Source organism: Pelobates fuscus, chromosome 8 (genome assembly GCF_036172605.1).
Source record: "Pelobates fuscus isolate aPelFus1 chromosome 8, aPelFus1.pri, whole genome shotgun sequence".
Taxonomy (NCBI): Eukaryota; Metazoa; Chordata; class Amphibia; order Anura; family Pelobatidae; genus Pelobates; species Pelobates fuscus.
In genome coordinates, this window is record NC_086324.1 from 67,036,449 (window position 1) to 67,180,627 (window position 144,179).

At 42.4% G+C, this 144,179-nt stretch overlaps 1 protein-coding gene across 3 annotated transcripts; it reads right to left on the bottom strand.

Annotated features, from left to right (window-relative positions):
* Positions 1–8,729: 8,729 nt before the first annotated feature.
* On the bottom strand, positions 8,730–67,026 carry MREG (melanoregulin). 3 transcript variants are annotated; one of them, XM_063428725.1, is made up of 7 exons: positions 66,859–67,026; positions 60,117–60,191; positions 28,462–28,555; positions 24,163–24,316; positions 14,755–14,845; positions 10,897–11,060; positions 8,730–10,737 (listed from the first exon to the last, which is right to left on the bottom strand). In XM_063428725.1, exons 1-7 carry the CDS (start codon positions 66,923–66,925, stop codon positions 10,636–10,638), a joined length of 747 nt encoding a protein of 248 aa, XP_063284795.1. In that variant the 5' UTR covers positions 66,926–67,026; the 3' UTR covers positions 8,730–10,635. The 3 variants fall into 3 exon arrangements, with proteins under 3 accessions (XP_063284795.1, XP_063284796.1, XP_063284797.1); XM_063428726.1 differs by lacking the exon at positions 60,117–60,191; XM_063428727.1 differs by lacking the exons at positions 60,117–60,191; positions 66,859–67,026 and adding an exon at positions 31,876–31,898.
* Between the last annotated feature and the right edge of the window lie 77,153 nt (positions 67,027–144,179).

Here is a 144,179-nt window from a genome sequence, read left to right on the forward strand (position 1 = left end):
TTCTCAGTCTGGCCTTGTGGCTGGGTTGGGAACCTGGGTACCCAATTTTCCAGGTAGTCAGTCTGTCTATGGGTCTGTATAGAATCTTTTTTTCCATCGGTTTCTTTAAACCCACCAGACTTCTTTGAAGGTATCCTGTTACCTTGCAATTTGGCGTTGAGGTAAGGTTCTTTACTCTGAGTTTCTTTAGCAAACCGGTATCTCTCTGTCAAGTTCATAATTTCTTCAGGGTCCTTTGGATCCGCTTGACTGACCCATTTCCGTAGCGCTATCGGCAGACTCCTGAGGAAGCAATCCATAACCACCTTTTCAATGATTACTGCAGCAGAGTTGATTTCTGGCTGTAGCCACTTCTGGGCAAGTCTCAAGAGGTCATACATGTGTGACCTAGTAGGTTTCTCGGTATCATAAACCCAAGCATTATATCTTTGGGCTCGCGCTGCAGGCGTAACTCCAAGCCGTGTTAGTATTTCCGCTTTCAATCGGTCATAGTCTTGTGCTTGGCTGAGAGGCAAATCATCATACGCTTTTTGTGATTCTCCACTGAGGCAAGGGGCTAATAATCCTGCCCACTGACCTGGAGGCCATCCTTCTTGGGTAGCAATCCTTTCAAAGGTTGTCAGGTAAGCCTCCATGTCATCAACCTCACTCACTTTATGAAAAAAGTCAGTAACTCTAATCCGGCGCGCCCTATCCATAGTAGGGGTAGTTACACTTGACAGCATGGTTTGTTGCAAAGCACTTGTTAGTTTGTCTCTGTCTTCCCGCTGAGTTTCCATAATGCAGTCTATTTGTGTGGCCAATAAGCGGTTTGTCTCCTGTTGGACCACAACAGCCTGTCGCTGTGTCTCCATGAGGCTACTGATCTGCGCCGCTGTTACACGGTTTGTGTCTTGCTGGGTAGTAGTAGCCTGTACCAAGGCTTTTACTAACTCTTCCATCTTGCTTGTTGTTTTTTTTTTTTTTCTTTCAGCCACTTGGTAAATACCACACACACCACACCTGCAGGCCTCTGTTTCAAACAACCAGTCTCAGTTTGCAGAGTCGTAGTACCTTAGGCCTCTATACCCACAGACCGTATACATGTGCTTTAAATGCCCGCATTCTCCACCATCTTGTGATCTTTATGGGCAAAGCAACACAGTCCTCTAGGGTAACAGGCATGGAACAACAGTCTCTTGTGCAAAAATGGTGTGGTTTATTTAGAGCGTGCACAAAATCCATACAGCAATCAGTTTGTTCAAAAACTGCAGCACAACAGAAAGGAAAATCTACAAAAAAAAAAATCCTAGCTCAAATTTGAGCACTAACTAAACATAAAGAAATGTCCCTTACTAACCAGGGTAATAAACTACACAAAGCAAAAATAAGCATTGGTTTCACCAACCTTTAGCACTTTGTTTAGATGCTGCTCTGCACAGACCTGCTCTCTCTGCAGGTCAGATTGTATCTGACTTTTTTCTGCTCTGAGACCTGCTAATTAAAGCCTCAGCAGTTGCTAATTGGGCAGGTGAATGAGTACAGACTATGGAGGATTCTGGGTCCTAGATACCTTCCTTCTATTACCCTCCCATAGACTCTGTCACACAATACTAAACAATGTTTATTATATTTTATTTTTCCTGCTACTTGACATACTCTCATCTCAACTTTTCTCATTACTTTACTTTATTTTCTTTAAAAAGTATAGTTTTTAGTTAATTGTTTTATAAGGAGGAAACCCAGAAAAAAAAAATTTTGAACAAACTATCCCATAGTGTTTTTTACTATGGGAAAGTTTGTTCAGAATATTTTTTTTCTCCCCTGTCCAATAGTGTTCCTTACCACCCACTCCCCTCTCCTGTCCCATAATGATCTTTAACCCACCTCCCCTATCCCATAGTGATTTTTAACCCCCCCTTCCTCTGTCCCATAGTGATTTTTAACCCCTCCTCCCCTGTCCCATAGTGATTTTTAACCCCTCCTCCCCTGTCCCATAGTGTTCTTTAACCCCATCCCCTTGTCCAAGTGTTCTTTAACCCCCTCCTCCCCTTGTCCAATAGTGTTCTCATCCCATAGTGTTCCCCCCCTCCCCTCCTCCCATAGTGTTCTCCCCCTCATCCCATAGTGTTCCCCCCTCCCCTCCCCCATAGTGCCCCCCCTCATCCCATAGTGTTCCCCCCTCCCCTCCCCCATAGTGCCCCCCCCCTCATCCCATAGTGTTCCCCCCTCCCCTCCCCTCCTCCCATAGTGTTCCCCCCATAGTGTTCCCCCCTCCCCTCCTCCCATAGTGTTCCCCCCATAGTGTTCCCCCCTCCCCTCCTCCCATAGTGTTCCCCCTTCCCCTCATGTTCTCCCCTCCCCTCGTGTTCCCCCCTCCTCTCCTCCCATAGTGTTCCCCCCTCCCCACCAATAGTGTTCCCCCCTCCCCTCCTCCCATAGTGTTGTGCAGACTGTACTACTTTTGCACTGTTCCTTCCCATGTACATTGGTATTGAATATGACCTTTACAAATACTGTAATACAAAGTACAAAGTACAAAAATGAGAATCTGAACAAATTAAAACTGATATGGTCCAAATATGTAAAATCTTACAAGTGTCTGGGTACCCACCTCTAGATGGCATAATTCTACTGTATTGTACAGTGTTGTACACAATTCCTTTGTCAATTCTGACACAGGGTCCCCTATCCAGTGAAAGTCTAATGATGCCGCACATCATTCTCGTGTCACTTTTGACACAGGATTCTTCATGCTCATTCTGGAGCTCAGTGCCCCGCAGTGGTCTTTAGTTACCCGAGAGTTTGTTCCTGTATGTTACCTCTGCCACGAGAGACGTGAGTTGGGGTTCGGTACTATCCTGATACTTTGACAGGACCATGAATCCTGCAAATCTTGAACAGCAGCTTGAATCATACGTCTGACATGGATGACATGGACCATTGGTGGACCAATTTGCAAAGGCCTTGTAAACCATTCTGAACTGGGCAGCCTGTTTAGACTCAGACATATACACCAAACAACAACCGTGGTTAACCGTGCCAAAAGGAGGAAGGTATATAAAGAATCAATATAAATACATTGTATTTATTGTAAATACAATATACATTGTATATTTAGGTCCAATATTGAACGGATGTATGATGACCTCAAAAAAATAGAATAGGAAAAGGTGATCGTGCAATATATCAACAAAGTTTTTGTAACGGTACCTGGCACCCCGACTGGGTACCTCCGTTAAAGGATGCTTCCTGAGGGCTCCAAGCACTGCAGCAGACACCACAACCACCGAATCTGAGAAGCATAGGAATCCTCTCTAGCATATGAATGCTGTATATAGTCGAATAGGAAAAAACATGCAAATAGGTTTACACTCCTAGCAGTTAAACTGGAACAGCATCCAATAAATCCTCCCCCAATAATGAGACGACACTTCACTTTGAGGGTTAAAACAGGAACTCCCTGTACTGGCACATACAGCCTCTTTTATTCAGAATCCACAAAACATAGTACTGCCCACAGGGTTTGCAGAAAAACCAATAAACACATTACAACACATACAATGCAAGTACAGCAGCCAATCAGACACAATAGGACAATAGAAACACACCCAGCATATTCCTCCCCTCTGCTTAGGAGATAATTGAGTCAATTACTGTATCTACTCAATTATCTCCAAGCTGAAAAGTTACACTTTTTATACATTTTTATAACTTAGTGAGTTAACATCGTACTTTAACCAGTGTAACTTGGGGACAAACATATCCAAAATTCACTTGAATAGGTTCAGGGGTTTAACGGTTAGGTCGGAGGCCTTTGTTTTCACTTGCAAGCATGGCTTTTCCTGTCCAAACGGGTTCCCACTGGTTTGGCAGTGTCCCTGGGACAACACCCTGCTGGAGAACAATGGATCCGGGGGAGGGGAAGAGGAAGTGTCCAAAAAGTTTCAGTATGTCCATACACTGTTTTTAAAAGGCCAGCACAGTACAATAAAAGTCCATTCACTGTGCTTAAAGGGCCAGTAGTCGCACAATAAAATACAATATGCCCAAATGTTGCACCTGAAGGGCCAAATCTCCCAGGGACCATAGTCAACAGGTAAGAGGCTGGCAATCAGGCTCCTCCAACAGCCATGGGTAAAGGGCAGCTTGTCACCAATAAAACTCTTTTTTTAAAACACAATGAAAGACTAACACACACACGTTTTTTTTTTTTATTCTTTATTTTTGTTGTGCATATGTTAACAGATCTTCCTGCACTGTCATAACGAGCAGATGCAGGAATGCATAAAAGACACAATGAAACATGTTACATTCCACATAAAACATTTTTTAGAATGGTTTGAATACGAGTGAGATAGCTGCATACATGGTTAGTGAAGTAGCTTGAACACTGTTTTATCATGCTTGACCTATGGGTACAATAATACATGGTGGTCATTGTGTGCTATTCCGATGTGTGTGGCTATGCGTTAACGTTTGTGTGATGCATGCTTGTACGTCTCGAGTGGCTATGAGGGAAAAATACTCATGAAATCTGCCAGGCAGGCAGGCTTGTCATATATATATATATATATATATATATATATATATATTTATTTATTTTTTTTAATGGCATAGCGTTAATAATGCACATTTTTTATAATTATGGCAAGAAAAGAGAATACTGTACTTGGCGTTAAAAACCCCAAATAAATGAACCAGGTTAAGCATATGCACGGAGTAGCTTAGAAACAACATAATGTACCACCAGATAGAGTGGTTGTTAAATTGCTATATGCAGTAAAGAAAACAAGCTAGGTTAGGCTTTATCAGTGTAATTTGCACATAGGAGATTTTGCTTTATATGTACATTATGGAAGAATAAACAAGCTGCAGCAAAATGTCCAAGATGCAGACAAAACAATGCTATGAATCAAGCTAAAACATTCTAGACATGTATGTAACATGTTGGAGAGATAGGAACATAATGTTTACAGGCTGGATTACTGCTGACCAGCCAGTATCCCACCCCACAGGACCCCATAGGTGAATGATGATCACAATGCTCAGTAGCAAATAGCCCACTGTGTTCTCTGCCCGGAAGTAAAAAAACATACATGTATCTAGCACACTAGAAAATCGAGCAGCTAGGCTAGACAAGCAAGGCCATGTTTAGGGCCAAAGTCAGCCAATACCTGCGACAGGCAAGATAGTGTCCCATAAGGCAGCGTGGGTTTGTCGGTCCGGTAGTTTGAAAGCTGTGGGTGTGAAGTCAGGAAAACTGTGCAACCTCTTCTGTCTGCTGCCCGCTTAAGAATCTTAGGGCTTGCACCCTGTAACCACGGAGCAGGCCTGGTCACAGCCCGTCTCGAGTTCTGCATTCTCCGTCTGAGGCGCATTTTCCGTGAGTCGGTAGCCACAGGTTGAGCCCGAGGACGACGAGTAGATTTCCCAGGTGAGCAAGTTAGTAGGTTTTGTGGGGCGGTGTGCGGTATCTGAGATGTAGCTTCTGCCAGAATGCTTCAAAAATGCTATCCAGTCTTGAGAGAGCTCTGGCCAGCACTCCTTGAAGATCACTGTCACACGTGGCGTCCGCCATTGCTAGTGTGCCATTGAAGGTGCCCTTGTTGGTCTCGGCAGGCTGATTGCGGTGGAGGGCATATTGCTGGCAATCCGTCACCGAGGCACAAGTAGAGTGTGCCGGGATAACCCCCACCGGCAGGGGGGGCAGAGATGGAAGGAGAGACTGCAGGCACAGTATACAGCAACATGAGTGCAGTGTGTGTGATGCAGAGCATTGGTGGGGGTGGGCATTTTTTATTATTTTAATAATTTTTGTTGTATTTTATTAATATTTTATTTTATTATGAATTTTTTTTTCGTCCCCCCTCCCTGCTTGATTCATGGCAGGGAGGGGGGCTCTCCTTCCCTGGTGGTCCAGTGGCATTGGCAGTTCAGTGAGGGGAAGGGGGGCTGGCAGAGAGCACTTACCTCTCCTGCAGCTCCTGTCAGCTCTCTCCTCCTCCGCGCCGGTCCGTGCAGCTCCTCTGTCAGCTCACACTGTAAGTCTCGCGAGAGCCGCACTATGACCCCGCGGCTCTCGCGAGAGACTTACACTGGGAGCTGACCGAGGTGCTGAACGGACCAGCGTGGAGGAGAAGGGAGCTGACAGGAGCTGCAGGAGAGGTAAGTAAACGCTCTGCAGCCCCCACTCTGTATTATGGCAATGTAAATTGCCATAATACAGACATTGACTCGAGTATAAGCCGAGTTGGGGTTTTTCAGCACAAAAAATGTGCTGAAAAACTCGGCTTATACGAGTATATACGGCTTATACTCGAGTATATACGGTTTTGTACAAACACAAAGATAAATCACCGCGCTTACAGCAGCAGTAGCTTAGTATTCAACAGCTCAAAATACATAGTAAAAACAAAGAGAACGTTACCTGCGCTCTGGCCTAAATCCCTATTTACATTTAAACAAAATGGAGGCTCTTTGTAAGCCTAATAGCATATCTAATGGCTAGTGTAGGAACTCACCTTTTGAGGCTTGCCTTGACGTGGCAGGTGAGCTTATATATTCAAATGGCCATTGGAATAAAACGAAAGAGCCTCCATTTTGTTTAAATGTACATGGGGATTTAGGCCAGAGCGCAGGTAACGTTCTCTTTGTTTTTATTAAATTGTTTTGTGGTTGGTTTTGCTCTCTTTGGCTATCACTTTCTCATTTTCTAGTTTAAGCCATCTAATTGCCTTTTTGCGTGCATTATTTGCTTCATTGTATCTTATATAGGATTTGTCTGATTTAACTGCTTTAAATGCAATTTTCTCATTTTTCATTCTAGTACAATTATTTTGTGGGAAAGGATAGGCTGTAGTGCTGTCTTGTTATAATTATCTTGTTTGCTATTTCTTTTCATCGATTACTCACTCTGTGACTGCACTGTCCTCCGAATGACGCAAGGAGAGCCCAGTTGCTAGGCAACTAAGCTGTTCATTAGTACGGACATTGCACGTCAAAAAGATTCCCCAAATGTGGAAAGCGGTAGGAACTGGCATCAGAAACTGAGAGGGAATAGATGAATGTTACTAAGGTAATTTATGCAGTTGTCGAATTAATCAGGTTTTTCCTGCTATGTATACTATACAAAAATGTTTTTAAAATAGTTAATTTGTTTAATGGATTAGACATCAGTTATGTGTAAAGGGTCACAGTAGGCAGAAAATTAAACAGACAATGCAAATAAAAAAAAAGTATGTAAACAAAATTAAAACAACAATGACGCAAATTATTATGTTGCTTAAACACTACTAGGCTTATTCACCGACTACATTTTTTTTTTTTTTATTTACAACCAATTTGAAATGTTAACACTATAGTAGACAAACTGGAAAATTCAGAAATATATATTAGAATATCAATTGTGCATTTGCCACAATATACAATACACCGAAAACACAACCTGGCAGCATGCATCGGACTTGATCTCTGTTTGAGAGATTGTTTTGAAATGGATTTGGTTTCACTGCATTTTACTCAAAAATGCTAGGATGGGGTTCTATGAAGGACTAAACAAATGTGTTCCATTCCAGCATCTATGAAAAAGTTTCTAAAGTGATGCTCTAATTCTTAAAGAAATCTTTTCCCTGCTCAATTAGACTTTCTTAATTCTTTAAAACTCACATTTGAGGTAGGTATATAAATTGTCCAGTTATTTTATTTAACATTTATCTTCATTAATAACAGCTTCTCTAGCTTCCCCCTTCTAGTCAGAATATTTAGAGATTTCCATTAATAATAAGATACTGTACATAACCCATAAGTGATGGCTGGTGTACATTGTATGTTGCCACCACTTTCAGCCTTGGCAAGTGATGCAGTTTGGTGTTCGTTGTTGATTTAAAAAAGGCATCTAAAATTCTAGCATTCCAGAGGTCGCTGAACTACAACTCCCATGATTCTCTAGCTATCTATTGCATTCCAAGAACTTTGTGAGTTGTAAACCGCTAGCATGGTTGGAGGGGCATCTGGTAACACTGGGTATTGCTAAAATGATTCAATGATCGGTTCCCAGGCTCTGTGACTGCTCTGAAATTCAACCACAGGCAGGACTATACACTAAAGTGAGAATACAAAGTGAATTTCAAGTCAAGGTCAAAATACAGACAATGAAACATTTTCAACGTCAAATTACTTTTTTTAGTTTAGTGAGAGAGTGCATGTCACATTTTAAAGATGAGGGATGTGATCACTCGTAATCGCTCTGTTAAGGTCCCAATGTAGGGTTAGAAGTAAAGTTGGGGTGGCAGAATTTGATTTATGGTTAGAATGGCATATAACAGGCATAGGCAACCTTCGGCACTGCATATGTTTTGGACTACTCCTCCCATGATCCTTTGCCAGCATTATGGGTGTAAGAGCATTATAGGGGATGTAGTCCACAACATCTGGAGTGCCAAAGATTGCCTACCCCTGGCAGATAAGGTTAGAATCAAAACCAAAACAAAAAGCCTGGTTAATCGCAGTATTCTGATTGGACCATTATCATATCCCTTTTTTGTCAAACTGCCACATGGACGAATATCAGACTACCTGAATTAAATTTTATTTTCAGACAAAGTGGTTCAGCCAAACAAAATTTCTTTGTAGTGCACAAGTCTAATCAAAATGAGTGATATAATAACAAACAAAGTCTTTTTTTTTTTTAATTTTAAAAAGAATTATATGAATTTATTATACTTAAATACATGTATATTTGTTCGTTTCACAGTTTCTTTACAAGAATAAATACTTTATACAGTTGATCAATTCATATCATTCCTGAAACTCAAATAAGAGCAGGCAGAAGATTAAATCATACCCATTCTAAATTGTACTTCTCACCATGTAGGTTTTGGTGGTGAAGACACGATCAAGTTTCAGACAAGTGTTTCACTACTTTAAATATCAAGAAAAAGAGTCAAATCCTTGCAAGTAACTGACTTCATGAAGTTTTAGTAGGTATATCTAGAGTGCTGTGGAGTAGTGGGTATCTCTGGCTACCAGCATCAACATCAAATGATCAGTAAAACATGTTCAATGTATTGTTCCCTAACTTTGTAAAAGTTAGTACAAAGATTTGCACATTCTTCAGAACCATAATCATGATTACAAAGACGCTATTGTGGTTGACCCTTTATTTTCAGATACATTCAAATTATTAGTTGAGGAGCAGAAACATTCTATGCTCATAGGCACAAAAAAATTTTAAACTTCGATATGAGAATCAGTCAAACTACAAAATCGTAACCAACTTCCCATACCGATTCTCAACGATCCACATGAACCCACTTCAAACGGAAGAAACCTAAACATACATATTTTTCTATTTTGTTGCATTCATTGTGCAGATTAAGCTTTATCAGATTAGGGCCAGCCCTAACATTTATCTTTCACCTGTAAAGGTTTGCTACTACAATTTGCTTTTATATAAAATATTTACCAGAAAGTATGTCTACAGATCTAGTGTACTGATATCTAACATAGCAATGTGATTAGGTATGACTAAAGTAAGTTGAAGCCGTGATTTTCTATTCACTCTCCAAGTCTCACTGTTGCATTTCCCAAGGTAACCACCTGGTAAAATGCACCATCAGAAGGCAGTTATTCTGGATAACCAAAAATACAAACCATTCATTAATTCAACAAAATCACAAAAATGATTGCCTAGATTGGCTCTACTCAATACATCAACAGGCCATCCAAGAGTCTCAGCACACAGATAACACTTACATGGCAAGTAAAGAAGGATACATCACACCATAGATTGGATGTAGGCAACCTTTGGCACTCCAGATATTGAGAAGTGCATCCCCCTGATGGTTTTGCAGCATTATGACTGTAACAGCATTCTGGGAGTTGTAGTCCACAACATCAGGAGAGCTGAAGGTTTCCTACCACTGCCATAGATGGTAACTATTATTATTTCGCAAAAGTGGTAGCAGCGCAGTAAAACACTTAATATTCTAAAAGCCATCTTTATAAATACTTTTTTTTATTAGTATTTAGAATTAAAAAGAAAATTCTAAGTAAGAGTACTCCAGTTAGCTGCTCCTGTGTTATTTGCTCAGGACATTTGTATGCTGGTAATCAATAGTTATCTTGATCATCATCTTTAGCACATTTCAAACCTTGAAGAAAATTGAGATGTTAACAATCTGTACTTAAAGCCTAAAATTTGACTGAAGTAGTCTGTTTGTTACTGCAGGAGCTCCTGCATATGGCACGTTCTTTGATTCCAACACAGTATGTTCATAAAACCCATATGAAATGGTTTACCATTAAAAGTTCTGCCAGCTCAGAGGAGGATGTGTGTGGGTGGGAAAATGTTTGTTTCTCATTGGGAATTACTTTCCATTGATCTCATGGTTTGTGGCTTCGTATGATGGAGGAGTGAAGTCAAGAGTTGATCTCACAGTTCCCATTCAGATATTCCACATCCGAAAGAGAAGTTTATTCAGGATTGACTAATGATTGTGTTTTTCCTTTGGGGATCTGTGTCTGTTTTAAGTTTGAAGGACTAGTTTTTTTAATTTGCAGAAGTATTACGAAATCACACTCTTATTTGAGACAGGTCTACAACAGGGAAGAACATGGCTTTGGGTTCAGCCATTATTGTGGTCCAAAATGTTCTCACTCCTTTATTTTAGACTTGGTTTCCATTTTTGTCTTTGGATACTTCTTGTGAGCAATCTGGAAGAACTCATCTACTGCATCTAGACAGACCAGTCGGTCCTAGGCAATAAGAAAAATAGGTTGACATATACAGTGGAGATCAAGGGATAAAAATACTAAAATATTACATTTTACTAAATATATATATATATATATATATATATATATATATATATATATATATATATATATATATATATATATAAACAATCCACATACCATTATATACAAGTACCGCTCTGGTAGGTCCCATCCTGTTGGGAAAATGTAGGTATCATCAGCTAGACGTAACAACAGCTCCATGGCTCTTTTCATATTCTTTGGATTACTAATAGTGCTTTGCTTCGTAACAGATAGCAGAGACTCTGCTTCTTTTTGGAACCCTAAAGAGACAAAAAGAGCAAAATATTATAAAAAGTAAATTCACCCAAAACTTAGAGGTATAATGATAATAAACAAAAATATTTATTAACAAAGTCTCAATTAGCTCCCGGGGCACCTAAGACCAATGGTTTGATTTCAATGTTGTCATGATCATCATAACATATACTAGTACTAACCGGTAGATATTTGCGACCAGAAAATACCCAACTAGTTTCCATACTCTATGTTTGCTACCAATATCCACATCTTATCATACACCTATTATCTCAACCACTAAAAGGCTCAATTTTGACATTGTAGCTATAGCAACCATAACTGGGTGGTATGAAAAGTTTACCCTACGAATGTGCTCTTCACATGTGCTCAACATCAGTGGGATAGATGCTTGAGATATCGGATTTGCACATGAAGGTTGATATGCCTTCCCAAAAACAAGTATACCATGTGTTTTTTTATCTGGTTTTGTACTATGCCGAATCCCAAAACATATCTACGTAATAGACCTGTGGGTTCCAAATTTCTGGCTTAACGAGTGAGGTTAATTTGTTAAGCCAACTGTCAATTTCAATGACAAATGCACTTTACTGACACAAATCTTTACTTTTTTAACTTATGTATCTGACCTTTTTCTTTCATTTTGTTGATGGTTGATATGCTTAAGAATTTAGATATAATTACATATGCCTAACCTGCATTTTTCCCTATAGGATGTATGAAGATTCTGCAATTATTAATTTGACTTTTTCTCTTTACACCTAGCTCAGACAGAAATAGTGTTATCCAATAAAATTTAGCTTCGAGCATTGAAACAAGATATTAAAAAGTACTTAGCCTCTTGTATTCTTTTCTATGGATGATATTAAAGCTAGTCAGCTGGGAATTACGTGTTGCAGTTGGTAGATTTTATAGTATGAAAACCGCCACTAGCAACACCCATTTTAGTGATTATCATCTTCTTCTTAAAGCATAAAACAGCATTGTACTGGAGGCCCTGGTTCTTAATCTAAGTTACAGTCACATAGAACAATTAATTAGGTAAGCGTTGAAATGAAAAAGTCCATCACAGGGGAGTGACAATGTAGTACACGTAACAACCAAAAGTTATTACACCTCAAAAACAAAGGAGTTGATAAAAACCTTGAAGATTACAAACTATTTTACCAAGATTTGAATACATAAAAAATGCATACTCCTTAACAATTCTTGTAACGGATCCTCTATACTCTAGCTGAGTATATCCGTGCAGAATCTCCCGAAACAGAAGTATAGCAGAAGGTGTAGAAATTATAACTCCCAATCCCCCAAACATGAGCCAAGACTTCATGAAGGGGTACAACGATCTGTCTAATGGAGGTCACAGCAAGGTTTACTCCCACAGGGACCTTGTGGGGAACAGGACACAATTACCAATCAACATACAGTTACAATGTAAAACACTCCCACATAAACAGTATAATCCCTCCGCTCTATCCTGGAGATAATTGGGTTAAGTGGCCATAGTAAACTTAATTATATCCAGGTACAGAAAATGTTTCAAAGTTATAAAATTCACAAAACACTTTAAAATACATAAAATATTTTGCATAACTGAACCCCCATAGTCTACATATCCCCAAATAGCTTGGATCTGAGCACCCAATATATCCGAAAAGCGCTCAGAACCCACAAACACAGTCAAATCACCACAAGGTTAAAGGATTTGACCGACCGCTCTGAATAAGTCGGTCCAGAAATAGTTCCATGATTTTAGCTATAGGGGTCGGTCTAGTTTGTGCGTTTTCATCCAAACGGAAAGTAGTGAAATCATCCAAAAAGGTGAATGAATCCCCTGGCTCATATTATAGTGGTGTTCTATAGTTTTAGTCAAACAAACAGTTGAACCAGTTTCTCCTAGCTTGCTGCAGCCAAAGCAGGCATTCGTGTGTTTTGACCGGTGTTCCGGTCGTCGAGCGGCCACCTCAGAGTTCCAGGTATTCAACGACCAAGTCCTGCTACCTGCGTTCGTGCGACAAGATGGCCACGTGGCGTTTGGCTATACGAACAGCGGACACATCATTAGTTCGGCAAAATAAAATAATAAGGGAACTAGCACCAAATGCTCAAACAGAATATAACAAGGGCACTGGTACACACAAAATAGGGGATTTTGTCACAATTCTGACATAGGATCTGGAATCCCCCAAACAGACTGTCCTTCCTCAAGTTGTATGTTTAATAAAAAGACAAATTGCACTGGTTTTCAGAATGATGATTAATTAAACTTGATCATAAAAAGCGGCTACTTAGAATTAACCACGTATTTGCTTACCTTAATCCAGCGCCGGGCTCCCTCGGCACTGGTGACCTCTCCTCCTCCATAGACGTCAGCTTCCGAATGGAGCCAAATGCGCATACGCGGCCAGTGGCGCGCGTGCATTCAAACCCGCCCACTGGAAAGCATTACTCAATGCTTTTCTATGGGGATCTTTATTGACACTGTACTCAGTGAATACATCCAGCATCAAATAAGTGTGATTTACTCTGTGTAATTCACGAAAGCGGACACTAGTGGCTGGCAGGGAGACAGCCACTAGAGGTTGGTTTAACTCTGCAGTGTAAACATAGCAGTTTCTCTGAAACTTCTAGGTTACCAGCTGCAGGGTTAAAACTATGGGGACCTGGCACCCAGACCACTTCATTGAGCTGAAGTGGTCTGGGTGCCTATAGTGGTCCTTTAAAAAGCATATATAAGATATGTAAATAATAAAAAGACGAAACAGTGAAAGGTAGGTCAATATTATAAAAGGAGTATTCCACAATGGAATGGAATGGATAGAAGAGGAGAGAGTTATATTTATTTTCTTCCATTTCTAATAATGGTTACATTCAACATTGGCATTAATAGCCAACAGAGGAAGACATAATTTTCCTTATATGTACACTATGTAAATTATGGATATTGACCTTTAGGCCAAGACCGAGAGATTCTGATTGTTAGAATAGTGAAAGTGCATGAAAATGAAAAAAATGAATAAATAAATATAAAAAAAAAAATAAAAATAAAAAAAGTATAATAAAAAGTATAATTGATCATATTTTTTTTAAATGCATGAAGCAATTGCTATATGTTTGGCAAAAAAATATTTTCCAGCGACACTCTGAAGCAAAGCAAACTAGTTACATGAGAAATAATGATACGGAATGACAGTAAAACTCTGCTCATTCTCCACCAAATCTTAGCATATCCCATCAGATTAAGATTACATCACCAAACTCCCACCATCTTCCCACAATGATGACAAATCAGAGATAATCTTGGCAATTATTCCTGACACTATTATACCATTTCTGTCTCAGTATATGACACAGTTTCCTATTCTTTCACTTCCAGGTTCATTCTCTCCTAATCTCAGTTTCTCGTGGTCAGCCAGTTTGTCCTAGCAACTCACAGTCTATATCACTCTGTCCCTCTCTATTAGTGTCACATTTTACCTCTCTTATGGTTACCGCCACCTCTGTTATTCTCTTCCAGTCCTCTATGTCTGGTTCTCCTTTTGTCACTCTCTACCTTTCTTTGCTACTATACCTCAGGAGCAGAATTTACAAGAACCCCTGAGATGTCATGTGCAGTGGAATGGGGTAAGGTGACGAAGCAAATGAGAGATTTGGTAAAAGTGTACAGTGTTTCTTAAAAAAAAAAAAATTATGACTTACCCAGGTCTTCTAGGATCCGCCTCCATCTGGATCTCACCTCCCTCCTTGCTTGCCTCAGTGTGTAGATTTCATAGTTGAGCTTTTGCCATTCCTAGATGGTATAGAACAGACAAATAAAAATAGTTATATATGATTGATCTATATATGATAAAATCTCCTTTGCAGGGCCAAAATAAATGACATGCAAGTTTGCTAGTTTATTCAGATTTTATATATTTAGCGTCTGCTTTTTAAGTGTGAGACTTATGGTTCCGTTCAGCAGCATAAATCATGTATTCATGTAGGCTAAAAAAAAAAAAAATAAGGTTTAGTTTTTTTCCCCATTTGCACACCATCCTCCTTGGGATTCTAAGATAAGTTAATTAGTCTACACATTGACTGTTTTTGGCAACAAAATAGCCCAAGAATATGAAAACGATTTAAGGTTTAGAAAGCTAAAGTCAATTACCTCATTAATTCCATACACACAATAAAAAAGGCACAAAATAAATAAAAAAGAAAACCCAAACCAAAAGTACATTATTGATCCTTTACCTAATACGGTAAAAAAAAAAAATAAAAGTAAAAAAAAAAAAAAAAGTGGCAACATAATAAAAATTGACACATATGCCATTCTACCACAACATCTACATGAGAAAGGAGAATGGAGGTCTCTAGAACTTCAGGGGTACCAGAAGTATAACCACAGTATACAATAACCAGATCGCTTTTCAATTTTCTTACTGTTGGGGACCAGGGCTGTTTTTACATTCATGCAGAGTTTGTGTTTAGCTGTAATTTTCCTCTTACTCATTTACTGTACACACATATTATGTACAGTTTTTCCTCGCTGTTAAATGGTATTTCTAAAGATACCATTATTTTCATCATATCATTTACTATACATTTTTTAATAAAATATTATGAAAAAACAAACAAAAAAAACCACACCCACTTTTTCGAACTTTGAACCCTAAAATCTGTTATGCATCTAGAGTCCAGAGTTTAGAAATACCCAATGTTAACATGTTCATAGCTTTTTTTTTTGTGTGGAAAGTTATAGGGCAATAAGTACAAGTAGCACTTTGCCATTGCCAAACCATTTCCCCCCAAAATTAACGCAAGTTACATTGTAACACTAATATCCGTCAGGAATCCCTGAATAACCCTTCACGTGTATATATTTTTTTTAAAAGAAGACAACATAAGGTATTAAACTTGGGTTATTTTGACTCTTTTCATGCAACCATTTTACCACCAATCTATGCCAAATTTTAAAAAATAAATAATAAATTTGTGATTTTATTGACACACATAGTAATTAAAAATACATGTACTGTGAACTTTAAGGGTTACTGCCAAAGAACACCCGAATATGTGTTCAGCAACATCTCCTGAGTACAGAGTTACCACCCATGTATAGGTGTGTGGGGTTCTCTGGGAGCTAAAATACCTTATTTGGAGGGTGCGCATTCCAGTTTTCCAACTTGGAATTTTCCCATTGTGGGCTTAAAGGTGCATTACCCTACACCATTTCGTGAGTGCAATCTTTGTGGGTTAAATCCAATTATTGTTAATGTACTTCACTATGTGCTATGTATTCTTTTTTTTCTAGTTATTCAGCTGTATCCCATTTTTGTTCATACACATATCTGTATTTGAGGTTCGTTTGGGGGAAACCTCTTGGGAAGCTGTATCCATCTTATACGCAGTTAAGTACCTCTGCATATTCCTACCATTGAGTTGGTTAGGTGTACTTGTGTATATATATTTTTTTGTCTTGTGCATTTTTTTCTTGTTCATACATATTGGAATTTTCACAGTTGGTCATAAATACCCTTGTCCTATATGGGACATTTTTGAAGCCAGCCAATGTAGTTTACCCCCATCAAACCATATATTTTTGAAAAGTAGACAACCCAGGGTATTCAATATGTCATGTGCATAGGCGTGCGCAGCCTATTGCATTAGGGTGTGCACCCTAAAGCACAAACACACGCCGCATGTGTATATATGTAATATATATATATATATATACACACACACATACACTGCTGTGTGTGCTGCTAGTGTGCTGTGAGGGTGCGGTTAGTGTGTGATGTGGGTGCTGTTAGTGTGATGTGTGTGTGAGGGTGCTGGTAGTGTGATGTGTGTGTGAGGGTGCTGGCAGTGTGCTATGTGGGTGAGGGTGTTTGTGTGGGTGCTGTTTGTGTGTGAGGGTGCTGGTAGTGTGCTGTGTGTGAGGGTGTTTGTCTGTTTGTTAGGGTCCTGTTACTGTGCTGTGTGAGGGTGCTGTGTGTGTGTGAGGGTGCTGTGTGTGTGGGAGGGTGCTGTTAGTGTGCAAAGGTGCTGTGTGTATTTGTGAGGGTGCGGTTAGTGTATGTGTGTGTGAGCGTGCTGTATGTGTCTAGGTGCTGTGTGTTTGTGGGCTGTATGTTTGGAGGGATTGTGGAGGTGAGGGCAGATTAGTAAATCCTTGCTGCCATGTGCCTTGTGGTCCAGTGGAGAGTGAACTGGTGATCTTGTGAGAGGAACCTGGCAGAGCTGCTGTCTAGAGCTCCCCGGGTCCTCTCCTGCCTCCCTCCGAGTTGCTGTGGGTTGGTGAGGTAGATCTTTGATCTCCCCGCCAGCCCATGAAGGCTGAGAGCAGACAGGGGAGATCCGGAGATCTCTGGAGAAGTCCTGGGGAAATAAATAGAAATAAATAGAAGTCCTGGACAAAAAAATAATATGTGTGTGTGTGTGTGTATATATACTGACACACACATACTCCCACACACTCAGACACACACACAATTACAGACACACACCCATACACTCACAGACCCACACCCATACATTCACAGACACACATACAGACAGAAATACACTCACAGGCACACACACATACATTCACAGACACACACACACATACATTCACAGACACACACATTCACAGACACACACATTCACAGATACACACATACATTCACAGACACACACATACACTCACAGACAGACACACATACAAATTATTTATTTATTTTTAATTAAAAAAAATGTCCACCCAGCCTCCCTACCTGGAGTGCTGGCGTGGACCTGTCCCTGGGGTCCAGTGGGTCGGGTGCCTTCATCTCAGCTGCGGCGAGGGAGCTGTGTGCACTCTGCTCCCTCTCACCGCGCGGGCTGTCTACAGTAGCTGGGAGCCAGAACACACATTATATATATATATATATATATATATATATATATATATATATATATACACATATATACACACACATACATACATACATACATATATATATACATATATATATACACACACATATATATATATACACACACATACATACATACATATACACACATACACACAACTTTATCCTAGTAATAATCTATGTAATTACTTTCTCGCACATATTAGACTTCATACTGCTTTCCTCTTCAGAGATGAAAGTGGCCCCATGATCAACAGTCTGTGGCTATTATATCAATGTTGCTCACACTACCAACATCCAGGTTCCCCACTGCAGTTTTGGTATAAATTTGGAAAACATTATACAAGGTGAGGGCTCCTTCTCTATCAACATACTGACTTCATTGCCACTGCATCAGACTGTTTTGAAGATGAAGATATAGATATAGATATATATATATTTCAAATATAATGGCGAGTTCATTCCTACTACCAATATGATAGGAAAACAATTAAAAGAGAAAATACAAATATCCCCTCCCCTTCACCTTATCCTCAGTTATTCTGTACCTGTCACGTCCTCATCCCATCAATGCAACTGAGATCAATTTCAAAGAAGGAACCAGAGTCGCAAAATGAACAATATAATTTAACCTTAGATGCCCTGGCCACAAGAATCTTTAGGGTCTGGTTGCCATCCACTCTCTGGCCCAAAAAAAAAAAAAAAAACACAGTTACAGACTCTCAGCAGAGTTCAGATAGGACCTAGAAAATTGTCTTCATTGAAGGAGGTCTTTCAGGAGATTGTGGCTATCATCCTGATCACTCCATTCTGGCCCTGCAGATCATGGTTTCCACTGCTTCTGAGACAGGCACAGAACCAAAACTGCTAAGATTATCATCCCTTCTTCACCAAGGTCCAGTGTTCCTCCCAGAACTTCTATCCCTAAAGTTGAGTGCATTGAAGTTAAAGTGTATATATTAAACAATAAAAGGTTTCTCCAACACAGTTGTGGACACATTTATGCAAGCAAGGAACTGTTCTACCTCAGTCACTTACTATAGGGTATGGTATGCCTTTTCTGTCTGGGCATAATCCAAGGAGGTGAATGAACATTCTGTAATTTGTTCAGGTAAACGGAAGCCATAATACCCTAAAGGTTCAGATATCACCTTTACCTGCTCTCAAGAAGCATAAGTAGGCCTTCGACATGGACGTATCCAGATTTCTCACTGGAGTCCTCAAGGTTCATCCTTCCACCAAGCCAGTTAGCCTCCATGGGACCTTTCCTTAGCTTTGAAGGCTTTGATGTATTCTCCCTTTAAACCATTGGATTATATATCTCTCCACACTTTCTTACTATCAAAATGTGTTGCTGACCTTGACTTCGGGAAGACAAGTTTCAGAACATAAGGATCTTTCCGCTGAGAAGCCATTTACAGTTTTTCCTAGTTCTCTTCCTGAGAATTGAGGCCCAAGCTGACGTCTTTCAATATGAATTAGGATATAGTGCTTTCTGCATTATTTTCAGCAAGCAAGAAGCAGAGGAAGAGCCAGCTCTTTTAACCATGGACCTGGTCAGATGCCTATCTTAGATGGTGCCTGTCCTCTAGACTGTTTATTATGCTCATGATTGCCAGAGGAGGCTGTCAAGCTTCTAAAAAGGTCATCATAAATGGAGACAGATTGTGTCTGCCATTATTCATGCGTACCAGGCCTCAGGGGATATTGTTCCTGATGGTCCTAAAGAGCACTCTACTAGGTCACTTTCAGTCTTCTGGAAATTAGCAGCTAAGGTGCCTCCACCACATGATTTTTTATTAATACCATCTTTAGATGTAATTATTTGGATGTCAAATCTACTCAATATGATAAATTTGGTAAAAGAGCTCTGTTGTCTAATGACAGTTATTTAGGGGATTTTTATTTTATTTTTTTAATATCAGTTTATGTACCAAGGTCTGCTTATTAGAGGCACATTTCTGGCATTTAATTTGGAGTGTTTCCTTTATTCTATCACTCACTTGGTTATTACCCATTGTTGTGCTGCCATGGATACAGCCAGGAAAAGGTAACATTTATTCCTACTTACCATAATTTGCTTCCTTGGTCATAGGCCATGGCAGCACAAAGGTCCTACACCATTGGGATATTGCTTGGCCCAAAGACTGAGCTTTAGGGGGCTAGGATTGGGTACGTATCCTTAATTAGTCTAATTGGAGACAGGCACAAGCTACCCATTACTGTAATGTCATGGCCAGGAAACAAATAATGGTAAATAGGCATATGTTTTCTTCTTAAACATTATAAAATAAATAAATTTTGCAAGTGTGTCAAAATCCCCTTTTTACCAGAGTTTGCCACGAGCTTCTGGAGGAAGCCTGCTTGCCAGCCTCCTGCCCACAGATTATGGGCCCTGCAGGGAAACCTGTAAAAGACTACCGAACTAGACCGACTGTTAGCACTGATTTCCCTGGATCTGTTTTGGGCATAGGACCATGTGCACGGTCGGTCAAAACTATGACTTCCAGGAAATTCCTGAACTGATCTGGGTGATTTTTGGATATGTTGTTCACCCAGATTGGGGATATCAGGGGATGTAACTTTATGGGGTTTATGTGTTTTAAAAGGTACTTTTTGGGGTTTCATAAAATTGTATGTTTTTTTCTGTGCTTGGAGATAATTGGGTTAGATTAGTACAGTTGCAGATTCAATTATCTCCCAAGCACAGAGGAGGGATTGTATGGTTTGTGTATGGGAGTGTCTCACTGTATGACTGTTTTTATTGGTATATTCACTTTGTGTCCCTATGCCCAACAAGGTCCACCCGGGTGTCACCCTTGTTGGGAAACTTGCATTAAAGGCCAGTGTGCCTCCATTAAAATTCTATTTGAGCTTGCACTCGAAAACGGTGTGTCATCCTGTTATTGGAGGGAAAGAAAATTTACTCCTGTGTCTGCTGTTCCAGCTTGCAGGGGATTGAACAGGGAAAGTCCTTGTAAGGACTAGAGCTAATTCCCCCATATGGCTCCAGGAAGGAGCGGTTCCAGGGAGCTCTGTTACAGCAAGCATGACCTATAGAAATTCTAATGTGCTTTTTTTTCCCTATGAAAAGTTATGTGTACCACAACAGCTCCCAGGCTCTACATTTTTAAGGCAACATTATACAAGTACGTTGTTAGAATTTAACAGCACAAATGGCCTGCAATAAAGTGAAATTGGGAATTGTGAATATCTGCTTGGGTTGAATATAACATGATTTTGTTGTATTCATTTCTGCTGGCTGCTGACAAAGAATTTAATCACTGCAGGGCCTGAAGAGGATGAACATTTTTTTACCACAAACACTTGCACCCATAACAGGCTTGAAAAGTACTTGGAGGGTCAATGCAGAGTGAAAAACTCCTCCTAAAAGCTGGGATTATGGATCAGAAATTCCTTGTAGCTCACACTGCCAGTTCTCACCTCATTATCCAAAGCAAAAGCCAAATTGCATGCGTTCAGAAACACCCTGTGCTCTATCCCAGTGAGAGATATTATTGTGCCAAGAGTTCACAGAGTTAGAATTGTGATGAAACATTAATATTTGCCAGATAAACACATCAGTAAGAACAGCTTGCTTGAGTATCTCTAAAAAGGGACACTAATATTTATTGTGTGGAAACATTGTCTTCCACTCCAAATATTACATTCATTTTTCTGTGTTACTTTAAAAAAGTAACACATTAACTTAAACCACCCTCAAAAGGACCACTATAGGCACCCAAACCACTTCAGCTTAATGAAGTGGTCTGGGTGACAGGTCCATCTAGGGTTAACCCTGCCTGCTGTAAACATAGCAGTTTCAGAGAAACTGCTATGTTTACATATGGGTTAATCCAGCCTCTAGTGGCTGTCTCATTGACAGCCGCTAGAGGCGCTTCCGCGGCTCTCACTGTGATTTTCACAGTGAGAAGACGCCAGCGTCCATAGGAAAGCATTGAGAATGCTTTCCTATGGGACTGACTGAATGCACGCGCAGCTCTTGCCGCACACACTCATTCAGCCGATGATTTCGGCAGAAGGAGGAGAGTCCCCAGTGCTGGAGAAAGGCAAGTGATTTAACCCATTCCTCTCCCTTCAGCCTGGTGGGAGGGGGGCCATGAGGGTGAGAGGGGGGGGCCCAAAGGATAATTTTTTATAGTATCACCTTCAGCGGATACTTTGTCTTATGGAAGATTTGTAGAAAAGTGCATTAAGGGAAACTATAGTCACCCAGACCACTTAAACTCAACAAAGTGGTCTGTTGCAGTGTGCCGGTCCTCTTAACCCTGCAATGTTAAACATTGCAGTTTTATTTGTACCTGTAGTTTTAACCCTGCAGCTGAAAACATTGGCATTCTGCAGGAACAGCAATGTTTACGTTGCAGGAATTACATGCCTCTAATTGCTGTCTCCCTGACAGCCACTAGAGGCACTGCCGCCCCAATAGCCATGTTAAATGTGGCTATTCAATCATATAATCTCATAGAGACCTTTTTTGGCACAGCGCTGCATTTTACAGTCACGTGACATGGAAACACCCATAGGAAAGCATTGGCGAGAGCAAGGAATCTGATTTCACATGCACAAGATGATTTATGGATGAATTCAGTGTTGCATCAGAATCTACAATATAGACTCTTTTTTGAGGCTTTCAAACTTATTTGACGAAATGCCACCTGGCAGATGGAGCCACAAGGAGCTGAAGACCAGGCCAAAGAATGTTATGACAATGCTGAGGAGAGAGCAGTTCAGGTAAATTTATCTACCGCAAAGGCTGCAGAGTTCTGCGCAAGAAGACTTTTTACAATAACAGAAATCACAGCCCCCATGAACAGCAATTTTTATTTGGGACCCACGAACAATGTTTCGGTCCCCTTCAAGCTTTTATCAAGCCCTGATAAAAGCCCTGGTTTGGGCTGAAATGTTGCTGGTAGGTTCAAAATAAAAATTGCCTGGTAGAACGTGTCTATGAGATTTTCTTTAGTGTTTGCAAAACCCAGATTGGGATTGCCATCCTTAAAGGGAAACTCCAGTGCCAGGAAAACAATCCGTTTTCCTGGCACTGCAGGTCCCCTCTCCCTCCCACCCCCCCAATACCCGGTTGCTGAAGGGGTGAAAACCCCTTCAGTAACTTACCTGAGGCAGCGACGATGTCCCACGTCGCTGCTTCTCCCTCCGCGCCGCTCCTCCTTCTGACTGCGTCGGCCGGTGGGTGAGACTGATCCCGCCCCCCGGCCGGGGAGACCGAATGCACATGCGCGGCACTGCCGCGCATTAGTGCACCCCATAGTAAAGCATTGAAAATGCATTTCAATGCTTTCCTATGGGGAAATGAGCGACGCTGGAAGTCCTCACACAGCGTGAGGACGTCCAGTGACACTAACACAGGTTTCCTGTGCTAGGAACCAGGAAGTGCCCTCTAGTGGCTGTCTAGTAGACAGCCACTAGAGGTGGAGTTAGCCCTGCAAGGTAATTATTGCAGTTTATAAAAAACTGCAATAATTACACTTGCAGGGTTAAGAGTAGTGGGAGTTGGCACCCAGACCACTCCAATGGGCAGAAGTGGTCTGGGTGCCTGGAGTGTCCCTTTAATCTGTGCATAGTGTTTGAAGCTCCCTATTGTCATCTCTATTTTCTTTTACCAACTAAGAAGAAGATCTTTGTCATTATATATGCCAGGGACCCCAAACACACATAATCTACAGCAGAAATTAGTATAATCCGCATTACGGAACCTGAGAGTGGCGAGGTTTAACATAAGAATAGTCAGAGATATATCCAAGGTCAAGGGTAGGAGAAAATAGAGTAACCATTAAACAAGCCAAAATTCAGGAATACAGAGAACAGGATAAAATGGTAATCAAGCCAAGGTCAGTAACATGAAATAATAAAATATCACAAAATGCACTATTGGGCTAAACAAGAACCATAACAGGGAGTTTGGGACAAGAAAGGGCAGGATTTAAATACTAGTGGCTATATTAAGATTGCTACATCATAGGGAATGCCAACGATTCAATGATTTGTTGTCATTCGTATGTGCCGAATAGGAGGTCTGTGGCCCGCCATTTGGATGTAAGTGTGAAAGCGTATATAGAGATGCGTGCAAGCAGTGTTCAGCATCTGAATGATTGCCGGAGTAGTGAAGAGCAGCCCTGGAAGCAGCAAGTATGATACCTTTTAAGTACAGTCGTTGAATATTTTTGCAATTTTTTTTCCCCCTCACCTCTGAATCTTTGTCTAGCTGGCTCCTGGTCTGGATCCAGTTGTGCAGCATTCGATCGTCCATAGCCTCTGTGTGAGACAGATCATGAGGGGAGCTCCACAGATTGCGCTCATCGTCATGGATGACAGAGTAGTTTTGGATATGGTTGTTATTGCTAAAGAAACAAAGAACTATCAGATAGGGTTGAAACAATATCCACTGCATTTCAAAGGACAAATTACCCATGAAAGCTGTATCCCATAACTATAAACAACTACATTACTGAAAAAAAAATGTTTACAGTTAATTTCACGCTTACAGGCGCCATCATTACCTCATAAAAAAACAAAAAAACAAACAAACAAGAACCTGTTGTCATAACAACCTGGCCCTTAGAGACCCTTCTTAGACAGAATGTGCAGCTCATTTAAAATATACAGAGTTCTGTACAACCACCACGGTCTCTTTTGTGGTGTATGCTCCCCACCCCCCACCCCAAGTGACATCCTCTTACAAGGTGGTGCCCAGGGGGAGAGGCAAAAAAGGTACGTATACTTATTACTCAATTCCCACTACCTTCTACCTAACAGGCATTTTCTGTCAGGAGCTGCCATCAATATTCCCATGCATGAGTTCTAAATGCAATTCTGCTTGGAGCGTGCCTTTCATGAAAGGCCCACAGGGTTATTCACCAACTACTACATTTTAGCGAATTAAACATGAATCTCAAAAATTGTGGCAAAAATAACTGCTTTAATAAAGTTTTCCAATTTCCTCAACTTTGCCAGTGAGAATTAAATTTGAAGAAATTCAGTGTTTAGCGAATAAACCAGACATTCTTCAATGGATACAGCAGCAGCACATGCAGCTGATTTTGCCAAAGAAATGCACGTAAGAACATAATATAGGCTGCATATAATGTTTATGGGATTAAAGTCAAGAACAACCTGGGGATTGCAAATACCGGTGTTGTGACAAACAGGTGGAGAAAAGAGGCAGAGAGTATGTGGGAAGGAAAGGCAGAGTTCTGAAGTTCTCTGAAAGTGGAGCTGAACATATCTTGTGAACACAAGACAGTGATACATGTCACTGCGCTGACCAACAAGCAATAGGTCAGATAGCATAGCAGCATTATTCAGCCGGAAAAGTAATAATGCTTTAAATAAATTAAAAAACCACAACAACAACTTCATTACATAATATAAGGCAGCATAAATAACTAAAAAAGTAATTTAAAAAATGGCAGTGTTTGTAACGGACCACCTGGTACCCCGACTAGGTACCTCAGTCAAGCACGCTTCCTAGCTATCCTCTGGGACACAGGAGTGCTTCAGCCCCTAGCTGCCACAGGTTGGCTGGGGTCTCTCCGTCGCTAGCTGCCCTAGAACAGGGTCCTGGGTACAGCTTCAAGTGATTAAGCTCTTCTGCAGAGAGTATAACTGATCCACCCAACCACTAGCCCAGACTGAGTGAAGGGTGTAAAGGAACTGGTTTATTATGTCAAACTTGCTTGTTTATATACACAACCACCAGCAAGGGATCTCCACACAATACAATGCAAGCCCATGCCAAAGATGTGCCTGGGAGATAATTGTGTTAAAGACCGATAAGCAAATTATCTCCCAGGAACAGAGAGGCAAACAAACATAAAAATACCCCAAAATCTCATAAAAATATTTAATAACCCCACAAAAAATAAATCTCCAAATAGCCCTGATCTGAGCGCCCAAGTTCTCCAAATAGCGCTCAGATCCATGAAGTGTAGGGGAATCACCACCGTGTTAAAGTTCTGACCAGCCGCACACATGGTCCTACGCCCAAAACAGTTCCAGGGCGTTTGGTGCTTTGGCCGGTCAACTTTCATAAGCTCCTGCGGCAGCAATACAGGGTGCTCTGGCTGGCTTTTAGGTAGTGTCTGTTCCCATTAGTCTCAGGCACCTTCCCTCCAAAAAGCCTTCTCCTGGCGAACCACGTTGTCCGGGAACCGCACGGTCACCTCATGCTGAAAACAGTTCCATATCATTCGCAGCTAAGTTGCGCTGAGGTGACCAGGAACCCACGAAGTCCTCATGACAAATTTAGTTTCATAACGATCGCAGCTAAGTACCGCTGAGGACAATTTATGGGTTTGGTTCATGCTAACTGCCGCCAGAGAACCAGCTTTCGGTTCCATTCGCATGAAGGGAAAGTGCCAAACAAGGGCACCCAGGAAAAGCTGTTAATGGTGGCTGGAGAGATTTAACTCCCAAACAGGGTCTTTCTATATGGACCATAGTCCTTGGGCAGGAGGCTAGCTAGCAGGCTCATCCAGGAGCTCGTGACATAAGCATGTTTGCCACCGCATTCCTTTAACATTGCTGTTCAACTCTTTTTATTATGATACCTTTTTGGAAAAAAAAAAAAAAAAGAAGAAACCACTGCATTATGGAAGGTAGGCTTCCTGACAGCCACTAGAAGTGCTTCTGCCCCAATAGCCAAGTTAAAGGGACACTATAGGCACCCAGACCACTTCAGCTCATTGAAATTGTCTGGGTGCAGTGTCCAAGGTCCCTTAACACTGCAATGGTAATTATTGCAGTTTTTGATAAACTGCAATAATTGCCTTGGAGGGTTAACTCCACCTTGAGTGTCTGTATACCAGACAGCCAAGAGAGGGACTTCATGTGGTAAGGTGACTTTTGGTCGCCTGACACTGGACATCCTCACGCTATGCATGAGGACATCCAGCATCATCCAAAACCCCATAGGAAAGCATTATACAATACTTTCCTCTGGGTGAATTCCTAATGTTCACAACGCATGCGCATCTCCCTTCCTGACTTTAGTGGAGGAGAGGAAACCGAGCCTGAACCAGCACTGAGGGACATTGGCCCTGGAATCAGGTAAGTGGTATAAGTGTATGTTAAACACTTATGCACCATGGGTGAGGGGGGCCGTGAGAGAGGGGGTCACTATAGGGAGCTTTAGTGCCACAAAAACATCTTTGTTTTCCTGGAACTTAAGTTTCTCTTTAAACTCAAATATTAAATTTGATGTTCTACAGATTTCAATAGAAATTGAATCCATGCCTGCCGCGAGCAAACAGACAACGTGGCCTGTAATATTCTAGATCAGGCATAGGCAACCTTTGGCACTGCAGATGTTTTGGATTACACTTCCCATGATGCTTTGCCAGCATTATGTGTATAAGAGCATTATAGGGGTATGTAGTTCCCCCATCTGCAGTGCCAAAGGTTGCCTATCCCTGTTCTAGAGGTTTAGCTCAGTGGCGCTAAACTCAAGAGGCAGGCAATTGCCCAGAGCACTTCTCATCGAACTGCATTAGGAAGTGTGTGATCGGATAGCCACATAATGTCTGGGCAGGGTTCGAAGTGAAGGGCTTGCAAAGGCTTCAGACAAAAGATTTGCAGATCTTGAATACTAAATATATACACAAAAAACAAGTAAAAAGTAGGCGCTCGTAATATACTAGTCTCCAATAGATGTTATATACCTTTAAATGAAGCTGCACCAAGAAATAAGTGTAAAAACTCCTCAAAACACTCTTGTGAATACAATAAAATGATAAGGTGTGCTGTGTCTTTAAGACCCAAGTGTTACAAAGTGCAGCTAGTGCAATATTTTATAATAAAGTGCAAAGTGTTTAAAGTGCACTCAAATGTGTAATAAAATGTTATACATACATATGTCCTCTCGAATTATACATAAAGGAAAAAGAGAGACATAAAAAACATAATAGTGTAAAATCGTTTTTAGAAAAAAATATAAATGCCAGAAGGATGCACTCACAAACATAGAGCAGAATGAGCCTGCTCTAGCTTTAACAGCTTCTTCAGATATAGGACTGCATGAACGGAGATACTTCAAATTATTTATTTGCCCAGCACAGCATAGAATAGTCACCTTCCTTCACATCCAAATTTCAAATAAATACAAAGTTCGTTAAAGTGCAGCTTCAGGGTGTCGACTGTTCCCTTAGTTGTGTTCGCCGCTGTAGTTACCGTCTGTATCCGAAAAGACTTCCGGGGGGAGGGACTTCCTTGAATGCGTGACGTAAGGTGCGTAACTTTGCGTGACGATTTTGAATACTGTTTTCAGATGTACCCCCAATTTTTAAAAGATGCATAATTAAATACATGCATGTTTTCATTGAGGGCGTATCTACTAAAGAGTGATTTTTTGTATTTGGTCAGTGGAGTGTCTCTTTACGTTATTACCAGGTACCCCAAAAAACATGTTAACAAGGAGTTTCTTTATAGGATAATACAGCAAGAAGAGAACACAATTCAACATATAATTAAATCAGCAGCTGGCACTTACTTGACTAAAGGTTGTTTCTCGTTTTTAGGATAATCCAAGCACCCCAATCTTATGCAGCATAAGGCACAGAGCCAGTCCTTATAACCCATAGATTCTGGCATGAAATAAAAATGTACAAAATGAGAAAGCTCTCCAGCAGTAGAAAAGATTACATTTCACTGACAAATCAAATCAAACCGTTGGGATTACTGAAATTAGAACTCTTCATTTAGAGAAACCAGAACTCTGTATCTTGCGCTAATTTACTGATAAAACAAACATTCTACTACAGACCTGCTTAGTGCAAGCATACAGACATTGAGACGGTTTATTTACTAAAGAAGAAAAAAATAGGCTTGTTAAGTACTTAAAAAACACAAAAAAATGTAAGCAAAAAATGTGCTGATTTTGAAGAAATTTCTATTTGCTATAATCACAGTGTGGCTATTTTTATAAATTGCTTTTGTATTCACTACATCTTTTATTGAATACACTATATATATATATATATATATATATATATATAGTTAAAAAAAAGAAAAGTGCAAAGAAATGGTTCAATACGTAAAAACTACCCAATTATAAAACAATTTCAGACCAAACAATGTTCAGTCTTTTCATTCTCCTGTCAGTGGAGAAATATTCCCTTATTCAATACTATACTCTGGAGATTAAAGAGTCTAGCGATTGACCATGCAGCAGATTCACTCACCTTATTTCATTTCTTCGCTCGAGTAGATCTCAGCAGATTGGTGGTTTGTAAATATACATATTTCCATACCATTCTATTACCTAAGTTTCATTGTTTAACCAATCTTGCAAGTTTCCCAACAAGAAATCTTGGTGTAGCATTTCAGCTACAGACACATTGGAGGAAAAAAAAAAACTGGTTTAAACAGGACTTTGTGAGGAATCCTAATCTTTTCACTTGTTGAGTTTTAAACGCCTACTATGTAGACATTGAAAACACATTTGACTGTGCCAGTGCACGATTAAATGAAAATAAATTCATTGAGGTTCAATATATATGTGTTGCTTTTGAATAGCAGGGAGAAAATCTAACAAGCTTGCAAGCACTTGCCCACACAATTACATGAAACTATGCAATGCATTTAGCTGTTAAACCAGACTAGCAGGTTGCATGTGATTACCAAACAGTCAACCCATGTAAACTCCTCTCAATGCCCACAAACAGTATTATTAATGAAGCAACGGAGGATTAACCACCTTTTAAAGGGACAGTCAAAGCACCAAGATCACTGTTAATTAAGTGATTGTGGGACATAGATGCTGCCTCTGCAGACTTGTAAATGAAAACAATGCCAACTGCCAAGTTATATACAAAAATTATCACATGAACCTTTGTGCCAGATTGGGGTTTTTAAAACAGTTACTCCAACTATATACATTGGGTGCATTTTATTTGTCTATTCTATAATGCGACACATAAATAAAATGAATACCACTTATTATTCTTAATTTTATTGCTCCCTTTCCCCTGCAGATAATATACTTTTGATTAAATTCACAAATTAAAGGGACACTCCAGGCACCCAGACCACTTCTGCCCATTGGAGTGGTCTGGGTGCCAACTCCCACTACTCTTAACCCTGCAAGTGTAATTATTGCAGTTTTTTTGAAAATGCAATAATTACCTTGCAGGGCTAACTCCACCTCTAGTGGCTGTCTACTAGAGGGCACTTCCATGTCCCTAGCACAGGAAACGCTATGTGAGGACCTCCAGCGTCGCTCATTTCCCCGTAGGAAAGCATTAAATCTCCTATGGGGAGATTTAATGCGCATGCGCGGCATTGCCTCGCTTGCTCATTAGGTCTCCCCGACCGATGGGCGGGATCAGTCTCGCCCACCGGCCGACACAATCACTGGGAGGTGCGGCGGCGGAGGAAGAAGCAGCGACATGGGACATAGTCGCTGCCTCTGGTAAGTTACTGAAGGGGTTTTCATCCCTTCAGCAACCGGGGTTTGGGGGATGGGAGGGAGAGGGGACCTGCAGTGCCAGGAAAACGGATTGTTTTCCTGGCACTGGAGTTTCCCTTTAAGAAGGCAAATGAGTAACATTAATAGGGGGGCGGGAAAGACTTTTCTCTTGAAATACTTTTTTCTTAAAGGGAAACTATAGTGCCAGGGAAACAAACTTATTTTCCTAGCACTATAGCTCCCTATAGTGCCCACCACCCCCCCTCCACTCGTAGTACCGAAGGAGTTAAAAACTGCTTCTGTTGCTTATCTGATTATAGCGCCAATGTCCCTTATTGCTGTATCAGGCTCTGCCTCCGCTGCTACCCCGCCAACATCAGTCAGCAGGGTGGACCTAATGTGCAGCAAATGCTGCGTTCGCATTATTACTTTCCCCATAGGAAAGCATTCTATAACGCTTTCCTTTAGGGTTAAGCTGACATTGCATGTCCTAATGCATAGCATGAGGACGTCCAGCATTAGTTAGGGGACCAAAAGTCATCTAACTACGCGGAAACACTTCTAGTGGTAGACAACCACTAGAAGAGGAGTTAACTCTTCAAGGTAATTATTGCAGTTTATCAAAATCTGCAATAATTACCATTGCAGGGTTAAGGGACCTGAGACAGTGCACCCAGACCACGTCAATGAGCTGAAGTGATCTGTGTGCTTATAGTGCCTCTTTAAAGAAAACAAAATGTGACCTGTTTCACAAAATCCACTAACCTGACTGTGGTGGAAATTTTTGTCACAATAAATAGGTTCACTGATGCACTTTTTATTTTAAATACATCAGCAGTGCTTTTTTATTTTTAAATGGCAACAAAAAAAAAGAGAAATAACACTACTGTCCATAAACTGTAAATAGAAAGAATGCGGCACAGACCAGAGAAACTGTGATTAAATTGTAGAGTGAAAACAGCAACTCCATTTTTTATAAATCACTCCCACTGCTTTCATGTTGCAATGTTCCAGCCTGCAAGGAAATATTTTAATTTCCTAAATGTTGCCAATTGGATGTAGTTTGCTAAAATTCTACAATTCATTGAATAAATGCATAATCCAATAATGTTTGCTCCATATATAGTGTTTGTTGAAAGGATGCACAAAACCAATTGCCACAGTTGCCTTTTCTGTAGATCTGAAAGAATGAAATCTTGGCATTGGGAGGCTGAAAACAAGTGTTTACATTTTGATTTATGTATTTGCATTACTTCTAGCTATTTGGCTAGAAAAAAAAGGTATGAAAAAGACAAACCTCTGCTATGTGTGTCAAGCAAATGCTCCTTTTATTTAACCTGGAACATACTAAATGAATCAAAAAATGAGGGAGGATAAGGACCTACTTCTATACAACATTCCAAACACAGTCCAATGTTTGCCATCTTCCTGCACTGGGAATTATTATTGCTCACTATTCTGGACTTTAAATGGTTACAAGATTGCAGATGCACTCACCTTGATGCTGTCCTCAATCTCAGCATGCTAGCACAGTGCACTATTGTAATCACATTTCCATACCACCCTGTTACATAAATTCCCGATACTGTCATTGTTTAAATCAGCATTTCAGCTAGAGGCACATTGGGTGGAGAATCCGGTTTAAATAGGACTGTGACTTTTAGGAGGCTACTTTTGTGTTACTTTTGAATAGAGGAGATTAAACTTGATTTTTCTCAACACAACTATAACCATAGTTTGACTACTTTAGCCTAAATTTGGCATTTTTGTTTTTTATTCATTACAATTTACTACTTTTGGTAAATTGTATTCCTTATTATTTTGTTTATATTTAAATTAGTACAGGATAATTAGAACACACTCACCTGATAAGCTGGGTTTTAAAACCCCCATCTTTATTCTATATAACACATCACATAACATACATCAATGGAGAAATGATAAGGTCATTCAAAGGTGTGCTCTTCTTAAAATTAAAGGGACACTCAGGGCACCAATACAACTTTAAATGGACATTTTAGGCACCATAAAAACAAGATCTAAATAAAGTTGTTATGGTGCCAGGAGGCACCCGGGAGCACTCTTGCCTCGAGGGGTTAAACCGTTTTCGAACGGTTTCATCCCAAAGTTGCCGACAGGGCCGATCTCAATTCCCCTCCCCCGGCGGCATCCAGTTTCTAAAATTTCAGTTTCAAGAAATGCGGAGTGCTGCCAGACAGGGGAGTCGCTGATTGGCTGAGAGCGGTCAGCTGAACCTTTCAGCCAATCAGTGACTCCCAATTCACAAGGTACGTTTCTTTTCAAGCCAGTTGTGTGCATGGGGGGACTCATGGCACCATAACCACTTCAGTTATGATGTCTAGAGTGTTCCTTTAATGCATTTGATGCATTTTGGCTTAATTAATGTGCTGTATTTATTTGCATGCCCAAATCTTCATAATGTTTGCACAAAAGTAAATAAATGTTTTGCAGAATGTTGCACCATAAGTCTGCCTCCATTGCCACACCTCCTCATACCAGAACCCCTTAAGGACCAAACTTCTGGAATAAAAGGGAATCATGACATGTCACACATGTCATGTGCCCTTAAGGGGTTAAAGGGACACTCCAGTGCCAGGAAAACAATCCGTTTTCCTGGCACTGCAGGTCCCCTCTCCCTCCCACGCCCCATGCCCGGTTGCTGAAGGGGTGAAAACCCCTCCAGTCACTTACCTGAGACCCCCTCCGATGTCTCTCGACGGTGGTTTCTGCTCGCCGCCGCTCCTCCTCTTCCTTACGTCAGCCGGTGGGCGAGACTGATCCCGCCTGCCGGCTGAGGAAACCTAATGCAATGCCGCGCACGCGCATTAGAGCTCTCCATAGGAAAGCATTGAAAATGCTTTCAATGCTTTCCTATGGGGAATTGAGCGACGCTGGAGGTCCTCACACAGCGTGAGGACGTCCATCGACGCTCTAGCAACCTGTGCTATAGACACGGAAGTGCCCTCTAGTGGCTGTCTAGCAGACAGCCACTAGAAGAGGAGTTAACCCTGCAAGGTAATTATTGCAGTTTATAAAAAACTGCAATAATTACCCTTGCAGGGTTAAGGGTAGTGGGATTTGGCACCCAGACCACTCCAATGGACAGAAGTAGTCTGGGTGCCTACAGTGTCCCTTTAAGAAAGGTATGCACACAGTATCAGACACAACAGCACTAAATGAGCTGTTTTTTATTCACTCCCTGGCTGCAGAGAAACTACAAACATGCCACCATACTGTGCCCTCTTCTAATGTAGGTTGTTTTGTAATTCAGATTATTCAGTACACTCAGTAGCTAAGCTGTGAGCATGCATTTTGATAAAGAAGTTTTTTCTTCTGGTCTGGGGGTTGTGTTTAACCCCTTAAGGACACATGACATGTGTGACATGTCATGATTCCCTTTTATTCCAGAAGTTTGGTCCTTAAGGTGTTAAGGAAGCAGGTATGTGGTACAGCATTCTGCAAACATTTATTTTATGCAAAAACTATAAACATTTAAGCATGAAAAAAATGCACCATATTTTTTCACTTCACTGACAAGATCTCTACAATCAGAGAAGAGATCTCTCATCTTTCTTCTTCCCCTTACAATACTTCCCCTAACTTCACTCCCTCTGCTGTTCTATGTTCATCCGCACCCGCTACATTGGAAGAGGTTTCTGCTCTGCTCCAGTCCTCCCGCCCCACCACCTGCTCCCTAGATCCAATTCCCTCGCATCTTATCCGTACTCTGTCTTCTTCTCTTTCTCCACCTCTCACTAAAATTCTCAATCTCTCTCTCTCCTCTGGTATATTTCCATCGCCCTTCAAACATGCAACTGTAACCCCAATTCTAAAGAAGCCCAATCTTGACCCTAACTCCCCATCCAACTATCGTCCTATCTCGCTACTGCCTTTTGCATCCAAGATCCTTGAAAGAATTGTGTATGCGAGATTGACAGACTTCCTCGAGTCCAACTCTCTGCTAGACACGCTTCAGTCTGGTTTCCGCGCTAAGCACTCTGTGGAAACGGCACTGACCAAAGTATCCAATGTTCTACTCGCTGCAAAATCTCGTGGTCACTACTCTATCCTAATTCTCCTTGACCTGTCTGCGGCTTTTGACACTGTTGATCATCAACAGCTTCTTCTCATCCTCCGCAATATCGGTCTACAAGATATTGCTCTCTCCTGGTGCTCCTCTTACCTCTCCCAGCGCTCTTTCAGGGTTTCTTTCTCTGGCTCTGCTTCTTCTCCCCAACTCCTCTCTGTTGGTGTCCCCCAAGGTTCAGTCCTTGGTCCCCTACTGTTCTCCATCTATACTGCCTCCCTTGGTAAACGCATAAGCTCCTTTGGCTTCCAATATCATTTCTATGCAGATGACACGCAAATCTACCTGTCCTCTCCTGATCTCTCCCTGTCCCTCTTGACTAGTGTCTCTGACTGCCTCTCTGCTGTTTCTGACTGGATGGCTGCCCACTTCCTTAAACTAAACTTGACCAAAACTGAAATTCTGGTCTTTCCTCCCTCAAGTGTTACTCCTGTGTCTGTCTCCCTCCAAGTCAACGGTGCTACCATCAGCTCCACCACGCAGGCTCGCTGCCTCGGTGTTCTCTTTGACTCCGACCTCTCCTTCAAGCCTCATGTTCAATCTATCGCCAAATCCTGTCATTTCCATCTCAAAAACATTGCGCGCATCCGCCCCTACTTAACGCCAGATGCGACTAAGGTGTTGGTCCACTGTCCTTTCTCGCCTTGACTACTGTAATCCGCTTCTCAGTGGTCTTACGTGCTCAAAACTAGCGCCGTTACAGTCCATAATGAATGCGGCGTCGAGGCTCATCTTCCTGTCCGCCCGCACCTCCCATGCCTCACCCTTCTGTCAGTCCCTACATTGGCTTCCTATAAAATATAGAGAATTTAAAATTCTGGTTCTTGCTTTCAAATCTCTACATAATGCTGCTCCCACCTATCTATCCTCGCTTATACACAAGTATGTCCCGTCTAGGCCCTTACGATCTGCTGAAGACTTACGTCTATCTTCTGTCCGTACTCCCACCTCTGATGCTCGCCTTCAAGATTTCTCGAGGGCTGCACCGTTCCTGTGGAACTCGCTTCCCTCCTCCGTTAGATGCTCACCCAGTCTCCACTCCTTCAAAAAATCGTTAAAAACCCACTTCTTCATAAAAGCGTATCAATTAAACTGTTAATAGCTCCCAACTGATTCCTCTTCTGCAACTGTCACTAGTCTAATACGATCCTTACCTTTTGTGTTATTTTACCCCACTCCCTCTAGCATGTAAGCTCATTGAGCAGGGCCCTCAACCCCTCTGTTCCTGTGTGTCCAACTTGTCTGGTTACAACTACATGTCTGTTCGTCCACCCATTGTAAATCGCTGCGGAATTTGACGGCACTCTATAAATATCATAATAATAATAATAATAATAATAATTAATGGAGCAAACCTATTAAATGCATTCAAGTAGTATTGGTGCCTTGAGTGTCCTTTGAAATATTTAGTGCTAATAAGTAACCCTTAAAGAGTAAAATAATTTATCTATCAAAATTAAGGCCAAACTAGCTGAACTGGAGACTTTCTCCAAGTCCGCTCTGCTTCTAATTCCGCTATAAAAGTTTAAGTTTTGAGGTAAATTCCTAAAAATTCTGCATTTATTGAATCTCTTAAAATGTTGGCAATAAGTAGTGATTTGGAAAAACTTCTCCAACTCCAATGTTTACACTTGTTATCAATTCCTTAGTTCAGTATTTAGTCAATAAACCCTGGGGCACTGATTATACAGCCACACTGTCAGTGTTATTCAATAAAGTGAGAATTGTCAGGTGTTTAAAGTATTATTTAAAGGTAAGACTAAAGCAGTTCAACTGGAGGCATAGTTTACATTTGAAATTCACTTTGAATTCCTGCTAGTTATCACTTTAGTAAACCACCCTGTCTGTCTACAGTAAAGTAGGAGAAGCTTTGCAAATCAGATATTCTTTGACCTAAATTCTGCAAATTGGTTTTAAATTCAACATAAATCACCAGGGTTTATTAAACACAGTAACACAACAATGTAAACCAAACCGCAAAACTTGTCAATCAAATCTCTATATACATTTGGAGAAATGCAGGGAATAGTGTAGTAATAAAGAAACGTACAGCAAGGAACAATATGTAAATGAAGGACAATGATAAACGACAGTGTGGCAAACCAGTCCTAATGGCCGAGCAGCAATCCAGGATTTATGGATTTCCTTGTGTTATTCCAATGGAGATACTGACAAAGCCTGGACTGTTGCTGGGTTGCGAGGACTAGTTTGTGAACCACTGGTCTAGAAGTTAGTAAAACATAAAATAAATAATTACATATATTTTTTCTTGATGAAACTGTTTCCATACACAACAAACTATAGTATGAGTGCACTTAGAAACATTGTGTTCTTTTTTTTTTTCTTTGTTTGTTTTTTTCGTAGTCTTCAATATTGTAACGGATCACCTGGCACCCCGACTTGGTACCTCCGTTAATGGATGCTCCTAGTGCTTCCTGAGGACTCCAAGCACTCTGGCAGACACCACAATCACCGAATCCGAGAAACCTTTTAAATTCTCCCAAGCATATGAATGCTGTAGACCATTGAATAGGAACCATACGAATAGGCTTGTACTCCTAGCAGTCAACTGGAACAGCATGCAATAAATCCTTCCCCCCAATAATGAGACGACACATCACTTTGAGGGTAAAACAGGAACTCTGGACTGGCTCATCCAGCCTGGCTTTTATTTCCAACTCACACATACAGGCCACACCCAGGGGGAGGCATAAAAGAACCAATGACATAGATGTTACCTCCCACACATCCCCTCCCCTTAGTGTGACACATAATCCCATTATGCATACAGTGTAAAATATACTTTTACACAACTTTCATAACTTTAAAAGCATACATCACATTCACATAAAAATACATATCCACAATCAATCCATTCAGGGGAACAACATATTAAAAAATGGCATGAATCCGACCAGGGGTTCAAAAGTTACTAAAAGTATCTTTTGTTCCTTTCTGGCTGGCAGAAAAACATCCCCACAATGCACCCTGGTTTCCTCCCTTCTGCCCTGGAGTTAATTGGAGAAGTAATCCAATTACCCAGGACTAAAGGCAGACTCCATTAACCACATGGTTGCAAAACGACATAAAACACTTTAAAATACATAAAGTCACATTTACACATAACACACAGACATTTCACCTATCCCCAGATAGCTGGGATCTGCACGCACAAAACCACAGAATAGCGCGCAGATCCTACTCCCACAGTACAATTGCCATGGAGCTAAAGTCTTTCCCATAGTCTTTCATTATATGAATAGGCTCCATGGTATGGCTATCTGGGGTATCACATTCCCATAAAGTCTGGTCCATAGTCCAAAGGCAAGAGGCGGGCAATCAGCCCCCTCCAAGGACACGTGGCGAGGTCGGTTTCGCCACACTTCTCCCCTTTACCCCCCAGACTAACAGGGTACTTGACCTCCTGCCGGTCAGTGCCCTTGTTAGTCCAGCAGCCCACCCACAAGACAGAAACAGCAGAGCAGCCCACCCACAATAAACAGTTACTACACCTGGGTGAGGGAGAATCTTGTCCAGGTTCAGGTGCCTCACCACGGCTGTGTGGGGGACTGGTAGGCTGCCTTGGTAGGTTGCTGAGGGGGCAGAGACCAGCGGTACTCTGTCCTGTTGCAAGCACTACCACGGGAGTAGTCTGGTTGGAGCCTGGTTGCTGGAGACCGACTGTCTCCCCTTTAAATACACCGCTCTGCTGCTGGAGACCGACTGTCTCCCCTTGAGTTACACCGCTCTGCTGCTGGAGACCGACTGTCTCCCCTTGAGTTACACAGCTCTGCTGCTGGAGACCGACTGTCTCCCCTTTAGTTACACAGCTCTGCTGCTGGAGACAGACTGTCTCCCCTTTAAATACACCGCTCTGCTGCTGGAGACCGACTGTCTCCCCTTGAGTTACACCGCTCTGCTGCTGGAGACCGACTGTCTCCCCTTTAGTTACACAGCTCTGCTGCTGGAGACAGACTGTCTCCCCTTTGGCTAAACAGCCCTGTTGTGGGGGGGGCAGGACCGACCGTCCCTACCCCCTGTGCTGGAAGTGCAGAGACCACGGTCCCATCTGCACAGGTGTGGGGCTTACAGTCTCCCCCTGGTACATTAAGCTGCCGCTGGGGAGAGGTGGTAACCAGCTCCTCTCCCATTAGAACACTCTGCCGCTGGGGAATGGAGACTGGGCTCTCTATTCCCTGTACATTAATGATCCGCCGCTGGGGAGAGGTGGTAACAATCTCCTCTCCCATGCATACTTCCCGTCTCTGCGGAGGGAGACCGACTGTCTCTCCTCCCAGCACAGAGTCCTGCTGTGGGGGAAAGGGGGCTGGGCTCTCTATTCCCTGCTGGATACTCTGCCGCTGGGGAATGGAGACCGGGCTCCCAATTCCCAACAAATCACACTGCCGCTGGGGAGGGAGGACGGCTCCTTCAGCTCCCTGTAACTTGGGCGCAGAGACCACGGTCCCATCTGCGCTGGTGTGGGGCTTACGGTCTCCCCTTGGTGGGTTAGGCTGCCGCTGGAGAGAGGGTGTAACAAGCTCCTCTCTCTGAACTGTAACCTGCCGCTGGGGATCTGGGCCGACTGCCCAGCATCTCTGTAGGGCCGGTAGAGAGACCTCGATCCCATCTCCACCTGCCATCTGTGGGTCTCTCCAGGACCAGTCTATGAGGTCCCCTACTTCTGCAACTGGTAGTGAAGCAGGGGGTACCTCTGCCGCGTTTTCCCAGCTATAGGCTAGCAGGTCTGGGTCTGCCATCCAGTTTTCCCGGTCTGCGTCCCTGCTCTGCGGCTGGCAGGAATTTAATAGTTCTACATAGTCCATCTCCAGCTCTCGTTCCATGGCAGAGAAACGGCGGAGGTCTTCTCCCAGTCCAATAGATCTTGGGCCCTGTATCATCTCACCTCGGTAATGAAAGATAGCCCAGTACCGTGACTCTGCTGGACTGCCGAAGTCGACATCCTCCACTAAGGCTTTCCACAACAGGCCAGGGCTTGTGTAGTTCTCCCCCTCTGGCTGGATGCCCTCTGCCCTCCACGTCTCTGGCTGGACAGTGCACCACCACAGTGCCCGGTATGAGGCGTCCAGGCTCAGTTCCCTTTCCACGAGGTACTCGAGTTGTCTTACCCGCTGCCCTCCAGGTTGATCTCCCAGAAGTGGCATCCGCCAGGCCATTTGTTCCTCCAACTGGTATGCGACACCAGGAAGGCGCTGCTGCCGTTGATACTGGACTTCCTCCAGGGCATCGTACCATAATTCTTTCCGGGCATTATCTCTCCATTCTAATTCACTCTCTTTCTCAGGTGTGTGTGTTGCCCAGGGGTCTACGAACCCCATTTTCCCAAATCTTTGTGTAGACAGGGACGCTGTAGGCACACTAGCGTCGCCCTCAATTTGTAAATCCAAACGTACTGTGTCTCCGAGCTGCTTTACCTCGCACTAGGACGCCATCCCACCGCTTGCCACCAATGTAACGGATCACCTGGCACCCCGACTTGGTACCTCCGTTAATGGATGCTCCTAGTGCTTCCTGAGGACTCCAAGCACTCTGGCAGACACCACAATCACCGAATCCGAGAAACCTTTTAAATTCTCCCAAGCATATGAATGCTGTAGACCATTGAATAGGAACCATACGAATAGGCTTGTACTCCTAGCAGTCAACTGGAACAGCATGCAATAAATCCTTCCCCCCAATAATGAGACGACACATCACTTTGAGGGTAAAACAGGAACTCTGGACTGGCTCATCCAGCCTGGCTTTTATTTCCAACTCACACATACAGGCCACACCCAGGGGGAGGCATAAAAGAACCAATGACATAGATGTTACCTCCCACACATCCCCTCCCCTTAGTGTGACACATAATCCCATTATGCATACAGTGTAAAATATACTTTTACACAACTTTCATAACTTTAAAAGCATACATCACATTCACATAAAAATACATATCCACAATCAATCCATTCAGGGGAACAACATATTAAAAAATGGCATGAATCCGACCAGGGGTTCAAAAGTTACTAAAAGTATCTTTTGTTCCTTTCTGGCTGGCAGAAAAACATCCCCACAATGCACCCTGGTTTCCTCCCTTCTGCCCTGGAGTTAATTGGAGAAGTAATCCAATTACCCAGGACTAAAGGCAGACTCCATTAACCACATGGTTGCAAAACGACATAAAACACTTTAAAATACATAAAGTCACATTTACACATAACACACAGACATTTCACCTATCCCCAGATAGCTGGGATCTGCACGCACAAAACCACAGAATAGCGCGCAGATCCTACTCCCACAGTACAATTGCCATGGAGCTAAAGTCTTTCCCATAGTCTTTCATTATATGAATAGGCTCCATGGTATGGCTATCTGGGGTATCACATTCCCATAAAGTCTGGTCCATAGTCCAAAGGCAAGAGGCGGGCAATCAGCCCCCTCCAAGGACACGTGGCGAGGTCGGTTTCGCCACACTTCTCCCCTTTACCCCCCAGACTAACAGGGTACTTGACCTCCTGCCGGTCAGTGCCCTTGTTAGTCCAGCAGCCCACCCACAAGACAGAAACAGCAGAGCAGCCCACCCACAATAAACAGTTACTACACCTGGGTGAGGGAGAATCTTGTCCAGGTTCAGGTGCCTCACCACGGCTGTGTGGGGGACTGGTAGGCTGCCTTGGTAGGTTGCTGAGGGGGCAGAGACCAGCGGTACTCTGTCCTGTTGCAAGCACTACCACGGGAGTAGTCTGGTTGGAGCCTGGTTGCTGGAGACCGACTGTCTCCCCTTTAAATACACCGCTCTGCTGCTGGAGACCGACTGTCTCCCCTTGAGTTACACCGCTCTGCTGCTGGAGACCGACTGTCTCCCCTTGAGTTACACAGCTCTGCTGCTGGAGACCGACTGTCTCCCCTTTAGTTACACAGCTCTGCTGCTGGAGACAGACTGTCTCCCCTTTAAATACACCGCTCTGCTGCTGGAGACCGACTGTCTCCCCTTGAGTTACACCGCTCTGCTGCTGGAGACCGACTGTCTCCCCTTGAGTTACACAACTCTGCTGCTGGAGACCGACTGTCTCCCCTTTAGTTACACAGCTCTGCTGCTGGAGACAGACTGTCTCCCCTTTGGCTAAACAGCCCTGTTGTGGGGGGGGCAGGACCGACCGTCCCTACCCCCTGTGCTGGAAGTGCAGAGACCACGGTCCCATCTGCACAGGTGTGGGGCTTACAGTCTCCCCCTGGTACATTAAGCTGCCGCTGGGGAGAGGTGGTAACCAGCTCCTCTCCCATTAGAACACTCTGCCGCTGGGGAATGGAGACTGGGCTCTCTATTCCCTGTACATTAATGATCCGCCGCTGGGGAGAGGTGGTAACAATCTCCTCTCCCATGCATACTTCCCGTCTCTGCGGAGGGAGACCGACTGTCTCTCCTCCCAGCACAGAGTCCTGCTGTGGGGGAAAGGGGGCTGGGCTCTCTATTCCCTGCTGGATACTCTGCCGCTGGGGAATGGAGACCGGGCTCCCAATTCCCAACAAATCACACTGCCGCTGGGGAGGGAGGACGGCTCCTTCAGCTCCCTGTAACTTGGGCGCAGAGACCACGGTCCCATCTGCGCTGGTGTGGGGCTTACGGTCTCCCCTTGGTGGGTTAGGCTGCCGCTGGAGAGAGGGTGTAACAAGCTCCTCTCTCTGAACTGTAACCTGCCGCTGGGGATCTGGGCCGACTGCCCAGCATCTCTGTAGGGCCGGTAGAGAGACCTCGATCCCATCTCCACCTGCCATCTGTGGGTCTCTCCAGGACCAGTCTATGAGGTCCCCTACTTCTGCAACTGGTAGTGAAGCAGGGGGTACCTCTGCCGCGTTTTCCCAGCTATAGGCTAGCAGGTCTGGGTCTGCCATCCAGTTTTCCCGGTCTGCGTCCCTGCTCTGCGGCTGGCAGGAATTTAATAGTTCTACATAGTCCATCTCCAGCTCTCGTTCCATGGCAGAGAAACGGCGGAGGTCTTCTCCCAGTCCAATAGATCTTGGGCCCTGTATCATCTCACCTCGGTAATGAAAGATAGCCCAGTACCGTGACTCTGCTGGACTGCCGAAGTCGACATCCTCCACTAAGGCTTTCCACAACAGGCCAGGGCTTGTGTAGTTCTCCCCCTCTGGCTGGATGCCCTCTGCCCTCCACGTCTCTGGCTGGACAGTGCACCACCACAGTGCCCGGTATGAGGCGTCCAGGCTCAGTTCCCTTTCCACGAGGTACTCGAGTTGTCTTACCCGCTGCCCTCCAGGTTGATCTCCCAGAAGTGGCATCCGCCAGGCCATTTGTTCCTCCAACTGGTATGCGACACCAGGAAGGCGCTGCTGCCGTTGATACTGGACTTCCTCCAGGGCATCGTACCATAATTCTTTCCGGGCATTATCTCTCCATTCTAATTCACTCTCTTTCTCAGGTGTGTGTGTTGCCCAGGGGTCTACGAACCCCATTTTCCCAAATCTTTGTGTAGACAGGGACGCTGTAGGCACACTAGCGTCGCCCTCAATTTGTAAATCCAAACGTACTGTGTCTCCGAGCTGCTTTACCTCGCACTAGGACGCCATCCCACCGCTTGCCACCAATGTAACGGATCACCTGGCACCCCGACTTGGTACCTCCGTTAATGGATGCTCCTAGTGCTTCCTGAGGACTCCAAGCACTCTGGCAGACACCACAATCACCGAATCCGAGAAACCTTTTAAATTCTCCCAAGCATATGAATGCTGTAGACCATTGAATAGGAACCATACGAATAGGCTTGTACTCCTAGCAGTCAACTGGAACAGCATGCAATAAATCCTTCCCCCCAATAATGAGACGACACATCACTTTGAGGGTAAAACAGGAACTCTGGACTGGCTCATCCAGCCTGGCTTTTATTTCCAACTCACACATACAGGCCACACGCAGGGGGAGGCATAAAAGAACCAATGACATAGATGTTACCTCCCACACATCCCCTCCCCTTAGTGTGACACATAATCCCATTATGCATACAGTGTAAAATATACTTTTACACAACTTTCATAACTTTAAAACCATACATCACATTCACATAAAAATACATATCCACAATCAATCCATTCAGGGGAACAACATATTAAAAAATGGCATGAATCCGACCAGGGGTTCAAAAGTTACTAAAAGTATCTTTTGTTCCTTTCTGGCTGGCAGAAAAACATCCCCACAATGCACCCTGGTTTCCTCCCTTCTGCCCTGGAGTTAATTGGAGAAGTAATCCAATTACCCAGGACTAAAGGCAGACTCCATTAACCACATGGTTGCAAAATGACATAAAACACTTTAAAATACATAAAGTCACATTTACACATAACACACAGACATTTCACCTATCCCCAGATAGCTGGGATCTGCACGCACAAAACCACCGAATAGCGCGCAGATCCTACTCCCACAGTACAATTGCCATGGAGCTAAAGTCTTTCCCATAGTCTTTCATTATATGAATAGGCTCCATGGTATGGCTATCTGGGGTATCACATTCCCATAAAGTCTGGTCCATAGTCCAAAGGCAAGAGGCGGGCAATCAGCCCCCTCCAAGGACACGTGGCGAGGTCGGTTTCGCCACAAATATATCCTGAGGGAAATCACAGAGTAGATACAGTAGTACCCAGTAGGTTAAATATAATAAATACGGACAGGATCTATTTACTCATTATTAAAATGCAATATGATAAATGCATAATATTGTATGAATAATTGTATTGCTAAACTGATTATTCAACGCTATTGACTGTACCCCCATCCTTTTTTCTTTTCTGTACCCTTTTTTCGTAAATAATTTGAAAAATAAAAAAATTTAAATTGCAAAAAAAGAAACATTGTGTCTAATTTGAGTAAATTAAATACATTTTGTACACAGAGAACTGTATATATATATATATATATATATATATATATATATGAGAACTGCATGTGCGCTTGAAGAAGCCTCGAGGGGCGAGGCAAAATGCATTGCGTCACATGCCAGGGAAACGCCATTTTCACCTAACTGTATTTTTTGTAATAATATAATCTGATTTTTATTTTATTTGTATTTCTTTCTATCCCCTCCCTTTGTCCACTCCTTAGTTCAGACCGCACACATGCGCTCTGCCTTGTAAGAACAGTCCAATCAAATGCTTCTCCTACAGGACTGAAATTAGTCCTTTGGTCCTTTGAAATTAATACAAAAAATAAATGTATTCTTTATTTTTGTAGTGCAACGTAGACATGTCAAAGTATAAAATCAAAGTGTCAATGTCAAGATTACTATTTTTGAAAGTATAGAAAATATGTTGCTTAGATTAGAACACAGATTAGCAGATAACATGGTATAAATTGCGTAACGTAAAACAAAAATTGAAATTGAACACGGAATTAATTAATTTGATTTTGTATAAAGTTCAAGCATTCAGACTACAATATGTTAATGGTTATTTACTAATGTGAGAATGCAAGGTGAATTTCAAATACAAGGTCAAAGTAACCGATCTGGAAAAAGTGAGTCATGCATTCAGTTCCTCTACCATGGCCTTAGATGTTCCACTTTGACCTCTCAGATTAGTAAATAACCCTAAATATCACTGTCCTAGAAAGAGAAAGTAGACACTGCAACAATAGGTCAGCAGAGGGAAAGTGCAAATAACATTTATAGGCAACCCGTCACAGAAAATATTTGTATAATCTTGAAATAACAATTAGATCTAGCAAGAGGCAAACAGGAAGGAATTGTCGTGTTCAATAATTCTATAAGTACTGAGATATAGCTAGCAACAATAGCTACCTGGTATATAGCAATGAAGCCAACAAATCTTTAAGAAATAAGTCAGGATCTTGAGTGCTGAATACAGTGGAGAGAAAAGTACATTGTAGCAGTCCATTGAGGATGTGAATGAGAACTCTGGAGACAATCACAGTAGCTGAGGTCTGAAGTTGGAGTACCAAGTGTTTCCAAAAATACCAGCAAACACAAAATGTGAGACATGCAAAAAATAGAACAAGCTGTGCTGTTGTAATAAAAATGTGATACGCATCTAAAAACTGCGCACTGAGGGAGGCCCAGATATTTAAGAAAGTAAACAGCATAATAAATGGAGTGACATAAATTCAGAACCAAAATGTATAGAAAGACAAATAAGAGCACCACAATTCAGATGCCGCCAGAAGATCTCATATCATATAAGCATGACAAACTGTGCCTTAACCCCTTAAGGACTGAGCCAAATGTACACGTTGTGAACAGAACAAAACTTAAACAAAACCTGGCATTTGCGCTATATGTCTGTCCAACCGTAATTCACCTCTTTCATATTAAATGCACCCCCCCTTATTATATATCATTTTATTCAGGGGAAACAGGGCTTTCGTTTAACATCAAATATTTACGTATGGAACATAATTTAATATAAAATTTTTTTTTTAAAAATGGGAGAAAATAAGAATTTTTAAAATTGTTTTAGTTCTATGTGACATTTTAACTGTGGATGTCAAAATACTGTTTGCTTTTACTGCAATAAAATACACATATTTGTATTCAGCAAAGTCTCACGTGTAAGACAGTACCCCCTATGTACAGGTTTTATGGTGTTTTGGGAAGTTTTTACAGGGTCAAATATAGCGTGTTACATTTGAAATTTAAATTTGCCAGATTGGTTACGTTGCCTTTGAGACTGTATAGTAGCCCAGGAAATAAATTTACACCCATAATGGCATATTCTGATGATGTCATCAAGGAGGCGGATCAGGGGAGTGACTAGCTCCCACAGACCCATGCAGCGCTGGAAATAAGGTGAGTTTTATTACTTTTTAAGGTGGCTAAGTAGGGGCAAGCCACCTAAATGGTGAGTTGAGCACTATAGGGTCAGGAATACATGTTTGTGTTCCTTACCCTGTAGTGTTCCTTTAACATCTACAGGGTGGACTAAAATTCAGAATATGATTTGACAGGTAAGTAACTTAATTGTTAGCAGTTCAAACCTCCTGAGACAACTGTTCAGCGAGAGGATTATTTCAATAAATTCCCACATTAATTGACCGCCATGTTCGTCCGACCTTTCAGCTCTTCATTACTTCCTGTGGGGATATCTAAAGGAGTGAGTGTATGTGAACAAACTGTGTACACTTGAGCAGGTCAAGGAAAATATCCATGCAGAAATTTTAAAGCTAGAGCCTCAAACATTAAAGAACCACTATAGGCACCCAGACTACTTCAGCTCAATGAAGTGGACTGGGTGCCATGTCCCCCTAGTTTTAACCCTGCAGCTGAAAACATAGCAGTTTCAGAGACACTGCTATGTTTACACTGCAGGGTTAAACAAGCCTCTAGTGGCTGTCTCCCTGACAGCCACTAGAGGCGCTTCCGCGATTTACACTGAGTGTCAAAAAAGATCCCTATAGGAAAGCATTGAGTAATGCTTTCCTATGGACGTGTTTGAATGCGCGCGTGCTCTGGCCGACGCGGGGAGGAGAGGTCACCAGCGCCGAGGGAGCCTGGCGCTGGATTAACCCCTTCAGCGCCGAGGTAGGGGGCACTCCAAGAGCCTATAAAGCCAGGAAAACAAGTTTGTTTTCACCTAATTGAAGTGGTCTGAGTGCAGTGTCCCTTTCACACTTAGTGCTGCAATGTAAAAGGAGTTAGGTAAGTGACTGAAGGGGTTTAAGTTTTTACTCATTTAAGAAATCTTCTGATAAATATATTTGACACAAATGGATGTAATGAAATAAAAAAAATCCTTTTAGATCTGCAAGTGTAAGCTTCATTTTTATTGTACACAGCCCCAAATAACTGTGCATTCAAACTGTGTTTTGACAATAATACATTCTTCCTTTTTTTTAAAAAAAATAAATAAAAAAATGTGAAGGCCCTCTGGCACTCTTTTTTCAAATCTTTTAATAAATGTGATGGACAAGAGTTGAGCAGATATAACATCTAGGAAGGGGACAGAACATGATAGGCAGTTGCTTGTAAATGTGAGGACAAGAGTTAAGCAGTAGTGATGTCCCGAACGGTTCGCTGGCGAATATTTCCTGGCGAACATAGCGTGTTCGCGTTCGCCACGGATGGCGAACATATGCGATGTTCGGTCCGCCCCCTATTTTTTTTGTTGTGGTCTTTCAGCCAAATTTACTAATACTAAGTAAAAATTACTTAGTATTAGTAAATTGTGCCCCTACTCGCAATACCTCGAGTAGGGGATGTCTATTAAACAGTGAGCAGCCTGTGGCTGCTCACTGTTAAAAAAAAAAAAGTTATTTGGAATTTTCCCACGCCATTTTCCCACGCCATCCAATCACAGTGCTCTGTGTCATTTTACACAGCGTGGAAAAGTTCTTTGGAATTTCCCCACGCTGTGTTCTTAGCCTAATTGCAGGGCGTGGCAAGGCTTTATAAGCCTTCCCCTGCCCTGCAGAGCTCAGTCTGCGCGGAGCCCTCCATGGGTGAAGATGGAATTTTTTTTTGCGCTTGTTTTTTTTTTTTTTTATTGCGTCGGTTATTATGGTTTTTTATTTGGCCTTTTTGGGGCTGAAAAAAGAAGATTTTAGAAGAAAGAAAACATTGAATGGTAAGTTGTTTTTATCTAATTTTTTTTACAGGTTTTTAGTTAAAGGTCCCCCCTTCATTATTTTTAGGGTGAGGGGGGTAGGTAGGCCGGGGGGAGGGTGGGGGCCGGGGGGGACAATAGGTCCCCCCCTTATTGTTATTTTTAGGGCCCCACCCACCGCTCAGGGGTGGGGGCCGGGGGGGGGACAATAGGTCCCCACCTTATTGTTAATTTTAGGGCCCCCACCCACTGCTCATGGGTGGGGGCCAGGGGGGACAGTAGGTCCCCCCCCTTATTGTTAATTTTAGGGCCCCCACCCACCGCTCAGGGGTGGGGGCCAGGGGGGACAGTAGGTCCCCCCCTTATTGTTAATTTTAGGGCCCCCACCCACCGCTCAGGGGTGGGGGCCGGGGGGGACATTAGGTCCCCCCCTTATTGTTTTTTTTAGGGCCCCCACCCACCGCACAGGGGTGGGGGCCGGAGAGGGGGAGGACAGTAGGTCCCCCCCTCATTATCTTTATGGCCCCCACCCGCTGCCCAGGGGTGGGGGCCAGGGGGGGAGGACAGTAGGTCGTCCCCCCTCATTACCATTATGGCCCCCACCCGCCGCCCAGGGGTGGGGGCCGGAGAGGGGTAGGACAGTAGGTTCCCCCCTCATTATCTTTATGGCCCCCACCCGCCGCCCAGGGGTGGGGGCCGGAGAGGGGGAGGACAGTAGGTTCCCCCCTCATTATCTTTATGGCCCCCACCCGCCGCCCAGGGGTGGGGGCCAGGGGGGGAGGAGAGTAGGTCTCCCCCCCCTCAACCACTATTGTGGCCAGAAAGAGTCCCTGTGGGTTTTAAAATTCACCTGCCTATTGAAGTCTATGGCGGTTTTATGTTCGCGACATCACTTTTGAGCAGGTATATCATCTTGGGAGGGGACAGAACATTATAGGCAGTTGCTTGTGGATGTTTTAGAAGTGTGTGGATTCAATTTACAGTTTAAGTATAACTAGGCCAGTTTAAGTATAACTAGGCAATCCTAAAAAAACAGGACTGTTTCTGATAATGAGGTTTCAAATTGGAAACTCATAAACAGCAACCAAAAATTTAATACTTTGAAAATACCAGACAATACAAAGACTTTACATTTGCTCTATAGGACGACAACCTCTTCCAATATACTACTGGATTAAATGTATAAAGATATGCCTAGAAGTGTATTTACTAATCAAGAAATTTTAGGGAATTGAGGTAACTATACATTTTTAGGTCAACATATCCAAAATAGCAAAGTGTGTTCTCCTGTACACTGGGAAGAAATTAGTGAAGAATTAATACAATGTTTAAAAAGTTAATTCAAATGACTCTATGCAGCTAAGGTGACCTAACTACTGCTGCCTAGTATCAGTAAACAATGTAGATAATTTTAAACAGACAAAAGGCCAAGAGTTGGATAGCATGTGCATCACAATGCAGTTAGTAATTACCTACACTCTAATGTGTCTACTCCCATTTGTAATAATTGCATTGTAGCTTCTGCTATACACAAGCTACTAACACCTGCAGGGCTTGTAATACTTGTGCGAACTGCTGCATATACCTTCTGCACAGAATGAAGGAAATTAAAGGATTTTATATGCATTTCCCCATTAGCAATTTAGAGATGTAATAATTTTTTTTTTATATATCTGCGTCATTGTCACCTGTGCAGCTTACAATACCAACATTTGTTTGCCATTTTATGCAGACAAATAAAAGTGACTGTGTAAAGATGTCTTAAAAGAACATTTTTAAATTGCAGCTTATTTGTCTAAATTACTGTAAAAACTTTGTTTTTAAGAACATAAGTTAGACTCATTTTTCTATTGAACAGTTTTCAGTAGTTTGCTCTATGTCTATGTTACTCTGCTAAGCAAGGATAAAGTCTCATTTTATGTTTCTCATTTTATATGTGTTTTAACCACATAATCCTAGTATTTTGGGTGTGCTAGAAAGAAATGCCTAAAGGAATACTATACTGTTAGGAATACAACCCTGTATTCCTAACAGTATAACTCCCTCTGGTCCCCCTACCCTTCCTTGCAGCACTCGGCCAATAAAGGGCTAAAACCCTTTATTTACTTACCGGATTCCATCGCAGATGTCCCCTGGTGCTATGTTGGTGCTCTGCCTCCTCAACTTAATCCAATGGTGGGATAGGGTGACCTAATGTGCATGCGCTGTAAGTGCATTAGGCCCTACCCATAGGAAAGCATTGAGTCAATGCTTTCCTATGGAGTATTCACTGACACTGGATGTCCTCATGCAGAGCGTAAGGACGTCCAGCCGTAGTTAGGCAACCAAGAGTCTCCTAGCAAGATGGATGTGTAGTAAACAGCCACTAGAGGCAGTCTTCGTGCTGCAATGTAAACATAGCAGTTTCTCTGAAAATGCAATGTTTTATATTGCAGGACTAAAGGCAATAGTGACACTGTACCCAGACCACTTCAATGACCTGATGTGGTCTGGGTACCTTTAGTGTGCCTTAAATGTGTTTTTCATTTCACTATAAGCATTATTTAATGGAAACAAAAGACAACATTTTGTCTGTACGGAAAAAAAACTTGAAAAAAAATTGTTTACCAATTAATGAGGTTATAGATCGGAAAACAAAGTTGTAAATAAAAAAATACTTTTTTCAATATGTAACTTAGACTGTTTTCCTCACATGGGCTATAAGCCTCTCATTTATACATTGTACAACATGCACGCAGTTGTGTATGTGTGTATATATAACACTATATAACACTGCCTGGCCAAAAAAAAAGTTGCAACCAAAAAATTGTTGGATCGCCTTTAGCTTTGATTATAGCACGCATTCACTGTGAAATTGTTTCGATAAGCTTCTGCAATGTCCCAAGATTTATTTCCTTCCAGTGTTGCATTTATTTTTCACCAAGATCTTGTATTGATGACGGGAGAGTCAGACCACTGCGCAAAGCCTTCTTCAGCACATCCCAAAGATTCTCAATGGTTTTAAAGTCTGGACTCTGTGGTGGCCAATCCATGTGTGAAAATTATGTCTCATGTCCCAAGAACCCCTTTTTTCACAAATTGAGCCCGATGAATTATGGCATTGTCATCTTGGAATATGCCTGTGCATATTCAGGGAAGAAAAAATCCATATACTGGTCATTCAGTATATTCAGGTAGTCAGCTGACCTCATTTGTTGGGCACATAATGTTGCTGAACCTAGACCTGACCAACTGCAGCAACGCCAGATCATAGCTCTGCCCCCACAGGCTCGTACAGTAGGCACTAGGCATGATGGGTGCATCACTTCATATGCCTCTCTTCTTACCCTGATGCACCCGTCACGATGGTTCCCCACTATCCTTCCAGTTTTCAATAATGCGTTGGACAATTCTTAACACAATTTTACTAGTTTCTGCAATCTCCTCAGATGTTTTCTCTGCTTGATGCATGCCAATGATTTGACCCTTCTCAAACAGACTAACATATTTTCCACGACCACGGGATGTGTCTTCCCGCCTCCGCACTTCCGGCCGTCAGTATTTCTGACGCTGCATGCTCGCTTGCGTGCAGCGTCCTTATACGTGCGCCTGACTTGGTTATATGACCCGGCGCACAGTAATGATGTCAGAGATCACACTGGAAGGACTAAACACCTTCCACGTTTTGTAATCAATGCTAAATGGACATTAGACAACCAGAAGCTCCCTATGCATATATAAGCAAACCTCACCCTTATCTCAGTGCCCTGTTGTGGTTTTTGACAGCCCAATAGCACTTATACTGTGTCTGTTCATTTGGTTACCAAACTTTGGCTTGTCTCACATTTACTCTGTCTTCTTTGATCCTTGACCTCGGCTTGTCCTTTCATATTCCGTCTCTCTGTTATCCTTGACCTTGGCTTGTACTCTGACTAGTCTATCTATTTGCATAGCCTGGCCATTCTAAGGAATGGAATATATTATATATTTATTTATTTTTTATATATACATCTTGTATATTATATTTGTTTTTACTTTTCTTCCTATATCTAGCTATTTATTTTATGTTATTTATATATAGAGTTACTATGTTTGGTTATTTTTTCATATTGTGTGGTTTGGGGTTACTGCCCCCTTTTTTACTGTCTCTGGGCTTCCCTGTTTCCTTGGGGTAGCCCCCTCTCATTGTGGTGTTTTTTATGGGGTGTTTCCCAGGGATTCATGCAGTTAACCCCTTCGTTTTCTCCCTACCCCACTATCTAACACCCCGCGGTTAACCCTCACCGCGGACTATGGACGCTTAGCTCGGGGTTTCAGGAGACTAGCTTTTGGCTAACTCCTCTGATTCCCCGTGCTCCAGGGTGAGTCTGCCGGCGCGCGGGGTATCTCGCGGTCAGGCGTGAGTACCCGGCGGCCCGGATCGCTCACGCACATGGCCACCTCGCCATGCGGCTCCCCCCTGGATCCGCGTGCATCCGACCAGCTAGAGGAGGGTGCGCCTGCTAAACGCGCCCCCTCTTCCTCCCACGGTGGTCGGACACCGAGTTTTTCGTCCCCACTGGGGTCTGGCTCTGTAACAGGGCACATACAGAGCCAGAAGTCAGGTAGCTCACTATTTCTGTGAGTATCTGGACTACATTCATATTTAAGTTCACATTGATATTTGTAAGTGATTATTCCAGGCTTGTCTCTTGGATTCTCACTTTGCATATTTTCTGCATGGTATTTGTATGCTTTCATTGATGTGACTTTTTTTGGACTAAGGTCTGTGTCCATTTTTTTCTTCACTACTCTCCTATCATTATCTACCTCCTATTAGATATAGCCTAAGCACATGTATGGTGGCTCAGTGGTTACAGACTTGCACTGGGGATTTTCATCCATGAGTTCAAATCCCCTGTATAGCAAGACATCAATCTGTTGTGTAATTACATGCTGGCTGGAGGAACACGTGGATCATCTTTTGTTGGATCTTATATGATGCAAGGACACGTGAAATTTTTATATTGCAAAATTATGGTTAACTACCAGTCCCTATGCTTCGGTATTTATGTACATGGTCCATCCATGGAGACAGAGACCAGACTACTCTAGTAAGATACTCACTATCCTGGGCGTATTTAAAAAACTAAGCTGACCTAACTCTGGCTCAGATTGATATGAGAGACCAGTCTATGCTGACTCTAATTCTATTCAGATGGCATGCTGATGAGACATATACTGATGAAGAATTCTCAAACAGGTCTGCAGCTTCATGTGCATGCCCTTCTCAGTTTTAAATTAATCACGCTGTATGTCGTGATTCATGGGCACTATAATCACTGGACCAGGTTCAGCCTGTATGTGCTACGGCTGGTATACCACTATTTTGCCTGCTGGGCATTTAGGGACTGCCGGTCCTGGTTCAGGTTATTCACACGGCATTACGCTGTCTAAAAGGGTTGGTGTGTGGTCCTATGTCACAGGATGCCCTGAGGATCTACGATTTCTAGGGACCTCTACCCGCGATACCCTTGTAAAGCGCTGCGGAATAGAATGGCGCTATATAAATACCATATTATGATAATATAATAATGATCCGCAACCCAGGATTGGCCTGCTACGTCTGTGCCCATTAAAGCGGCCTGCTATGTCTGTACCCATTAGAACGGCCTGCTATGTCTGTGCCCATAAGAACGGCCTGCTATGTCTGTGCCCATTAGAACGGCCTGCTATGTCTGTGCCCATAAGAACGGCCTGCTATGTCTGTGCCCATAAGAACGGCCTGCTATGTCTGTGCCCATAAGAACGGCCTGCTATGTCTGTGCCTATAAGAACGGCCTGCTATGTCTGTGCCTATAAGAACGGCCTGCTATGTCTGTGCCCATAAGAACGGCCTGCTATGTCTGTGCCCATAAGAACGGCCTGCTATGACTGTGCCCATAAGAACGGCCTGCTATGTCTGTGCCTATAAGAACGGCCTGCTATGTCTGTGCCCATGTGTATGGCCTGCTACGTCCGTGCCTATTTGCTTGGCCGACTATCCTGTGCCCATTCGTTTGGCCTGCTGGGCCTGTGCCATTCTGACGGGCCTGCTCTACTGGTGCCGAACCCCTGCTAGGCTGCAGGCCCGGGGGGGAATATCACTGAGGAAATGCCGGTGCCCACCAGTGACATGGAAATAGGCAGGTGTCCAGACAGGCACCATTGCCATACTATCCAAGAGGACACCTGTATACGGCCATCTGAATATGGTGGGTAGGGTGAAGGCCCTAAACCTCATGCCTGAAGGGCATGGTTTTTTATAAGGACCCGGTCATACATCTCCAAGGAAAACTTCGCACAGGCAAGGATCAGTGCTCAGACACCTAAAGGAGAACGCGGTGGTTTCCTTGTCTTTTACATCTACCTCCGTATCTGCTTCCTGGTATCCCTAGAGGTATCGGTAGTTATTTCCCACGTTAGGTTAGCTCCTGGCTCTGTTCAGTGGGGCTTACCTTCCGGCCTGCTATTTGCCTTCTATCTGATCTAGAATTTATGTATCTTTCTCTTATCTACGTTATTTTTTTCGTTTTCGCGACTTCCTTTTCCTTTCGCTCAGGTCGTCGAGAGGCCTGACTTGACCTCCCCCAACCTCCCGGGCGCTTGTGGATTGCGGAGAACGTCTCCAGCTTTCCGCAGGCTACCAACGGTCGTCCGTGCGCGCACGGGATCCGGGCGGTCAGCTGGTAGTTTTCTTTTTCTTTGTTGTTTTTTTCCGTAGATTGCCATCAGCCTTATGCTGATATTGGTATTTGGTGTACCCTGCAATTGGTCACCCTGAGTCTCTAGGGACTCTAGTTTGGACCACAGGAGGGTGCGGCCCTCCATCATCTCAATCCAAGAATATTTTATTTTCAGGAACAGAGAGCGAACCCCTCTCAGAGACAGGACCGGACACTGATTTGTTATTAGAGGGCGCAGCCCTCCCTCAAACTTGGCCAGCTACTGAGCTGGATACAGAGGACATGTTTGGAGGACACATTCTCATAGAGAGAACCGGTCACGGATGTAGACTCTACTGTTTGGTTATTTACGGGCGCGGCCTGCTCAGACTATCAGCCGGAAGCTATCACGTTAATCGATCACATTAGTAGAGAACGCGGCTCTCTCATACACTCGACACTCTACAGGGCCGGCCATTTGCTCATCACACCGGCTTGTACCGGTGCAAGACTACATAGAGGGGCGTCCCTCCTGCATTCAATTGGATCTTACGTCCGTGCTACTGATTTCGTTATAGAGGACTGCCTAGTCATACAAGATATACATTTTAGGCTGGATCCCTCTATTCTATCTCCTGTAATGGCTCTACTGGGTCCGGATCACTTAGGTACACACACTCCTGGAAATGGTACGGCTAACGGATGGCCTCAGGTATTACGAGAGTGCAGGTTTTGGTATATTCTGCACCATATATATCGGGGAACTGCTTTCTGTTTTGGATATCCAGACTATTGCGGACCAACCGCGCAGACAGTTTCTCCCATATCAAGATGACAGGAGCTACGGAAACCTTCATGGAGCAAACGGACACTGCCTTGCTCGGGTACCTAGATTAGGAAGGCCTGTTATCCAGTCTGAAGGTAACCGTACACATGGTTCACATGGTAAGACCGGACATTCCGGTTGTCTTGAGTTCCCCGGTCGTTACGATCTTGGGATAAGGGGGCAGGACTGCCCCATCTCCTCGGAACGCATACCTGGTGAACAGGGTTCGGAGATGGTGGGTCCTCCGTCTATTAGCTATTTCCCCTCGCGGGAGCCGTTTTGTTTTTCGATTCACGCTAACCTACTCTTCAACTACCGTCGAAGAGACCTACGAGATTTTGTGAGAGTACCTGGGGTACCCCGACTCCTAAACAGACACCTTTCACTCTTAGACGAGGACATATCTGGATGGAAATCTGCACTCCGGTTTGCACTTTCCATCCCTTTGAATATTTCTGGGATTCTCTATTCCAGAAAATAGTCGACCACTGTTTCCTCCACACGAGTTCAGTTCGGAACCATGAATGGACATCCTTTTGGAATCTTTTCTCTACATAGTCCGAGGATTACACAGTCCATTTGGAATATCGGAATCACTTAGGATACGGCTAGTTTGACCACACTCTCGACTGCATTACAGATGAGACATCTCACCAGGTAGGCCAGGAGAGAAGGAATGATCATACTCTGTTATATTGCGTCTTGTTGGTGGACTTAGACGCATTCCTTGTGATTGGGGATCTACCTGCAAGGCCGAGTCGCCAGATGACCCTGACACGATCGGAGGAACCATCCTACAGATCAAGAGTTGAGACATGATGGCAGTTTCTTCTCGCGACCATACGTCCGCAAACGGCCTTTGACATTTTACAACTACATGAAGATAGCTGATGGGTCAGCTTCCAAGCTCAGGTCCCGTCCGCTAGGAAGCGGGTGGCAACATCAAGTTCGATGGATCTATCAGCAAATGGTGTTTTTTCCGTGTTTGAGATGCTTCGTCGGCTGACATCTTCATTGACCCGTCTACTGTCGTTTTTTCGCAGTTGGTAAGTACAATTAGGATTACTCTGCTATCTCCTGGAATAGGTACCAGCGACACAAACAGCGTTGGATTGGTGATCTGAGCGTTGAAACAGCAAATACGAAGCCTCCTGTCATGTTATAAAATTGTAGATTATGCTAGCTTTAGTGTACCTATAATCTTAATTTTATTAATGACAGGAGGCGAGTATTTCCCACCCATTCTTTTCCCACCCTTGTTTTATGTAAAAAAATTGGATTAATCAGGTACGTATGCAACTTTGTTTGTTGATTCTGCTACCTGTCGCCTGTTCTTATATCTATGTTTATTTTCATAAGTAGGGTTGGGATATCTACATATTAAGGTTTATTTTGGTTGCTACATTGGGTACCTACATGTTTATTCAGAGTACATTTCATTGGATAATCAACCTGTTCGATTCTGTTTTTCTCTCGTTTCAGTTTACAGTCCATCAACACTGTCTAGTTTGACGATTACTCTCGGATGGTGGACGTCGTTATATTCATCGTATCTAGGACTTTGTTTCTTCCCCATGATGTTCTCTGCCTTTTATTCTGTTTTGTCGCAGCTTGAAAGAGGAAATGATGCATGGGGAGGGGAGTTTTATAGTACCTAACTTTTTTCTGATTGGTTGTTTTTTCTGTGCTGCTGTGGAGTTCTAGTAAAGAGAGACTTAAGCAAATACTCGCCTCCTGTCATTAATAAAATTAAGATTATAGGTACACTAAAGCTAGCATAATCTACAATTTTGTGAATACATCCCAAATTCATTGTCTATCAGGAAAACTTGAGGGGTTTGAGAGCACTGGTGAGAGAAAGATAGACTTTTTATTCCCCATCATCATTTAGATGGCAAAAAGACAATCAAATGAAGCCCTTCAAGCTTTTCTTCAAGCTAATTCCCAATTAAATTTTTAATAATATCACTGCACTCATTTTAATTGCTTTCTCACATTTTATAATAATATACTATGACTCTATATGGAAACGTTTGATAAGTTTGCAGCACAATTTTTATATTGCCCATTCTTTTATTCTTTTATTCTGTTATTTATATTTATGCATAGCATGTTCCTACTTGAACGCTATCTGTCAAAGAATCTTAAAGGAACACTTCAAGCACATTAATCACTGCAATGCATGTACTTCCAGTACATCAGGCGCAGGTTACCTCCTCCAGGAGAGCAAGGAGCTCCCTGTACTGATCTAGTTTGGCCATGCAGGGCTTAGTTAATTGACGGAAGACACTCTTAGTCACTGCAGGGCTTAGTTCAGGGGAGCTAATAGAAGCTACACGCATGAGCTTCTGGTTCTCCTAAAGGCTGTGACCAGCGCCGAGCAGATCTCCAATAAGTTGTCAAGTTATTTGCAAATGGTTTGACTACTTACCCTGCTCGGAATGTTCCTTTTTAAAGGTCTACATTAACATTGTTAAAAAAATAAATACAAAAATGAAATAAAAAATAAATATGTATTTTTAATGCTGTTAATGGTTGTCATTTTTTTTACATTCACAACATTGACTAGAACTAAATGATGATAAATCAGTTCTGTACAAAATAGGTAACAGCATAGTATTCAGACCCTGCGGCATCATTGCCTGCAGATTCTCTCCTGTAGTAGTACTATGCTCTTTTATAGTAGCTAAGATCGTATTTCAGAAAGTGTTTGGCTACACCTGACATTTTAACTGTAACCATATGATTTGCTTGTTACCTTACTCGATCTTTTTACCTCCAGGTTACCTATATGTTGTAATGTTCATGAAAGGCATGTATGGCAGTAAAGTAAAGGAACACTACAAGCATTTGAAGAAATACAGATTATGGTAGTGGTTCTGGTCTAAAGATTTTAAACTCAGCCTTTTCTATGACACCTCTTGTTGGTGTCACTAAGATTATAGGCTAGTGCTAGTATTTTTAATTGGATCCTGAATCCAAGGATGGATTCATAAACACATGATTGAGGAGTGGCAAGTAATATCCTGGTTGGTACGTTCATTAGAGACTGTAATGGTAACGTACAGGCTTGGAGAGACCAATACAGAATGTGTTACATTAGTCAAAGCAGGAAATTATGCATTCAAAAGAAGCATGAGAGATATATTTCAGAGATGTAAATTTTAGGACTTTAAGATATATTGAATATGGTAAATAAAAGTAAGCCCACAGTCATACTAATACCAAGGCAAGGAGCTTAAGAGTTGAGTGGTTAAGTTAATGGGCATACTGTTGATCTGCAGAGAGTGAACAAAGAGGGATTGTTTTCAAGGGAGGGAAGGAGGACAGTTTTTGAAAAAGAGTTTCAGGAAATGGACAACCAGTCAGTGTCAGGGTACCTTGTGTTTTGGCTCAGGCTATACCCCAAGCTGGCATCATCATGCAGGGGACTTGGGACATATCCAACAGCTCTCCACTTGTTCCCAGTGGTTCTCACGCCAGCCGCGATAGCCCCGCCCCTTTATATGATGCGGCACATACGCGCCAACATCATGACACAAATTACGTAACTGCACACAAAACGTTTGAATACAAATGTTTTGGGTGGGGAGGCGGGGCTACAAATCAAGGAACACAGTATTTAAGTGGAGTCCAGGGAAAGTCTCATTGCCTGTGGTAGTTCTTCATAGTCCCAATAGCACATTTTCTTAGTATGGTTCTCTCAGATTTTTACTTTTTGGCATTGTTTGACTATTCTGACTTCTGTTTTCCTTTGACCTTGGCTCTTGTACTCTCATTGTCCCTGATTTCTGGCATCCCTGACCTTGGCTCGTTTCCACTATTCTCTGTCCTTGTGACGTTTTACAATCTGCGTGTAGGATCCCCAAATATTTCTGACAGTCAGACATAGAAGAGAGGAACTTAAGAGAGTGGGAGAAATATCATGGAAAGGGAAATATATCCAAATTGTTAAGTTATTAAGTTGTAAAATTATTTTGAAACCATAAAGCGAAGGTACTCGTCACACTCCCGGTGCTCCACAATCTGGAACAATCAAGTTTCTTAACAATGGTATATAGACAATATTGGGTTCACTTGAAGTGCAACAGAGAAATCTTTTGCCATATAAGTAACATTTCTGCTTAGACAAGAGCCTTTAACAAGTTGGCTTGTGTAAGCTGGCAAATGTGACACAAAGTAACCTTTTACTCTTCCTGTGTATCTGGTCATGTTGAAATATGTTGCTAGATCACAATCAAAATGCCACAGTCTATGCCCCTGAAGAATTTGTATATTGAATAATTATTCGAGTAAGACTTGTTTTGAATGCACCATACACAATTCTATTGCACTACCACTGTGATCGTAATACAGCAGAGCAAAGCATCCCGCTGACACTCAACCTGTTAGTAGAATAAAATGGCACAGATCAGGCTAGAAATTCACTTTATATTACAATATAAAAAAAACAAAAAACTGTGCAATAATTGTACATATTTCTCTGCTCCATAATAGCACATTGTGCAAGCTCTCATCTGTATTTTTCTGTGAACACATATATAGTTAGTGTCTTCATATGTAGACTCACCAGGGACATCACTGCAACGATTTTTGCTGATGATTTGCTTGGGAAAACCCAGTAGAGCATCTTGAAGCCAAAAACCTAAAAATAGCAAGCCTTTTATGAAAATCTCCGTTATGACCTTCAAAAACATATATATTAATTTACACACAGTATGCTTTGTGTATTCAACTTGGATTGTTGATCAAGACTTATATTGCTCATTGTTACCAGTTCAGAGTGCAAAAGCTTTGTTTATTAAATCGTATAGCTCTATAATGTCAATACGTTGGGACTGTCTGTGTTGTCATATGCAATGAATGGGGGTTGTTGCCATGGTGATAGGTGAGATTCTATATCTGTTACATGCTGCGGTTTCCAGCAATGCAGAACCACTGGCTCTCCATAGCTTTCAGCCTAATTAGAGAGCTGAACATTTGGCAAAAGCTCAGGCGTGAACTGCAACATAACAGCTCCTTCAATTCTGTTGTATGTAAAGATTTTAACTTACATTTGTAAGAGAAGAATATGTACATGCAATATTATCTGGCATATGTGGCAGAAGAGAGGCAGTTAGGAGAGTGGGAGAAAGATCAATGGGATGATCTATATATCCAAATTGTTATGTTATTAATAACTGGATCCCCAATGCTTTTTAGGAATGCTTTTTTAACTGTAGTGGTTATGGTGCCAGAAGCTCCTAGTGGTGCCCCAGTATAATCTGTCAAATAATTTTTGCATGATTTGATGCTTACCTGGATCTTTCCTGCGCATGCACTGCATCATGTATTACTCAGAGTTTGAGAGGCTAGTTGTCAGTGTTCAAATATAACAGTGGATTAAACTAATTCATTGGCATGGTAATTTGTTTCCTTTTCAAACACAGATCTATTTCAGCCACAAGTAGACAGACACCATTGTATACCTCTGTACATGCTATTCCAGATGTACATATGTATGCCTTTGTACCCACCATTCCAACTAAGTATAATAACATCCATAATAACTCCTATTTCTATGCTTTTAAGACCCTGCCTTATGACACACACACTTTAGAACCCATTCCAAATTACCATCACACAAACCTGCACCTTCCCAACCGCTGTGACGTACCACAAAACATTTTATAAACCAGTATCTCATGCACCTTTGCATCTCTTCCGAAGACCACATTGTGCATCTTCCCAATTACCAGTTCCATGTTTTGATGTGGCTTACTTGCCAACCCAGAGAAAGATGGATCAAATGACAATATTCACTATCATGGAGAGCCTGGGCTTTTATTGTTGATCAAATCCGTTATTTTATTATCTCAATCATTAGGACTACATCTTTTTAACAAGTACTCAAGTTGAAAGTCTTCAAATCGTTTATTACCTATAGCATTAATTCATTATATATATGTATAATCCATAATGTCTGATTATAATCATGGTAGCCTGTCTGTTATATAATACCTATCAGTATACGTCACATTTAAGAATATTACCTTTAGTCTGTTGCCTACAATCATATTTCTTACAAACACATGAAAAAGATACCCACACACACATTTTTCTTCTCACATTTCAATGTTATGCACAAACTCGTTTCACCTCCAGCTTCACTTTCATGTGTCTTAACAAGCACTCATCAAACTTTCATTTCTCACATACAGATACTTTTTCGCAGACCTCTTAACACTTCACCCCTCCCTTCCCCACTCTCTGCTTATGTCTATTTAAAGAAAACACATACTTCTCAACCCACCCCACACTCATAGCGCAGCCTAGATTAATTAGATGACTTTATATTTATTGTGTTTGTTACAGTGATTCATTGTAAACTAGATTATAAATCCTCACTGACTGTAACAAGTTTAATATAGATAACAGCCAGTTACCCTCTAACAATATGTTACAGTAGCATCACTAATGTAAAGAGGAACCTGTTGCAAGAATTTGTTTCGGCTCTCTGTGGTGTGACTGGCCAAAAGGTAGATCCCCATTTATCATACAACTTCTTCTATGATGCTTTGCAAGCAGGGGATCTGTGCCAATCTTTACAGGACTGTATTTATGAGCAGTATGAATTGAATGCAAGTATGTTTTTATACATAGTATGTCAGTGTGCACATACACAGGTGTGTATTTGTGTGTTGGCATTTGAATGCAGTTATGTGTTTGTATGTACTGTAGCTATTTAATATCAGTGGTGTACTTGTGTGTAGCCTTTGTATGTAGAGTTGGCATTTGCAGGCATATGTTTTATGTAGTTTTGGTATTTCAATGCAGGGGGTGTTTGTATGTAGTTTTGGTGTAGGTTTGAATGCTGAGATATTGGCCACACACAGATACATACACACATGCTGACACACACAAATGCACGCATACACACACAAAGATCACAATTTACATATTACTAGACCCTCCCTGCTTCCATACATTTTGGTTGCAGAAGGTTGGCTTCCCTTGGGCCCAGTGGCATCTGGCATCTGATGTGAATCTTGTCCAAGCCCCTTACCCATTCTCTAATGCTCTCCTCTATCCCTCTCCCGCTCGCCTCATTGGTAATCTTAGTTCCCTAATCATAGATGTCCTTCAGGTGGCCCTTGATGGCCACCTCAGCTTGTGGGCCCTGGGAATAGTTCTGCTGCTGGTAGCTCATAATTCAAAGTACCAGCTTGCACTAGTTACCATTCACCCTAAAGGTCACAGCACAATTTTTTATTGTTTTGACAATTTAAGTGTCAATTATTATCTCTCAAATAATGCTTGGCATTTCAAACGCACAGTTTAAAAAAAAAAAAAAAAAAAATATATATATATAAAGCCCTGGGAACAAGAAAGTATACCCTCTTTGAATGATATGGTTTTACATATCAGGACATAATAACAATCATCTGTTCCTTTAGCATGTCTTAAAATTAGTTAAATACAACCTCAGATGAACAACAACATGTGACATATTACACCGTGTCATAATTTATAAAAAAAAAAATCCAAAATGGAGGAGGATTGTGTGAAAAACAAATTACACATTTACTGCTTCCATAGGAACTAACAGACTAAGTAGCATACATGTGTTGTAATCAAATGCTATTGGTTAATTAATCATCAGCAAGTGTGACCACTTCTATAAAAGCCAAAGTTTTAGTAGTTTGTTGGTCTGGAGCATTTAAAGTCTATCATTCTACAGTGAGACTGATTATTCAAAAGTAGAAAACATTAAAGGGACACTATAGTCACCAGAACAACTACAGCTTATTGAGCTTATTTGTTCTGGTGTGTAGAATCATTACCTTCAGGCTTTTTACTGTAAACACTGTCTTTTCAGAGAAAATGCAGTGTTTACATTACAGCCTAGTGATAACTTCTCTGGTCACTCCTCAGATGGCTATTAGAGATCCTTCCTGGGTCAGGGCTGCCTAAAATGCATCCAAACATTCAGTGTCTCCTCCCTCTGCATGCAGACACTGAACTTTCCTTATAGAGATTAATTGATTCAATTAATCTCTATGAGGAGATGCTGATTGGCCAGGGCTGTGTTTGAATTGTGCTGGCTCTGCCCCTGATCTGCCTCTTTGTCAGTCTCAGCCAATCCAATGGGGAAGCATTGTGTTTGGATTAGGCTACCACTTTTGCTGATGTCAGCGGGCAGTAGGCAGGTCTAAAGGAAACGGGGACAAAGTAAGCATCTGCAGACTTGAATACAAGTAAGATTTTCCTATATTTAGGGAGGCATGAGGGGACCAGGGTGGCTAAATTGTGGTTTGTGTTCCTGACCCTATAGTGCTCCTTTAAAGACAGTTGCAAATCTCCCCAGGAGTGATCGTCCCAGCAAATTTACACAAAGGTCAGTTCATCTCAAGAGAAATTGCAAAAAGCCCAAGTTACATCTCGAACTCTGCAGGCCTCAGCTGGCATGTTAAATGTTAACGTTCATGACAGTACAATTAGAAAAAGACCGAACAAGTATGGTTTGTTTTGAAAGGTCTCTAAAGAGAACATGGCAGCACAGCTTAAGATGGCAAAGTTGCATCTGAATAAACCAGAAGACTTCTGGAACAATGTTCTTTGGACAGACGAAACCAAAGTGGATATATTTGTCTATGTTTGGCCATAATGCACAGCAGCATATTTGGCCAAAACACAGCATATCAGCACAAACAACTCATACCACCTGTCAAGCACGGTGGTGGGGAGGGGGGTTATAATTTGGGCTTGTTTTGCAGCCACAGGACCTGGGTATCTTGCACTTATTAAGTTGACAATTAACTGATCTGTATACAAACGTATTCTAGAGTCAAATGTAGGGCCATCTGTTCGATAGTTACAGCTTGGCCGAAGTTGTGTCATCCAGAAAATGATTACTTCAAGTTATTGCTACTAAAGGTAGTTTAACAATCTACTGAATCATAAGGTGTACTTAGAAATTCACACATGGCATCTCCATTTTTAAAAAAAATGTTTTAAATAAATCATGACATGGTATAATATGTCATGTGTGTTGTTCATCTGAGGTTGTATTCACCTAATTTTTAAATCTGCTGTGGAACAGATGATTGTTATTATGTCCTGATTTGTAAAACCATAGAATTCAAAGAGGGTGTGCATTTTATTTCCCATTGCTATATATATCAGACTGTAAGGATAAAAGGATATGATCTATTGGGACTTGTCAGAGGCAATATTTTTACGCAATGAAGGGAGAGGCTATTAGTCAAGCAGGGTACTGGACATCTTTCTGATCAGGGCAGCAATGCAACAGAAAGAAACGGATGGCTGTTTCAGTGGGAAATCTGGTTAGCCACATCCTGAGATCATAAAGTTGGCAACTAGCTGTTCTAGTGCTAAATAGTTATGATTAAAGCGTAAAGGTTTAAAGAACACTAAAGTATTAGGAATACAAACCTGTATCCCTAACAATTTAGTGTCCCTCCCCTAAGTCAGGCTCCACCCCCATCCCCGTGTATCAATTGGCTTCCATTGTAGTTAATACAATTACTGGGGACCTGATGTGCTTGCTTGACAAGTGTGTGTACATTTTCCAACTACCTCAAAGGAAAGTATTGAACCAATGATTGCTTGTGCATAATGGTGCTTCTGCATCATGTGACCAAGATTTGATCAATCAGTAAGACAGTCACTAGATATAGATTTAACCATTGCAGTTTCTTCAAAACTGCAATGTTTTACATTGCAGGGTTAACAGTAAAGGTCCATTGAATTCATTGAATTGAAGTGGCCTGGGTTACTTTAGTGGTCCTTTAATAGCTATTTAAAGATTCAATACATTCTGTAGCCTATTTACTTGGTTAATTAAAAAGTAAATCTGTCTGTCTGTCTGTCTATCATAATGGAAATACCCACTGTGTGTATGTATGCATGTGCGACGTTATATTAGGTTAATATCCAATTAATATTGCGTATTGTAATAAATAACATTTCATTTGTAAGCTTTCAAAGTAGCATAAAGAAATCTGATGTCTAAATTGCAAGCGTATCCATCACAAAAGCATCTAAATTATTAAATATGTCAAGAGAACAGCTTTACAAATGAAAACATGCGCTACACAGTGACAAAACCTGCAAAAAGTTCAACGATGTCAGTAGGAGAAAATGGCTATTGCAGTCGCTTATCACCATAACTGTACAGTGACAAAAGTCGTGTGTGGGGGTGGGGGGGGGGGGGGGGGGGGGAGGAATCAGTGCATCTGAACATGTGTGATCCAGTTTATAATACAAATATACAATGTAGCTTAAGTAGGATTGACAGACACTTAAAAAAAAGCAACCTTTGAGCAAAGATAAAAAGTAATATGGTATTATGGATAATCTTTTACACTGTTTTCCAAATAACATTTGGTGGATGCACAGAGAGTGGAGTACAGTCGCCTTTCATTCATGGCATGTTCCTTTTTGACAACTATCGCAATATCCCACTATACACAGTCCAATACTACTTGTCATAAGAAGCTTGCTTTTAATATATTGGGTGTTTAATTGTCCAGCCTCTGTAAATAACTAGTATACACATAGAATTTTAAATCTGTATACACAAACAGAAATGATCAATTGAAAATCTATTGTGAAATATATAAATCAGACCTACAGATAAATAATATTTGCATACCTGATTTTTTTTTCAATCAGACATTTATTAGACCCGTCTGCACACCTGGGATTACAGGTGTTGTAATTGTTAGCAATAGCTCTGTGATAATTCAGTGATATCTATTGGGAATCTCATTGATCTAAATCATTGTCTAAAAACCTGCAGTAACAGCAACTGGATTGCAAAGGATTTCAAATAATTCTGCATTATTTCAATCAGTGCTTGTAGTTGTGAGCATGCCTATTTTACAGATATTAACAAAATAACTGTTTCTAGCATCCTAGTGTGATAGAATCTACACATGTAATACATGCTATCTATCTATCTATCTATCTATCTAGCATCCTAGTGTGATATAATCTACACATGTAATACATGCTATCTATCTACATATTTAAGGTATACTCTCTCTCTCTCTATATATATATATACATATTTAATGCTATCTAATCTATCTATCTATCTACTCTCTCATCTAATATAGTGTATGTATTTATTTAATGTATCTATCCATCTATCTATTGTGTATAGTTAATCTTACAGACATTACCTTCAATATTCTGTCTATCAATCCATTGTATTAATTCTCATTGATACCACCTTCACATTTCATCTGTCTGTCTGTCTGTCTATCTATCTATCTATCCTTGGTAATTAGTCTTATGGATATTACCTTTATATTTAGGATCAGATACATCTTTCCGCAGAGCTGGATCCCCTGCAGTTTGTGAAAGCTTCATTATTCCAGTTCAAGATTGTGCTGAAATCACTTGATGCTCAGTGTTTGTCTGCAGAAATGCACAGGCAGCAGTTAAAATCAACACAGGTGGGGAGAGGGATGGACCAGTTTACCAGGGAGCTGCAGAAGGGAAAGCCAGACCTCCAGCATGTGATGCAGATGTTACCCAGGCTCACAGCAGTACCATCTTTTTGTTTAATAGTGTACTGTAACATTTAACACTATTGTTACAAAAGGAATTCACATTCCGTCAACCAGCACATGTAGGCTAATTTAAATGTGCAGCATCTTTATTACAGAACATGATTGTATAAAGAAAAGAAAAAACTGAATTGTGGCATAAGCATGCTTTAAAATTGTTGAATTCGTTTTTCATACAGCATGTTAATAATTGGATCACTCCTACCTTATTTATGAAACACATGTAGGCGTTTTCATAAAACCAGAAATTGTTGGCAGCTGACCAGTGAATGGCAAATATTTGATTACTTTTGACTCTCTTTACTGCTTGGCTTTTATGATCCACATTTCCAATTCACTGGTTAATTCATGCAAAATCCCTGTTTATTGAGTAATCCACTGTCCCAAATTAAAGGATGCATATTTGACAAGCGCTAACAGTTTATATTTACTATACAACTGTGTAAGGGGTTGTTGGCTTATGTAGTTGCTGTAGTAACTATAGTTATTATTTATTCAGTTTAGTGATACTATTCATATTATTACCTTTTTAATAATGCAAAACACATATTTGTATATACAGCATCTATAGCTATAAAATTAGATGTTTAAAGGAGCACGATGGATAATCTGTTCTTCTCAATTAAGTGGTAATGGTACTTAGACCCCCTTTGCATCTCTTACTTTCTTGTGTTAAACTGTTTTAGAACTGTTTACTATATACATTGTTTCCCCAGTCACTTGTATGCTGCGTCTCTAGCTGCTCTGACTAATGCAGAAGCATTAACTCGAGTAGCAATGATCGTCTGAGGATACCAGTTGACACTTTCAGCCTACGACTAGCTGGCCATCATGGGTAAACATACGTACAGTTTTTAACCTTCACTTGAGATGGACAGCCAGTGACAGTGAGAGTATTGTTCCCTTATCAATGAGTTAAGGAAAATAAACTTGGTCTAAACAAAATACAATACTATTTTTAAAGCTTGTATGGTATCTGATGGGTCTTCACACCGAATAGGAGTTTAAAGTATGAATCATACCTGCTATTTCTTGGAGATTGAATATATTTGTTTTATTATGGATGCAGTGATGAAGGGTAAGAAATTATTTTATGTAATATTCTAGAAATACTGAAGGAATTTTTCCTTATTACTCTGACCGTAATAATATATAGAGAGCTCAGCTGTCAAACCAAATTAGAATGCATAAAACAAACAGCTGCCTTTTGTATGAAAGTGTATCAGCTGGCCCCTTGAGCAAGTACACCTTTGAAAGCAAATAAGGTACTGTAGGGAAAAGTGAGGAAATAAACAATAAGCCAATGAAGATTTTTTTGTTTTTCAAAATAAGGAGAATGACAGAAGTAAGATGATATCCCAACTCCCGAGAAATGCCCATTCGTGAATGTCAGTTCATTGATTTTCAATGATGTGCCAATAGTTGCTGCCATGATTATATTGAGAAGAAAGCTGTTGCTTCCAGGAATAGACCCTAATTCCATTTTGGTAAATAAAATGTTTAAAAGAAATTCCACTTTGCATGATGTCTCTGATGCCTTTCTAATTTGAATGCTAATTATATCATAGAATAATTTAACTAGTTAGGTTTTTGTTTTGTTCCATGGCCTTCCATGAATACAAGCAAATTATCAAAGGTTGGTTGTGGTATACTCCATGTGAACAAATCTTTGTAGTGACACGACTAACCTGGTAGATCTGAGTAGGGGACAGAGCTATCAGAGACCTGAATGGCACCACAGGGGCTGTCTTAATTTAAATAGTTCATGACAATCAGAAGGTAATATCAGGCCTGACAATAGGTCAGTCTAGGTGGCACAGATTCGATGTTGGTGAAACAGGGACAGAGTTCAGAACACTTGTAATCAAACACAAATTGGTTTTTGCCATAAGCTTAACAAAAAAGGTTAATAATGCTTTCGTATCCAGAATGGCCTTAAATATGGGAGGTTGACATAAGTGGTTCTCTCTATTGTCTACACACATCTCCAGGATCATCGGTGTCTGTCTGTATTCTCGCCTATTCTTTGGATGCATCTACCTCACCCATACTGTATAGAGGATCAGCTAGTGACAATATTGGTACAGGTGCCTGGGAAGATGGTTTAATAGCCCTTTAAGTCTTCCATTCAAACACCCTTTGTGTAAAGCATTATTAAATCAACTTCTATCCATGACTTAGTCATCTTAAATTCCCTAAACTTACTTGCACTAATTGAAACATATCTCTTTCCCTCTGATACTCCTACCCCTCACTATCCTTTGGTGACTTTACCTACAACCCAAGACAGCCTGACACAGTAGAGTGGCTGTGTAGGATATCTGCGTTCACCCCACTGCTCCTTCAAACCTCTACCCACCCCCCTCACTTAATCATTCTGTTCTAAACCATATCTGCAAACATAACCATTATTTATCACCCCCTGGTTTCCCTCTTCTATTTCTTGACCATTTTGCTGCTTGGCTTCCCTACTTCATTTCAAGAAATATTCCATCCCTAATTCTCAGGCATTCAACATTCACATTAACCCACCTGTGTCCTCAGTAGTCTCCAAACTTCTTTCCATTGCCTATTGACTGTGTAAATGTCTAACAGATAGGGAAGGAGTTCAAGAAGAATGATGCAGCCCTAGAAAAGTCTTGAAAGCAAGCATTAGAGGTGGGAGCATGAACAGAGGATAGACGTAGGTCTTCGGCAGACGTGACATACTTGTATATTGGGGAGGATAGATAGGTTGGAGCAGTATTGTGTAGAGATTTGTAAGCAAGAACCAAAATTTAAAATTGAGCATTACATCTTACAGCACGCATGTCAAACGCAAAAGCTAGCACGGGCAAATAAACACGTTTTTAGTTTATGTGGGCTGTAAAAAAACCCTAACATTTTTATTGAAACGTAAGTTTTACTTTGAAAAGTATAGTATATAAAAAAACAGCATCCCTCCTCTACTAAATCCAGCCCCCCACCCCCTCTACTAAACCCAGTCCACCCCCTTGTTTTGGACTAGTTGAGCTTAACCCCTTGACGACTGACGGTTCAGAACCGTCATCGGAAACATCCCCTTGAGGACCGATGACAGTCCCGAACCGTCATAAAGGTCTGGGGGTACTTACCTGATCGCCGTCGGTCCCCCGGTCCAGGGGGACTGCCTGCCTGCCCGGGCAGTCTCCCCGCGGCAGATCAGGACCCCGCGGCCACGTGATCGCTCGATCACATGACCGCAATAGGTGCCTGTGTATCTGCCTGCAGGGGAACTGTCTGTGCTGACAGGCAGTCTCCCTGCAAGTGTAAAATCAAAAATAAAGTTAACAAAAATCAATCAGTGTAAAAAAAAATATATATATATATATATATATATATATATATATATATGTATATATATATATATATATATATATATATGAAATATATACATGTATTATATCTATATATAATATATGTATATATATCATATATATAATGTCATTCTAAGTGTATTTTTATATTTATATATACATATATTAATATAAAAATACACGTATAATTAAATTACACACGTATATATATATAATATATATAATAACTATATATATTGTATATATATATTATTAAAAAATATAACTAATAAATAAATACAAATAAATAAAAAAATAATAATTTTTAATAATTTAAAATATATATATATATATATATGTAATTTTATTCTAACATTATTTTGATATTAATATATATATATATATATATATTTATATAAAAATACACTTAGAATTTAAAGCGTATAGTTTTTGCCACTAAGCATGATGTTACTTGTAAAACAGAGCGCATACTCAGTACCACATACTTGTTAGCATAGCAGACCACTGTAGGCTGAGAAATATAGTCTATTGGCAATGAACATAAGTATTCGTCATAATCTCGTTTAAAATATGTTCTACGCTTGTTTCTTTAACTCATAAAAAAGTGCAATTGTTTTTCATGTCATGGCATTATATACACATGTTTGAATATATTACGCCTGTTGAAGCTGTCGTGGCTTCGCAAGCCTGTATGTTATTTCTTTTATTGCACACCAAAAAAATACACTTAGAATGAAATGATATATATATATATATATATATATATGTATAAATAAATAAATAAATAAAAATAATACAAAATATACATATGTCCATATACATAATTAGGGGGACATGCCTGACAACCCAGGCCGAAAGTCCAGAGAATTTAATTTGCTAGCACTTTGTTTAACCCTGTAACTTTCTATGACACCCTCAAACCTGTACATGGGGGGTACTGTTTTACTCGGGAGACTTCGCTGAACACAAATATTAGCCTTTCAAAACAGTAAAACATATCACAGCGATGATATTGTCAGTGAAAGTGACTTTATTTGCATTTTTCACATACAATCGGCACTTTCACTAATGATATTATTGCTGTGATACGTTTTACTGTTCTGAAACACTAATATTTGTGTTCAGCGAATTCTCCAGAGTATAACAGTACCCCACATGTAGAGGTTTTATAGTGTTTTTTGAAAGTTACAGGGTCAAATATAAGGCTTGATTTAACTTTTTTTTTTTATTGAAATTTGTCAGATTGGTTATGTTGCATTTGAGAGCGTATGGTAGCCCAGGAATGAGAATTACCCCCATGATGGCATACCATTTTCCAAAGAAGACAACCCCAGGTATTGCAAATGGGGTATGTTCAGCCTTTTTTAGTAGCCACTTAGTCACAAACACTGGCCAAAGTTAGCGTTTCTTGCATTTTTAACACGCAAACAAATATAAATGCTAACTTTGGCCAGTATTTGTGACTAAGTGGCTACTAAAAAAGACTGGACAAACCCCAAATTGAATACCCCGGGTTGTCTACTTTAAAAAAATATATGTACATGTGGGGTGTGATTCAGAGATTTATGACAGATAATAGTGTTACAATGTCACTATTGATACATTAAAAAAAATATATAACAGCAATTTCCTACTTGTACTTATAGCCATATAACTTGCAAAAAAGCACGTAAACACTGGGTGTTTTTAAACTCTGGACAAAATTTATTTAGCACTTTTTTTCATTAGCTTTTGTAGATAAGTAAAAGATTTTTCAAGTAAAAGTCCAAAAACGTGTTTTTTTTTCAATATTTCACCATATTTTATTTTTTTAAAGTAAATTATATGACATGATACAAATAATAGTATGTAAAGAAAGCCCTTCTTGTCCTGAAAAAAACCCAATATATAACTTGTATGGGAAAAGTAAATTAGAGAGCGGATAATTACAACTATTTCACACTTTTAACTCTCTTTTAAAGGAGTTTAAGCATGCAGTAAAGGAGTTTAAGCATGCGTGGGATAGGCTATCCTAACTATAAGATAATGCCAGGGACTAATGAAAGTATTTAGAAAACTGGGCAGACTAGATGGGCCGAATGGTTCTTATCTGCCGTCACATTCTATGTTTCTATGTTTCTATGTAACTAAACACAAACACCACAAAAGTGTTAAAACCGCTCTGGTCCTTAACATACAATATCGCAAAAACAGGCCGGTCCTTAAGGGGTTAAGGAAGTGAGCAGCCATCCAGTTGGAAATAGCAGTGAGACAGTCAGAGACACGAGTTAATAGGGGTGGTGATAGATCGAGAGGAGACAGATAGATTTCCATGTCATAGAAATGTGGAAACCAGACTGAAGCGGGTTGAACAGAGAGTTGGATTCGAGAAAGTCTGTCAATTTTCCATGAACAAGTCTCTTAAGGATCTTGGATGCAAAAGGCAGTAGCCAGATTGGGTGGTATTTGACGAGGAATTAGGGTCAAGCCTGGGCTTTTTCAGTATCGGGGTTCCAGTTGCATGTTTGAATGGTGATGTAAATATGACAGAGGAGAGGGGGAGATTGAACATTTTAGTGAGAGGCAGAGGAAGAGAAGGAGAAAGAGTGCGGATGAGATGCGAGGGAATAGGATCAAGGAAACAGGTGGTGGGGTGGGAAGACCAGAGCAGAGCAGAAACCTCTTTCTCTGTAGCGGGGGCAAAGGAACATAAAGCAGCAGAGGGAGCGGGCTTGGGGAAAGTATTTGTAGGGGAAGGAGAGAGAAGAGATATATCTTATCTGATTGTAGAAATCTTTTCAGTGAAGTGAGTTGCAAGGTTTGTGGTGGTCAAGTTGGAAGGAGAAGGAGGAGCAACATAACAAAAAAGAGAGTTAAAAGTGTGAAATAGGTGTTTGGGTTCTCGGGAAAGTGTAGTTAAGAGGGTATCGAAATAATTTACTTTTGCAGAAGAAAGAGCCTAGCGTGCAGAATGAGACTCCAACAACGTTCAGCAATTCTGGAACATTTTTGGAGGTATTGGGTCAGCTTGGTGTCCCAACGTTGTCATTACGGGCAATTGCTGCGTTTGAGTGTAGGAGGTGCCATGATGTCAAGCTGAGAGGAGAGGGTAGAATTGTAGAAGGAGGTTACAGATCTAGGGCAGGTGAGGTGTGAGATAGGTAAAAGGAGAGTTTGGAGATTGGTGGAGAATTGCTCTAGACCATGGGTCGTCAACCTGGTCCCTACCGCCCACTAGTGGGCATTTCAGGATTCCAGGTGGGCGGTAGGGGGTTCTGCGGCACAACAAGCTGAATCCTCCTACCATCGAGAGAGTGGGCGGGCACATAAAACGCACATGAAAGCATGAACGCGTGCAAATTTGTGTGAACACGAGAATGCGTGCACACGAACAAGAGAAAGCATGTGTGCGCATGCGAACGTGCCAACACGAGCGAGTGTAACACGTGGGAAGAGGAAGGGGAGGAGTGGGAGCTGATTCACGATAGCAGGGTCAGGCAGAAGCGGAGCAGAGCACTTGTAAAATAGGAGAAAGAAAAGTTATAGGCAGGAGAAGGAGAGAATTTTGTTGGATAATAATAAGTAGTGGGCTAACTAGCTCAGCCTTACTTTTAGACATTGCCATAAGGAAGGTAAAAGAAAAGCATTAAAAAAAAAAAGTTAAAAAGGAAAAGATCAAAAAAAAATTTTAAAAAGGGAAGAAGGAAAAAAGGAAAGGAAGGAGAAGGAGAGAATAAAGAGAAACGGAAAAAGAGACCACTGATATATTGATATAATATAAGGAAGGCAAAGAAGAAGAAGGCAGGAAGAGTAGAAAAAAAGGGGAATTTCTTTTTATGGTGACACGTAATAAAAATTGGCATCTAATACAACGTTGTGTTTGTAATAAAAGGGAAAAGAGGGGGGGGAGCACTCTGTGGAGTGCAGATCAAAACGTGGTAGGAGTAAAAGTAGTTGTTAAATTGTGCAACAAATGTAGAACCCATGTCTGAAAAAAAGAAATATTCCCATGGCTATTTACCATAGTATCTGAAGATTAGAACTTAAATATGACGAAGAGAGTAAATGTAATTTCGGGAAGTGGTGGTACCAAAAACTCTGGCAAAATAAAAAAATGCCTGCGTTATATCCAAATAGGTGGAAAATGATATTCAATTTATTGATACCTTTCCCTACCACATATCTTGTAGAATCAGGCTTTAGTGGTGTTAATCACCACTAAAGAAACCATCTGAATATCACCAGAAGAGGATATTTACTTGATTGTTTTTACATTTAACTTCATTATGGTAAAAACATTATAAACATGCATAAAGTAGAAATAAAAAGATAAATTTAAGTACAGATTTTTTTTTAAAAAACCCTAGTTTCTAAAAATATTTCACACTTGCACTAAAAAATTACTGCAGCACTGGTGGGCGGTAAGGAAATTGTACCATCAAGAAAGATGCATTATTGGGCGATTGGTACAAAAAGGTTGACTACCCCTGCTCTAGACCAAGACAGTGGAGGTTTCTGCAAATTGATGTGCCAAGGGTGGTATAACTTGGATAGAGGTTAGAGGCTGTACAGAGATTTATGAAGAGGAGATCAAGAGTGTTTCCCACTGTATGGGTTGTTGAATTAGACCACGAAAAGTTTTCAATGAATAGTCTAGGATGACCGGGTAGCGATAAATGATGACAATTCTTAAAGGAGTGGGTTTAAATATGTGGACAGTGTGAACTTCAAAGGAAGGAAAAGATAGTCAGGGACAGGGACGATTGGTTGAAAGGTGCATTAAGGGGAGGGAAGGGTGCCTACACTGCCTCTTTACAGTAGAGACTGGGAGTATTGTAGCCTACCGAAACATAGAGGCAGGGGTAATGTAGCCCAGGGACCAGCGAAACTAAGGTAATGGGCCTTGACAGAGCTAGGAGGCAGGCATATGGAGTGGTAGGTGTTTATTGGTTAAGTGGTTTTATTGACTTAATTTTAAATCAGATATTAATAACGGATATTTTAAATTAGGGTCAATTTTAATTAGCGATACTTACCTGTTGTTGTGTGCTGCAGGTTTGTGTTGTGTTTTCTGCTTTGTTTTCCAGATGGATCCTGGCATGGAGGCTCTGATGGACGGAATCCGGTCTGCAGTTTGTGAGAGGGGACTCTCCTGGCTTCAAGACTGTCTTGGTTCCATGAATCCCAGGCCTGGGCCTTCTTCTGCGCTGGCGCACAAGGCCACCCCAGCGTTTAAGCCCAAGTGCAGTACCCAGGAGGCTGCAGGCGAGTAAGATCTGGCACCGTGCCCAGGGGCGTATTAGCCGCGAGGCAAACAAGGCATTTGCCTTGGGCGGCATTTTCCAGGGGGCGGCAAAAAAAGCCGCCCCCAAATGCCCAAGGCAAATGTCTTGTTAGCCTTGCGGCTAACAGACATGCCGGCGGGCTGCTGGGCGATCGGGCGGCACTGCCTGGCGGGCAGGCGGCCGGCCGGCCGGCGAGGGAGCACTTCCCCTGAGCTGTCTGCTCAGCTCCCACGCCAGGCGCAGAGTGAGGCTGGGAGGCGGAGCCGGAATATGACGTCATATTCCGGCTCCCAGCCTCACTCTGAGGCGCGCGAGGGAGCTGAGCAGACAGCTCAGGGGAAGTGCTCCCTCGCCGGCCGGCCGCCCGCCCGCCAGGCAGTGCCGCCCGATCGCCCAGCAGCCACTGGACCACCAAGAGACACCCCCCTCCCCAGCATTCCCAAAGGTAAGGAGGCTGGGGTGGGGGGGGGGGTTAAATAAAAAAAAATGTGTTAAAAATAAATTTTACAAAAATGTGTTACAAATAAATTTTTAAAAAAGTGATAAAAAAAAAAAAAATGTGTTAAAAATAAATTTTAAAAAATGTGTTAAAATTTTTTTAAAAAAATGTGTTAAAAATACATTTAAAAAAAATTTGTTAATGTGGGTGGGTGAGTGTGTGTCTGTGTCTGTTAGTGTGTGTCTGTGTCTGTTAGTGTGTGTGTGTGTCAGTGTTTGTGTCTGTTAGTGTGTGTGTGTGTGTGTGTTAGTGTGTGTGTGTCTGTTAGTGTGTGTGTGTGTGTGTGCCTGTTAGTGTGTGTGTCTGTGTCTGTTAGTGTGTGTGTGTGTGTGTGTCTGTTAGTGTGTGTGTCTGTTAGTGTGTGTGTGTCTGTTAGTGTGTGTCAGTGTGTGTGTCTGTTAGTGTTTGTGTCTGTGTCTGTTAGTGTGTGTGTCTGTGTCTGTTAGTGTGTGTGTGTCAGTGTGTGTGTCTGTTAGTGTGTTTGTGTGTGTGTGTGTGTGTGTGTGTCTGTTAGTGTGTTTGTGTGTGTCTGTTAGTGTGTGTGTGTCTGTTAGTGTGTGACTGTGTGTGTCTGTTAGTGTGTGTTTGCCTGTAAGTGTGTGTGTATGTCAGTGAGTGTGTGTGTCTGCTAGTTTGTGTCTGCTAGTGAGTGAGTGTGTGTCTGTTAGTGAGTGTGAGTGTGTCTGTTAGTGTGTGTGTGTTTCTGTTAGCGAGTGTGTGTGTGTATTTAGAATGCGGGGCGGGGGGAAAGGTTGGGTGAGGGTGGCGCGGGGGGAGGGGGGGGCGCCTGAGTTTTGTCCTGCCTAGGGCAGCACAAAACCAGGATACACCACTGACCGTGCCTAATGGTGGTAGCGGGAGGACAGCAAGGATGGCGCCGCATGTTACAGCAGATGGCCAAAAAGTATACGCTGTGCCTCACGGTGGACGGCAGGGCAGAGCAGTCTCCTTCCACAGCAGGCTCCAGAGGCTCATGGAGTGCTGCTAGGCCAGATTCATTGCTGGCTTCTGGGGTTCTGCATCAGGTGAGTCGGGCCCCTGTGGTCTACTTCCAACAGTTATGGGAGAAGTGGGGACTGGGTTAGGTGGCCACTCAGGCATTGGGAGCAGCTCAGGGGAAGTTAGGATTTCCATGCAAGCATCAGGGTTTCAGGCCCAGGAACAGCACAGCTCCAAAGGAGTTAGGCCCAAAAGAAGACCACCTAGCAAGTTGCAGATAACATCCTTGCCTTCTGCAAGGTCAGGTGGGTAGGCAGTGGGGTGGCACCTAGGAAGGCAGCAAGAACAGGTGGCTGAGCATAGTAGTGGATGTCCCCCGACGCCACAGTGGAGTCTGGGTAGGCATGAAGAAGGGATCAGGGACAGAAGCAGATTACGGAGGGGCCCATTAGGGCTGACCACATACGGGTTGGCGGATCGTGCTGCTCCCAGGACCGTAATGCCAGATCCCCGGGCATACTTTCCCAAGGAGGGGCTGTCAGGCATGCCGAGCGCAGCTCTAGGAGTGGCCAGCATTCTCGGCACAGGTTAACAGGCAGACTGCGCAGCAGTGACAGGTGTTCCTTAGGGCAGCGGTCAGGGAGAGCATGGCCGTCCCCGTCAGCTAATTTGCCACTGGATAGGGGGAGTGATTCCAGGTCTGATAGAGGGAGCTACCCTGACCGGAGGCACACGGGCGAGTTAGTGGTTTATGACGGCCACAAGGGCCAGGACGACAGACGAGGCTCGGTTATCTTGAGTAGGGGTACTCATTGGGAAGGTGGGCAGGTCAGGAGCTGGATAGAAGTCCTACCTATGTTTTCATCTCCTTGCATATCGCTGGTGTGTCCTTCCACTGACCGGGCACGGGTCCAGGAAACGGATCCCAGAATGTTCGCGTTGACTCCTTGGACTCCTGGGTCCTTGGACAGCGGCGATAGGACTGCAGCCCCACAAATGCTAGGAGTTTGGCTGGTGAGTCCACTTTCTGCTCATTGTTCTGGTGATCTATTACAGGGTCTCAAGACTTTTCTAGATAATTGGAGTACTGGGCAGGATCAGACAGGGAGTTTTGGGCAAGTTTGGGAGCCAAGTTCTAAGGGTTCATGTGCAGGGGCTCCGCGGTTGTCGCAGTTAGTAGGGGGTGAGTCGGGTATCACGGCCTTGATGTCGACACCGGTGGGTACGGACGTCGGTGATGAACGAATCGAACTTGCCGATGCAGCGGGACAAAATGTACATGTATCTTTTGTCAGGCCGCTCGGTTGTCACTTTAAAACTGAATTAAAAGAGGAAATGTGGAAAGGTGAGTTTATGGAAATTTATGCACTTATCCCATTGGAGGAATACATTAATTTAAAGGAAGGAGATAAAAAGGACGCAAAGAAGGAGGAAGAAGAAAAAAGACGGAACTATCATAAGATACCAAAGTCTTTTGTTAATTGGTTGCGTATGTTCTGCATCTTACCCAGTGTGCTAGGTGAAAAATATCCTGAGCGGTGTTCTCAATTTTTTTTTGTTTAGATGGTATATGGGAAGCATATAGGATGTATGGGGGTTTAGCTTGGTGGCGCTACGATGAACAATTTCGGCAGCGTCTCTCGGCTAACCCGGGTATGACTTGGGACCAAATAGACCTGCCTTTATGGATCAAGCTCATGATTGTGCAAAAAGCAGCCTCACACTTTCAGTTTGGGGCCGGCGCGGGCTCAGCCTCCACCTTGTCGGCCACGCACAAAAAAGTTTTCTGTTGGCTATTCAATGAGGGGCAATGTAAGTTGGGCTCAACTTGTAGATTTAAGCATGAATGTTCTGGCTGCGCGAGGGGTGCACGATCTCAACCATTGTTTCAAACGTGGGAAGACAGCTGCAGAGGGTGGGGGCAGTACCGCGGCACCATTTACTTCCACTGGGATCAATGCCGGTGAGGGTCAGCACAATGCTGCCTTGGCTAAACCTGCCAATTGGGTAGGATGGTGGGGCCCTTCGATGACCCCCCCTATGCCTGATCTTCGTGTTTCTCCTTTAGGAGTTGTGCCAAAAAAGGAGCAAGAGAAGTATCGTCTTAGTCATCATCTTTAACCCAGTTAAAGATGACATTGATGCGGCCTTATGCTCAGTGTCCTATGCATAATTCGACAAGGTTGTTGAGCTGGTTAGGCACGCGGGTCGTGGGGCATTGATGGCTAAAGCGGATGTGGAATTGTTTTTTCGTCTGTTACCAATACATCCCGATTGTCACCATCTTCTTGGCTGTTACTTTGAGGGTAAGTAATTTGTGGATCTTTGTTTTCCAATGGGATGCTCCATCTCCTGTGCCTATTTTGAAAAAAATTGTACTTTCCTAGAATGGGTGGTCAAGGTAGAGTCGGGTAACAAGTTCATGGTTCATTATCTGGATGATTTCTTGTGTGTCAGTCCCTCTGGTTCGGATGCCTGTCGCATAGGGTTACAAACACTGGAATGGGTTGCGCATCTTTTTGGAGTCCCTTTGGCAGCTGACAAAATGGTGGGGCCGACCACTTGTCTCAGTTTTTTGAGTCTTGAAATTGATTCGGTTGCAGGGGAATGTCGGTTACTGGAGGATAAGTTGGGGGCGCTTCGTCAGGTCGTTCGGGAAGTTCGGGAGGTGCGTAAATTGACGCTGAAAACACTGCAATCCTTACTCGGCCGTCTTAATTTTGCATGATGAATTGTACCAGTGGGGAGGATTTTTAATAGGTTCCTGGAAAAAGCGATGGGAGGGATCAGTTCTCCTCATCATTTTATCTGAGTTACTGTCCCAATGAAGGAGGATTTAGAAGATTGGAATATTTTCCTTCGTGATTTTAATGGGCTGGTCTTTTTTCAGGATGCAGCAGTTCCCTCTACAAAATTGGAACTTTTTACAGATGATTCGGGGAGTGTGGGTTACGGGGCATGTTTCATGGGACAGTGGTGCGCGGAACCTTGGCCCGAAGGTTGGAAAGCAAATCCCATCATTCGCAATCTTGCATTTTTTGAACTTTTCCCCTTAGTAGTTGCTTTGGCTTTGTGGGGACCCATGTTGAAGGATAAGAAAGTTATCTTCTTCACAGATAACATGTCAGTGGTGTCAGGGGTTAATCTGTTATCTGCCTCTTCTATTCCAGTAATTCACTTGTTGCAACGTTTTGTGTTGTTTTGCATGCAATTTAACATTGTTTTTCAGGCACGTCATGTGCCTGGGTTCTTGAATATCATTGCTGATGCGCTGTCTCGTTTACAGTGGGAGATGTGTCGCGCAGCAGCTCCGGGTGCTTAGACGGAGGGTCTGGTCTGTCTGGATGACACATGGGGATTAGGGACCTCCTGCTTGGAAGTCTGATCAGAGAGCCTTTGGCTCCAAGTACTTGGGTGGCATATGTTAAGGTGTGAAGGGCTTGGAACGAGGCCTGTGTATGTGCTGGTGGACTCCACTCAGCGGAGGTACGGTTGGATACGCTATTGTGGTATTTGTGCAGATTGTTTTCTAACGGGGCTTCTCCTTCAGTGGTAGATAGGCATTTGGCAGCCTTAGCAATTTTGTTCTAACCGAATGGTTGGGAAGATATCACAAATAATTTTTTAGTTTGTCAGGCTTTAACCCCTTAAGGACCAAACTTCTGGAATAAATGGGAATCATGACATGTCACACATGTCATGTGTCCTTAAGTGGTTAAAGGGTTTTTGGAAGGGACAGAGAACACCGGGTGCCAGGAGACCGGTGTCTTTTGAGATTCTACAAAACCTGCTTGAAGTGCTGCCTGGTCTCTGTTTCTACCACCATGAAGTGCTTTTATTTACACTTGCGTTTGTTTTGGCATTCTTTAGGGCTTTTCGGGTAAGTGAGTTGGTGAGTGGAAAACATAAGGACATAAAAAGGGTGGTTAAGAGGGTAGCTGCAATCGTCTCCTCAAAAACCACAGAATGTCACAAGTCATGATTTTATGCTTACTTGTGCTTATTTGTCAGACACTCGAAAGTAGACTAAAAGTTAAAAAGCATAACATGAAAGTAAAAACAGACTGGACATCTGGTCATCTTAGTAGCTTGAGCCTGGGGTCAAGGTATCTTCCATTATAATCCCATTGCATGGGCCACTCATTTGTTCATTGGGCGCACAAGAGAGCCGCAGTTAGACATCAAGGAGGACAGCTGGGCTTTCCACGGCTCTTGGTCCAATTATATTGACTTGGCTATTGGAGTTTCGGAAGGAGGGAAGTTTGTTTGGAGATTTTTAGGCATTTAGATTCAGGATTTTCTGTTGCTACCTGCTAGGGGTAACAATTTAGGTCGGGTGCCTCAAAGTGAATTAGTACAATGTATGAAGGCGGGCATGGATAAGTTGAGGGCTTTGGTTCAAGGTGTAGTGTTAATTTGGTCGGAGATGGTGCCCTGGTTCCATTGGCATTATGCTAGGGATACTGTGGCAGTGGCCATGAGCAGGGGGAAAGTTAACAAGATGTTGACCATTTTCTTTAGACGCACTGGGGGTACAGTTGTGAGGCATGTGGAATTGGAAGCCAGGCATCCTGGTTATTTTTCGTATGATGGGGTACACCTCTTCGACGTAGGTAATGACTTTCTTAATATGGGTTTTCAGGAAGGCTTGCAGCGGGCATTGTTTATGCGGGGGTGGGGCGCTCAGATAGCTTGAGGAGTCAAGCTCTGAGCTGTGGCGGGGGCTGGATAAGCCATTAGGAGGTAGGTAGGATTGATAGCTGGGATGTTTTGAAGTTTGGTAACAATATTCACATGGTTGAATTTGTTAATTGGAAGGTTGGAGCCCGTAGGTGGCTTTCAACCTGGGTGTGTAGGGGTATCTCAGTATACAATGTGAAATCACTTGGAGTATGAGGCCTACTGTGGCTGTGTCTTGTGGTATGTTATTCATATTTGGTTATATGGATTATTGTTAGCTTACGTTATGGGTCATTGCCAGTGGGTATAGTAATGTTAAAAGTTGGAGTTAATTATGTGTCTATGTTAAAATTGGGTATGTTTGGTAATGACCCATTTTGTTATTTATATATTTAAATTGTGATATTTTATCCACTTTAAATCCGGTGTCCATGTCTTTTTGGGGGTTTAAGGTTATGGTTTCATGACATATGCAAAAGGACGACTATGCGCATGTCATGTTATCAGAGGGGGACATCTAGGTCTCTGTGAGTGCTAGTAGTGTGAAAGCATTTAAGATGAAAGGTTGGGGTTGGCTGTTGATTTCAGATTTCTGCAAACAATGCAGACATTCCAGAGTACACACTAAATGTTGGTAAATGAGGGCAAATAGCAGGGTATTGTGATAAGGTTTGTGTGTTTTTTGGTTGTCTTAGCGTGTGTAGCGGAGGTGGAGGGCCCTGGGTTGCGAGAGACATCACAAACTGCTAGAAGCAGGAGGAGAGATAGTGACAAGAGGTGTGAGTGGGTTTTGTATGCATGGGGGTCTAGGATGATAGAGGAAAATGTGGAGGTTGTTGTAGGGTTTAGGGAAGTGGGTGTAAGGAGAGATTTTGATATTGAGGGAGAGGAGAGAAAATAAGAGAAGGAGAAGACACAGAATTGCATGAATACATAAGAATGCACTTTCAGAAAAACTTGGAGGTGGGGAGTAGATCATGAGAGGCAGAGAGAGGAGATGCAATGGTGAAAAGAACCTTAAGAAAGTACTTTTGAAAGGATTTGAATATAAAAAAAACAGGAGTTGGAAATTTAGATTAGGGGTTAAGAAAGTGAAGGAAAGATAAGCCTACAATAAAGCTGAGGAAATGGATGTGCATCTAAGCACAAAGATGAAGGGATGGTTGTTCAAGTAAAACAAACATTTGGATAGAGATCAATAAAATAAGGCAGGGGCAGAGATCAGAGTGGAAATGGACGTTTGTATGTAGGTGAATAAAACAATTAAATGTAGGACTAGTAAAACTATGCATGTAGGTAAATGAAACAATTAAACACAGGGCTATTAAAACTACACTTCAGCATAACAGAAAAGACAGAGGTAAGGAAATATGCCATGACCCAGGATACACAAAGTATAGCTAGTACAGGTTAAAAAGACAATCAAATAAATACATAAATATACAGGGTGCTTAAAGTCTAAATAAATTATGGTATGCAGGATAGAGTCTTAGTTGGGTCTTCCAGAAGGGTACCTTTCCTTAGGGCCAGTGGTGAATTCTGGTTTTGTAGGCATGACAAAACTCTGGCAACCCCCCCCCTCTAAATTTCTCTTCCTGACAGACACACGCCCTTACTGATGCATACACTGACATACACACACAGATACACAGTCATTGTCACACACAATGTTTAATTAACACACACTTTTACTGAAATATACACATTCACAGACATACACACTCACTTATTCATAGTAACGCTCACTCACAGTTACACACACACTCACATTGACCGACAGACACACACATACACTAACTGACAGGCACGCATTCACCGACAGACACATACACACTCACTGACAGAAATGCATACACACTCACACTGGGACACACTCACTGACAGATACACTCTGACAAACACATATACAACACTCACTGACAGACATATATGCACTCAGTGTCAGACACACACATTGACTGACAGACACATATACAATAGCTGACAGACACACACTGACAGACTCAGTCAGTGACAGCCATGCATACACACACTGACACACGCTGGAACACACATACATACACTGACAGACACGCATACACACACACACTGACAGACACACACTCTCAGTGACAGGTAAACACACTGACAAACGCATAAACAATCTCAATGACAAACACACACACCATTTTATATATATAAATACATATATAAAAAAATATTTATTTTATAAAGAAAAAAAAAAAATATATATATATATATATATATATAATCTGTTGCTAGTTTTGTTTTCTCTCTATTGCTCTCTTCTCACTTGATCTGGGGATAAAATCAACATTTAATGACTGTCCTCTAGCCACCAATCACAGGCGAAAATCTGAATCATAAATCAAAACTAACTTCAGGCTGATCTTTTAAAATACCAATTTTTGAACAAAGGTTTCTCTTTTAAAAGTTTGGATAAAATGATTAAAGAAGTTTGTGAATGTAAAGGGAGAATGAAGAGACCGTTTCTCTGATTATTACATTTAATAGTTAATAATTATAATTAGTTGAAGTCTATTTTGAACGAAAATTGCCATATTTTATTTGAGTATATGAAAATTGCACCTTATTTAGGAGATAAACCTAAAATAAGTTTTATAGGCACCTGTAATTAGGATTTTATTCATTTACATTATGATTTTAATAAAGGGCTCAACTATTGCAGAAACTGCATGGAATGCAAAGTCCCTAATACTAAAGGGTAGACATTTTTAGTTTAAGTAACAACTTAATATTTTTTTTATCAATTCATTCATAATTTGCAGCACCAAAATTTTTGTGTATATTCTCATGTGTCCTTGTGGTCTCCAATATGTGGGTAAAACCTCCAAATGTTTAACTGATGTTGAGACATATATAACATAAAAAGGAGATATCAATTATATAGTGTTTCTTTGCATTTTTAAATCATCAAAAAAAAGACCCCACTAATAGGAAATTGTAAGTATCCAAATAGTACAAAAACACTGAAGGGGGAAATTTAGAGTCCACTTTTAGAAGATGTGAGATGAAGTTGATTTTTTATTTGAACAATCTATCCCCTAACTGGTTAAACATGGTTATTGAAGTGAGGGTCCTGATTTAATTTCTGGTTGTGAACAACTCAAACTAAATTTTATAATTGATTTATTTTGGTTTTATCATCATTACTTTATAAATAGATTTTGTACTAACCCGTTTCTCTCCAATTTCAATTTTTAGTTTTTTTTTTTTTGATAGGCATGTTTTATTTAAATATTTTATTTCATGAATGAATTAAGTTTATGCTTTTTATTTTTTACACATGTATATTATTGATTTATGTATATATTTTTTATTGAAAATATGGTCCAGATCATAACTGAATTGTGTGGGTAATTTTTATATCAATATAAACCATTTGCGACTTGTAAGTATTGACAATTTGGCTTTAGATCTATCATCACATGATGATGTGCTTGGCTGATTCGACATTTCCTAATGACGTCAGACGCAAAGTGCACAGACGCAATGATGCGGATGTCAAGCGGTTTGGTGTATTGACTATGCCGTCTGCAGTCTCACTACTGAATTTTCTGCCATTTAGGAGTTAAATCACTTTGTTTAAACAGCCCTAGTCGCACATCCCTGCATGAGCCTTCCTAAATGTGTCCTGTCAAGAAAACTCTTATGTTTAAGCTTCCTTTATTGCACAGTCTGTTAATTTAGATTTTCACACAAAAGTGCCCGAATAGACCGAGAATGGGGGCAAAAAAAAGGTTGCCATCTTTCTTGGTAAAAAAAAAATTAAAATAACCGTCCATGGTCATTTGCATATTGAATTAGATAGGCATGACATGACAGGTCGTGACATCACGTGATGTTACGCAACATCCCAAGGAGCAACATAAAAGAAAAAAATAATAATATGCCCTAAAAACTATTTACAATGTGTGTACTATGTCTGACAATGCATGCACATTATATATGGCTAGCACTGTGTGTGCTTGTGTGCCTGTGGCCTTACAACTTGTGGTCGGAAACATAAAGGGCATATATAGATAATGGTGGTGCAAGTCGGTTGTGGTGTGCTGAAACCGATGTATGGGTAGGCTTGTAAAAAAAAAAGCAGGGCCCACCAAGATAAGGAGTAGATAAATATAAAACAAATAAAATAAGTTAAGGGGTAGAGGTGGGCAGGGTAACCTGAGATGGAACCACCCAGCTAAGACGGAGGATAGGGTTTAAATAGGTTTTAAACTCCTCCTACAAATACAGGCCTGCCGCCCTACAACTTTTGGTTGGAAACATAAAAGGGTGTATATAGATAATGGTGGTGAAAATTGGTTGTGGTGTGCCAAACCCAAAGTATGGGTAGGCCTGTTATTATAGAGGGCAAATAGGATTGCAAAAACACACACTTTATTGCATAAATAACAAACCTAAACTTTTGAAAATTCTTTCTTCTGTATCGGTTATAAACTGATTGTTTCCATCTTCCCAGCCTTTTATGATGTGGACTGGTGTATCAACACTGGAGAATGGAAAAATGGTGGGATTGTGTCATACCTGTGGATGCCGCGCGGCAGCCACGAAAATCCCAGTCCCACGTTGCTCTCACTGGGGTGAACGCCGCGTTCCTGGATACCTCCAGCTGCAGTTCACTCCACGGAACTGCAGACAGCTCTGCACTATCTGCAAGATTGCCACATTTCCAATGCTACCTCATGCCACCTACAGGCTGTAGCGGAATGGAGAACTCAAATATACTTTTATTCCCTTTTGCTCGGCTGTCTGTATGCCCCATTCGTTTACCAAACCCCCTCGCTGTGTGGTCCCTTGTTCGCACCTTCATAATCACCAACCACTCCTGGCTGTTAACCACACATTGATTATTAGTTCAAGTGCATTTCCAGTGTGGCCATTTTGTCTCCTGAACAAGGGCAGTGGTACATGGTCATCGACGGCGTGAAACTGTTTTTGTATACGCGTACACGCGAACACCCAGGAAACTGGTACTACTGCCCATCGAACTTCCTGAACAGTTAGGAGAATGGTGTTCGGTAGGCATACACTTCTGAACTGGTGGAGCATTCGTACCCTAACAGCCAGGGAATGGATTCATCAGTGTTCGTGTGAGAACCCCCACCAATCATTGCCTTGTTTTCTCTGGAACTGTTTTGGGGAATCACCTCGTGGCCGACCGGTCAAAACTTCATTTGAATGACGTTCCTGAACCTCCAAAGGGATCTGAGTGATATTTTGGCAAAGTGTGCGCTCAGATCCAAGCTATTCGGTGATATGACTTTCATGCGGTTCTGAAGTTACTAAAATTTATTTTTGGGATGTTTTAAAATATTGTAGATTTTTCTGTACCTGAGAGATAATTAAGTTACAGCTTTTTCTCATGCAATTATCTCTCAGGCACAGAGGATCTTGGGAAGAAATGCCCTATAATTGTGACGGAGAAACCCCATGCTAGGGGCATAGTATAAAAGCCATGTGTGGCAGGAATAATACCAGTTGTACTTCCAGAACCGTGTGTTGTCCACTTGCTGGGGAGGAGGTGGGATATTTACTAGGTGTTTTCTTGTTCCTGATTTTACTCTTGGGTCATCCAGCGGAGGGAAGTCCCTGCTAGGACTAGGGCTACGCTACATTGGTTGACAGTGTCAGGATCCAGAGCTTACGGAGGAACAAGAGCCACAGTGCATGGTTAGCAGTACCGGATGAACAGTACATGGAGATTGATTACACCGTCCTGAAACCGTCCAGGCTAAAGGATCTCCTGGAGGCAAGAGGGATAGCGTCAAGTAACAAGAAGAAGGCCACTCTCATTGCCGAACTGATGGCGGAACACCAAACGGAAGGTGCTTCGGATCAGCACGAACAAGAAACAAATGAATTCCAAAGGGAATTGCAATTTAATTTGTCTTTCTATGGCGAGAACCCGTCGACAGAGATTCTTGCACGAACCATGTCAGAAGTCCAGGAGTGACTATAGTACAAGAGGGTAAGCCCAAAATACTCTTTGGAGCATTTAAAAACTTTGTGGAAGCAGATGAGGATATTGATGCCTTCCTCCAAGACTTCGGAAGACAGCGTGCATTGCATGAAATCAGTATGGAGGATTGGGTACCGCTCCTGGCTAGCCAACTGTCGGGGATAGCAGCTGAAGCCTACCGAACAGTCCCAGATGAGGAAATTCGGGACTATGTTCGGGTCAAAGCTGTTATATTAGCCAGGTATGCCATTACTCCGGAGGCATAACGCAGGTCGTTCAGAGAACTCAGGAAAATGGAGAAAGACTCTCATGCAGAGTGGGCATGTCGGCTACACAGAGCCACTCTGGGAGGGCTACAGGCCCACCAAGTGAGCACAATGGAAGAATTCCTACAGCTAGTACTTTTGGAGCAGTTTTTCAATGGGCTGGCTCCAGAGATCCAGGAGTGGGATCGCAACCCCACCACCATCACGGAAGCAGCAAGGCGGGCAGACGAATATTTAGACAGCAGAGACCAGTCCAGCCTAGTCTTTCCTCGACCAGCATTGTCCCCTCCAGGACCAGTGGCGCAGCACAGACAACCAGGTACCTTCAACACCCCACCGCCACGCTTCCAACAGCAGAGCCTGGTACAGTTCATGTGGCACGGAGTGCGGTGTATCGGTTGCCCACTGCCAGGGTACATTTGTATTGGGGAGCGGGGTCTGGAATGGTGGAGGTTGGGCTGATGCAGAAGCTACCTGTGAAAATGTTATTGGGGAACGACCTGGAAAAGCTCACTTATGCTTTTGAGACCCAAATGTAGCCAGAGTAACTATACCCAGTGGTCAGTAGGCAACAGACCCGCACCTAGTTCACACCCGAAGGCTCAGGTAAGAGACCCTTCCCCCCCCAGAGTATTTGCCCTGACCCCATGCTACAAGTATACACAGACCGGGTCAACTCCAGTCACGCTGGGTTAGATAGAGAGAGGTATGTGTGGGACAAGGGACTGCTCTATTGGGAGTCAGAGAGGATAGTGGCTGGGTCAGAACCGATCCCCACCAGGCAACTAGTGGTATCTCAGAGGTACAGGCAGGAACTTCTACAGATAGCTCACAACATTCCGCTATCCGGGCATTTAGGGGTTAGCCGAACAAGGTATTGGCTTACCCAAAATTTATTTGGGCCAGGAATCTCCCAGGACATTAGGCAGTATTGCCATACGTGCAAAACATGCCAGAGAGTAGGTATCAGGGAAGATCGGCGCAAGGCCAAAGTCCACCCTCTCCCATTATTAAGGAACGGTTTAGCAGGATAGTGGTAGACCTAGTCGGGCCCTTAGCTAAGTCTAGCCCCTCCAGCAAGAAATATATCTTGGTGGTGGACTACTGGACCAGATACCCAGAGGCGCTGACAAACATTCATGCGGAAACGGTCGCGGGAGCCCTGATGCGAATCTTCTCCCGCATGGGATTTCCACGGGAGATAGTGTCGGACCAGGGCTCCCAATTTACCGCAGAAGACACCCAACAACTCTGCGGCATGAAGGCATTATGAGCTCACCTTACCACCCCAAACTAATGGCCTATGCGAACGGTTCAACAGAACATAAAATATAAGGTGCGCTGTGTTTTACAAACAAAAGTGCATACCATATTTAACACACACTACAATAAAGTGCACAAATGAACTATGCATGTGCATCAAAGTGCACTAAAATTGCAAAAAACACTATGTGAATTAGTGCATATAAGCCCAAAGTAAAATAGCACTAAAAGATCAATGTATTGAAGGTGCAACTCCAAATGGGGGGACATAAAAAGGGAAAAGAAATATACATAGGGTAATATTTTAAGTAAAATAAAAATAAAAAGGGATTTGAAATTAAACTCACAAACAAAGAGCAGAAAAGTCTGCTATAACTGTAATAGCCCAATCACTACAGTCAATGCAGATAAGTAAAACTTTGTCTTTATTTGCAAGTAGTTAAAAATAGGCAACTAGCATGCAGCTAGGCATAGAATATCACCGGGTTCCTCTGTGTAAACAGTCTGTCCGTGATATAGTGCGACCCCCGGCTTCTGTATGCTCCATCAGGCTCATACTTCAGGGTTGGCTGTACACTCGATCTGGGTTTCTCGGAGGCGGGGTTAGCGTAATGACGTCTCCGCCTAGTCAGATGACGCGTTTCACTGAGTCACCGGCTTCATCTGATCTGACCACCTTTAGTCCTTGCCATCTTTATAAGTCCATCCGAAAAGGGCGTAAAATCACAAAGTTCTACTATTATTGGCTGTCCTGAAATACTACAATTTGCATATTTAAATTGTATAGCTAAAACGAAAAGCAGAGTAGATAAGCAGTTCTCTGCCATTTAAAGACACACAAATCCTTTTTATAAAAAAACACAGACATGAATTAATTTATTTATATAAATATATAAAGACAATGCAAATAATTACATAAAGAATACATATAGAAATATTATACAGAGATCATATGAAATATTATTTCAATGTATAAAATATTATACCAACCTTAAAATACATTATTATCCTAACTACAACATACAAAAACCTGTTATAAGTCTGCTAGTTAGGAAGAAAAAAAAAAAGAAGAGTATTCAAAATTTGTATATAAAATAAAATACTAAGGAAAAACAAGATGACTTATTATAAAATACTAATTCTAATATATAAAAATACTTTATAAAAAAATAATACCTTATAAAAAAACAAAAACAAATTCAATATTGAGTCCTTTTGGTTCTAAAGTATCTAATTTATGGACCCATTTCATCTCTTCCCTACTATACTACAAATGTGGTTACCACCTCGCCAAGACGACCACAGCGCAGCCCAGACAATCCTGACACTGCCCCAGTAGCCAGAGCAGTACTGCAGAAACTCCTGGCTGAACTCCAGAAAAATATCTCTGCTGATGTGGCGGCAGTCCGCAGCGACATACAGGGCCTCATGGGTCGTGTGGGAGCTCTGGAGGGCGCAACAGCCAAGAACACCCAACACATAACAACACTCCAACAGGAGATTGGAAACCTACAAGCACAAAACCTGATACATTATTATTATTATTATTGCCATTTATATGGCGCCAACAGATTCCGTAGAGCTTTACAATATTATGAGAGGGGGGAATTAACTATAAATAGGACAATTACAAAAAACTTACAGGAACATAGAAACATAGAATGTGACGGCAGTACAGACATAAAATTCTCTTTTTTTCTCTTATTAATAGTAGTGTTTTTACAAGCTTTGCAATTGCCACAATGAAAAAAACCTTTTTGCCTTTTTGACCAATCGTTTAAAAAAAGTCTGGTCCTTCTCTCTGTCTACGAAACTTGATGTTAAGATCTGTTTCAAGTTTCTAGCACCTCTTAAAATACATTTTGGCTTATGACCTATAAACTCTTTGATATCGTGTTCTTGTTGAAGGATATGCCAGTTTTTATTAATAACCTTTTCAAGGTGCCTATATTAGTGCAATAGTTGAAAATAAAAGGATTTGATTAGTTTTGTCTGTCTCTTTTTTAATTTATATTTAAGCAATTCTGATCTATTAATTAGATTAACTTTTTTAATACTATCATTAATTATTGCTTCTTCATCATAACCTTTTTGTACAAATTGATTTTTCAAAATAGAAGATTGGTTCTGGAAATCAATTTGTTCAGAACAATTTCGTTTTAAATGTAAAAACTGTCCCTTAGGTATATTCCGTAACCACGGATCATAATGACAGCTTTTTGTTTCTATACAACTGTTAATATCTACTTGTTTAAAAAAAAGTCCTAGTTTTAATTTGGTTATCATAAATAAAGATATTTAAATCTAAAAAATCTATAGTGTTTTGGCTAATGTTTTTTGTTTATTTAATACCCCATTCATTAAGATTAAGATAATTAAAAAATACATTAAAATCTTTTTCAGTTTCTTTCCATATTATAAAGATATCGATATATCTTTTATAGAGGACCCAGTTTGCCCCATATTCATGTCCCTGGTATACAAAAGTCCTTTCCCAATAAGACATGAATAAATTAGCATAGCTTGGGGCAAACTTGGTCCCAATAGCTGTTCCACAAATCTGGAGATAAAAATCGTTATCGAACCAAAAATAATTATTCGTTAAAATCATTACAATTCCTTTGGTTAAAAATTCTATTTGTGCTTCCGTGAGTTCCCCAGATTGTTTTAAATAAAACTCTGCAGCTTCAAGTCCTTGTCTGTGTTTAATAATTGTATACAGACTAGTCACATCACATGTAATTAAAAGATACTCCTCTTTCCATACAAAATATAATTTAAAATATTTAAAAGAGTCATTGAATCTTTCAAGTAAGCTGGGCAAGTTTTAATAAGAGGTTGAAGGAAGAAGTCTATATACTGTGATAACTGTGTTAAAATGGAGTAAATCCCTGAAACGATAGGTCTACCTGGTGGGTTCACTAAACTTTTGTTAATTTTAGGTAAAATGTAAATAACAGGTATTCTTGGATGCTCGACTTTAAGGAAATCATATTCTTGCTTATTCAAAACGTCATTATCTACTCCTTCTTTTAATACATCTTCGTATTTATTTTTTATTTCCATAATAGGATTTGTATTTAATTTGGTATATGTACTAACTTCGCCTAACTGTCTCCTTACTTCATTAAGATAATCATCTTTATCTAGGATGACAACACCACCCCCCTTGTCAGCTGGCTTAATTATAATAGAGTTATTTTGTTTTAATTCTTTAATCGCTTGTCTTTCTTTAAAAGTGAGGTTCTGATTAAATTTAGTAAGTGGTTTAATTTTGTACAGTTCATCCAGACAGACTTTTTCAAAGACTTTCATATTTTGGGTTTTTAAAAATTGGGGGGAAAAAAGTGTTTAGTGAGGTTACCTATATTCATGATGTCATTCGGGATTTCTTTTTTTTTTTAATTTAATATTTATTGGAAATTTGCAAGTGTACAACATACTTATTATTTTTTTTTTCAACTACGAGTTACATAAAGCAATGGATTACATTGAACATTGATTATATTGAACAACCATTGTCACAGTTATGTCATTATTCCAACAGTTAATTAAGGTTGTGGTCATGGGTCTTGCTGTGTGTTTCAAATATAGGGCTGTCGCCCCCGTTTAACTCCATTTAATTAACCAAAACCAATTGTCAATTATAGAGTGCATATCGCTGCATTGGCGTGCGTGGGGATGGGAGGAGGGTTGGGCCAGTGTTCTACAGGGTCATGCTATCTATGATGAGTGATTCTTGAGGTATTCACACCAAGGTTGCCAAGTGTCAGTATATACTTGGTATTGTTCTGTCATGGAATAGCATGCTTCTTCTAGACCACATATCATTTCTACTCTTTGAATCCATTCGCGAATAGAGGGAGGATTTGGTTTCCATAGTGTGGGGATGAGGTGGTTTGCAGCAGATATTAAGTGCATTAGCAGGGCTGTCTTCCGTTTTGGTATTGTTTGGGGCGGTATAAGGAACACGAGAGTTTCTGGTGTAAATGGGATGTGTGTGTTTAATACTGTTTGTATTAGACCATGTATGCGTTTCCAGTAATTATTGATGACCTTGCATGTCCACCAGATGTGTGTGGTGTTTCCATCGGGAGCATTGCACCTCCAACAGAGGTTGTTGAGTGCAGGGAAGAGTGATTTTAGTTTTGATGGTGTATAGTGCCACCTCACTATCTTCTTGTAGTTTCCCTCTTGGGTTAATGTGTTTCGGGAAGTTCTGTGTATTTGTTTGAATATGAGGCGCCAAGTGTCTGGAGCTATACTGGTATTAAGTTATTTCTCCCATGTTGTGGTGAAGGCAGGTGGGTGGTGAGGTTGCGTTTGTGTTACTGTTTTGTACATCACTGAGATTTTTTTTTTCTTTAGTAAGTGTTCCTTGCATTGTTGTTCAAATCGTGTGTTAGCTCGGTATGGTTTATGCGCTAAAGGTCCTGTGCGGATGAAATGGGTGAGTTGTCTAATTGGATCGCATTTTGTTTGTCCGTGAGGTCTCGCATTGGTTTTATCTGGTCTCCTGTGTCACCCATGAGGTCTCCTAATTTCAGGTAGTCTGTATGGGGGTAGTGTTTGAACGTCCTGCCGTCTTCCCCTGGTTGGAACAGTGGATTGTGCGTAATAGGGTACAGCGGGGATGGGTAGGGGGATATCAGGAGGTGCGTTCTTATTCTGGCCCACATGCGGAGTGTTGGGGTGATTGTAGGATGGGGGTTATGACATTGGAGTGCTTGTCCCGATTTATGCCAGGTTATAGCAAAAATGGGCGCTCGAAAGAATGAGTTTTCTATCGTCACCCATTGTGTGGATGAGTGTGGGAGAGTCCAATCGTAAATTTTGGTCAGGAGGACTGCTTGGTGGTAGTGTTCTATGTCTGGTAGACCCAGGCCTCCCTCTTCCTTGGGTCTTGTAAGTAGTGAGTATGCTAATCGCGGATTTTTATTTGACCATATGTACGTTGTGAGTGTTTTTCGGACTAGTGTGAACCACGTCTTGGGCAGTGTAATTGGTAGAACTTGTAGTAAGTATAATATTCTGGGCAGGATGTTCATTTTTAAGATGTTTAGTCTACAAAACCATCCGAATTGTGGCTTGTTCCAGGTATTGAGGTCTGCGGCTAAGTCTTTCATTAGATTAGGAAAATTGCTCTCAAATAGATGGGATGTGTCTTTGGTAAGGTATATTCCTAGGTATTTTATGCAGTGTGTGGCCCAAACAAATTGGTGTTCTTTTTGGATATTAGTTTTTTTCTTGGCAGCTGATATGCAATGACAAAATCTCACATTTACTGAGATTCGCATTGAAGTTGGAGATGGAACTGTAGGTGGTCATCTCAGCCATCAAAGGAGGTATAGATGATGTGGGGTCAGAGATTGTAAAAAGCATATCATCTGCAAACACTGCTATCTTGTGTTCTCCTGAGCCAGCTATGATTCCTTTGATGTGTGCGTTGTCCCTGATACCCTGAAGGAAGGGCTCGAGCACCAGGACAAACAGGAGGGGGGATAAGGGGCAACCCTGTCTGGTGCCATTTGTGATTTTTACAGGCTCGGACAGTTGTCCGTTGATGCGAATGTTTGCTGTGGGATTTGAGTACAGTGCATCGAACCATTTTCGCCAATGTGGACTGAAGCCCATATATTGCAGGGTATGTGAGATCAGGGACCAGTCCACCCTATCGAACGCCTTTTCAGCATCAATTGACAGGAGTAGACTTGGGCGCCCTGCTCTGTCGGCTTGGTGTATGAGGTTTATTAATTTTGTAGTGTTGTGTTTGGCTTCTCTACCCGGGATGAAGCCTGATTGATCTACGTGGATAAGGCCTGGCAGTAGGGGACGTAATCTATTAGCCAATAGTTTTGTGAAGAGTTTCAAATCTACATTTATCAATGAGATCGGCCTGTAGCTCCCACATTGGGTCAAATCTTTTCCTGGTTTGGGAAGTAGTGTGATTGTTGCGTTTAAGGCTTGGGGGGGGTATTGTCACTTGTGAGCAGTGAATTGAACTAATTTTGGAAGTGCTGTACTAGTATGTCGGCGTAATTCTTGTAATATTTGGCCGTTAGACCATCTGGGCCAGGGCTCCCTGTTGGGAGGTGTTTGATCGCGTCTAAGCATTCGTCTCTTGAGATAGGTTGGTCTAGGGATTCCCGAATATTTTGTGGAATGGTGGAGTGTATTCTTTGCGAAAGGAAATTGTGGATGTCTGTTGTGGAGGGGGTGTTTGTCTTAGGTTGTAAAGTGTTGAGTAGTAGTCTTTAAATGCCTTGAGAATGTCAGTCATTGAGTGTGATAGTTGTCCCTCTGTGTTACGGATGGCTGCTATAAATGTGTGTTCCTTTTGTTTTTTTAGTGCGTGTGCCAGAAGTCTCCCACATTTGCCCCCATGAGCATAGTAGTTGCCTCTGGTTTTAGATAGTGCTTGTTTGGTGTTAACATTGAGAATTGTGTTCAGTTCTGTTCTTTTTTCTACCAGTGATTTGTATGTGGCTAATTTTAGGTCTTTTTTATGTGTCCCTTCCAGCTCCCTGATCTCCCTGGTTAGGTTTAGAGTACGGGATTCCCGTTGCTTTTTGAGTCTAGAGGCTGCTTGGATAATTGTGCCTCTGATTGTGCTTTTGTGTACTTCCCAAATTATAGGATATGAGGAGTCTGGTTGTACATTGAGTTCAAAGTATTGGGTTAGTGATTCCCTAATCCGGTTTTGGATCTCCGGGTGATTTAGTAGGGTGTCGTTTAGTTTCCATTGTGTCATGGTAGGGTATAAGGAAGGGACTGTAATGGATAATGATATTGGGGCGTGATCAGACCATGTGATTGAGGCATACTATTTACCAGGTTTAAAAATCTGTGAGGGAGGGGCGGAGCCTGACCTCGGAGCTGAGCGGACGTGTGCTGCACGAGCTCCCGACTGCCGGACCGGCTTTTTGGGGAAAAAACCCAGATATCGCACAACGACTGAGGCCACACTGGGCCACTACAACTGGGCACACGACGACAAACCGGCAGACACCTTTCCCCAAGACCTACGGTACCGCAAACCGCGGCAGCAATCTGAGGCCTGCAGACGGCTAGGAGGGGGAAGTGCGGCCGACTTTCATACCGACTGGTACGTCCAGCAGACCCACTCTACTCCTACCCCCCCTGGACCGGTGGGGGTCATCCCGGTCCCTGCTGGCCGGAGCCCCGGAGAGTCTCTGGGAACAGAGTTACTGCACGAGGTGGAGCCGCACCCAAGATGGCGGCCCAGCAGCAATCCACGGCAATGGACACAAACATTAAATCGGGCGCATGGCCCCTGGAGGCCTTTGATCAGCAGTGCAAGCGCTTCTGGGAGATACTTTGCGACCAGGGCCTGACCCGCAGAAGAGCGGTGAAAGTGGTGGCACCCTGGATCCGACCGGTAACCCGGCGCCGCTACTACAGGGAGTGCAGAATTATTAGGCAAATGAGTATTTTGACCACATCATCCTCTTTATGCATGTTGTCTTACTCCAAGCTGCCTACTACCAATTAAGCATATTAGGTGATGTGCATCTCTGTAATGAGAAGGGGTGTGGTCTAATGACATCAACACCCTATATCAGGTGTGCACAATTATTAGGCAACTTCCTTTCCTTTGGCAAAATGGGTCAAAAGAAGGACTTGACAGGCTCAGAAAAGTCAAAAATAGTGAGATATCTTGCAGAGGGATGCAGCACTCTTAAAATTGCAAAGCTTCTGAAGCGTGATCATCGAACAATCAAGCGTCAACAGGGTCGCAAGAAGCGTGTGGAGAAAGCAAGGCGCAAAATAACTGCCCATGAACTGAGAAAAGTCAAGCGTGCAGCTGCCAAGATGCCACTTGCCACCAGTTTGGCCATATTTCAGAGCTGCAACATCACTGGAGTGCCCAAAAGCACAAGGTGTGCAATACTCAGAGACATGGCCAAGGTAAGAAAGGCTGAAAGACGACCACCACTGAACAAGACACACAAGCTGAAACGTCAAGACTGGGCCAAGAAATATCTCAAGACTGATTTTTCTAAGGTTTTATGGACTGATGAAATGAGAGTGAGTCTTGATGGGCCAGATGGATGGATTGGTAAAGGGCAGAGAGCTCCAGTCCGACTCAGACGCCAGCAAGGTGGAGGTGGAGTACTGGTTTAGGCTGGTATCATCAAAGATGAGCTTGTGGGGCCTTTTCGGGTTGAGGATGGAGTCAAGCTCAACTCCCAGTCCTACTGCCAGTTTCTGGAAGACACCTTCTTCAAGCAGTGGTACAGGAAGAAGTCTGCATCCTTCAAGAAAAACATGATTTTCATGCAGGACAATGCTCCATCACACGCGTCCAAGTACTCCACAGCGTGGCTGGCAAGAAAGAGTATAAAAGAAGAAAATCTAATGACATGGCCTCCTTGTTCACCTGATCTGAACCCCATTGAGCACCTGTGGTCCATCATCAAATGTGAGATTTCCAAGGAGGGAAAACAGTACACCTCTCTGAACAGTGTCTGGGAGGCTGTGGTTGCTGCTGCATGCAATGTTGATGGTGAACAGATCAAAACACTGACAGAATCCATGGATGACAGGCTTCTGAGTGTCCTTGCAAAGAAAGGTGGCTATATTGGTCACTGATTTGTTTTTGTTATGTTTTTGAATGTCAGAAATGTATATTTGTGAATGTTGAGATGTTATATTGGTTTCACTGGTAAAAATAAATAATTGAAATGGGTATATATTTGTTTTTTGTTAAGTTGCCTAATAATTATGCACAGTAATAGTCACCTGCACACACAGATATCCCCCTAAAATAGCTATAACTAAAAACAAACTAAAAACTACTTCCAAAAATATTCAGCTTTGATATTAATGAGTTTTTTGGGTTCATTGAGAACATGGTTGTTGTTCAATAATAAAATTAATCCTCAAAAATACAACTTGCCTAATAATTCTGCACTCCCTGTATGGGCCCCTACCGCGAACCCCCAAAACGACCGCACAGCAGGGCAGGCGACAGTGACCAACAAAGCAGGCAGGGGAGCCGCATGGCATTTCCGTTCACAGGAGCTGGAGTGTCAGGAGAGCCCAACCTACGTGTACCTCTCATGACGCCAGAACCTGGTACCAGCATGGTACACCCCCACATTCCACAACCCCAGCGACATACAGTGGCCTAACCTGGAGGTCCAGCCCGGGGTCTAGCGGCAGAGCTGCATTCCAACGAGGGGCTCCCTTAAGGACACAAGACTGGAGGTCCTGCAGAAGAGCTGGGAGAAACGTAGCCTCAACAAACCAAGAACCGGCCGAAGCAACGCTAGCAAGCCGTGGGGCGACATCGGCGCAGGTCTGAAGCATCCGCCTGCTAGCTAGCTCCCTGTGGCTGAACTTTTTAACGCTTGGACTGCATCTGAGCTGCAGGCTTACTACCAATTGTTTGGACATATGTTATAAAAATGGCACATAACCCTGCAGCCACTATGCCTCTCAGACCCTGCACGTTATTCCTCTTATTTTGTTTAGTGATTCAGCTCATTGTTTATTTTTTTTTCTTTAAGCCTTTGCCTTGCTAAATCATCTCCTATTAGATTGCATACCTCCCACGGGCATTATCTACCTACTCTAAATGCTGTTGGCTCGACCCCAGGGGTCAATATAATGTATTAGGGCACCCAACTCTACACGACTTAAGCCACAATAGCCACCACTATAACCTAGAATGTACACACCTATTGCCGTTAGCACTACTCATACTGTTGTTATTATATGCAGCACAGTCGAGGTATCATTGTCATATTCAGAGCCAGTTAGTCATGCATACTGTAACTCTAAAAATACATATACCTGTCATGTGTAATATGTAGCATGGAAACCTCACCTGATACTTACACTATTTATAAGCAGTGTCTACACAAAAATACCTTGCAATGTAAATACAGCAGAATAGACAGTATCACGCATGTAGTCGGCTGATCTAGCTCGACAGTCTACGTCCTCGCACCACCGACTACCAAGTTAATCACTCGTTAACTTTAACATTTAATGCCAGCCTGTTCAGCAAGTAATTGCATTATTTTCTTACTTCACCTTACTGTCAGTTTACACACTGAGCCTCAATGCTTTATGTTGCCTGTCACACTGACATAGCTGTTTTTTAACCCTGAACCAAGCATGAAACTTACAACAAAAAATGTGCAGATGTGACCTATGTTGATTAATGGCCGGTACCTGCTGTTGTGGCAGTGCCGACATGTTTGTTATCACTTTGCACGTCAAAATAAAGAATTTAAAAAAAAAAAAATCTGTGCAGGAGAAGAAACAGATCAATTCTCGAGTAGGTGCCTGATGAAAACGAGTAGTATGAGTAGTCTTGTTTTGTTGGGTGTGTTATTCGCCAACAGTCATATAGTTGGTGTGCATCTAGGAGTTTTTGGATCTGCCCTCTCGTGGATGCTTGATATGATTGTGTGTGAGATGTCGTGTCCAGTGCCCCATTTAGCGAGATGTTGATGTCTCCCCCTAAGATCAGAAGGCCTTCTGTGAAATCCTCTAGTTTTTTGAGTATCGTGCGCAATTCCCGGCATTGTTTTCTTTTAGGGAGATATATATTTGCGAATGTTGTTGATGTTGATCCTACTTGGCCTTTCAAGAATATATATCTACCATTGTCGTCTGACATGTGTTCCTTGTAGGTGAATGGTAAATGGGGGGAGAGGAGGATTGCTACACCCCTAGACTTTGATTCCGTGTAATTTCCGAAGTATCCCTTCGTGAAGTGTTTGGATCTAAGAGATGGGGCTGAGTCTTTTCGGAAGTGTGTCTCCTGTATAAAGACTACTTCGGCTTTACGTTTGTGGTAATCTGTAAGAGCTAAGTGACGATTTTCGGGGGTTGTGGGATAAAACTGTTATGGTTGCCATTATCAAGTTTTGAAAGGAAGAAGGGGTGGGGTGTGTTAAGTGTGTACAAGGGAACCTGAGTGCACCTTGGACTTTCGCATACAGTATACAGTGAATGCAGTCTACAACTAAACAGATTATCGAGTTCTTTGTGTGTCAAAAACCAGCATGTAGTTAGTACTATGACAAGTAATTTAGGTATTACAATATAAACATAAACAAAACTATATACAATACAGTGAGTCGGTCGTGTGTTTGGTTTTTTAAGTTGTTATGAAGAGTGGGTTGTTGTGTCCGATCAACTGTAGGATACCTGGGGTCTGCCCCTGAGAATTCCCATAGTCTACAGAGGGCTAACTGTAAATGACCCCGATATTAATAAAGGTTGGGGAGCGTGTGGGGTACTGTATGAGCGGATTTTTATTATTTTTTTTAATTTATTATTATTATTATTATTTATTTTTTTTGCCGCTACTCGTCTTCTGGATGGTTCAGTGTCTAAAGTGTGATGAGCTTTTAAATGAGCCCACGGAGTAAAATCGCTTGAAAGGTTGTGGTTGCTTCTTGGAGGTTTGTGTGTGTCATTAGTGTGAGGTTAGGGGAGAGGAGAATGTGTAGTATGAAGCGGTGGTAGTTCCAATCTCTGGTATAGGTGATATGATAGTATATATATATATATATATATATATATATATATATATATGTAAGTATACACGTCTATTACCATTCAATTTTTTTTTTGTGTATTCATTTATTTATTATTATTTATTTTCTTTTTTTTAATGGGATATTATTGATTTCCCATTCCCTACGTTGTTGGGGAGTGTAATGTTAGTTTGTTACCGGGTAGGTTATTATTGGTCCCTTATCTTCCGTCAGAACCAGTCTTAGTCAGTCCCCGGCCCTGTTGGTTTTACTCTTACAGATCCGTCTTCACTATCGAAGATGTGTGGGGCCCTGTTATCTACCTTGTGTCTAGGGTATGAGTGGTTAGGGATCATCGTTGGTATATCAGTAAAGGGTCACAGTTTGTTCCAAAATTTGGGTACATACAACTTATTATACATATGACCTTGAACGATGAGTCAAGCAGAGTTATCCTTGTTCGGGAGTGTCTGTGCTTAATCACGACTGGTTCGGCGTGGTTGGCAAATGTCCAAGCTAGTACATTGACCGTCTTTGGTATGGTATCTGGGACTGTTAGTCTGGTAAGTGAGTACGTGAGGGAAATGGGAAATATGATGGTTTAACTGGGGATGTCTATGGGAGTCCGTTTTAGTCTTCCTTGGTATCGCCTGTTCTTCTCTCTTCCCGCTGCGGAGTTCCTATAGGGTTCGTTCTTTGCTTCTTCGCCAGAGATCTCCATCTCGTTCGTTGCTGCGCTGACGAAGCTGACAAGGCCGGATCAGGCGCGTACCAGTCCATGATAGACGTTTCTGCCAGATTAAGCGCTTTGGTGAATGGGATGATGTCTTGATGAGTTGCGATCGTGTAGGTGGATCCACGGGTGTTGACTATTAGGGCGAAGGGGAACCCCCATCTTTATCTTAGGTTGCGTGCACGTAGTTGGTCCGTTATGGGCCTCAGGGCTCGCTTGCAGAGTGTGCCATGAGAGGTCCTGAAAAATTTGTATTTCATGGCCGTGGTATAGCATTGGAGTGGAGGTGTCCCTTAATTTTCTCAGTACCTCTTCTTTGAGAGCAAAGTAATGGATACGACATTTAACATCTCTCGGTATTTCTCCCGTCCCCATTTTGGGTTTTAGTGAACGGTGTGCCCTGTCCAAAACGACTGGGGTGTCAGGCTTGAGGCCCAGGATGAGGTTGAATAGTGTGGAGAGGGTGGTGTATAGGTTTTCCCCCTCGGCCTCAGGTAAGCCCCTTATGCGTAAATTATTCCTTCTGCCCCTATTGTCAACATCATCCAGTGAGCGCTGTAGCATGGATAGCTGTCGTTCATGAGCTTGAACTTTAGCTGATAGTGCTTGCATTTGGGTTTGGTGAGACCCCCTCTCATCTTCTAAATACTGCACTCTGCGGCCTACCTGCTGTATGTCTGAGCTGAGGCCGTCCATTTTATGTTGAAAGGTGGTTTCTAATCTGCTTAGCATTTGTGCTAAATCGTTTTTTGATGGAAGATTTCATAGGAGTTCTTTTATATCCTTGTCTGTGGAGGTATGAGAAATGTCAGATGCTGTGGGGCCCGGAGGGTTTGAGTCTGTATTAGCCACCGTCGGCGCCATATTGGATTCGCCGATGTCCGACACGCGGTCAGTATATTCTTTAAACAGACGGGTTACGGTACCCGTTTTTCCTGCCGGCGTCTTCCCGGTATGCTGGGTGCTCGATTGAGCCTTTTTGTGGTTCCCCGTGTGTGCTGTTTACCTCCATTTTCGGCGATTTTACTCCGATTAGCTCAGGAGCTGTCCTAATGTGCTGCCATCTAACTTGGTTGCTAGCCACGCCCCCCATTCGGTATTTCTTGTGTGTTATTTAAAAAAAAAAATGAAGACAAAGTTTTCTCGTAAACCTATTAATATCTATAAAAGCCTCAAATGTATTTATGGGACAACTTGGTGCATATTTAAACCCTTTTGTTAAAATTTTAGTTTGAGCTGGTGATAAAATGACAAATTAAAAATCTTTATCTCATTATTATCTTTTTCTTTTTTTGATTTCTCTCTCCCTCCTCTACTTCCTCTTCTATTAATCTTTGTCTTTTCGGTGTTTTGAAAGGATCTTCTCTCCTCTATCTCTGATCTAAAAAAACTTTTTCCTCACATTCGCTTCTAAGTCTTTCATATCTATTATTTGTTGGAATTTGGAAGGGTCTCTCTTCTACCTTATTGGCTCTGTTGCTTCTCCAATCTCTTTTTGGTTTAGGCTCTAATTTGAGCGGGGACTTATGGAGGACTTTAGGTCTTGTTACCCTTTCCATCTGTGGGCTCAGAAAAAGTTCTCCTATCAGTCTTATCCGGTGTTCTCTTCTTAACCGGGTAAGACTGATTTGATGGCTTATATTGTTTCTTTTAATAGTTGGAGGATCTATAGCTATTATTCATGTAATTCTGGTTATATTGTCTAGGGGGAGCCCTAGATCGATCATGTTCACTTTTCTTATTAGGAATATTTCTCACTCTATTGTTTACATAATCATTAACATCCCTATTGTATTTCTTTTTCTTATTAGAGATTATTTTTTTTTCAAATTTTTTTTAGTTAAATTTAACTTTATCAGATAACGTTTCAAAGTCTTTAGTGCCCACAAAGGGCTCTAATTGCGTACATAATTTGTTAATCATTACATCAAGTTCTATTAAATCTTCCTTCCTTTCAGTAATAGTGATATTGATCATGGTGATTGCAAATGATTCTAGGGCAGAGGTCCAAATCCCCATGAATTTATCATTTTCCAAATCAAATGTAGGGAACTTGGTAAACCTTAAACCCCTTGGTTTGATTTTATCTTTAAGATATTTCTCAAGTGTGAATACCTCCCATTTTATTTTTATCTCTCTGCTTGAAAGTTTTTCTAATTGATTAATCATGAGGTCTAAATTATCACTTAAAATTAAATCTTCCTCTACAATTGGCTCATCACACATAAACTTCTGTATTGCGGATTTAAACCAATGATTTCTTGCTTCAAAAAGCGACATCTCTGAATAAGCAGCCTTAAACACCAGGTGATAAATAAAATATAAATAACAACAACGAAAAGGTGTATAAATGGCTCAATAGATAAAAAAGTGACGTATATCCCAGTGCGTCTCAAACCACACAAGTGTTCTATCACCTCAAACACTTACATCAAATATGGAAAAAGGGAGATAGGTTGGCGCACACAATGGATAGTTTTTCAACAATCTGTAATAAATATAACAGAAGCTTCATAGGGCAACATATATGGGAAAATTTTTAAATATATGTAAAACTGGAAAAACTCACAATTTGGAGAGCCATATAAGTCGGCTCTCTACTGTAATAGCAGGTAAGTAGTTCCAAAACGACAAATAGCCGCTGTGGTGATGGTCCCCCAGGGAAAGGGATGCTTCAAATCCACCTGGATAGAATTTCAGGAACCCAATATAGCTCAAAATGTTTCTTTATTAAACAGAAGTAAATATAAAAGCGCTAGCACAACGCGTTTCGACCAATACACTGGTCTTCCTCAGGTGCATAAGGATCAAATGAATATAACAGGCTTAAATACCGAACATATCAAACAAACAATATAAAAACACATGTAAATCATTACAGGAAAAACCTCCCAACTTGTCCATATATGGCAGTTCTGTTTACATTATACCTCCTCCAAAATGGTGGTACATGGTACATCTTCATTGGTGTCCAGTGGGGGCCGACCTCTTCATGATGGCGGCACGGACAGGATGTCCGTGAAAATCACGTGGCTTTCTTCGTTATGACGTAACGGTTTGCGTCGTGACGTCACTTCCGGTTAACGTCGTGATGTCAGTTTCAATTAGCGTCCACTTGGGAGAGGAAGGCGTTACAACTTGCCATAATCCTTTCCTATTGAAATAGCTCAGTTCATAGATAGGAAGTCCACCATATTTGTAAAGGGAAAGAAGGCAAGTAAAGGAAGGGCAGAATAATTAGAATAGGTAAAATAATACCTCAAATAAATACTTAAAATAATAAAAAAAAAAATTATAAAACAAGAGAAGGACAAGTCAAAGTCTAATTTCAATAAATGTATTAATCACCAGAATCTGTCTTTATAATTAAAAATCCAAAATAGAGAAGCACATGTGGAACATTAAAATAAACATGTACATGGTATATATAATAAGAAAAATTAAAATATAAATATAAAAAATGGGTACCAATATTTTATAAAAATATTAAAAATCTATAAAATAGGTCCAATATCAAAATCAATATTCATTCCTTTTGGGACTAGTGTTTGGAGATCAAAAATCCAGGAACTCTCTTTTTTACTTCACTATTGTGAGTTTTTCCAGTTATACATATATTTGAACATTTTCCCATATATGTTGCCCTATGAAGGTTCTGTTATATTTATTACAGATTGTTGAAAAACTATTCATTGTGTGCGCCAACCTCTCTCCCTTTTTCTATATAATATATACGTTTTTTCTTGCCATTAAATGGTCTTTCTAAAGATATCATTTTCATCGTATCATATAATTTACTATAACATTTTTTTTATAAAATATGATGAAAATTTCTTATGTTATCTACAACCGCAACATTTTTTTTTTTAAATAAACACCCGTGCTACATAGTTTCTAAATTTTGTTCTTAATTTATAATATAAATCTTTTTTTTTTTTGTGCTGAAAGATAAAATTCAGGCCTGCCATGCCACGTGGGCCTGCCACGTGGGTAGTGGTGGTGTGATGCAGTGAGTCCGCTGGTGTGGCTGGGATACGAGGGTTGCTGTTGATGCAGTGCCAGAACACCTGACAGATCACTTCAAATCTTGCCTCAAATTGCTCCATGCACTCTTGGTCTCCAGGGCCTGTTCGGTCATGTCGGTCTGGAGGTGCGGTGGTCATCTTGGCTCCATTATGTGGTTGTTGATGCAGTTAAACTCTGCGTCATTAGAGACTTGTGCCACCCCAGTGGGGACCGGGATATCCCCCACTGGTCCAAGGGGGGGGATGGGGTTAAGGGGCTACCATGAGCTATGTTGAGGGGTGGTCCTGGCCCCACCCCCCTGAAATACCTTAGCTTTTTTTGGGGTGGGGGGATGAAAACAGAAGACCAAGGGGAGACTCTGAGGTTAAGACTGTTTAACCCTCATGAGTCTGCCCTATAGAGTTAGGAGAGCAACCCATGGATAAAATGTAACTTTTCTTAGGTATAATAAAATTCCAACAAATGTGGGAAAGAAAAATTGCAAATCCTAATACGTGCTAACTCACGTGGATACACCAATCAAAGCGTAAATGTTGCTGAAAACAAATAGGGGAGGAAGGGGAAAGCGACAAAGAAAATAAATAAATGAAAAGAACCTATCTGCAAATTGGCAGGTAACGGGTTAACGAGGGAAGGTAGGAGTATGGATGGAGGGAGGACTAAAACCTAGTCCAAAAGCTAGACCCCAACATGCCTTCGAGGGCACCCCTTAAAAAAAGTCTAATCCTCCAAGCTTCCCAAGCTCCCAAAACACGTATATCAAGGCGCAACGCAAAAACCTTTATCCCGCTAGCCCCCAAAGAAGCAAACAGGCCCCTCCAACAACTCATGGCAAACTCATTGTTTTAAAGTTAATAATTCTGTCCATTGATTATTTTATTATTATTATTAATTTTACTTAGTCAATTGGGGTCGGTGGTAGTTCGTTGGTAATTGGGGAGTTTATTATGTTAGTTAGGGGTAAATTATGACAGCGGATTCAGAGGTGACAGACAGTGTTTGAGTTTGATGCAGGTTAATGTAATGATTAATATTTGCCTGATTCAACAGCAACCTACTAGAATGCTCCAATATGGGACATGGACCCAGAGTCAAAATTCAAAGTTTGAAAAAAAAAAAAAAAATTAAAAAAGTGTGAGCCTGAAATTTGCCTCTTCAACATCCACATATACCTGTCAAAGGTACACACAGGGGTACTGCTGTAGTCAGACAACATAGCTGAGCAACATATAAAGTATTATACTGCTGTAACACACATAAGGATTGCAAAATATACAGTAAAATATCAATGTGTGTATCAAAAAGGCAGAAAAAAATATGATTATTTCTATGAGACGTGGTACTAACTAGCGAAAAAAAGTGATCCTATGCAAAGTTCAAAATGTACCTTTTTAAATACTGTGGGGTGTCTTATTTAAGACATGGTAGGCCTTTGTGGGGTAGTATGAATTAGCAACCTGCTAAAATGCCCCAAAAAGTGACATGGTCCCATCGTCAAAATTCTACGTTTAAAAAAAAACAAAACTGAAATGGCTGAGCCTCAAATTTACCTCTTCAACATCCACATATACCTAGCAAAGGTACGCATGGAGGCATTGCTGTACTCAGACAACATAGCTGAGCATTTGAAGTGTTATACTGCCGTAGAACACATAAGGATAACCAAATATATAGTAAAATCTCAAAGTGTCTATCAAAAAGGAAGAAAACATGCTTATTACTGCTAGACTTGGTATTAACTAGCAAAACAAGGATCCCACGCAAAGGTACACAATGTGCCTTCTGAAATACCTTGGGGTATTTTCTTTAAGAAATGGTAGGCATTTGTGGTATACTTTGAATTAGCAACCTGCTATTAGACTTCAAAATGAGACATAGGCCCATCAAATCAATTTCTCAAAATTCTACTCTGAAATGGCCATGTTTCCTATATGGCACTGTAACTTCATAAAATAGTGCCAAAGACATACATTGAGGGTATTGTTTTATTCAGAAGAGTTAGTTAGGCATATTTTAGGGGCATTGGTAATAGTGGCACATATCCGATATACAAAATGCCCTACACCAACCTACCCTGGACTGTCTGCTTTCATAAATGGTAGGCTCTTTTGGTGTTATTTGAACTATCAAACTGCTTTAATGCCGCAAAATGAGACATAGGCCCATCAAATCCATCTATGTATTTTCTAACTGTAGAAACTGAAAGAACCTGGTCCATTTTATGGCATTGTAGCTTCACAAGATAGCAGAAAAGGCATACAATGGGGCTACCTTTGTACTCAGCATATGTAGCTGAACACATTACGGGGTTTTGAACAGGAATAGCATCAGCTTTATGAAATACACATTTAAAAAACAAAAAACAAAAAAAAACACAAAAAAAACAACCTATGTGTGTATGTCAAAAAAACAGAAAAAAAATCCACTATCTTACAATATTTAGCAGAGATTGGTGTCAAAATAGCTACATCAAAAGTATCAAAATAACTTTAGGTAATTAACCTATGATGTCTACCTTATATAAATCTATACTTTTGTATGAAAATGTTCTCTTTTGAGATGGCTATTAAATTTACAAGATAAACATACCAACTTCTAAAATTCTTTCACATTGAAATTTTATTTTAGTCCTTGTATTTTGTGATCTATAACTTTCAAAATAAACTGAAATCCTAAACATATGTTTTCTGTAAATCAAGACACATAAATTATTTTTTATTTATAAATAAATATGGACATATTATTGCCACAACTGTGAAAACAATGGTTGTTTTATTGATAGATATTGTGAGCGAAAAAGTGGAATAGTGCTTGATGGCAGATATATCAGGCCTGATTTGTTACACAGCAGCCAGATAATCTTTAGTTAAATGCCCCAGGGTGAGAGGTTAAAGTTTGCAATATACATTGCGGATGCTCTACAAAACACGGTATGGGTCCCTGGGGCGGAGCATTTGGAGAGCAGGGTGGGCCAATGCTCCAACAGCACTAGTTGCTGTGTACTGACCAGAATCTTGATTTAGCTTCAGAATTAACTAATTGGCACTCACCTGTAGCTGGTCAATTAGCAGACAGGCCTTTAAAAGAATAGATTAGCCTACTGCAGGGTGAGGGAGAAAAGGCCAGCTAAGAGAGCTGAAGGAGAGAGAACAGCTATTTTTTTTTTTTTTTTTTAAATTGGTAAGTGGGAAAGCCACCCAAAAAACAGATAGTGATTTCTGTCTAGTAAGAGCTCAAGTAAGATCAAGGAATTTTGTTTTGTTTATTATTATTTAACCCCTTAACCCCTTAAGGACAGAGCTTCGGAAGCTTGTCTTTCACTTTATGACAACGGCATTCTTTGCATTTTTTGCTGTTTGCGTTCAACTGCAATTTGCATTTGACTAATTTATTGCACCGACGCATATTATATACCGTTTTTTAAAGGACAGAAAGGGCTTTAATTTGATGTAACATATATATACATAAATACTTATTTATTATAAAAAAAATACAGAAAAATGCAAAAAAATGAAAATTTTTGTGTTTTTTTACAGTTTTTGCAATAATAATGTGTCCACAATTAGTGCAGGTTAAGGAAAGTAATTAAAAATAAATTCATTTAGTTGTTCTGATTTACAGAATATATAATGTGTCTGGGATTTTAAGTTTTTTTTGGTAGTTACAGGTCACAAAGCACAAGGAATAAAATAAACTTTTAATGTGGAGCGAATTTAGAATTTGGTATGTTTGTCTTGTAAGCTTAATAGCCATAAAAGAAAACAAAATTGCCACACAAAAGTATATATTTATATAAAGTAGACACCACAGGCTATTTACCTAAGGTTGTTTTGACACTTTCTACGTAGCCATTTCACCGCCAATCTCTGCTAAATATTGGAGTAAAATTGTGTTTTTGGGGGGTTTTGGCACACAAACTTATAACAAAGAACTTCTCATGTGTATTTTGTAAAGTTGTTGTGTGCTATTCCTGTACAAAGTTTTATTTTGTGTTCAGTTACATCTGCTGAGTAAAATGACACCCCCATTGTATGTCTTTGGCACTATTTTGTGGAGCTACAGTGCCATATAGGAGACCTGTCCTTTTCAGTATTCACAGTAGAATTGTGAGAGACGGATTTAATTAGCCTATGCTTCCATTTGGGGTATTATAACAGTTTGACTGTTCAAAAAAACCCCACAAAGGTCTACCATTTGTAAAAGTAGACACTCCAGGGTATCTCATAAGGTGCATAGTGTGCCTTAACTTGCCCCCATTTTTTTTACCATTACATGCCAAAGTATGTGGTAAAAAATAATTTTGTGCATTTTTTACATACGGATTGCATTTTTGCTGGGCATTTTGTATATTTCATATGTGCCACTAAGTTCAAAACCCCCAAATTATGCTCAGCTAAGTCTTCTGAGTAAAAAGACACCCCCATTGTATGTCTATGGCACTATTTCGTGAAGCTACAGTGCCATACAGGAGACCTGTCCTTTTCAGTATTCACAGTAGAATTTTGAGAGACGGATTTAATGAGCCTATGCTTCCATTTGGGGTATTATAACAGTTTTACTGTTCAAAAAAACCCCACAAAGGCCTACCATTTGTAAAAGTAGACACTCCAGGGTATATCATAAGGTGCATATTGTGCCTTAGCATGCCCCCATTTTTTTTTACCAATATATGCCAAAGTATGTGGTAAAAAATAATTTGGGGCATTTTTTTACATACGGATTGCATTTTTGCTGGGCATTTTGTATATTTCATATGTGCCACTAAGTTCAAAACCTCCATATTATGCTCAGCTAAGTCTTCTGAGTAAAAAGACACCCCTAATGAATGTCTTTGGCACTATTTCGTGAAGCTACAGTGCCATATAGGAGACCAAGCCATATCAGTTTTTACCGAACTTTGAATTTTGACGCTGGGCCTATGTGCAATTTCCTGCATCTTTGCAGGTTTTAAATTCAAACTACCCCACAAAGGCCTACCATTTCTTAAAGTAGACACCCCAGGGTAGTTCAAAAGGCATAATTTGAACCTTAGCGTGGGATCATTTTTCCGGTAGCGTGTACCAAGTGTAGTGGTAATAAGCGTTTTTTTCTGCCTTTTTGACACACAAAGTGAGTTTGCACAGTATATTTTGCAAACCATGTGTACTACCACTGTATAATACTTCATATGTTGCTCAGCTATGTCTGCTGAGTACAAAAATACCCCCATATGTACCTTTGCCATGTATATGTGGACATCGGAGGGGCACATTTGGGACACAGCCATTCCATTTTTTTTCAAACTTTAAATTTTTACGCTGTGCCCATGTCCCATTTTAGAGTATTTTACCAGGCTCTATAATCCAAATACCCCATAAAGCCATACCATTTCTTAAAGAAGACATCCCAGGGTATTTCAAAAGGCATATTTTGAACCTTGGCGTGGGATCATTTTTCCGCTAGCTTGTACCAGGTGTAGTGGTAATAAGCATTTTTTCTGCCTTTTTGACACACAAAGTGAGTTTGCACAGTATATTTTGCAAACCTTATGTGTACTACCACTGTATAATACTGCATATATTGCTCAGCTATATCTGCTGAGTACAAAAATACCCCCGTATGTACCTTTGCCAGGTATATGTGGACATCGGAGGGGCACATTTGGGACACAGCCATTCCATTTCTTTTCAAACTTTAAATTTTTACGCTGTGCCCATGTCCCATTTTAGAGTATTTTACCAGGCTATATAATCCAAATACCCCATAAAGCCATACCATTTCTTAAAGAAGACATCCCAGGGTATTTCAAAAGGCATATTTTGAACCTTAGCGTGGGATCATTTTTCCGCTAGCTTGTACCACGTGTAGTGGTAATGAGCGTTATTAAATGTATTTTCTAACTTTTTAAAACTTTTTTTACTTTTTAAAACTATTTTTTAAACTTTTGTTTTGCTTATTAATTTTTTTAAAGTTTCCTAAACTTTCGTAAAACAGTTTTTTTACAGATTTAACATTTTTCTAAGCTTTTTTTTTTACCGTTAACCCCTAACTAGCAGTAAGCAGCACTAACAGTAAATTCCCCATTTTCCCATAACTCCCACCCACCCCAGCTAGCAAAATATTTAATTATACAATATTTAAATTAGTTAATTAAATAAATGTAACCACTGAGGGTTAAAAAATAAATAAAAGTTAATCGTCAGGGGTTAAAAAAAAAATTAGATCACAGTATAATACTGTGATCTGTATGTAGAGCACTGTAGGCAGTGATCGACTGGCAGGGAAGGGGTTAATTTTTATTTGGACTGGGTAAAGGGTTTATTTTTTTATTTTTTACTTAAACGTTATTAAAACTTTTTTTAACTTAATTTTTTTACTTTTTAAAAGCTTATTTTAAAACTTTTTTAACGTTAACCCCTAGTTAGCCTAGCAGTAAATCCCCCAATTCCCCACTAACCTCCACCCTCCCCAGCTAGCTAAATTTATAATTTTAAAATATTTAAATTAATTAATAAAATAAATTTAACCCCTGAGGGTTAAAAAAAAAAGAATTAACCCTCAGGGGTTAAAAAAAAATCAGATCATAGTAAAATGTAATCCCTGCCAATTGATCACTGTAGTCAGTGATCAATTGGCAGGGAAGGGGTTAATTTTTTATTAAAATGGGTAAAGGGGGGTGGGATTTTAATTTTACTATGTTTTTTTTCCACCAGGGGGCAGGATCACTGAAGATCCGTCTCCCTGCACTTCATACAGAACCAGGAAGTGCAGGGAGGCGGAGGTGAGTATACAGAGCACATGTGCCCGCTCTGACATGCTGTCAGAGCAGGCACATGTACTGGGACAGCCCGATCCGGTGCTCCCGGTCTGCCTCTAATACAGAGGCAGACCGGAGCACCATTAACCCCACGATCGCCGAGATTGCGGCGATCTGGGGTTAATTTTAACGCGTGACGGACGAGGTCCGTCACTCGTCATTAACGCATTCCCCTGAGTGACGGACCTCGTCCGTCACTCGTCCTTAAGGGGTTAAGGGCTTAGGACGGTTCAGGACCGTCATCGGCATTTTTGCGTTGCCGACCGATGACGGTCCTGAACCGTCCTAACTTTAAGATGTACTTACCCAATCGCCGTCGTTCCCCCGGCGGCGATCGGCGGTGCTCCCGTTGTGGGGAGACTGCCTGCAGCCCAGACAGTCTCCCCATGGCGAATTAGGACCCCTGTGGCCATGTGATCGCTCAACAGGGCGACCACATGGTCACAATAGGTGTCCATGTGTCTGCCTGCAGGGGGACTGTCTGTGCTGACAGGCAGTCTCCCTGCAACTGTAAAATCATAAAAATAAAATAAAAATAATGTTAATAAAAAAAATAATTATATATGTGTACATATATATGATATATAGACATATATTATATCTATATAATATATGTCTATATATCATATATATATATAATGTCATGCTAAGTGTATTTTTATATTAATATGTACATATATTTGTATAAAAATAGACTTATAATTAAATTACACACGTATATATATAATATATATAATAACTATATATACTGTATATATATTATTAGAAAATACAAATAATAAGTAAATTAAATTAAATTAATTTTTTTAAAAATAATAAAAAAAAATTAAACATCTATATGAAATTTTATTCTAACTGTATTTTGATATTAAAATATATACATTTATATCAAAATACACTTAGAATAAAATTGTATATATATCTATGTATATATAAATAAATAAAAATAATACGAAATATACATTTGTTTAAATACAAAATTACATAAATAATTATATAAATATACACGCAGACTTCAAATATATAAATGTGCATATATATTTACATTCTACGTGCGTATTTATGTAATATTTTGACATAATTAAATAATTTTATTAATTGCAATTTGAGGGACCTGCCTGCCAACCCAGGCTGAAATTGCAGAGAATTTAATTTGCGAGCACTGTATTTTACCCTGTAACTTTCTATGACACCCTAAAACCTGTACATGGGGGGTACCGTTTTACTCGGGAGACTTTGCTGAACACAAATATTAGTGATTCCAAACAGTAAAACCTATCACAGCGATGATATTGTCAGTGAAAGTGACTTTTTTCAAATTTTTCACACACAAACAGCACTTTTACTGATGATAAACTTGTTGTGATACGTTTTCCTGTTTTGAAACACTAATATTTGTGTTCAGCAAAGTCTCCTGAGTTTAACAGTACCCCCATGTACAGATTTTATAGCGTCATTGAAAGTTACAGGGTCAAATATATTGGTCAAATATTTTTACATTGAAAATGGCCAGGTTGGTTACGTTGCCTTTGAGAGCGTATGGTAGCCCAGGAATGAGATTTACGCCCATGATGGCATACCATTTGCAAAAGAAGACAACCCAAGGTATTGCAAATGGGGTATGTCCAGTCTTTTTTAGTAGCCACTTAGTCACAAACACTGGCCAAAATTAGCGTTCAATTTAGTTTTTTACTTTTTCACACACAAACAAATATGAACGCTAACTTTGGCCAGTGTTTGCGACTAGGTGGCTACTAAAAAAGACTGGACATACCCCATATTGAATACCCTGGGTTGTCTACTTTAAAAAAATATGTACATGTGGGGTGTTATTCAGAGAATTTTGACAGATAATAGTGTTACAATGTCACTATTGATAAATTTAAAAAAATGTATGTTTTGAAACCACAATATCCTACTTGTACCTATAGCCCTAAAACTTGCAAAAAAAAGCAAAAAAGCATGTAAACACTGGATATTTTAAAACTCAGGACAAAATTTCGAATCTATTTAGCAGTTTTTTTTATTCGCTTTTGTAGATGAGTAAAAGATTTTTTCAAGTAAAAGTAAAAAAAAACATGTATTTTTTTCATTTTTTTCATCATATTTTTTTTTTTTTTAAATTAAATTACATGAGATTATATAAATAATGGTATGTAAAGAAAGCCTTTTTTGTCCTCAAAAAAACAACATATAATTTGTATAGGAACAGTAAATGAGAGAGCGGAAAATTACAGCTAAACACAAACACCACAAAAGTGTAAAAAGAGGCCTGGTCGCAAATGTACAACATCGCAAAAACAGTCCAGTCCTTAAGGGGTTTAAGCAGATGGTTTTTTTCTATCAAATAAAAAAGGAAAACCGAGCTGAATGTGTCCTGGACTTTGTATACCCTAGAAGGCTGTGGTTACTGCAAGATCAGTGACAAAATCCTACCTGTAAAAGAGGTGGTTTGTTACATATGGTGGAGAATGCGGGCAACCACGTAAGCCTGAGGGTAGAAGTCATTTAAAGCTCAACATGGCTCTGATCCAATCTACCTCTGTGCAACAGGAAGCTAACAGGAGAGCTGCAGAAAACAGTGCAGCCCTGCAGCAACTGGTGCTGGCCCAGGCAGAGTGTGCTAAAGTCCTGGCCAAAACACAGATGGAGTGCACTGAGTCATTGGTGAAACAGATTGCTGTGACACAAGCAGAGATGTTTAAAGTAGCCTGTGAGGAGCAGTAAAAAGCAGGGCTGGATTAAGAGCCCAGTGGGCCTGGTGCTGATAATTATGATGGGCCTAATTACAAAATCTTATTGACCAAAAACACTAAAACAGTCCTACCTCCTAAGCGTCATGTATCTGATGGAGATGATGCTGTAGGGAAACTCATAGGATGCAACTATGAGAAAACACATACCCTTTGCTAATCTCATGCTTTCATCTTTCAAGTAAACCCATACCCCCTAACAGCAGTGTCCAGTAAAGCAGGAAAGTCTATGGATGCGGTAAAAGGGTGGGCTACTGACACAAATCACATAACCAGAACGGCCGAAAGGGCGAACATACACAAAAAGGGGGAATGTCTGTGTCCCTATGTCTCCCAGTCCCTTAGTGTTTGTGTCCTCATGTCTCCCAGTGTCCCCATGTCACTAGGGGACATTGAGAGACATTGGGACACTGGGAGACATGGGGACACAGATACTAGGGAACACTGGGAGACCTGGGAAATCTGAGACTCTTGGGGACACTGGGTGACAGATACGAGGGGACACGGGGAGACATGGGGCACTGAGACACTGTGATATATAGGGGACACTGGAGACTTGATAAAAACCTGGGTACAGGTCAAAATGTTGCGGTGTCCAATAAACCTGCTTAAAGCTATCACAGTGAGTGCCTGAGATTTTTTTCTTTTATACTAGGGGACACAGACACTACGGACACAGAGACACTACGGGCACAGAGACACTACGGGCACAGAGAGACATGGGGCACTGAGAGACATGGGGCACTGAGACACTGATACATAGGGGACACTGATACATAGGGGACATTGGAGACTTGATAAAGACCTGGGTACAGGTCGAAACATTGCGGTGTCCACTAAACCTGCCTAAATCTATCACAGTGAGTGCCTGAGATTTTTTCTTTTATACTAGGGGACACTGAGACACTAGGAGACATGGGGACACAGAGACATTGGGAGACTAGGGGACTTTGGGAGTCTAGGGAACACTGAGACACTAGGGACACTGGCACACTACAGACACTGAGAGACACCAGGGACACATGGGGATACTGAGATACTAGGGACACTGGCTGGGAGACATGGGGACACTGCCATGTCTCCTATGTTTCAAAGTCACCCAGTGTCCCCATGTCTCCCTGTGTCTCCATGCCTCTCAGTGTCCCCATGTCGCCCAGTGTCCCCTAGTGTTTGTATCCCCATGTCTCCCAGTGTCCCTTAGAGTCTGTGTCCTCATGTCTCCCAGTGTCCTGATGTCAGTAGGACACTAGGGGACACTTAGAGACATGGGGACACTGGGAGACATGGGGCCACTGAGCCACTAGGGAGAGTGGCTGGGAGACATGGGGACACAGACTAGGGGCCACTGGGAGATACGGGGCCACTGTGTCCCTAGTGTCTCAGGGTCATGGGCGTCCAAATGGGGGGGTAAATGGGGGTACTTGCCTCCCCCCCCGGATTTTTCAGCTTGTGCTGCTATTTTTCGTTTTAGTGTGAGAATACAGTGCAATACCAGCGCTGGCCAGTAGGTGGCGCTGTGAATGGAGAAAGGCAGGAAGCTACAGCTTATCCCTGCCTCTCTCTCATGACTGAATCCGCAGGGGAGCAGCACAGAGGCAGCCTACAGAGCAGGTAAGTGAGGGATGGGGGGTGGGGGAGACCGCATAGAGGAAGGTAAAGTAGAAGGAGCAGAAAGGTTCTGCAAGGGGCAGGAGGGGTCAGCAAGGAATAGAAAGGGGCAGCAAGAAGCAGGAAGGGGTTGAAAGGTTTTCAAGGAGCAGGAGGGTAAAGTAGAAGGAGCAGCAAGGAACAGGAGGGGTCAGCAAGGAGTAGAAAGGGTCTGCAAGAGGTAGGAGGGGTCAGCAAGGAATAGGAAGTGGCAGCAGGAAGGGGTAGGGACGGTCTGCAAGGAGCAGGAGGGGTCACCAAGGAGTAGGAAGGGTCTGCAAGGAGCAAGAGGGGTCAGCAAGGAGTAGGAAGAGGCAGCAAAGAGTAGGAAGAGGCAGCAAAGAGTAGGAAGAGGCAGCAAAGAGTAGGAAGAGGCAGCAAAGAGCAGGAAGGGGCAGCAAGGAGTAGGAAGGGGCAGCAAGGAGTAGGAAGGGGCAGCAAGGAGTAGGAAGAGGCAGCAAGGAGTAGGAAGAGGCAGCAAGGAGTAGGAAGAGGGAGCAGGGAGTAGGAAAAGGGAGCAGGAAGGGTCTGCAAGGAGCAGGAAGGGTCTGCAAGGGGCAGGAGGGGTCAGCAAGGAGTAGTAAGGGTCTGCTAGGTGTAGGAAGGGGCAGCAAGGAGAAAGAAGGGGCAGAAAGGAATAGGAAGGGTCTGCAAAAAGCAGGAAGAGTCTGCAAGGAGCAGGAAGGGTGTGCAAGGAGCAGGAAGGGTCTGCAAGGAGCAGGAAGGGGCAGGAAGTATCAGAAGGAACAGAAAGGATCAGCAAGGGGCAGAAAGAAGCAGGAAGGGCAGTAAGAAGCAGGAAGGGTCTGCAAGAAGCAGGAAGGGATCAGAAAGAGAAAGGAGCAGAAGGGCGCAAAATAAGCAGAAAGTAGCAGAAAGGTAAAGGAGCAGAAGGAGCCTCAGAAGACAAAGAAGACTGTGTCAAATGAAGGAGAAGAAAATGAGATTGGAGCACTTCATTCTGGACACCACATCATAAGGCGTTGGTACCTGGGCCTGGCAGGGAAACTTTGGACCTTCTCATCTCCCCAGGTAAAAAAAAACAATATCAGTGTTAATGTGTTCACTTTTATTTACTGAGTGTCAGGAAACACAGAAGGCCGCTGGGTAGGGGTGCCACTGATTGGCTAGATGGGTCAGCTAGCACTCTAAGCCAATCAGTAGCTCCCCATTCATAAAAATGTAAAACATTTTTATGAATCGGGAACTAGCGATTGGCTTAGAGTGTCAGCTGACCACTCTAGCCAATCAGCGGCACCCATGCCCAACGTCAATCTGCACTTCCTGACACTCTGTTTCAGAAGTCGAATACCACTGAGCGACCTGGAGCTGAAGGAAGCTTTTGGGGGTAAACCATTTGAGAGCGGTTTCACCCCTTCAAAGAAAGAGCACCCAGGGGCCTTCTTGCATCACAGCATTTTCATTTAGATAAAGTTGTTATGGTGACCAGAATGTACCTGTAATTTGATGAAAGGAACACTATAGTGTCAGGAATACAAATATATATTCCTGACACCATAGTTGTGAAAACGCTATTCATCCTTGCTTTATGTGAAAATGACTATGCTCCTTCCCTTTCATGACACTGTCAAAAAGGGGCCAAGCATGGATGTCATTACAATTATGCCCTCCCCCCCCCCCCCCCCACAGAAAAATTCCTGCGGACGTCCATGCTCAGGGTCCCCATGTTCCCCAGTGTCCCAATGTCTCAATGTCCCCATGTCTCGGAGCTGCTGTCTGGACTCTCTGTGCAGAGCTGCTCCCCGCGGATCAGTGAGTAGAGAGAGGCAGGGAGGCAGATGCCGTAACTTATTATCACTACCTCTCTCCACACAAACAGCGACCCCTACTGGCCGGCGCTGGCAGAATAATCTATGTTTATACTGAAACAGACATTTGTATTGCCGGTATTACTGCAATACCGGCACCGGCTAGGCAGCCTCAAATACCTGAGAAATACTTCTGAGAAATACCTGGCAACCCTAAGAAATACATGAGAAATACCTGGCAACCCTAAGAGTAGTGTGTAAAAAAAAAAAAAAAAAAAATTTTTTTTTTTTTTTTTTTTTTTTTTTTTTTTAAACCAATGGGCCTATTCCATGGACCTGGGCCTGGAGCTGCAGCTCCATCAGCCCCTATGTTAATCCGGCCCTGGTAAAAAGTCACCCAGGGACTACAACAGGAAATCCAAGCTATCACTGCATAAAGGGTAAAGGGTTTATTTTTTTATTTTTTACTTAAACGTTATTAAAACTTTTTTTAACTTAATTTTTTTACTTTTTAAAAGCTTATTTTAAAACTTTTTTAACGTTAACCCCTAGTTAGCCTAGCAGTAAATCCCCCAATTCCCCACTAACCTCCACCCTCCCCAGCTAGCTAAATTTATAATTTTAAAATATTTAAATTAATTAATAAAATAAATTTAACCCCTGAGGGTTAAAAAAAAAAGAATTAACCCTCAGGGGTTAAAAAAAATCAGATCATAGTAAAATGTAATCCCTGCCAATTGATCACTGTAGTCAGTGATCAATTGGCAGGGAAGGGGTTAATTTTTTATTAAAATGGGTAAAGGGGGGTGGGATTTTAATTTTACTATGTTTTTTTTCCACCAGGGGGCAGGATCACTGAAGATCCGTCTCCCTGCACTTCATACAGAACCAGGAAGTGCAGGGAGGCGGAGGTGAGTATACAGAGCACATGTGCCCGCTCTGACATGCTGTCAGAGCAGGCACATGTACTGGGACAGCCCGATCCGGTGCTCCCGGTCTGCCTCTAATACAGAGGCAGACCGGAGCACCATTAACCCCACGATCGCCGAGATTGCGGCGATCTGGGGTTAATTTTAACGCGTGACGGACGAGGTCCGTCACTCGTCATTAACGCATTCCCCTGAGTGACGGACCTCGTCCGTCACTCGTCCTTAAGGGGTTAAGGGCTTAGGACGGTTCAGGACCGTCATCGGCATTTTTGCGTTGCCGACCGATGACGGTCCTGAACCGTCCTAACTTTAAGATGTACTTACCCAATCGCCGTCGTTCCCCCGGCGGCGATCGGCGGTGCTCCCGTTGTGGGGAGACTGCCTGCAGCCCAGACAGTCTCCCCATGGCGAATTAGGACCCCTGTGGCCATGTGATCGCTCAACAGGGCGACCACATGGTCACAATAGGTGTCCATGTGTCTGCCTGCAGGGGGACTGTCTGTGCTGACAGGCAGTCTCCCTGCAACTGTAAAATCATAAAAATAAAATAAAAATAATGTTAATAAAAAAAATAATTATATATGTGTACATATATATGATATATAGACATATATTATATCTATATAATATATGTCTATATATCATATATATATATAATGTCATGCTAAGTGTATTTTTATATTAATATGTACATATATTTGTATAAAAATAGACTTATAATTAAATTACACACGTATATATATAATATATATAATAACTATATATACTGTATATATATTATTAGAAAATACAAATAATAAGTAAATTAAATTAAATTAATTTTTTTAAAAATAATAAAAAAAAATTAAACATCTATATGAAATTTTATTCTAACTGTATTTTGATATTAAAATATATACATTTATATCAAAATACACTTAGAATACAATTGTATATATATCTATGTATATATAAATAAATAAAAATAATACGAAATATACATTTGTTTAAATACAAAATTACATAAATAATTATATAAATATACACGCAGACTTCAAATATATAAATGTGCATATATATTTACATTCTACGTGCGTATTTATGTAATATTTTGACATAATTAAATAATTTTATTAATTGCAATTTGAGGGACCTGCCTGCCAACCCAGGCCGAAATTGCAGAGAATTTAATTTGCGAGCACTGTATTTTACCCTGTAACTTTCTATGACACCCTAAAACCTGTACATGGGGGGTACCGTTTTACTCGGGAGACTTTGCTGAACACAAATATTAGTGATTCCAAACAGTAAAACCTATCACAGCGATGATATTGTCAGTGAAAGTGACTTTTTTCAAATTTTTCACACACAAACAGCACTTTTACTGATGATAAACTTGTTGTGATACGTTTTCCTGTTTTGAAACACTAATATTTGTGTTCAGCAAAGTCTCCTGAGTTTAACAGTACCCCCATGTACAGATTTTATAGCGTCATTGAAAGTTACAGGGTCAAATATATCGGTCAAATATTTTTACATTGAAAATGGCCAGGTTGGTTACGTTGCCTTTGAGAGCGTATGGTAGCCCAGGAATGAGATTTACGCCCATGATGGCATACCATTTGCAAAAGAAGACAACCCAAGGTATTGCAAATGGGGTATGTCCAGTCTTTTTAGTAGCCACTTAGTCACAAACACTGGCCAAAATTAGCGTTCAATTTAGTTTTTTACTTTTTCATACACAAACAAATATGAACGCTAACTTTGGCCAGTGTTTGCGACTAGGTGGCTACTAAAAAAGACTGGACATACCCCATATTGAATACCCTGGGTTGTCTACTTTAAAAAAATATGTACATGTGGGGTGTTATTCAGAGAATTTTGACAGATAATAGTGTTACAATGTCACTATTGATAAATTTGAAAAAATGTATGTTTTGAAACCACAATATCCTACTTGTACCTATAGCCCTAAAACTTGCAAAAAAAAGCAAAAAAGCATGTAAACACTGGATATTTTAAAACTCAGGACAAAATTTCGAATCTATTTAGCAGTTTTTTTTATTCGCTTTTGTAGATGAGTAAAAGATTTTTTCAAGTAAAAGTAAAAAAAAACATGTATTTTTTTCATTTTTTTCATCATATTTTTTTTTTTTTTTTAAATTAAATTACATGAGATTATATAAATAATGGTATGTAAAGAAAGCCTTTTTTGTCCTCAAAAAAACAACATATAATTTGTATAGGAACAGTAAATGAGAGAGCGGAAAATTACAGCTAAACACAAACACCACAAAAGTGTAAAAAGAGGCCTGGTCGCAAATGTACAACATCGCAAAAACAGTCCAGTCCTTAAGGGGTTTAAGCAGATGGTTTTTTTCTATCAAATAAAAAAGGAAAACCGAGCTGAATGTGTCCTGGACTTTGTATACCCTAGAAGGCTGTGGTTACTGCAAGATCAGTGACAAAATCCTACCTGTAAAAGAGGTGGTTTGTTACATATGGTGGAGAATGCGGGCAACCACGTAAGCCTGAGGGTAGAAGTCATTTAAAGCTCAACATGGCTCTGATCCAATCTACCTCTGTGCAACAGGAAGCTAACAGGAGAGCTGCAGAAAACAGTGCAGCCCTGCAGCAACTGGTGCTGGCCCAGGCAGAGTGTGCTAAAGTCCTGGCCAAAACACAGATGGAGTGCACTGAGTCATTGGTGAAACAGATTGCTGTGACACAAGCAGAGATGTTTAAAGTAGCCTGTGAGGAGCAGTAAAAAGTCACCCAGGGACTACAACAGGAAATCCAAGCTATCACTGCAAAGCTGAATGGAGACCCTGATGGAAGATACCAGGGGCCAAAGGTGATTCGGGCGAGCCACTACCTTCAGAAAATGACTGCATCAGAGTATGTTGAGGCGTACCTTCTGGCATTTGAACGCACTGCTGAGAGGGAGGGATGGCCGGCTGATGAGTGGGCAAGCATACTGGCACCGTTCCTAAGTGGAGAGCCGCAGAAGGCATATTATAATCTAGAACCAGCGGATGCAAGTAACTACAGCAAACTGAAAGCTGAAATCTTGGCACGACTGGTTGTAACCTCTGCAGTACGTGCCCAAAGGTTCCACTTATGGTCATATTCTTCTGACAAAGCCGCGCGTTCCCAAATGTTTGACCTCATACACCTCGCACGGAAATGGCTACAACCTGAAATCCATTCAGCTAGCCACATTGTGGAAACATTAGTAATGGACCGGGCTGTGGGAAACAGAAACCAGAACCAGCCAAAGTAGAGCCCAATGGCCCACCCCTAGGACTAAGACGCAGGTGTTAGCGTTTCTCGGGACGGCAGGGTATTATAGGAAGTTTGTCCCCAATTATAGCACCCTGGCCGAGCCCCTTACCGACCTTACCCGTAAGAACCTTCCCCGCCAAGTAACCTGGACCCCGGAGTGTGAGCAGGCATTCCAACATCTGAAAATGCACTTATCAATGCCCCTGTCTTGGCAGCTCCCAATGCAACTAAACGTTTTCTTGTTCACACAGACGCTTCTATGTTTGGATTGGGGGCAGTGCTGAGCCAAGTCGGGGCCGATGGCGGAGAACATCCTGTGGCTTACATCAGTCACAAGTTGTTACCCAGAGAAGTAAGCTACGCCGCCATCGAGAAGGAATGCCTGGCTGTGGTGTGGGCCCTAAAGAAGTTGCAGCCGTATTTATATGGACAGCCCTTTTCCTTGCTCATGGATCACAACCCGTTGGTATTGCTGTACCGGGTGGCTGGGGTCAATGCCAGGCTGCTGCGCTGGAGTCTTTGACTTTAACATTCAGTACCGCCCGGGTAAACAAAATGGAAACACTGACGGGTTGTCGAGACAAACAGACTTGGAGAAATGATCCGTGAGCATCCCCGGACATCCCCAAGCCAATCCGTGTTGGATCAGACTGTGTATGCCGGCTTGTGGGCAAGGGGGAGCAGTGTAGCAGATTGTATTAAGGCTGTCCTCAGGAATTCACATTGAAAATGTATTCATGTAATTGTTTCCCTGTATATCTGTAAAGTGTATGTAGCTTTCGTATGATTGTTCAGTAGTTTCATACGAATGAAACTACCGAACCATCAGACCACCCCAGTGAGAAGTGTGCGCCTCGTTAAGTGTTCACACTCTGTAAACAGCAGCTTAATTGATACATTGTATGTGCCTGTGTGGTCGCCGTTCGGCATACGAACCACGTGCGGCGGCCATCTTATGCATGAAAATCTCAGCGGTGTTTGGTCATCGAGTGTCTGGAACTCAAATCGGACACTCGAACAACGGAACACCGCTGAGACCTCCAGAGCTCCATAACTCCCGAACGGAGGGACTAGTCAGCCCCTCGTTCGGTAAAATCATTGTCCCGAACAAGGGAATTGTGGATGGCAGGTATTTCTATGTATTTTAACTCCCAAACAGAGACTGACTGCAAGGCCAAAACACATGGAGCCTTTTTCGGATACCACCTCGTGTGCGGTCGGTCAAATTACACCCTCCACCTAACTCCCGAACCCATGGTCCGATCCGGGTGAATTTTGGATATGTTAGTCACCCAGATCAGGGCTACCAGGGGGTACCCAAAGGATTATTCTAACTGCTTGTTTTGGGGTACATCCAGAATTCGGGGAAAACCACAGTATGTTTAATGGGATTATGTGTCACACTGAGGGGAGGAGATGTGTGGGAGGTAACTGCTACATTACTGGCTACTGTACTAATTATGGCGAATCCCTCCCTTGCAAAGGAGGTTGTCTGGATTAAAAGTTAGTTCTGCTCCTGATGCTGTGTGTCGTCCAGTCATTGGGATCCGTATTGGGATATTTGTGGATTACCTTGCTTGCTGTGATTATTAATCTATGGTATTTTTATTACTTGTTCCTGAGCTTCACTGGGATCTTTAGTGGAGTTAACCTGTGAAAGACCAGCTCTCCGCTACACACACCATTAATACCCCCCTCACACCATTAATACCCCTCCTTCACTCCATTAATACCCCCCTCACGCCCGGTGCTGGAGAAAGGTAAGTTTTAACCCCTTTCCTCTCCCCAGAGCCCGGCGGGAGGGGGACCCCGAGGGTGGGGGCACCGTCAGGGCACTATAGTGCCAGGAAAATTAGTGTTTTCCTGGCACTATAGGGGTCCTTTAATACCCCTTCACTCCATCAATACCCCCTCACACCAGTAATACCCCCCTTCACTCCATTAATACCCCCTTCACTCCATTAATACCCCCCTCACACCATTAATACCCCCTTCACTCCATCAATACCCCCTTCACTCCATCAATACCCCCTTCACTCCATCAATACCCCCTTCACTCCATCAATACCCCCTTCACTCCATCAATACCCCCTCACACCATTAATACCACCTTCACTCCATCAATACCCCCCTCACACCATTAATACCCCCCTTCACTCCATCAATGCCCCCTCACACCATTAATACCCCCCTTCACTCCATCAATACCCCCCTCACTCCATCAATACCCCCCTCACACCATTAATAACCCCTCCCTCAGTCCATCAATACCCCCTCACTCCATTAATACCCCTCTTCACTCCATTAATACCCACCTCCCTCAGCTCACTGACACACACTCACTACACACACACTTACTACCAACACTCACTACAGACAGACACACACACACTCACTACACACACTCACAGTATTTAAGCCCTACCTGGCACTGTATTCACACTCTTAGGCCTGTTCCTGCAGCAAGGTCCACTGCTTGCATGCAGTAGGCGGGGTTTCCATACGGGGGCGGAGCTACAATGCGGGGGCAAAGCTACCATGCTGGGCGGGTAAGTGCTAAGGAAGGTGCCCACAGCCCCCAGCACCTGCCTCCTGAATTCCCTCGGACTGACAGAAGCTGTCACAGTCCGAAGGAAAAATTATTTAAATAAAACATAAGGGCTTCCTGCCGGCCCCAGGTGCCACGGCCCACCGGGAGAATTCCCGGTATCCCGGTGGGCCAGTCCGGCCCTGCCTTTTAGCTACTGGGCCAGCTCCCTTATCTGTCCCCCCGGTCATCCTGTATAGTAATCCCTTCTCCCATTGAAACCTCTCTTGGTCTACTTCTCCCTGGGTTTGGTCTGCCTCCCTGCAATACCCTCTTAGCATGGGGTCTTCCCGCTGGGCCTGCCAAAAATCTTGTGGGATACCCCAGTATGGGACATAGTCAGGGTTAACAGTCAGGTGGTTATTGCTTACCTGGTCATCGGGTGAGTGTGAGGCATCCATAGGTCTTGACTGCTGCCGGGTGGTGACAGGTAGCGCTCCTTCCAGGGTGGGTGCTACAAATTGAGACGTCAAGCACCCCAAACCATTGCCCAATAGTACCTCTGCAGGCAAAATCTGGCATGATGCCCACTTCTACGGACTTGGTGCCGGTACCCCATTCAATGTGTACCCGAGCCGTAGGCAACTTGTCTATTGCTCCTCCTGTACGGCAACGGCACGCCCAGTGTGCTGTGAGGGTTTAACCCTGTGCGGTTGGACCATGGTGATAGTGGCCCCACTGTCTCTCAGTCTGTGAGGAACTGACTCTGCTGGGTTTCGAACCCTGGTTTACATGCTGCTAACCAGTACTCCAGCCTGCCTTTTGCAAATGAACCTGAGATCTGGTAACCTTGACTCTACAGCATTTGGTATCAGTGACAAGTCTCTTCAGCTGTGTCTGGTCATGTGTCTGGTTCTTGGCCTATAATAGCCACTTCCTGTCTCTGTACCTTTGCCAGATTATTGTGGTTCCTGTACTCTCTAATCAAGCTTGTTCCTGTTTCTCCTACCTGTTGCTGATTTTGGACCGTTTTGACTTTGCTGCTTCTCCTTCCAACTGACCTCGGCTTGCCTCACTACGATGATCATCTCTCTGTTCCAGTCTCCCATCTCTGCTTAAGACCAGAAGGCCACTCAAGGCTCAGGGGCTCAACCACCTGGGTAACGAGTGGCTACCTCTGGCAGAAAACATTGCTGATCTGGCTACTGGACTCCAAAACTTTGTAACATCAATATCATTACAGAATAATCTGGCCCATTCATGGAGACCGTCGGATCAGATTCTGCATTGGCCCAGCAGGTTGCTTATAATGCAAGAACTATGCAGACCCAGGCACAGACCATTCAAGTGCTGCAAGATCAGGTAGCTGAACTGCAAAATGAAGTTCGATCAATGCGTAGTGAGCTTACCAGCTACAGGGCACATGATGTTGCGGCTGCTGCTGCTACTAATGTTACACCTGCACAAGATGCCCGCTTGCCTCTACCAGAAAAATTTGGAGGTGACCGCAAAAAATTTAGGGGTTTCCTAAATCAATGCCGTTTGCATTTCATGATGTTACCTAACCGTTTTCCATCTGAAAGAGAGAAGGTGGGATTTATTTTCTCCCTATTCAAAGATGAAGCCCTGGCTTGGGGCTCCCCTTTTCTGGAACAGGACAGTCCAGTCTTGGGAAATTTAAAAGGCTTTCTTGAGGCCATGTGCCTAGTTTTTGATGACCCCAATCGCTGTGCTACAGCAGAAGCCACTCTCCTTCCTTTACATCAAGGGAGGCGCTCTGTGGCTGAATATGCTGCTGAATTCAGACAGTGGGTTGCTGATACTACTTGGAACCAATCAGCCCAGAGGTTCCACTTCAGAAGGGGTCTCTCAGAAGCTATAAAAGATGAGCTAGCTCGTGTTGATCTTCCTGTTGAGTTTGATGCATTTGTGCGGTTGGTTATCCGTATTGATCGGAGACTTTCAGAAAGAAGATTGGAAAGACAGGGCTCTTTTAAACCAAGTGCTACTCCTACTTTCTATTCAAGAATTTCTACTCCGACCCCACAAACACCTACAGACTCTGAACCTGAGGCTATGCAGGTAGATCTAATAAGAGGGTCATTATCCAATGAAGAAAAACAGTGGCAACGCACTCACAATTTATGCCTGTATTGTGGTAGTGCAGGGCATTATGCCATCAATTTCCCTAGCAAGTCTAAAAGAACAATAGCTATGACTGCTGAGGGTGCACAGATTCAACACCAATCCCAGATTTCAGACCAACTGGATTCTGTCACACAACCCTTGTTTTCTCTGGCTCAGGGTGAAGAGGGTATGATGACTCAACATCCTCATCTGGTGGTGCCTATCACTTTGCAATATGGTGATAATAAAATTTAAACTACAGCTATGATAGATTCTGGAGCAGCCGGAAACTTTATGGATATTAAATTTGCAGCAGGAAATAAAATTCAGTCTATCCCTAAATCTTCACCTGTGTTAATGGAAACAGTAGACGGTTCTCCACTTACGTCAGGCCCGTTTACACATGAGACTGTGCCCTTAAAATTGATTCTGGAAGTGAATCACCATGAGTCTATATCTTTCCACCTAATTTCCTCAACACAGTTTCCAGTGATTTTGGGTATACCCTGGCTTGCTCTGCATAACCCACAGATTGATTGGAAGACTAGAACTTTGTCCTTTCCTTCAGAACACTGCTTAATGAATTGTCAACCCTCTAAGGCAACACCTGTTGCCACAACAATTAATGAAATGGTTGATACAAACTTAACTAAGCTTCCTCTACAATATCGGGATTTTGCAGATGTCTGTGATAAGAAGAATGCTGATCAGCTTCCACCTCACAGGCCTTATGATAGCCCCATAGAGCTGCTACCTGGAGCTGCTATCCCATTTGGCCGTATATACTCCCTTTCTGAGCCTGAATTGAAAGCACTTCGTGAATACATACAAGAAAATCTTGCCAAAGGCTTTATTCGACCATCTACTTCTCCGGCAGGAGCTCCTATATTCTTTGTAGAAAAGAAAGATGGCAGTCTACGGCCATGTGTCGATTACAGGGACATTAATAAAATCACTGTTAAAAACCGCTATTCTTTGCCTCTCATTCCTGAACTTCTGGAGAGACTTCGCTCAGCTAAAATATTTACGATGCTGGATCTACGGGGGGCATATAATCTGGTTCGCATAAGACCAAATGATGAATGGAAAACAGCTTTCAGAACCAGGTACGGACATTACGAATATCTAGTAATGCCATTTGGGCTTTGTAATGCCCCTGCAACTTTTCAGCATCTTATCAATGATGTACTACGGGATCTCCTGGATCAGTTTGTTGTGGCATATTTGGATGATATCCTGATATTTTCTGATAATCTTGAAAATCACAGAAAACAGGTCTGCATTGTTCTTGAGCGCGTTCGTACCCACCACCTATACATTAAACTGGAAAAATGAGAGTTTGAACAAACAGAAATTCAATTCCTGGGATATGTAATAACTCCTAAAGGTTTAAGTATGGACGCAAGTAAAATTAAAGCTGTGCTGGACTGGCCCATCCCCAAGAATGAAAAAGATATTCAGAGATTTGTTGGGTTTGCCAATTTTTACAGGCGTTTCATTAAGAATTTCTCTGCCGTTATTACACCGATCACTGAACTTACACGTAAAGGGACTCCTTTTCAGTGGTCCAATAAGGCTGACACTGCATTTTCCAGATTAAAGACTCTGTTTACATCTGCCCCAATCCTGGTACATCCTCAGCCAGAATTGCCATTTACTGTAGAGGTAGATGCTTCTGATTCAGCTGTTGGGACTATACTGTCTCAAAGGACTGGACCTAAGATGTTGTTACATCCATGTGCCTTCTATTCCCGCCAGATGTTACCAGCAGAAAGAAATTATGACATAGGGAATAAAGAACTTTTGGCTATAAAAGCTGCCTTTGCCGAATGGAGACATCTCTTGGAGGGAGCCACCCATCCAATTACTGTCCTCACAGATCACAAAAATCTGGAATGTATTCAATCAGCTAAGAGACTGTCAGCCAGACAAGCACGCTGGTCCTATTTTTCTCAAGGTTTAATTTTTTGATTTCATACCGCCCTGGTTCCAGAAATGGCAAGGCAGATGCCTTGTCTAGGATAGCTGACCCCCTCCATACTACAGTAACCAAAGCCACCATCTTGCCTGAGAGTAGATTTTTAGGAGTTACCTTTCCTTCTGATCTAATGTCTCGCATTAAAAAGGGCTACGCTGAAGATCCAGTTTTTCGTGATCCTCCTCGTGATCTTCATATGACCATGCTTAATGGGTTTTGGATTTTTCAACAACGTCTGTTTGTTCCAGAATCAGTGCGACTGGACGTTTTACGTCTCTACCATGACTCAAAACCAGCAGCTCATCCAGGAATCCGAAAGACACAAGAACTACTTACCCGATCCTTTTGGTGGCCTAAATATTATGAGGATGTTAAGAAGTATGTGTCCTCTTGTGATGTATGTGCCAGACATAAGATTCCTCGCTCATCCCCTGTTGGCATGCTTCAGCCTCTTCCTATTCCTCATCATCCCTGGGGATCTATATCCATGGACTTTATTGTGGAACTACCTCCCTCTAAGGAACACACTACCATTCTTGTTGTTGTGGACCGGTTAACTAAGATGAGTCATTTCATACCAGCTCGTGGTCTCCCTTCAGCTAAACAGACTGCTGACCTAGTTATTCGGGAAATATTTCGCTTGCATGGAGTGCCTGACGAAGTAATTTCTGACAGGGGAGTGCAGTTTACATCTCATTTTTGGAAATATTTTTGTTCTATTCTAGGTATTAATGTAAATCTGTCGTCAGCTTTTCATCCACAAAGTAATGGACAGACTGAGCGAACCAACCAGACTTTAGAACAATATTTGCGGTGCTATATTAGTTACCTGCAGGATGACTGGGTGGATTTTCTACCCACTGCGGAATTTGCCTATAACAATGCCCAACACTGCTCCACTTCTCTGAGCCCATTTTTTGCTAATTATGGTTACCATCCAACCTTTCTAGTGAGTCTCCCAATTACTACTTCCATTCCTGCAGTCACTGACCGCCTAACCGCCTTACGAGATTCACAAGAACTGTTGAAGAAGACTCTTTCGGAGGCTCAGGAATGTTACAAAAGAGCTGCTGATAGGCATAGAAAGGAGGCCCCAGTTTATCATGTTGGTGACAAGGTTTGGCTTCCGTCTGCAACTTCCAGATTCCATGAAAATACATCCGGTGTTTCACGTTGCACTGCTTAAACCTTTTCATGAAAATACTTTCCCTGGTCGAGCCCTGCCTGCCCCACCACCAGTCCTCGTGGATGGTGAAGAAATTCTTGACTCCAGCATATTCCGCAACAAGCTTCAATATTTGGTTCATTGGAAAGGCTATGGTGAAGAAGATAGATCGTGGGAAACAGTGGACAATATTCATGCTCCTGATCTTCTTCAGTCTTTCCATGCACAGTACCCTGCTAAACTAGGAAATAGGGCATCCAGAGGCTGCGCCTGTAGAAGTGGGAGTAATGTGAGGAACTGACTCTGCTGGGTTTCGAACCCTGGTTTACATGCTGCTAAACCTCTTCCTTACCAGTACTCCAGCCTGCCTTTTGCAAATGAACCTGAGATCTGGTAACCTTGACTCTACAGCATTTGGTATCAGTGACAAGTCTCTTCAGCTGTGTCTGGTCATGTGTCTGGTTCTTGGCCTTGACACTTCCTGTCTCTGTACCTTTGCCAGATTATTGTGGTTCCTGTACTCTCTAATCAAGCTTGTTCCTGTTTCTCCTACCTGTTGCTGATTTTGGACCGTTTTGACTTTGCTGCTTCTCCTTCCCACTGACCTCGGCTTGCCTTACTACGATGATCATCTCTCTGTTCCAGTCTCCCATCTCTGCTTAAGACCAGAAGGCCACTCAAGGCTCAGGGGCTCAACCACCTGGGTAACGAGTGGCTACCTCTGGCAGAAAACATTGCTGATCTGGCTACTGGACTCCAAAACTTTGTAACATCAATATCATTACACAGTCCTCTAGCTTCTTGCCCATTTAGTTTCACTGACTGTCGGTGATGAGATTGGTTGTCTCCAGCAGCTTGTATGGGATTGACCTCATGCAATACGGACCAGTTCTCGGTGGATGCAGATGCGTTCACAGCTGGAGGATAGGTTGTGGAGCGAAATCCTGTTGGCCCTCGGTTGCCATCCATCCGCCTGCTCACGTGGCACTCATCTGCTAACCGTGCTGCCTCTTCCACTGTCTGTGTCTTCCTGTGCCAGACCCAGTCTCTGACATCTGCTGATGTGTGGTCAAAGAACTGCTCCAGCAGTATTAACTAGTGATGTACCGAACTGTCCGCCGGCGGACAGTTCCCGGCGAAATTAGCTTGTTCGCGTTCGCCGCGGCGGGCGGACACATGCGCAGTTCGATCCGCCCCCTATTCGTCATCATTGGGCAAACTTTGACCCTGTGCCTCTCGGTCAGCAGACACATTACAGCCAATCAGCAGCACTCCCTCCCTTCCACACCCTCCAACCTCCCTCCCAGCATCCATTTTCGATTCATTCGGAAGATGCATGCTTAGTGAGAGGAGGGAAAGTTTAGCTGCTGCTGATTACATAGGGAAATTGATAGCTAGGCTAGGGTATTCAGTGTCCACTACAATCCTGAAGGACTCATCTGATCTCTGCTGTAAGGACAGCACCCCAAAAAGCCCTTTTTAGGGCTAGAACATCAGGCTGCTTTTTTTTTTCCTGTGTAATGTAATTGCAGGTGCCTGCCTGCCAGCCTGTGTGTCAGGCTCACAGCATATACTGTGCCCACTTGCCCAGTGCCACCACTCATATCTGTTTTAACAATCGGTTTACATATAACATAAATATTTTTTTTTCACTGTAATAGAAGAGCAGTTAGTTGTCTGCAAGCATCTGGGTGTCAGGCCTACTTCAGCATGTGCCCTGCACAACCCTGCCAGCGTGCTTTGACAGTTGCCAATCATATCTGCTGTCTCTATAGCGTGCTTTTACAAAGAAAAAAGGTTTCCAGTGTAAGCTAATAGCAGCCAGTCAGTGTCCTTTAAGCGGCTCTGTCAGGCCTTCCTTCAGCGTGTGCCCTGCACAACCCTGCCAGCGTACTTTGACAGTTGCCAATCATATCTGGTGTCTCTATAGCGTGCTTTTACAAAGAAAAAAGGTTTCCAGTGTAAGCTAATAGCAGCCAGTCAGTGTCCTTCAAGCGTCTCTGTCAGGCCTTCCTTCAGCGTGTGCCCTGCACAACACTGCCAGCGTGCTTTGACAGTTGCCAATCATATCTGGTGTCTCTTTAGCGTGCTTTTACAAAGAAAAAAGGTTTCCAGTGTAAGCTAATAGCAGCCAGTCAGTGTCCTTCAAGCGGCTCTGTCAGGCCTTCCTTCAGCGTGTGCCCTGCACAACCCTGCCAGCGTGCTTTGACAGTTGCCAATCATATCTGGTGTCTCTATAGCGTGCTTTTACAAAGAAAAAAGGTTTCCAGTGTAAGCTAATAGCAGCCAGTCAGTGTCCTTCAAGCGGCTCTGTCAGGCCTTCCTTCAGCGTGTGCCCTGCACAACCCTGCCAGCGTGCTTTGACAGTTGCCAATCATATCTGGTGTCTCTTTAGCGTGCTTTTACAAAGAAAAAAGGTTTCCAGTGTAAGCTAATAGCAGCCAGTCAGTGTCCTTCAAGCGGCTCTGTCAGGCCTTCCTTCAGCGTGTGCCCTGCACAACCCTGCCAGCGTGCTTTGACAGTTGCCAATCATATCTGCTGTCTCTTTAGCGTGCTTTTACAAAGAAAAAAGGTTTCCAGTGTAAGCTAATAGCAGCCAGTCAGTGTCCTTCAAGCGGCTCTGTCAGGCCTTCCTTCAGCGTGTGCCCTGCACAACCCTGCCAGCGTACTTTGACAGTTGCCAATCATATCTGGTGTCTCTATAGCGTGCTTTTACAAAGAAAAAAGGTTTCCAGTGTAAGCTAATAGCAGCCAGTCAGTGTCCTTCAAGCGGCTCTGTCAGGCCTTCCTTCAGCGTGTGCCCTGCACAACACTGCCAGCGTGCTTTGACAGTTGCCAATCATATCTGGTGTCTCTTTAGCGTGCTTTTACAAAGAAAAAAGGTTTCCAGTGTAAGCTAATAGCAGCCAGTCAGTGTCCTTCAAGCGGCTCTGTCAGGCCTTCCATCAGCGTGTGCCCTGCACAACCCTGCCAGCGTGCTTTGACAGTTGCCAATCATATCTGGTGTCTCTTTAGCGTGCTTTTACAAAGAAAAAAGGTTTCCAGTGTAAGCTAATAGCAGCCAGTCAGTGTCCTTCAAGCGGCTCTGTCAGGCCTTCCATCAGCGTGTGCCCTGCACAACCCTGCCAGCGTGCTTTGACAGTTGCCAATCATATCTGGTGTCTCTTTAGCGTGCTTTTACAAAGAAAAAAGGTTTCCAGTGTAAGCTAATAGCAGCCAGTCAGTGTCCTTCAAGCGGCTCTGTCAGGCCTTCCTTCAGCGTGTGCCCTGCACAACCCTGCCAGCGTGCTTTGACAGTTGCCAATCATATCTGCTGTCTCTTTAGCGTGCTTTTACAAAGAAAAAAGGTTTCCAGTGTAAGCTAATAGCAGCCAGTCAGTGTCCTTCAAGCGGCTCTGTCAGGCCTTCCTTCAGCGTGTGCCCTGCACAACCCTGCCAGCGTACTTTGACAGTTGCCAATCATATCTGGTGTCTCTATAGCGTGCTTTTACAAAGAAAAAAGGTTTCCAGTGTAAGCTAATAGAAGCCAGTCAGTGTCCTTCAAGCGGCTCTGTCAGGCCTTCCTTCAGCGTGTGCCCTGCACAACACTGCCAGCGTGCTTTGACAGTTGCCAATCATATCTGGTGTCTCTTTAGCGTGCTTTTACAAAGAAAAAAGGTTTCCAGTGTAGGCTAATAGCAGCCAGTCAGTGTCCTTCAAGCGGCTCTGTCAGGCCTTCCTTCAGCGTGTGCCCTGCACAACCCTGCCAGCGTGCTTTGACAGTTGCCAATCATATCTGGTGTCTCTTTAGCATGCTTTTACAAAGAAAAAAGGTTTCCAGTGTAAGCTAATAGCAGCCAGTCAGTGTCCTTCAAGCGGCTCTGTCAGGCCTTCCATCAGCGTGTGCCCTGCACAACCCTGCCAGCGTGCTTTGACAGTTGCCAATCATATCTGGTGTCTCTATAGCGTGCTTTTACAAAGAAAAAAGGTTTCCAGTGTAAGCTAATAGCAGCCAGTCAGTGTCCTTCAAGCGGCTCTGTCAGGCCTTCCTTCAGCGTGTGCCCTGCACAACCCTGCCAGCGTACTTTGACAGTTGCCACTCATATCTGGTGTCTCTATAGCGTGCTTTTAAAACCAAAACTTTGTTTCCACTGTAATAGAAGAGCAGTTGCCTGCCTGCCAGCTTCTGTGTGAGTTTCACAGTGGATACTGTGCCCTCTTGCCCAGTGCCACCACTCATATCTGTTTTTACAATAGCTTAAGCTTTAGATTTAAAATAAATAATTTTTTTCACTGTAATAGAAGAGCAGTTAGTTGTCTGCAAGCATCTGGGTGTCAGGCCTACTTCAGCGTGTGCTCTGCAGACCTGTGCCAGTGTGCTTTGACAGTTGCCACTCATATCTTGTGTCTCTATAGCGTGCTTTTACAACCAAAATTTGTTTTTCACTGTTATAGATTGAATAGCAGTTACTTGTCTTCAAGCGGGTGTCTCAGGCCTACAGTGTGTGCTCTGCAGAACTGTTACAGTTCACATTGCCAATCATATCTGGTCTCAAAGTAGCTTGCACGCATAGTACCACTAATCCCCAAAAAAATGACAGGCAGAGGCAGGCCACCCCGCAGGGGCCGTCGTGGTCGTGGTGCTGTGATTCCCTTTTGCCCTAGAATAATGCCCAGTTTTCAGAAGCCACGTACCCTGAACTTGAAAAGTTCTGAGGACATAGTTGACTGGCTAACACAGGACACCCAATCTTGTACAGCCTCCGCTCGGAACCTTGACGCACCATCCTCCTCCAGCTTAGCTTCAGGCACCTCTCAAGATAGCACTCACCCGCCTGCCGCCACCACCAAAACTAGCACCACAGCCGCTTTACTTGGTATGTCAGAGGAGTTATTCACACACCCGTTTGAAGAAATGAGTGATGCGCAACCATTATTGCTAGAGGATGTAGATAACAGGGATATGTCTCAGGCAGGCAGCATTAAACACATGGAGGTACGGTGTGATGATGATGATGTTGTACCCGCTGCTGCTTCCTTTTCTGAATTGTCAGATACAAGCGAAGCGGTTGATGATGACGATGCGTCCATGGATGTCACGTGGGTGCCCGCTAGAAGAGAAGAACAGGGTGAAAGTTCAGATGGGGAGACAGAGAGGAGGAGGAGGAGACCAGTTGGAAGCAGGGGGGGGTCGTCGCAAGGAGCTAGTGGCACAGTCAGACAGCATGCATCGGCACCCGGGGTCAGCCCGACAGCACGCCAATCAACGCATGCTGTGTCCACCACCAGAATGCCGTCATTGCAGAGCTCAGCAGTGTGGCATTTTTTTTGTGTGTCTGCCTCTGACAACAGCGATGCCATTTGCAACCTGTGCCAAAGGAAACTGAGTCGTGGGAGGTCCAACACCCACCTAGGTACAACTGCTTTGCGTAGGCACATGGTCTCACATCACAAACGCCTATGGGATCAACACATGAGTACAAGCAGCACGCCTACTCTAAGCCGCCATCCTCCTCCTGGTCCAGCATCTTCAGCCACGTCAACCACTGCTGTCCTTCTTGCCCCCTCTCAACCATCCGCCACTCCGTCTCCCGTCTTGAGCAGTTCCCGCTCATCTGCCCACAGTCATGTGTCTGTCAAGGACATGTTTGAGCGTAAGAAGCCAATGTCACCAAGTCACCCCCTTGCCCAGCGTCTGACAGCTGGCTTGTCCGAACTATTAGCCCGCCAGCTTTTACCATACAATCTGGTTGAGTCTGAGGCGATCAAAAATTTTTTAGCTATTGGGACACCGCAGTGGAAGGTACCCGGCCGTAATTTCTTTTCACAAAAGGCAATCCCCAACTTGTACTCGATTGTGCAAAAGGAAGTCATGGCATGTCTGGCACACAGTGTTGGGGCAAGGGTCCATCTGACCACTGATACCTGGTCTGCAAAGCATGGTCAGGGCAGGTATATCACCTACACTGCGCATTGGGTAAACCTGCTGACGGCTGACAAGCAAGGAATGCGTGGCATTGCAGAGGAGTTGGTGACACCGCCACGAATTGCAGGCAGTCCTGCTGCCACCTCCTCTACTCCTCCTACTCCATCCTCTTCCATAACCTCCTCGGCTGAGTCCTCTTGTGCCGCTGCTTCTTGCTCCACATCAACGGCACCCCCCCAGCTCCCCAGGTACTATTCCACATCCCGGATACGGCAGTGTCACGCCGTCTTGGGTTTGACTTGCTTGAAAGCAGAGAGTCACACCGGACAAGCACTCCTGTCCGCCCTGAACGCACAGGTGGAAAAGTGTCTGACTCCGCAGCAACTGGATATCGGCAAAGTGGTGTGTGACAACGGAAAAAATTTTATAGCGGCATTGAAGTTGGGCAAGTTGACACATGTGCCGTGCATGGCACATGTGTGTAATCTGATCGTACAACGCTTTGTGCATAAGTACACAGGCTTACAGGACGTCCTGAAGCAGGCCAGGAAGGTGTGTGGCCATTTCAGGTGTTCCTACACGGCCATGGCTCACTTTGCCGATATCCAGCGGCGAAACAACATGCCAGTGAGGCGCTTGCTTTGCGACAGCCCTACACGTTGGAATTCAACACTCCTAATGTTCGACCGCCTGCTCCAACAAGAAAAAGTTGTTAATGAATATTTGTATGACCGGGGTGCTAGGACAGCCTCTGGGGAGCTGGGAATTTTTTTGCCACGTTACTGGACGCTCATGCGCAATGCCTGTAGGCTCATGCGTCCTTTTGAGGAGGTGACAAACCTAGTCAGTCGCACCGAAGGCACCATCAGCGACATCATACCATTTGTTTTCTTCATGGAGCGTGCCCTGCGAAGAGTGCTGGATCAGGCTGTAGATGAGCGTGAAGAAGAAGAGGAAGAGTTGTGGTCACCATCACCACCAGAAACAGCCTTATCAGCATCGCTTGCTGGACCTGCGGCAACGCTGGAAGAGGATTGTGAGGAAGAGGAGTCAGAGGAGGATTTTAGCTTTGAGGAGGAGGAGGAGCAAGACCAAACACAACAGGCATCCCAGGGTGCTCGTTGTCACCTATCTGGTACCCGTGGTGTTGTACGTGGCTGGGGGGAAGAACATACCTTCAATGACATCAGTGAGGAGGAGGAACGGGAAATGAGTAGCTCGGCATCCAACCTTGTGCAAATGGGGTCTTTCATGCTGTCCTGCCTGTTGAGGGACCCTCGTATAAAAAGGCTGAAGGAGAACGACCTGTACTGGGTGTCCACGCTACTAGACCCCCGGTATAAGCATTAAGTGGCGGAAATGTTAGCCAATTACAACAAGTCGGAAAGGATGCAGCATTTGCAAAATAAATTAAAAAGTATGCTTTACACAGCGTATAAGGGTGATGTCACAGCACAACGGGAATCTAACAGGGGGAGAGGTGGAAGTCATCCTCCTCCTCCTCCTCCCACGACCACGCCGGCAAGGACAGGACGCTTTAAAGACGTGTTGTTGATGGAGGACATGCGGACCTTTTTAAGTCCTATGCATCGCCACAGCCCTTCGGGATCCACCCTCAGAGAGCGACTCGACTGACAGGTAGCAGACTACCTCGCCTTAACTGCAGATATCGACACTCTGAGGAGCGATGAACCACTTGACTACTGGGTGTGCAGGCTTGACCTGTGGCCTGAGCTATCCCAATTTGCGATAGAACTTCTGGCCTGCCCCGCTTCAAGTGTCCTGTCAGAAAGGACCTTCAGTGCAGCAGGAGGTATTGTCACTGAGAAGAGAAGTCGCCTAGGTCAAAAAAGTCTAGATTACCTCACCTTTATTAAGATGAATGAGGGATGGATCCCGAAGGGACTGACACTGGGCGATACATTCGATTAAAAAAGGCCTGATGAGATGAGCTGCCTTGGGCTAAAAATTGTCCACACGCTGCTGTATTTTAGCTCTGAATGACGTTTGACTTGCGTGACTTATCCGCCACCAACTAGGGTTCAAGCCGCCATGTTTTAGGGCACTTTCTGCCTGTGAAACAAACATCAATTTTTCTGGACGCTGCTACAGCAGCGGCTGCAACAATACCAAATTTTTCAGGCATGTGTACATGCCTAATTTTTAGGCCCACTGGTGCAAGTGGACTGATTACAATTACAGGGCCTCTAAAGAGTCCTGTATTGTTATTTGTCGTCACTACCTTCCCGCGTCCGGAGTGGGTCATTTGCGCCCCTGCTGCCTTCCTTGCATGTGGTAGCTGTTTGTCAGGGATTTGTCAATCCATATCTGCCAAGTGACCCTATGTAGGGGGAACAGTCCCTATTCTGCTCTGTGTCAGTGTGTATCATGGTCTCTGTGGACAAGGAACAGTCTCTATTCTGCTCTGTGTCAGTGTGTATCAGGGGTTTTGAGGACAGGTGTCAATCCATATCTGCCAAGTGACCCTATGTAGGGGGAACAGTCTCTATTCTGCTCTGTGTCAGTGTGTATCAGGGGTTTTGAGGACAGGTGTCAATCCATATCTGCCAAGTGACCCTATGTAGGGGGAACAGTCTCTATTCTGCTCTGTGTCAGTGTGTATCAGGGCTGGGCTTTGAGGACAGGTGTCAATGTTAGGTGATGTCTGCCCTTTATGGATTAAAAGCAGACTCTGCATCAACTGTGCAATTTTCCATGGGAGTTTTGCCATGGATCCCCCTCTGGCATGCCACAGTCCAGGTGTTAGTCCCCTTGAAACAACTTATCCATCACTATTGTGGCCAGAAAGAGTCCCTGTTGTTTTTAAAATTCGCCTGCCCATTGAAGTCAATGGCGGTTCGCGAACATTTGCGGAAGTTCGCGTTCGCCGTTCGCGAACCGAAAATTCCGGGTTCGCGACAACACTAGTATTAACTGTAGGGCACCCGCTAGTGTAGTCACCTGGCATCCCTGCATCCAATTACTGGCGGCGTGGTGCATCGGTATACGAATCCTTGCTCTGTCTCCTGAGAGCCCAAAATTTTCTTCTATGGGCTTCAGGTGTCACAGCATATCAAGCCAACAAAATCTCCTTAATTTTCTCATAATTTTGTATGTTCCCATCAGGCACAGCTCTGAATGCTTCTGCTGCTCTGCCTGACATCTTGCTACTTAAATATCGCAGCCCAATTAGCCCTCTCCAAATCTTCCAACTCACATTGTCTCTCAAAGTCTTGCAAATAATTATCAATGTTCATCTAACCCTCTATGTAGCGTTTAAACGCAGCGTAGTTTATCTTGTGTGGTCGCCCCATTGTAGATCCAGATAGCGACAATATATCCACTTGTGGTGATCTCTCTCTGGTCTCCCGAGCTTCCCGGACATTCTGTGCTTCTGTGGCTTCTGCCATGACCTGTACAACGATCTCTGGTGCAGGGTTAGGTCCCACCAGGCTCCACCTTATGTCTCTTTGAAACTCAATAACTTCCATATTCGCCATCTGTAGTTCGCTGGTTTGGTCGCTCTCCAGTAGTTCGGCTATTAACGTGGCTTTCAGCTTGTTGCTTGCCACTATGCCTCGAGCTTCCAGTAGTTCCTTCAGCGTTGTTCGTTTCAGCCGTTCGTATCTACGCACCATTCACTACTTGTTTCGGTTCGGTATATCCATTCGGGAGAAAATCCCGCCGCTTGCCACCAGTGTAACGTATTCTGCTATCCCTGTAGGAACAATCCTTGTAACTTCTCCTGAAATCCCAGCTGAAGTAGAGCAGAGTAGTGATTATAGCTCTCAGTCCCCCAAACATGAGTCGAGACTTCCTGAAGGGGTAAAACAATCTGGTTTATTGATGGCCACAGTTCGACCTTTTATGCATGTCTTCCAACAAGGGTTACTCCCACAAGGACCTTGTGGAAGACTGTGACAAAAATTACAGTAACCAATCATTTCACATTACAATAATTAACACACCCACATAAACAGTGGAATCCCTCCTCTCTATCCTGGAGATAATTGGCTTAAGTGGTTGGAGTAAACTCAATTATGTCCAGGTAGAGAGAAATATTTCCCTTAACAAAAATGTATTAAAATCAATAACTTGTATTTTGCCGAACGGAATCCCTATGTTAAACATACCCCCAGATAGCTTGGATGTGAGCGCTCAATCACAGTTCAAACGCCATGGAGCTAAAGAGTTGGTTCACCGACTGTTCGTTGAAATGTGTCCGAAATTAGCTCCATGGATTCAGCTACCTGGGGTCGGTCTCATTCGTGTAGAAAATGTACCGAATGGCATGATATTCGCATAACTGGAGACGAATGGGAGGGATGTTGGCTAGCCCCAGCGGTGTTCGTCTGAAATTAAGGCCAGAAATAGTTCCACATTGTCGACGACAAAACACAGCTGGGTGTTCAACACTTTAAATGGCTGCCGCCACGTGTTCGTCCAAACAAACGGAGGCCACCCAGCCGTTCATCAAATAACTGTGGTTAACCACAATGTCTGGGTGGTTAACGAGCTGCACACGTCCATTGTAGGTGGTCTGGATGTTTGGCGATGTATTAGTTTTTTATTAAAAGCATGAACGGGGCCAAATACAAGAACAGCGGACGAAAGGAAAGGTTCCAGATATTCAGCAAAACAGAAGTTTTGTCACAGGCAGTAAATTCTTACAATTTGCATGTGTGAGGGGAACATGGGGCAGCACAGGGACATGGGCGTCAGAGTGTGTATGAGGGGGGCATGGGGTGGCAAAGTATGTGTAAGGGGTGTTAGGATTACAGTATGATCCAGCACGTAGAATTGTGTAACACAGAGGACTGATAGGTAACGTATACCAAACCTTAGAATGGCCAGACTAACGTACCAAAGAATAGTCAGGAATAGCCGAGGTCAAGGGACACAGAAAGAGACACAATGATAAGGAAAGGCCAGGGGTCAGGGATGCCAGAAAACAGGAAAGTCAAAATCAATGCCAAAGACAAGTAACCAGAAAAAACAGAATCAATAAGGCGCTCTCGGACAACCACAAGGGAAACCACGACAGGGCACTGAGCAAGAGGAGAACTGGGCCTAAATACCCCGCCTGTGGTTTTGATTGCTTGTAACCGCCCTTTGACCCCAAAGGCAGTTACCAGGTTCCTATTTGCATGATTGCTGCTCAGCACAAACCCTCCTGTGGATTGATTGCTGCTTGGCACAACTTTTCCTGTCAGGACAGTAATTTAGCTTGGCACAACTTTTCCTGTCAGAACAGTAAATGCCATTAATCAAATTTTTATGTGCGGAATATGTGACAAGGGGGGCATGGGGCGGCAGAGTATGTGTAAGGGGGGAATGAGGTGGTAGAGAGTGTGTGAGGGGGACGTGGGACAGAATAGTGTGTGTGAGGGGGCATGGGGTGGCAGAGTGTGTGTAAGGGGGAATGGGGCGGCAGTGTGTGTGAATGGGTTCAGTGTGTGTGTGGAGGGGGTGCTTTGTGTGTGGGTGGAATGGATGCTCTGTATGTGGATGGGGTGCTGTGTGTGTTTGTGTGGAGTGGGTGCTGTGTGTGTGTGTGTGGAGGGAGTGGTGCATGTGTGGGGTGTATTGTGTATGTGGGGGGGTTCAGTGTGTGTGGCGGGATAATGGGGGGTTCAGTGTGTGGGGGGGATAATGGAGCAAATGTATATACTTAAAAAACCCTGAACACATTATTTACCACATGCCCCCTCCATTCTTCTTACCTTTGACCATGTGGGGGGGGGGGGGGACTTTTGAATCCCAGGTGGTCCAGTGGTAGCACGTACAGTTCATTCTGCAGCATCTCTGCCTGCAGAACGAACTCTCTTCTCCTGCGAGTACAGTGCCTGTGGACAGTCCTGCGAGCGTGCCTGAGCACTAAAAATAAAAATAAATTTTGATCTCTACAGCCCCGTCTCCGGCTTGCACCGGTTCGGCGAACTTTTAGTAACAGGTTTAGTAACACCACCACTGATTTTGTCTCACTCCTTTTTGCAGATCTTCTCCAAGTCGTTAAGGTTTCGAGGCTGACGTTTGGCAACCCAAACCTTCCACTCCCTCCACAGATTTTCTATGGGATTAAGGTCTGGAGACTGGTTAGATCACACCAGGACCTTAATGTGCTTTTTCTTGAGCCACTCCTTTGTTGCCTTGGCTGTGTGTTTTGGGTCATTGTCATGCTGGAATACCCATCCACAACCTATTTTTAATGCACTGGCTGAGGGAAGGAGGTTGTCACCTTCTCACCAAGCTGCTTGGTCTTGTAGCCCATTCCAGCATTGTGTAGGTCTACAATCTTGTCCCTGACATCCTTGGACAGCTATTTGGTCTTGGCCATGGTGGAGAGTTTGGAATCTAATTGATTGATTAATTGCTTCTGTGGACAGGTGTATTTTATACAGGTAACATGCTGAGATTAGGAGCACTCCCTACTCTCAGCTCGTTACCGGTATAAAAGGCACCTGGGAGCCAGAAATCTTGCTGCTTGATAGGGGATTGAATACTTATTTCACTCATTGACATGCAAATCAATTTAAAACTTTATTTCACGTGCATTTTTTTTTTTCCTGTTATTCTGTCTCTCACTTTGAAAATACACCATTAAAATTATAGACTGATCATTCCTTTGCAGTGGGCAAACGTTCAAAATCAGCAGGGGATCAAATACTTTTGTCCCTCACTGTATATATATTGCCTTGGCCTCCAAATTCCCCAGATCTCAATCCAATTGAGTATAACCCAGGAGAAAGAGAGAATCAGGGGGAGCTCTATCATGCAGGTCCGCCGGGCTTGTCTTGCGAGGTCGGTGTTGCCACGGTTACTATGGCAACGCTCCGATCTCGCGAGAGTGAGCTCTACCCTAGGAACTGCAGGGTAGAGTTCACTCCTCAATGGACCACCAAGGATTTCCTACCGGTCCACCAGGTTTGCAACAAGTTCCCCCTCCAAGGCAAAGGTAAGAAGAATATAATAATAAAAAAAATACATGTATATATATGTTTTCTATTTTTACCCCACAGCACCCCGAACATCACACTACACGCCAAACACCACACTGCACCCCTCACACACACACACACACACACTGCACCCCTCACACACACACACTACACCCCAAACATCACACTACACCCCAAACACCACACCGCACCCCCCCCCACACACTACACCCCAAACATCACACTGCACCCCAAACACTACAGAGCACCCCAAACACTACAGAGCCCCCCAAACACCACAGAGCCCCCCAAACACACATTGCACCAAACACACACACACACACACACTGCACCTCAAACACCACACAGCACCCCTCACACACACACTGCACCCCAAACACCACAGTGCACCCTTCACACACACTGCACCCCAAACACAATCAGAAATTGTGGGGAATCTAGCAAAGCTCAAGGTCTGGGCCCCCGTGTGCCCACCTCCAAATCCCGTCCACAGGAATACACACACACAGACACAAAAGGACACAGATACACACACAGAAAGATACACAAATACTGAAACAGACATATAGACACATACACACACACACATACTGACATACAGACACACACTGACGTACATACATACTCACATACTGACAAACAGACATACATACAAACTGACATACATACTCACATACTGACAAACAGACATACATACAAACTGACATACAGACATACAGACATAC

What these genes read in the sequence shown, in the direction of transcription:
- MREG (XM_063428725.1), bottom strand. Translation starts at nt 66,925, where the DNA reads ATGAAGCTTTCACAAACTGCAGGGGATCCAGCTCTGCGGAAAGATGTA. An exon ending in TCGTTGCAGTGATGTCCCTG is followed by an intron (nt 28,556 to 60,116) that starts GTGAGTCTACAT and finishes ATTTCATGCCAG; the next exon opens with AATCTATGGGTTATAAGGAC. An exon ending in GCGGATCCTAGAAGACCTGG is followed by an intron (nt 11,061 to 14,754) that starts GTAAGTCATAAT and finishes TTGTCTCTTTAG; the next exon opens with GGTTCCAAAAAGAAGCAGAG.